Raw genomic sequence first — 144,179 nt, forward strand, 5'->3', positions numbered from 1 at the left:
CAAACGCAATTGGGCATCCAGGGTTGTTTTGAGGCCATGGTTTGACCGTGGCACGGACAGTGCGAGGAAGTGGCCCGGCAATACAAGGCAAGGGTTATTTGAATTTCATAGCTCGCCATCCAATCCATGACGCTATTTCGCATTTGGTCGAAGTGACATTCATGGATTCTGCGGTGCGGTGAAGATGGATGTCACCTTCTGCCACCTTCTGCCACCTTCGCTCGGCGAATAGTCTGTGCAACCATCAGACAAGCCATGTTGACAGATTCGATGTTGAAAGCTCAACTAATGCTCATGTTTGAATGGGGTAATTGGGGGAATGGGGTAATGTAATGGGGTAATGGTAATGGGGTAATGGGGGAAAAATGTTTTAAGGAAAATCCACAGCAAAGCAAAACACAAATGATTGGGGTAATTCAGAGAAGCCGAAGAAGAAAATTCCAATTTGAAGGATTGTGAACTGAGAATGCATTTCTCATTCCGTAAAGGCAAACACTTCTGATGATTGGGGTCACTTACACACGAGCACAGGAAATTATTCTTCGACATGGAGTGATCCAAGTCGATTTATGCAGAAGAAACTTCCTCAGTCTCTTAAATGTCATTCTTCCCTCCGAGACTGCTGTTCACCGCCATCTCAGGTCATCCCCAATCCACAAGCATGATCTTTTCTACTCCCATCAACCCACACCAAGCACACCTCTTTCCGAGTTACCGGTTTTTCCTTCCACTTCTGTGATTGAGAGTTTCCGGTACCATACATATTGTTCACCCCGTGTCCTCCGCTCATACTTCCCCGCATCCCGTATTTTTCCAAGTCTGCCTCTATTTTGTCCCTCGACCCTGTCGTTCTTGGGTGCAACCCTCATCCCCTCACACTTCTTTTTACTCTTCTTTTCAGTCTGTTACATCCTGATCCGGTCTGTGTTCTCGCTCCTCTAGGAGCCCCGATACTGTATACCAAAAAAAAAAAAGCAGAGCAATCTTTCAAAATTCAAACAAAATTCTTTCATTTTTTTTTTCAGCTCAGGCTACCAAGGATTAAAAAAGAAGATCGAGCAGAATGGAGGAGGACAGAGGGAAAGGAAGATGGATATGGAGGGGTGAGAGAGAAAGGGAAAGGGGGATGGATATGGAGGGCTGAGAGAGAAAGGGAAAGGGGGATGGATATGGAGGGCTGAGAGAGAAAGGGAAAGGGGGATGGATATGGAGGGCTGAGAGAGAAAGGGAAAGGGGGATGGATATGGAGGGCTGAGAGAGAAAGGGAAAGGGGGATGGATATGGAGGGGTGAGAGAGAAAGGGAAAGGGGGATGGATATGGAGGGGTGAGAGAGAAAGGGAAAGGGGGATGGATATGGAGGGGTGAGAGAGAAAGGGAAAGGGGGATGGATATGGAGGGGTGAGAGAGAAAGGGAAAGGGGGATGGATATGGAGGGGTGATAGAGAAAGGGAAAGGGGGATGGATATGGAGGGGTGATAGAGAAAGGGAAAGGGGGATGGATATGGAGGGGTGAGAGAGAAAGGGAAAGGGGGATGGATATGGAGGGGTGAGAGAGAAAGGGAAAGGGGGATGGATATGGAGGGGTGAGAGAGAAAGAGAAGGGGGATGGGTATGGAGGGGTGAGAGAGAAAGGGAAAGGGGGATGGATATGGAGGGGTGAGAGAGAAAGGGAAAGGGGGATGGATATGGAGGGGTGATAGAGAAAGGGAAAGGGGGATGGATATGGAGGGGTGATAGAGAAAAGGAAAGGGGGATGGATATGGAGGGGTGAGAGAGAAAGGGAAAGGGGGATGGATATGGAGGGGTGAGAGAGAAAGGGAAAGGGGGATGGATATGGAGGGGTGAGAGAGAAAGGAAAAGGGGGATGGATATGGAGGGGTGAGAGAGAAAGGAAAAGGGGGATGGATATGGAGGGGTGATAGAGAAAGGGAAAGGGGGATGGATATGGAGGGGTGAGAGAGAAAGGGAAAGGGGGATGGATATGGAGGGGTGAGAGAGAAAGGGAAAGGGGGATGGATATGGAGGGGTGAGAGAGAAAGGGAAAGGGGGATGGATATGGAGGGGTGAGAGAGAAAGGGAAAGGGGGATGGATATGGAGGGGTGAGAGAGAAAGGGAAAGGGGGATGGATATGGAGGGCTGTGAGAGAAAGGGAAAGGGGGATGGATATGGAGGGGTGAGAGAGAAAGGAAAAGGGGGATGGATATGGAGGGGTGATAGAGAAAGAGAAAGGGGGATTGATATAGTGGGGTGATAGAGAAAGGGAAAGGGGGATGGATATGGAGGGGTGAGAGAGAAAGGGAAAGGGGGATGGATATGGAGGGGTGAGAGAGAAAGGGAAAGGGGGATGGATATGGAGGGGTGAGAGAGAAAGGGAAAGGGGGATGGATATGGAGGGCTGAGAGAGAAAGGGAAAGGGGGATGGATATGGAGGGGTGAGAGAAAGGGAAAGGGGGATGGATATGGAGGGGTGATAGAGAAAGGGAAAGGGGGATGGATATGGAGGGCTGAGAGAGAAAGGGAAAGGGGGATGGATATGGAGGGGTGAGAGAAAGGGAAAGGGGGATGGATATGGAGGGGTGAGAGAAAGGGAAAGGGGGATGGATATGGGGGGGTGAGAGAAAGAGAAAGGGGGATGGATATGGAGGGGTGAGAGAAAGGGAAAGGGGGATGGATAAGGAGGGGTGAGAGAGAAAGGGAAAGGGGGATGGATATGGAGGGGTGAGAGAAAGGGAAAGGGGGATGGATATGGAGGGGTGAGAGAAAGGGAAAGGGGGATGGATATGGAGGGGTGAGAGAAAGGGAAAGGGGGATGGATATGGAGGGGTGAGAGAGAGGGAAAGGGGGATGGATATGGAGGGGTGAGAGAAAGGGAAAGGGGGATGGATAAGGAGGGGTGAGAGAGAAAGGGAAAGGGGGATGGATATGGAGGGGTGAGAGAAAGGGAAAGGGGGATGGATATGGAGGGGTGAGAGAAAGGGAAAGGGGGATGGATATGGAGGGGTGAGAGAGAAAGGGAAAGGGGGATGGATATGGAGGGGTGAGAGAGAAAGGGAAAGGGGGATGGATATGGAGGGGTGAGAGAGAAAGGGAAAGGGGGATGGATATGGAGGGGTGAGAGAGAAAGGGAAAGGGGGATGGATATGGAGGGGTGAGAGAGAAAGGGAAAGGGGGATGGATAAGGAGGGGTGAGAGAGAAAGGGAAAGGGGGATGGATATGGAGGGGTGAGAGAAAGGGAAAGGGGGATGGATATGGAGGGGTGAGAGAAAGGGAAAGGGGGATGGATAAGGAGGGGTGAGAGAGAAAGGGAAAGGGGGATGGATAAGGAGGGGTGAGAGAGAAAGGGAAAGGGGGATGGATAAGGAGGGGTGAGAGAGAAAGGGAAAGGGGGATGGCTATGGAGGGGTGAGAGAAAGGGAAAGGGGGATGGATATGGAGGGGGTAAGAGACAGGGAAAGGGGGATGGATATGGAGGGGGTGAGAGAAAGGGAAAGGGGGATGGATATGGAGGGGGTAAGAGAGAGGGAAAGGGGGATGGATATGGAGGGGGTAAGAGAGAGGGAAAGGGGGATGGATATGGAGGGGGCAAGAGAGAATAAAAAGGGAAACATTTTGAGTAGATTCCTGGAATGAGGTCTTGAGACCCCATCTGCACGAGTCTGAAATTCATTGTGAGCTCATTATTGTGCAGATAGAGATTCTGTGCGAGTGTCAAAGGCTTCATCATTCAACTTGCTGCAATGGACATGATCCTGTTTTAAAATGTCTGTTTAACAAAATCTTTCGAGTCCGGAGAATTCTGGAATATATGCTGCAGAATAAGGATGAAAGATTAATATTTCATTCAGTGTCAAGTTCATCACAAATGTTTTTATAGAAATTAGTATTAAAAGTGTTTATATTACAATATCTGAAGCAAAAACATGACATGTTGTAATCATTTATGTGTTTGCTGCTGCCGGTTGGCATCATTTATGGAGGTATGACAATACCACCATGCTGTTTCCTGGTGTTTTCAAGGGCTAAAAGAATAGATTCCATCTGAAGGACGATGCACTCAATGACACAACACTCTACCTGCAAAGTTTCCAGGATGACAATTTACAGTCGAGAGGGGAATCAAATTCAGACGACACAACTCAAAAGGTGACAAACTACCTCTCTGCGCGATCCTGCCAGTTGAAAGGTGATGCTGATGCATGTAGAATCATCCTCGTTATATATATCAATAAAGTATATCCAATTAGTCCGCCAAAAACAACTTGAATTTGGGAGGATTCGCACTTAAGAGTAAAATCACCACCAACTATAAGGCTTGCCTATTGTAAGGTTCGGGTCCAACCTTTCAATCACTGGGTGTTCTTCATGCGGGACGATGTGGGCAACGTCTGCGAGGTGTTCAATACGTTTGCGTACTGGCAGAATGGGGTTGAGGGGACAAGGAAGGGATGAGAATAGGGAAGGTAGGAGGTGAATGTCAGGACGGCAAACAAGTACAAAGAGGAGGCAGTAATTCTTCTGTAATTCATTGTTTTGCGCATTACTACAACTTCTACTGCAATAACTTCTACTACAACTACTACTTCCACTACTACTTCTACCACTACTATCCCAATTCATTTGAAAAATATCCAGTTGTTTCCTTTACATCAATTAATTATTACAGTGCAACAAGTGGATTTCTGTCTCAGACTTTGTACCTCAAGTGACAGAGCCGTGACCTTTGACCCGTCACTGCAAACAGACATGCTTTCAAAGCCCCAGGAGACCATGTCATAAATTCCATATTTCAATACAAATGGGTCATTGATCATGTGCAAGCAATTTCAGAATTTTAGGATAAGGCATTCGATTAAAACATTTATGGCTGGTATACCACTTCACCGATGATGTCATCATTATCATGCTTTTATTCCCCTTTGGGAGTACTTGACAATATGCCAAGTTTCAAAATTGTCCATTCAGCGGTTTCCGAGAAATAATTCTTTAATTATTTGCGTTTAATCCAAGATGGCTGCCACACAACGCGACCTATGATGTCACAATTATCACAGAAATATTATACTTGGTTGTCGTTCCTACCCTGAAAGTGACGTCTCAATCGGACATGTGGTTGCTGGGAAAAACGAGGTTTAGCCCGTACAGACGGATGGACGGATGGACGGATGGACAACCCAAAAACATAATGCCTTAGGCCACCTTCGGGGGCGGAGGCAAAAAAATGCCTGTGCCAATCTCCACCAGTTTTGCTTAGGTGCTGTGAGTACCCATGTACAAGTCATGGGCACAAAAATCCCCCTCAAAATCCCACGCCCCACAAGGGAAAGTATTATGTGTGCCCCCACAAGGAATTTATGTTTGTATGTGGGGTTCGGGCACATGTTTTCATGTGCATTGAAAACGGTGACATCTTATCAATAATTAATTTAACCTGTGCGTTTTTTTGTGCTGTTTCTTAATCTCATGGCCGAAACCACCGCGCAGCACCAGGTAGCCCATGCTAGTAGTAATAAACATAGGGGCAATAGCCCTGGTGCTCACCTGGTCGAATAAACAGTATACTGGAATATACTGTTTATTCGTACACAGACTAAAGGTATTTTAAACCAATTTCAATGGTTGCTAGAAGACAGGGCAGCATGTAGATCATACTAACACAATTATGACTTGAAACAAACAAAAATAAAATAAAATAAAATACCTATTTTGGGGGGCAACCCCTCCCCCCCCCAACCCCCATCCTGTATACCTTCTCAGACCTCAATTTTTCTAATGCCTTGAACACAAACATTGGTACATCATGGGTGATGAAGGTTGTGTTGAAGTTTCATTGAAATGATGTGTGTAGTTTTCGAGAAAAGAGCAAATACCTATTTTGGGGGGCAACCCCTCAGTAAACCCCTCACGGCCCAATTTTTTTTCTTTTATGCTGTGAACCAACTTTGGTACAACACAGGTGATTAAGATTGTGGTCAAGTTTCATCAGAATTGCATGTGCATATTCTGAGAAAAAAGCAAATACCTATTTTGGGGGGCAACCCCTCCCCTCCCCAACCCCCATCCTGTATACCTTCTCAGACCTCAATTTTTCTAATGCCTTGAACACAAACATTGGTACATCATGGGTGATGAAGGTTGTGTTGAAGTTTCATCGAAATGATGTGTGTAGTTTTAGAGAAAAGAGCAAATACCTATTTTGGGGCGCAACCCCTCAGTAAACCCCTCACGGCCCAATTTTTTTTTTTAATGCTGTGAACCAACTTTGGTACAACACAGGTGATTAAGACTGTGGTCAAGTTTCATCAGAATTGCATATTCTGAGAAAAAAGCAAATACCTATTTTGGGGAGCAACCCCCCAGTATATCCCCCAGGGCCCGATTTTTTTTTTTTGAATGCCGTGAACAAGCTTTGGTACATCAAGGGTGATGAAAGTTGTGGTCAAGTTCCATTGAAATCGTGTGTGTAGTTTCAGAGAAGAAAGTAAATATCTATTTTGGGGGGGTTCAAACCTGGACCCACTTTGACCCCCCCATAAACCCCCATTAAACTTCGATTTTCTTCGTGCCATGAACAAACTTCGCTACATACGGTTGATGAAGGTTGTGATCAAGTTTCATCAAAATACTGTGTGTAGTTTTAGATAAAAAAGCAAATTCCTATTTTGGGGGGTCAAGCCTGGATGCACTTTGACCCCCGGTAGACCCCCTTAGACCCTGATTGTTTTTCAATGCCGTGAACAAACTTTAGTCACAACACAACAAATATAATTTGTGCCAAATTTGGTCGCAATCCCATCAGCGGTTTCAGAGAAGAGGTTGCAAGTGTTTACGGACTGACGGACGGACGGACTGACGAAGCACCATCACATAAGCTCCCTTGAACTTTGTTCCAGGTGAGCTAAAAATTGACAATAATAATTTCAATAAACCACACCACCCCCGGTTCCAGTAGAGAGCGGGTGTACTAGTTTTAAAAAACATACAAAATAAATTTACACTGGCTAAAAATATTCCGAATTTTAACAACTTGTATTTATCAAAAAAGAAAAATGCACACGAGTGTTGTTGTTTTCCTTTTTCCAGCTCCTTCAGCACACTTGCCACAACTAATCAATCTCAAATTGTGATTTCATAACGATAAATGTAAAGTCCCAGAGTCCGTGACCATTTTCCATGGTTCCTGTCCTTCCATCCTTGATGTCCATGTCTTGCCAGTTAAGTCGTGTTCTGCTGCTTTTGAGATATCACCTTGCACCAGAGGGTTCCAGGACATGTTGGGTTTACAAATCACACTTCGCTGAACACGACAACCTAAGCTATCCCTGTAATCCCAAAAAATATTCAAGCGAACGGACAAGCTTCCAACTCGGTAGTCCAGCTCGGTTTGTAGTTCTATTTAAGTAATGTTATTATTTTCAGTTATTCAAGTAGATTTAGTACATTGTATTATCTCAGAGGTTGAGATAAAGAAATAGACAGTGAAAAGACCGGTAAAGAGGGAACTTTATGATATATATATATATATATATATATATATATATATATATATATATATATATATATATATATATATATATATATATATATATATGACTATATATATATGACTATATATATATGACTATATATATATATGACTATATATATATATATGACTATATATATATATATATATATATATATATATATATATAGTCATATATATATATAGTCATATATATATATAGTCATATATATATATATATATGTAGTCATATATATATGTAGTCATATATATATATATATATATATATATATATATATATATATATATATATATATATATATATATATATATATATATATATAGTATATATATAAATTCTTTATTACATTGAAGAAAACAGTGTACAACAATTAAATAATTCTGCAAGCGCAATAAATTAAATTAATCAAGAAAAGCAAATGAAAAAAAATACAACAATGAAATTAATAAATAAATAACGAAATAAAAGAAAGTAAATAAAATAATTCAACAATATTAAATTGACAAATCACAAAATACCAACTAATCACAAAATACGAATTCGCAACATGACTTGTTTAATGGAGAAGGAAGGAAAGGAGATGACGTTTTTGATTCATTCAAAATACTCACAAATGGAGAAAGAAAGAAAAGAAAAGTGGAAATCTGCCTTGTCTGATGGGAAGCTTTACCCAACGGTTGTGTCTTCGGATCTGAATATCAATTGCTGGAAGTTTGGCACATCCCGCAATATATATGGAGCGTTATCAGAAATAATGATGATAGTCTGGGAACTCGGAGTGACATTTCCCAGGCAACATAATCCAGAACCTTCCAAAATCCAAACATTCACTTCCAAGAATATACTTTATCTTCTAACTGTCACACGTTATGTGTCCGAATTATTAAGATGATGGAGAAACGATAATATTACCTTCCTGTGATTTTTACGTCAATCTGGGGTGTAATGGTTTGGAGCATCAGCTCGAATTCTGGGAGCTCGACGGTCCAAACCCTGCCTACCGGTGGAGCCATACCAGACTTCAAAAAAAACGTACGTGCTGAACATTTAAAAAGGATTGAGGATGAAAAAACAACCATAGGTTGGCAAACATAGTGCGGGATTTGGTGGGCCTTGAAGTTCCTTCACCAGGAAAGGTAAGCGCCTCTCCTTCCTTCGCAGCGAATGTCCAACCAAACCACGTTCAAGCTTTGTTATAACATCAGCTTTTGATCATCACACTTTTGGATGACGAGGCAACCAGAACAGCGCATGCGCAATACCAACCACACCTGTCTACGTCACTTTACTAACAGCGATAACAAAATTAACATATAATGACGCTTGTAAAGGAAGTCATATTAATATTAAATTAATTGTCGCATTTTGGTTAAAAAAAACATCGATTCATAATGAGACTTGGAGTCATCATCTTGGATGTATTCTGTGGCTGCTGATTGCATCATTGCTCAGAGTGTGGCTGTGAACACTGATGCAGTGCTGGAACTCATTTTCCTGACCAAGGAAGGATGACAGGCTGAGTCAACCCACCTGATGTTATGATAATGGCACGACAGGGGCTTGAACTGAAGACCCTAAGGTTTTAAGTCTGCCACCATAACAATTAAGCCATAACACCAGGTTTAGATTTGGAATCTTCCATATTAAACACAATGTCAGTTTGTGTGTTTGTACAGATGTATGTCCCCTTCATAAGGGTAGGTTTTAAAGGCCAATATTTTAACACGAATGTATTCACTATGGGTATATTTTTGAGGATAAAACAAACTCGAAAAACATCTATCTATATAAAGCAGTAAAGTATGTTTGTTTGTTTGTTTGTCCTCTTATAACTCGAGAACTACTCATCGCAGAGCAAAAACAAAGGCATATTCGGAATCAGTACGCCTCAGAGCAACGACAGCACACCTAAAATTTAAAAAAACTTCGCGTTTTAAAATTATGACGTCATCAGCGTATTTCGGAACATTAATTTTTAAACTTCATATTCGGAATCAGTACGTCCCAGAGAAACTTCGTAACGTTAATTTTTCAACTTCATCCGATTTGACATGGGACCAACGGCATGTGACAGAGAGTGAAACATTTATTTGACGACAATGACTTCCGACTTCCGGGTTTGGATGCGGGACCAATGCCATTTGAAAGGGAATAAAAAATAAATGCGACATTCAATTGACGGACAATGACTTCCGACTCGACTCCCCCCTCCCCTCCAATCCTCCCCTTCCTCCCCTCCCCATCCCCCCCCCCTCTTCTCCCCTCTCCCCCTCCCCCTCTTCTCCCTCTCCCCCTCTTCTCCCCTCTCCCCCTCCCCCTCCCACTCTTCTCCCCTCCCCCCCTCTTCTCCCCTCCCCCCCTCCTCTCTCCCCTCCCCCCCCGTTCCCCTCCCCTCCCCCCTCCCCTCTCCTCCCCCGCCCAGCAATGCCGGGTACTTCTGCTAGTTTTCCATTAAAAGAGTAATTATGTCTCTTCTTTTGGAAATGTAGACGGTGGCTTGCAAACCGAGCCTCAAGGGCGTGTACAGAAGCGTTTTTTTTTTTTTACCGTGTAGCCCATAGGGCAAAGCAGTCTAGAACAGTGTTTGTCTGGCTGTATGTATATATGTATGTATGTATGTATGTATGTCCACTCAAACATATACCAATCAGAGCTGAGGATCTGGTCACATGACAAGGTGATGTGATTACGTCTGATGTCATTACGGCGTACAACGGCTGACTCCACACTCCGGCATTTTTGATTCCAATTTCGTTTAGGCCGGACATATCATCGAACCTGTCATATATCACAATCGACATGCTCTACCTTTATGATTTTCATTCAGTGTGAAACACAAACAAATCGATTGTTAAAATGATCATCAAAAAGCATCAGCGTTACGGATCTTCCAATGACACAGTACGTATAGGCCTTAGGCTTCATGCCTTCATGCCTCACTTTCAGGCCGCTTCGGACAAATTAGCCCAGGTTTCTTAATACAGTAATATTGTTTTTGTAATAACTAGGGCATGCCCGTACTATATATATATCTAAAATTATATCCCCCCCCCTCTATTTACATGAAATGGTTTGGTCGATGAAATGTTTTGGTCCATTCGCAACGCCAAAGCGAACGGCGAACGCTTTACATGAAATGGTTTGGTCCATGAAATGTTTTGGTCCATTCGCAACGCCAAAGCGAACGGCGAACGGCTTGCGAGTACAGTGACAATCCCCCCCCCCCCCCCTCTATTTACATGAAATGGTTTTAATTAGTTTTAAAACATAGTTTAACGCCAACATATGGCATGCCCGTACCCGTACTATCCGTAATGGCGCACGCTCTCACAGGAGCTCCGGAAGGTCGCATATCGCAGGAAAGCGAAAGAATCGCAAATTAGTTTTAATTAGTTTTAAAACATCGTTTAACGCCAACATAGCGCCAACATAGTTTGCCGACGGGAAATAAATGAATACGCTCTCAAATGTGCCATCCGAGGCAGAGTCTGTTCGCCACGTTCGGCACACGTGATAGCTCGCTGCTCTCTGATTGGTTGAATCGTTTTTTGGACATAGCTCGGTAACTACTTCTGCGATTAATTTCAAACCTTGAAAAGGCACATCCTCGGGTCCCCAGCAATATACCTGGCAAGTTTCAAGTATATCGGACCCGTGGTTGTCGAGAAACAGCGGTCACAGACAAACAAACACACACACAGACACACACACACACACACAGACACACACACAGAGATTGCTGGAATTATAGATAGATGATAATAATATCGTTAATACTGTAGCGGTTCCCGCTGAATGTACACAATCGCCTTGCACCTGCCAGGACGCGGCCAGGGCGTGATCGCCATGCCGGGCTCGTCCGGACAGGCCCAGACGCGCCTCTCCTGGGCATGCCCGGACTCGCTGTTCCTGGGCACGCCCGAACCTCCCGGGCATGCCCGGTCTCGTCTTTCCCGGGCATGCCCGCTCTCGCCTTTCCAGGGCTCGCCCAGAGCGCCCGGGCACGCCCAGCCTCGACTTGCCAGGCCGCGTCCAGGACGCCCGGGCATGTCCAGACTCGCCTTTCCAGGGCTCGCCCAGAGCGTCCGGGCATGCCCGCTCTCGCCTTTCCAGGGCTCGCCCAGAGCGCTCGGGCACGCCCAGCCTCGACTTGCCAGGCCGCGTCCAGGACGCCCGGGCATGTCCAGACTCGCCTTTCCAGGACACGCCCTTGACACCCGGGCATGCCCGGTCTCGGTTTTCCCAGGCAAACGCCCCGGCATAAATGTGTATATATATTGCTGCCTGAAAAACGGGCTTGTCAGAATACCTGAGCTGTTTTGTTTCAATAAAGCAACTCGGACGAATTCCGTCTTTGGTCGCGTCAATTCTTTCGACTCGCGTTGGAGCGCAGCTCCTTCACTGGTGACCTACCGACATGGACACGGCAGTGACTCTTAAACTGCCTACGTTCTGGGAGGCTCACGCGGCTGTTTGGTTCGCCCAGGCGGACTCCCAGTTCGCCCTGCGAGGCATCACCGCGGACGACACCCGCTTCCACCACGTCGTGGCAGCGCTCGGTTCCGCCACCGCGGCCTGCGCCCTGAGCCTCCTCGAGCACCCGCCGGCTGCTGACAAGTATGACGCGCTGAAGACGCTCCTCCTCGACGCTTTCGCCCTCTCACCGGCGGCACGCGCACGGCGCCTGCTCGACCTGCCCGAGCTCGGCGACACGCGCCCGTCCGAGCGCATGGACTATATGCTCTCGTTGCTCGGTGAGCACTCTCCGGATTTTCTGTTCCGCGAGCTGTTCCTTCGCCAGCGGCCTCACCCGGTGCGCCTCGCCCTGGCTGGCACGTCGATCACCGATCCCCGCGCCCTCGCCAGGGAAGCCGATAAGATCTCCTCGGCGGGCCAACACATTGGCGCGGCTACCTGGAGCCTGCCGCCGTCCGAGGCGACGCCCACGACGCCTGCGCGGTTGGAGGCCGAACTGCCGGTGCAACTGGCGGCCACCATGCCGTGCCGACCGCTTCCGACACGACGGCCGGGGCCTCCACCTGACCAGGCGTGGTGTTATTACCACGCCAGGTTCGGACACAAGGCTCGGACGTGCCGACCCCCGTGCACTTTCTGAGTCGGGAAACGGCCGGGCCGGCGTTCATTCCCAGCCATGAGCGCCGACCACTCGGGCAACTTGCTTTTTATTCGGGACAAAGCGTCCGGGCGGCGTTTCCTTTGTGACACTGGCGCCCAACTGAGCGTCATACCCGCCTCCAAGCAGGACAGGCGGGACGCCGTTTGCGGCCCCTCTTTGGTCGCTGCTAATGGCTCGGCCATACGCACTTTCGGCCCGCGCGACGTCACCCTCTGCTTCGGCAGCCAGCGCTTTCAGTGGACCTTTGTGACCGCCTGCGTCCCCATGGCTTTGCTGGGCGCCGACTTCCTCTGCGCACACGGGCTGCTGGTCGACGTCAAACGACGTCGCCTTGTCAACGCCGAGACCTTCAGCTCCCTGGCGTGCACGATGAGCAGCTCCGCGCCGACCGAACTGGCGTGTGCCCTCCCGACGGCGAACGAGTTCGCTCACCTGCTCGCGGAATTCCCGGCCCTCACGCGGCCGACGTTTTCGGCCGTCGCAGTGCGGCATGGGATCGAGCACCACATACCCACTATGGGCCTGCCGGTCTACGCCAGGGCCCGCCGCCTCGACCCGGCCAAGCTCGCCGTGGCAAAGGCCGAGTTCGACGCGTTGGAGCACCTCGGCATCGTGCGGCGCTCCAATAGCGCGTGGGCCTCACCATTGCACATCGTGCCAAAGCCGGGGGGCGGATGGCGCCCGTGTGGCGACTACCGCCGCCTCAACGACGCTACAACCCCCGACAGATACCCGATCCCGCACATCCAGGACTTTTCCGCCCGTTTGGCAGGACGGGTCATATTTTCCAAAATTGACCTGATACGGGGATACCACCAGGTACCTGTCCGGGCGGCCGACGTCCCGAAGACGGCCGTCATCACGCCGTTCGGCCTGTTCGAATTTTTGAGGATGCCGTTTGGCCTCAAAAACGCGGCCCAGGCGTTCCAGCGCTTAATGGACGGCGTGCTGCGCGACCTGCCATTTCTTTTCGTCTATCTGGACGACATCCTCGTCGCCAGCACGTCCCGCGCCGAGCACCTCCTCCACCTCCGAACACTGTTCGGTCGCCTCAGCGAGCACGGCTTAATTGTCAACCCGGCCAAATGCCACTTCGGCACGACGACCGTTGACTTTTTGGGCCACCGCATCACCAAGACCGGGGCCGTGCCGCTGCCGACCAAGGTCGAGGCCATCACCACGTTCCCGCGTCCCCGTTCCATCAAGGCCCTACAAGAGTTCCTCGGCATGGTGAATTTTTATCACCGATTCGTGCCACGCGCTGCTCAGCTCATGCGGCCCCTTTACGAGGCCCTCCGGGGCAAGCCGACCAAGCATGACATCGTTTGGTCCGCGGCCACGGACGCGGCCTTCGCGAGCACAAAACGGGCCCTCGCCGACGCAACGCTGCTGGCTCACCCGGTGCTCAACGCGCCCATCGCCCTCACTACAGACGCCTCCAACTACGCGGTGGGCGCCGTCCATGAACAATGGGTGGACGGGGTTTGGCAGCCACTCGCTTTTTTCAGCCGGCAACTCCGGCCGAACGAGTTAAAATACAGCATGTTCGACCGCGAGCTGCTCGGTCTATTCCTGGCCGTTCGCCATTTCCGACACCTCCTGGAGGGCCGACCGTTCACGGCTTTCGTCGACCACAAGCCGTTGGTCTACGCAATGGCCAAAGTCACGGAGCCGTGGTCGGCCCGCCAGCAGCGCCACCTCTCCGCCGTGTCGGAATTCACCACGGACATCCGGCACGTCGCCGGCAAAGACAACGCCGTGGTCGACTGTCTTTCTCTGGCCAGCGCGAACGCGGTCCACCTCGGCGTGGACTTCGCGCTCATGGCGGCCGACCAGACCACCGACACCTCGGTGCAGGCCCTCCGGGCGGCGGACACGGGCCTCCGCCTGGCCGACATCCCCTTCACGGGCACCGTCCTGCTCTGCGACGTCTCCCATGGCCAGCCTCGCCCCATCGTGCCCGTTTCCTGGCAGCGCCGCATCTTCGCCTCCATCCACGGCCTGTCTCACCCGGGCCGGAAAGCTTCTCAGAAGCTGGTGTCGGCGCGTTTCGTCTGGCACGGCCTTCGACGGAACGTCCGCGACTGGGCCAACGCCTGCACGGCCTGCCAGCGGGCCAAGGTCCACCGCCACACCCAGGCCCCGCTAGCACCTTTCACCGTGCCTGCACGGCGTTTCGACCACGTCCACGTGGACCTGGTGGGTCCCCTGCCCCCATCGCGGGGGTTCACCCACCTGCTCACCATGGTGGACAGGACCACCAGGTGGCCGGAGGCCGTGCCCTTCACCTCCACCACCACCGCAGACGTGGCGCAGGCGTTCATCGCCACCTGGGTCGCGCGCTTCGGCGCACCGGCGGACATCTCGTCCGACCGCGGCCCACAGTTCACGTCCGAACTTTGGGGCGCGGTCGCCCGCTCGTTGGGGGTCACGCTGCACCGCACCACGGCCTACCACCCCCAAGCCAACGGGTTGTGCGAACGGTTTCACCGCTCCATGAAGGCCGCACTCATGGCCGGCCTTCAGGACGACGGTTGGACCGACCGGCTGCCGTGGGTCCATTTGGGCCTCCGCACGGCCCCCAAGGAGGACCTCCGGGCGTCCGCCGCCGAGCTCGTCTACGGCCAGCCGCTCCGCGTCCCAGGCGAGTTCGTGCCCGACGCTACCAGTCCCTGGTCCGCCGCACACCAGCGCTTGGACCTCCAGGAGACCGCCCGACGATTTGCCCCCGTGCCAACGTCCCGCCACGGTGGCCCCCAGTCCTACGTCCCCCCGGCGCTTTGCACAGCGGAGTACGTCTTTGTGCGTCATGACGCGCACCGGGGGCCACTCCGGCCGCCGTACGACGGGCCCTTCCGGGTCCTGCGACGGGGCGACAAGTCCTTCGTCGTCGACGTCGGCGGCCGGTCGGACCGGATCTCTGTGGACCGCCTCAAACCGGCGCACGTGGACGTCGACCGACCACCACGGTTGGCCCTTCCTCCACGGCGAGGCCGCCCCCCGTCCACAGTTCCCCCCGCTCGACCACCCACCCACGACCCTCCAGGGGTCGCTTCGGCCGGGTCATCCGGACCCCCCTTAAATTGACCCTGCCGGTGCAAGGCGTGTGTAGCGGTTCCCGCTGAATGTACACAATCGCCTTGCACCTGCCAGGACGCGGCCAGGGCGCGATCGCCATGCCGGGCTCGTCCGGACGGGCCCAGACGCGCCTCTCCTGGGCATGCCCGGACTCGCTGTTCCCGGGCACGCCCGAACCTCCCGGGCACGCCCGGTCTCGTCTTTCCCGGGCATGCCCGCTCTCGCCTTTCCAGGGCTCGCCCAGAGCGCCCGGGCACGCCCAGCGTCGACTTGCCAGGCCGCGTCCAGGACGCCCGGGCATGTCCAGACTCGCCTTTCCAGGGCTCGCCCAGAGCGTCCGGGCATGCCCGCTCTCGCCTTTCCAGGGCTCGCCCAGAGCGCTCGGGCACGCCCAGGCTCGACTTGCCAGGCCGCGTCCAGGACGCCCGGGGATGTCCAGACTCGCCTTTCCAGGACTCGCCCTTGACACCCGGGCATGCCCGGTCTCGGTTTTCCCGGGCAAACGCCCCGGCATAAATGTGTATATATATTGCTGCCTGAAAAACGGGCTTGTCAGAATACCTGAGCTGTTTTGTTTCAATAAAGCAACTCGGACGAATTCCGTCTTTGGTCGCGTCAATTCTTTCGACTCGCGTTGGAGCGCAGCTCCTTCAATACTAATAATATAGTAAATATAATCGGAACACTGCAATCCCTTTGTCGTTATTGCAAGGTTTCTAGATTGAAGTGGTGCATGGTTCATGAATCAATGATAAGTGGTGTACGGTACAAATAACACGCGGAAGTAAGTTAGTAGCCTCGATTTTTTTTAGTCATATCATTTTCTTAATAATGCTAACGTAATGTTAATATTATAGTTCATCGAATCGTAACACTAATCCCTTCGTAGTGACTGCACAGTTACTGGAGGTTAAAATATACCATCTTCTATATATTAAAATAGCAGCAGTTTTGTGTCCATCTGTCACGCTACGTCATTACGACAGCTGATTCCACCGACAGACATTTTAATTTACGAGTTCACATGCTCACTATGGTAGCGGCAGAAAGAGTCATTCCTCTTCGGGGTATATCGATTACAGTCGATCTATGGTCGGGTCACAAGACCATTGGGTGTGTGTTCATTTACCAAGTTTCTTATGGAGAGATCTCCAAGTGGTTCAAGCAATCGAGCAAGCACTCCATTCAAAACCGTTAAAGCTAGCTGGTTGGTAAATGAGCACAATCCGGTTTTCCTCCCTTTCAGTTTCATGTTAAAAAGCAGGAAAAGTGGGTTTCATTGGTGGTTTTCAAAACAAAACCTTAATTGGTGGGGTTCAAAAGGCCGCTACGAAAAACGCCACTTTAGCGGCATGAAGGAGGGACGTTATTTACTCAACCATGTGGGGTATATAGATTACAGTAGATCTTCGCTCAGTTCTGCAAGTAAAACTTACCTCACGGATGTCGGGATTCCTCAAAATGTATTTGTTTAATGTTATAAACAGCATTAGCGACTGTTTAAAAAGCTAATCTAATGTGTTTGTGGTTTATAATATTTTATAAGCACAGCTACGCCGCTGTTAGACTTCCGGTCTTGCTAAGTAACAATAAATACACGACGCGGGGAGGTGGAATTCGCTGCACGTGATGGGAAGCGTGTGCAGAGTAAAACGAGTGTTCACTTATATCCGTGGGATGTCTAATAAATATATAAAACAAGTACAGATACATTCAAAGTACACCGCCCCCATGCCAAATAAATAAATATCCTCTGGTGCCCGACAATACCGCCGTGCAGCTCATACAGACTGTATTGGGAGGGAGAGGTGCACAATAATTGATTAATTGCATAATTAAAATCAATAAATAATGATCACAATATTTTCTTAATCAATTGACTAATAGCACACCTAAACCACCAGTGCTTCATGCAAAGCTGTAACTTTTTGAAAATTAATTAAACAAGTCATTAATCGAAAAAATTAAATAATTTATTAATCAATAAATTAATCGATTAATTGATTAATCAAAAAATCAAAAATATCCTTTATAGCCACATCACTTGGTCACTATTGCGTCAAAATATCAGCCTCCTTGTTCAAAAGGTGCCTGAGATATTGCCCAGACGAGAAAGAAAATAAATAAATGATTAATAATGAAAATAAAGAAATAATAATCATGGAAAAAATAAATAATTAATCAATTGGCCGAATGTGTAACTTAAAAAAATAAAATGACAATAAATCGAAGAATTAAATAATTAATCGATTAATCAATGAATCACAATTAGCCTTTACAGCCAAATCACTTGGTTATGTCCTTCAGTCAATCCCCTTTCAGTGCCCGGAGGCCGGAAATGACGTCATACAGCGCCTGGAGATGGCAGAGGATACTAGCGGTGTATAATATAAGCATACCTGACACTAGGCCGAGGCTTCAGACTTTGGCACGCTCACGAGTAACATAATAAAACAGTGATATATATTACAAGTCGACAGTATGATGCACATTTACCTCTAACCTGCCTCGTCTGGCTTTGATTCCCAAGCTGACTATAAAGTGTCAGGTCGGTGTTTCGTACGCCACGCCGGCCATTTGCACCACCAAGTGTGCTGTACTCGGATCGATGTTAATCTGGTTGTACAATCTGCGAGCATGAGTTAGTGAACATTAAAAATCCCACATTGTCATATGATGAAGAGTACCAGAGTTATAAACAGATGACAAATTCTTTCCCGAAGTCGATCTCACCAATCTGCAGGAATAACAAGTATGGTGAGTATGGTAAAAGTCCCTAACATGAGTTGAAGATGCTGTAATGTGCACTACACTGATATTTGATCATGTTTCGATGATTTGATGATGTTTCAAGTTACATTTGAAATTGTTTTGGTTTAAAGTGGAATGTTGGGAATGTTTTGACCTCACAAAGACAAACTATATATTGTTTCATCAAGACCCGCGAGGTTGAGGAGGGATGAAGGATAGAGAGCTGGGTGGAGAGAGGAGGGAAAACGGGCATTCGATCAAGATTGTGGGAATTTACAAAGTACCAGCAAGGAATGATCAATGAAATAAACGATATTTAATGATTGGTGAACAAGGAAGAGGAAAAAATAACATGACAACACACACATGGCAACAACACACACGACTAAACTAAGATATATATACACACACATGCACACACACACACACATATATATATATTGTTACGGTTCTGAGTGTAAATATAACATCATTAAAGGTTAAAGGTTTGCCCCCATAGTTAGTCCACAAGCAACACGTAGGCCACCTTAGAACATTAGTTATGTCATAGTATGTGTGAGGATAAGGCCATTTCCACTAGTGATACCTGTGTCGTGTAAAAGAAATAAGCTTAGGTCCCGTTCATTTTGCGGCCACCCTCCAATCCACCTCGTTTGCCAGCAGCGTTCGCTGCCATTAGGTTTTCACTCGAAACCAGCCAAATGCCACGAGGTAGGCCTGGAAAGGGGGAGGAGTGCAAGGACGAGGTGTGGCCGCATCAAGCAGCACGTCAGAAGGCGGTGATGGTAAGGGCAACCACCAACCAGGGCTCGGTGGGCATGGCTTAAGATGGCGTGGTAAGGGCGCATCCAGCGAGTGCTGGAAGGTTCGCTGTAAAGGCTATATAAGCGCATGCACAAAGCCTTCGAAAGGACTTACAGAGGGAGCTTGTGCTGAAAAGGACTGTGCGGAGACATCTGATTGTATGAGGACTGGCACGATTCGCGCAGGTATAAGGACTCGCATGTTTGGGCTGGCGCATGATAAAGGACTCACGGGAGAGGGCTTTGTGAAAGAACTGCAAGGGATCGTGCTCTGTGAGAGGACTCCTGCGGGAGAGGCGCTTTGCAGTGAACTGTATTGGGAGCGCATATAAAGCCCGGTTCATTTATTACGTATGCGGCTAAGCCGCGAAATAACCGCCAGCCAGCCTACCTTTCGCCCCGCATTTAACCCCGTAATTGTCCGCTCCGCGTCAACGACTCATGGGGAGCTTCTGCTGCCCTGACCATCTGCTTCACGGTACGAGTCGGGGACCGGAGTGAACTGCCTGGACGCCATCATCCCTGGACCATCGCCCTGACCATCGACATCCCCGTGCGAGTGTGTCTGAGAGTGAAACGGGCCCGTGTCCTGGGATAAGTTAAGACTGTATTAAGCTGCACTGTGTGTTCTTCTTCTCCTTCCTGTACAAATTGTAAATAAATCTGTTCTTCCTTGTTTCTTTCCTAATTCGACTGTATCAGTCATTTCCTCCATTGGGTAAGCGTGGCACGATTCGGAACCGCTCAGATCGGGTTTAGTTCTTGTTAACGGCTCGGATCACGGTTCGCTATCGCTCGGCATTTCCACCTACAACCGTGATTCGGGCGGGGTTTATTTCTTTGCTTCCTGGGCGGCGTTGGTAATTAGGTATTAGTGATTAGTCCTATGACCCTACCCAACGCTGACCGGAAGTGACGTCATAGCCCCGGATCCCGTCGGCTAGTAAAAGACAAGGGGACTAACCCCCCCTTGGTAAGGGGAAAGGCCGACTAGGAGATCCGCAACAATATATATATATATATATATATATATATATATATATATATATATATATATATATATATATATATATATATATATACAGACTTGGCATTTAATATGGAATTTTTTTTTTGTGGGGTGAACTTACTTTTCAAGATGACTTAGAACCAAAAGTGCATTGGAATTATGTTGAAATTATTCTAGATTTTGTTAACGTGACCTTTAAAAGAAACAAATTCTGTGTTTGCCTCAAAATCCTTAGTCCCAAACCCATCTCTCTCTGTTCCCACCTTTCCAGTCGAACCCAACTGCTCCTGGACTCTGTGTCCTTCTCTCCTGACAAGGTGGAGGAGTTTTTGTCAAACCTCGACTCTGATTCTGCAACTGGACCAGACGGCATCAGCCCACGGGTCCTAAAATCCTGCTCTGCCGCTCTATCTCACCCTCTCTCTGTTCTTTTCACCCTATCTTTTGCTCAAGGTCATCTGCCAGCATCCTGGAAATCAGCAAACATTACCGCTTTACACAAAAAAGGTGCAAAAACAGATCCTTGCAACTACAGACCAATCAGCCTGCTCCCAATTATCAGCAAAGTCATGGAATCCGTCATTGCTTCAGATATGAAATCTTTCCTCTTCTCCAATGGCTTGATCTCTGATCATCAATTTGGTTTCAGACCAGGTCACTCTACTCTGGACATGCTGCTTCTGCTGTCTCAACAATGGATGGAGGTCCTCAATGCCAAACAGGAAATCAGAGCTGTCTCCCTTGACATATCACGTGCCTTCGATACGGTCTGGCACCCAGCTCTGCTCACCAAACTCTCCTCCTATGGTATCCATGGAAATCTCTTGCGGACCATGCATGGCTTGTGGACCATGGCTTCCTCTCTGGTCGTAGTCAACGTGTGGCCCTGAATGGATTTCTCTCATCTCCTCTTCCTGTTCAGGCTGGAGTTCCCCAAAGCAATGTGCTGGGCCCTGTGCTTTTTCTGGTCTTTATCAATGATCTCTCCGACTCTCTGGAAAATCCTCTCTATCTCTTTGCTGATGACTCCACTCTCTGCCGCTCCATTCCTCTTCCCTCAGATCGGCAGTCTGCAGCCTCCTCACTCTCTGAAGACCTGGACAAAATCACAGACTGGTCAAACAAGTGGAACATGTCTTTCAATCCTGACAAATCTCACACTCTTACTATGTCTCTCCGAAAAGATCGACTGGACAACCCTCCCATCTACTTTCTCAACAATCCTCTCCAAGAAGTTCTGTCGCTCAAGCTTTTGGGTCTCACTATCTGCCATGATCTTTCTTGGGAAAACCACATTTCCAAGCTGGCCTCCAAAGGCAGTCGCCGACTGGGCATCCTCCGTCGTGCGAAGTCCTTCCTAGGCACACCTGAGCTCCTCACCACATACAAGGCTTTCATCCGCAGCTCAATGGAATACTGTTCTCCCCTATGGGCTGGTGCTCCTGCCTCACACCTGGCTCGGCTTCACGCTGTTGAATCCAAAGCTTTCAGAATCATTGGAATCTCCCGCGATGAAGCTATCTCTGAGGGCCTTTCACTCACTCACCGCAGGCAGGTAGGTGGTCTTTCTGTCTTCTACCGACTCCTCTCCGGCCTTGCTCCCCCAGCTCTCTCTGTGCTCTGTCCCCCAAATATTCCTACAGGTCGCACAAGATCTGCCAGCTACCCTCTGATGGTTAAACTGCCGAAATCTCGGCTCTCTGCTCACCTTCACTCTTTCATTCCTCTTTTCTCCCGCCTCTGGAACAAACTCCCACACTCACTTCAATCACACTCCTCCCTCCAGGTCTTTAAAACAGCTGTTCACCACCATCTCTTATCTTCCCCCATCCAAAACCTTGATCTTTTCTACCCCCACTAATTCACCCCAGATCCACCTTGTTTGAAATTCCAACTTCTTTCCTGGAAGTCCTGGCAGTGTCCATATGTGTTTTATACCTCTCCCACCCCCCCCCCCCCTTCCCATGCCTCCCCCCCAAAGCCCTCTCCCTCCCACAGTTCTCTCGATGTCTCCATGTCTCTCGGTCCCTGCTCTCAAATGTGGTGTTTGTGTCCTTCCCCCTCTCTCCCCATCTTGTCTACCGCTCCCGATGTTATTTGTTTTATGTGGCTGTTTGTCTTTCTGTGTGATTAATGTTCGCTCTTTCACGAGCCTCGATCTTGTATACAAAAAAAACCAAAAACCACATTTGGCATTTCGAAGCAAATACATTGATCCTTGAAAGTGATGTAAACTGATATCGAACTCAATTCACGGACAGTACTGTGTTAAACTTCTGTACGTTTTCCAGAAGTATCTCTTTATTTTGCACATTAGCCAAAAAAAATTTCAACAAAAACAAAAGCTAAATTATGACTGGGATTACGGACAGTAAAATTACAGTTCAGTACTTCGTGTAACCCCCACGAGCATTCAGGAGAATCAGGAATTCAGGAGAATACGTGGGTACACGTCGAGGCATGCTGTTCACGAGATTTGCCAAGGTTTGGACAGGAATCGCTTGCCATGCAGTGACAATAGCCTGCTGCACTTCACGCACAGAGGCCGGCTGCTGGTCCAAGTGGTCGATTTGACGCGTTAATTCTGCCCACAAGTTCTCTATCGGATTCATATCCGGGGACATGGCAGGCCACTCCATATGCTCTACACCACGTTCAGCAAGAAAGTGTTGGATCATGCGAGCACGATGAGGCCGTGCATTGTCATCTTGGAAGACAAAGTTTCTTCGAAAGGCTGCACGAGCAAATGGAAGCAATGTTTCTTCCAGAATGACCCTGTACTTGAACTGGTTCAGGTTTCCATTCAGAACAACCAGGTCAGTTTTGTCCACTGCATGAAAAGCAGCCCAAACGGTCACCCCACCACCTCCAGCTTGGACTCTTGGCACTATACAATCTTCGTTGTGGGCTTCATGCACTTGTCTGCGCACTCGGATGCAGCCATCTTGACGATAGACAAAGAAATCTAGACTAGTCACTGAAGGTCACGTGATTCCAGTTTCCTGGCTGCCATTGACGGTGCTCTCTGGCCCATTGCAATCGGCGCTGGCTGTGTTGCCTGGTCAGGCGTGGCTTTCTCGGGGGACGCCTGGCACGATAGCCTGCTTGAACCAGTCGTTGGTTGACTAGCCTTCTGGATACAGGCACATTTTTCAGTTGCTGCCACTCAGCCCGAAGCCGATTAGCTGACTTGGTACGGCCATTGCAGACTAACCGGTGCAGCTGGCGATCATCTCTCCTTGTGGTTCTGCGTGGACGTCCTGGCCTCGGTATTGGAGTAGGGACACCCCTCTGAGCATTTCGTTTCAGGATCTTTGACACGTGACCTTGAGTGATGCCATACTGCCGAGCAATAGCACGCTGTTTCATGCCAGAATTTCGTAAAGCCACCACTCCATGACAAACAGCATTGTCAAGTTGACGGACCATCTCCAGAGGAAGCGGCAATAACTTTTGTAGATGTGCAGCAGTTGTTTTCCACTAATACAGAATGCAACAACCCTTATATACCCGATTGTGAAGCCAATCGTCAAATGTACCTGTCCTTACATTTTGTCACGCCACCTGTGATATAATCCGGTTATTAACTTCTTGCTGCGAAAGACAATCAGTGACATGGTTCTTTCAACAAAGACATCACCGAAGCGTAAAAGAAACTCACCAGATTGATATACTGAGTTCAGAAAGTAAACCCAAGTCAAGAAAAAAAAAATTCCATATTAAATGCCAAGTCTGTATATTGGCACATATTGATCATTAAAGGTTAAAGGGTTGCCCCCCATAGTTAGTCCACGAGCAACACGTAGGCCACCTTAGAGTATTAGTTATGTCATAGTATGTGTAAGTATAGGCCATTTCCACTAGTAATATCTGCGTTGTGTAAAGACATGAGTTTAGGTCCCTTCATTTTTACGTCCACCCTCCAAGTTCCACCTCCATGGGCATAATTGATCCCGTACCCCATTTGGCTGATCCCTCAGTTTGTTACGCTTTGGCTACCCGCAGCATTTATTACGCTTTGGCTGCCAGCAGCATTCGCTGCCCTGTGTTCGCTCACTAGTCGAGTAACACGAGGTAGGCCTAAGAGGGAGGAGTGCGGCGTCGGGGTGGGGCAGCGTCAAGGCAGCGCGTCAGAGGCGATGACGGTAAGGGCCACCAGCCAACCAGGGCTCTCAGGGCATGGCGTGACAGGGCGTGGTAAGGCGCGTCTGGTAACTGCTGGAAGGTTCGCGGGGCGTGCCTATAAAAGCCTTGGCACAAAGCCCTTAAAGAGGACTTACCAGCAGGACTTGCTACCAGAGGACTCGTTGCCAGGACTTGCAGAGGGAGAGGACTTGTTGAAGGGCTCGTTGGGAAAGGAGCACGGTTGTAAAGGACTTGAAGTAATTGCGCTTTGTCAAAGGACTCGCAGAGGAGAGTGTTGGAAGGACGTTTACGGCGAGCACATTGTGAGCACCTCAAGTGTAATAGCGCTGCAAGGCGTTGAACTGTATTCGCATATTACGTACGCAGCTGCAGCCAACCCAGCCAATAGCGCGTAACCTAGCTACGCGAGGAAAATGCGGCCATAGCCGCCAGTGAATTACCGCCGCACCAGAAGCCCTCCCCTACCGTTCGCCCCGTAAATACCCCAGTGCGTCCCAACGGCACAATATGAGCTCCTGCCTGCTGACTTCACCTACTTCACGGTACGAGCTGGGGACCAGAGAGAGAGCTGCACGGAAGCCATCCCTGGACGCGCTGCTGACCATCAACCTGGCCTTCATCAGCAAGCCCCGTGTGAGTGTGTCTGTGTGTGAGACGGGCCTGTTTGTCCTGGGGATTAAGTCGACTGTTTTTAAGCCTGCACTGTGTCCCCTTTTTCTGAACCATTGTAAATAGTGTGAATAAATCTTGTTATTCCTTTTCTTCTGAATTTGACCGCTTTTGTGATTTCTCCATTGGGTAAGCGTGGCACGAATAAGAACCGCTTGGATCGGGGTCTCGTAATTGATAACGGCTCGGATCACGTGTTCGCTACCGCTCGGCGTATCCACCAACACACGTGATTTGTGCGAGGCTTATCTCCTCGTTTCAGGGCAGCGCTATTACTTAGGTAATAGCGAATTTGGTCCTACAACCCTATTTAGCGTTGTCCGGAAAGGACGTGATAGGTCCCGGGTCCCGTCGGCCAGTCAAAGACAAGGGGACTAATCCCCCCTTGGTAAGGGGAGAAGGCCGGCGGCGAAACCCGCAACAATATATATATATATATATATATATATATATATATATATATATATATATATATATATATATATATATATATATATAAACAGTCATGTGAAAAAGTAAGTACACCCCATGTAAAGTTTTGACTTTTTCAACATATTTCAACATATAGCGATTTGATCTTCATTTCAACAATATTGATAGATAAAGGTGATATAATATAACAAATATCATGAAACATTTACATTTTGTAGTCCATTGTATAATTTAAATAACCATAAATGCAAATTTCGCATGTGGAAAAAGTAAGTACACCCCTACATTTATCACTACTTCAAATACCTAAAATTAGAATCAGGTGCACCAGCTCAGGTGCAAATGATGAGAACATCGTTAGAGAGGATCTTGGAGGAACCTGTCTTATTTAAACCTCAGACATTTAGTTTGGTTTGCTCTTTGTTGTTGAAGTGTGCGGCGTCACCATGCCTAGATCAAAATCGCTCTGAGGCCTTCAGAAGGAACGTTATAGATGCCTACAAGTCTGGGAAGGGATTTAAAAAGATCTCCAAACAAATTGAAATCAATCATTCGACTGTCCGGAAGATCATCTACAAGTGGAGAAGATTCCAAACAACTGCCACCTTGTTCAGGCCAGGCAGCCCCAGCAAGTTCAGCCCGAGAGCAGACCGCAAGATGCTGAAAGAAGTCTCTAAGAACCCCAGAATGTCATCACGGGACCTACAGGTAGCTCTTGCCACTGTTGATGTCAAAGTGCACGAGTCTACCATTAGAAAGAGGCTGCACAAATTTGATGTACATGGGAGGTGTGCCAGGAGGGAACCTTTGCTGTCCAGAAAGAACATCAGGGCAAGACTAAAGTTTGTCAATGAACACCTAGGCAAAGACCAGCACTTCTGGAACAATGTGCTCTGGACAGATGAGTCAAAGGTAGAGCTATTTGGCCACAGTACCAGAAGACATGTTTGGCGAAAACCAAAGACAGCATTTGACCACAAGAACCTGATACCAACTGTGAAGCATGGTGGTGGAAATATTATGGTTTGGGGCAGCTTTGCTGCATCAGGGCCTGGGCAGCTCACCATCATAGAATCCACTATGAATTCTTCATTGTACCAGAGGGTGCTTGAGGATAATGTGAGGCCATCTGTCGGAAAGTTGAAGCTCAACCGAAGGTGGACCTTGCAACATGACAATGACCCTAAACATACCAGTAAATCCACCAAGGAATGGCTGAAAAGAAAGAAATGGAGGGTTCTAGAATGGCCAAGTCAAAGCCCGGATCTAAATCCCATCGAGATGTTGTGGGGGGATTTGAAACGAGCTGTGCATGCAAGAAAACCCTCAAACATCACACAGCTGAAAGAATTCTGCATGGAGGAGTGGGCAAAAATTTCTCCCAGTCGATGTCAGAGACTGGTAGACAGTTATAAGAAATGCATATTTGAGGTTGTTTCTGCCAAAGGGGGCAATACCACCTATTAGAGCCAAGGGTGTGCTTACTTTTTCCACATGCGAAATTTGCATTCATGTTTATTTAAATTATACAATGGACTACAAAATGTAAATGTTTCATGATATTTGTTATATTATATCACCTTTATCTGTCAATATTGTTGAAATGAAGATCAAATAGCTGTATGTTGAAATATGTTGAAAAAGTCAAAACTTTACACGGGGTGTACTTACTTTTTCACGTGACTGTATATATATATATATATATATATATATATATATATATATATATACAGTGAAACCTCGACTTACGAGTGCACCAACTTACGAGTTTTCCGAGATACGAGCCGTCGCTCGGTCGATTTTTTGCTTTGTGATGCGAGCCGAGATCTGAGTTACGAGCGAGCGAGCTTGGATATAAAACACGTAATCGTCGAAAAACATGAGCGAGGTGTGCGTGTTGTCGACTTGGCGAGGCAGTACGATCGTAGTACTTCTACGATATGTACGATTTTGAAGCAGAAGGAGTCGATAAAGGCTATAACGCCAGCCAAGGGCGTTAAGATTATTTCAAAGCTCCGGACCTCTGTCCATGAAGAGATGGAGAAGTTGTTGTTTGCGTGGTTGACGGAGAAGCAGCTCGCAGGAGATACCGTGACCGAGAGCATCATCTGTGAGAAGGCACGAGACATTTACGGGGATTTGGTGCAGCAGACGGCGGGAACATCAACGGACGAGGCATCGGAAGAGTCATTCAAAGCCAGTCGGGGATGGTTTGATAATTTTAAGAAGAGGACCGGCATTCACTCCGTCGTCAGGCATGGTGAGGCAGCAAGCTCGGATGTGAAGGCAGCTGAAGATTTTATTATAACTTTTGCCGAACTGATAGAAGCCGAAGGATACATCCCCCAGCAAATCTTCAACTGTGACGAGACAGGGCTCTTCTGGAAAAAGATGCCGAGGAGGACGTATATAACGGCAGAGGAGAAGAGCATGCCAGGCCACAACTTGTTCAGAGTGCCGGCGATAGCTCGCCTTCTCTTTGTGGAAGACACGGTGAGATCCTTAACATCCAACAACTAATGGGACGCAAACGGGGCGCCCAGTTTAGCGGTACACACATTGATGAATCACCCTGCCTGTGAAACACCGACATGACAGGTTATAGCTGGGTCGGGATTCAAACCCAGGCTGGACAGTTTAGAGTCAAGTGTGCATACCTCCAGTCCAGGCCATCCTGCCAACTTGTATGCTGCATACAGGTGAAATATAAAGCGCGAGATATTTATATATATACTGTATATTTCAAAAAAAAATTGGTGTGGTTTTTGGGGGGCTGGAACGGATTAATAGCATTTCAATTCATTTTAATGGGGAAATTTAATTTGAGAAACGAGCAAATTGAGTTACGAGCTCGGTCACAGAACGAATTAAACTCGTAAGTCAAGGTTTCACTGTGTGTATATATATATATATATATATATATATATATATATATATATATATATATATATATATATATATATGTATGTATATATGTATATATATATATATGTATATATATATATATATATATATATATGTATATATATATATATATATATATGTATATATATATATATATATATATATATATATATATATATATGTATGTATGTATGTATGTATATATATATATATATATATATATATATATATATATATATATATATATATATATATATATATATATATACATACAGCAATACCCCGTTTTACGTCATTTCGACCTACGTCAAATCCGACTTTACGCCACTCTTCTAGAGTAAATTTCAGTTCAGCGAATGTCATTATGTGCGACTTTACGTCACTCCGACATCATAATAGGAGGACGTGAAAAATATATATTTAAAATAAATAAAATAGTACATAAAAATTAACAATAAAAGAAGCTAAAAAAACAATTTAAAATACAATAAAAAGCACATTAAAATATATTAAAAAATGTACGTATATGTATGCGTAGCTGCTGGTTCTCATTCAAAACAAAGGCGACGCCATATGCATTTTGTCCTGTGCTGTGGTCGTGTGCTTGCTTTGCCTTTCGCTGTTATTTTTGTGATTATTCCTTTACTGTGTAAAACAACCAACGCAACGTGGCAACGGCGAAACATGACGACGATGCCGGCTCGGACGTCCGTGACCGACCGTGTCATGCCTCGAGCCAGGGTGCCTCGTCGGGCACCTCGCCGGCATCCGGTGTCGACGAACCGATCGACGTGTTCATGTGCACATGTGCATGGATTTGCAAATGCCTGCCTGTACATCGTCGTTTCTGCGTATATCGCATCGTCCAAAAAAAAAGAAGCAAGCAACTTCGGCCGCTCGAGGAAAGACGGGGCATGCCTACGACTAGGAGGCGAGCGTCAATCCCCGGGGCGGCTGGGTTCACGGAACCCTGAGCTCGTTCGTTCGTCACAGACGACACGACACGAGCACCGGTGAGACTGCTCGGACACGTTGGGTAAAGCACGCCGTGGTGAAGCGGGCCGCTGAGCCACTCGGCACACAAGCCAGCTCACGGTCGACACGTCCGTGCCGGTCACCCTGTTCGAGGAGAAGACCCGACCGATAGAAAACAACGGAGGGACTCCTGACGGGGAGCGGCAAAGATTCAGGGCGAAGCCGCAGCATCCTCCAGTTATTTACTCTAGTTTTACGGTGTTTGTCTTCATTTTAAGGCATTACGCCCGGGTTACGTAAAAAACCGAGTGACGCTACGGCTTATGGAACCAATTAATGACGTAGGCCAGGGTATTGCTGTATATATATATATATATATATATATATATATACAGATTTGGCATTTAATATGGAATTTTTTTTTTTAATTGACTTGGATTTACTTTCTGAACTCGGTATATCAATCTGGTGAGTTTCTTTTACGCTTCGGTGATTTCTTTGTTAAAAGAACCATGTCACTGATTGTCTGTCGCAGCAAGAAGTCAATAACAGGATTATATCACAGGTGGCGTGACAAAATGTACGGACAGGTACATTTGACGATTGGCTTCACAATCGGGTATATAAGGGTTGTTGCGTTCTGTATTAGTGGAAAACAACTGCTGCACGTCTACAAAAGTTATTGCCGCTTCCCCTGGAGATGGTCCGTCAACTGGACAATGCTGTTTGTCATTTAGTGGTAGCTTTACGAAATTCCGGCATGAAACAGCGTGCTATTGCTCGGGAGTATGGCATCACTCAAGGTCAGGTGTCAAAATCCTGAAACGAAATGCTCAGAGGGGTGTCCCTACTCCAATACCGAGGTCAGGACGTCCCCGCAGAACCACAAGGAGGGATGATCGCCAGCTGCACCGGTTAGTCCGCAATGGCCGTACCAAGTCAGCTAATCGGCTTAGGGCTGAGTGGCAGCAACTGACAAATGTGCCTGTATCCAAAAGGCTAGTCAACCAACGACTGGTTCAAGCAGGCTATCGTGCCAGGCGTCCCCTGAGAAAGCCACGTCTGACCAGACAACACCGCCAGCGCCGATTTCAGTGGGCCAGAGAGCACCATCAATGGCAGCCAGGACACTGGAATCACGTGATCTTCAGTGACAAGTCTAGATTTCTGGTCTATCGTCAATATGGCTGCGTCCGAGTGCGCAGACAAGTGCATGAAGCCTACAACGAAGATTGTATAGTGCCAAGAGTCCAAGCTGGAGGTGGTAGGGTGACTGTTTGGGCTGCTTTTCATGCAGGGGGCAAAACTGACCTGGTTGTTCTGAATGGAAACCTGAACCAGTTCAAGCACAGGGCCATTCTGGAAGAAACATTGCTTCCATTTGTTCGTGCAGCCTTTCGAGAAAACTTTGTCTTCCAAGATGACAATGCACGGCCTCATCGTGCTCGCATGATCCAACACTTTCTTGCTGACCGTGGTGTAGAGCATATGGAGTGGCCTGCCATGTCCTCGGATATGAATCCGATAGAGAACTTGTGGGCAGAATTAACGCGTCAAATTGACAACTTGGACCAGCAGCCTGCGTCTGTGCGTGAATTGCAGCAGGCTATTGTCACTGCATGGCAAGCGATTCCTGTCCAAACCTTGGCAAATCTCATGAACAGCATGCCTCAACGTGTACGTGCTCTCCTGAATGCTCGTGGGGGTTACACGAAGTACTGAACTGTAATTTTACTGTCCGTAATCCCAGTCGTAATTTAACTTTTGTTTTTGTTAAAAAAATTTTTTGGCTAATGTGCAAAATAAAGAGATACTTCTGGAAAACGCACAGAAGTTTAACACAGTACTGTCCGTGAATTGAGTTCGATATCAGTTTCCATCACTTTCAAGGATCAATTTATTTGCTTCAAAATGTCAAATGTGGTTTTTGTTTCTTTTAAAGGTCACATTAACAAAATCTATAATAATTTCAACATAATTCCAATGAACTTTTGGTTCCAAGTCATCTTGAAAAGTAAGTTCACCCCCGCAAAAAAAATAATTCCATATTAAATGCCAAGTCTGTATATATATATATATATATATATTGTTACGGTTTTCGCCACCCTTCCTGCCCTTACCAAGGGGAGATGCAGCCCCTTGTTTTTCTTGGGTCGGCGCAACCGAGACTTGAAACGCCCCTCCTGGGCAAACGCAAGGTAGGGTTTCGGGACAATTCTCGCATGTACCTAAATACCTGCGCCGCCGCGGAAGCGGGGAAGCAAGCCTCGCATGAGCCACGTGTAATTTGAGTACACTGAGCGGATTGCGTACCACGTTGTCCGTGCAGTTTTCTCGTATTGGAACCCGATTCGAGCGGTTCTATTCGTTCTACGCTTCGTCAATGATGGAAGGGACGAGACAGTCGAATAAAGGAAGAACACTATTTAATTATTATTTACACAATGTACAATGATTCGGTATAAGTACAGAGACACAGAGCAGCCTTAATCAGTCTTATGTTAAACCCAGACACAGGCCCGATCACACTCACAAAGGGGAAATGCAGGTAGGATGGTGTTCACGCGCTGCTTTGGTCGTCCAGGAACGGCCCCGCCCGGCGTGGCTCTCCCCGGTCACAGCACGTCCCACGATGAAGGCAAGCAGGCGGTGGAAGGGATTCTTGTAGCGCGTTTCTTGAACAAAGGGCACAGCAGGCAGGAGGGAAATGTACGTGTCTCTCGCCAGCTTGGCGGTTTTCCACAGCGCGTTTAGTTACCAGCGCGCTATCCCTCGCGTATCCCAAAAGAGGCTCTGCATCAAGCTCAACCGAGCATCCAATTTGGTATGAGCGCTTATAGCTGGGTTCATGCGCCTCTTTTCTCAGAACTCGTAACTCTCATCAAGCGCCTCTCCCATAACTCACACCCCGAGCTCATAACTGACCGAACTGCTGTGGGGGCTTCGCGCAACGGGTTTTATTGCCACGCCCTTAGCCCTCTCGAATGCTCCAACCACGCCCTGTGACGCAGTGCCGCAGCCACTCCCTTCAAGCCCTGATTGGCGGCTCGCGCTTACCGTCAGCTTCTCCGCTGCCCTCATTCGGTCTTGCCTCGATTTGCCAGGCCTGCCTCGTGTTAATTCGCGCCAAAAAGCCAAAGGCAGCATAAGGAGGCATAAGGCGGCATAAGGCAATAAAGGCGGCATAAGGCAATGAAGGAACCTACTCTCATTATTCTACTCAATGCAAAACTAACACAGGAAAAGGACTGTGCTCACACATATTAAGAATTAACTGAACTATCGCGAGGCTACGTGTTGTTGTGTGACTAATATATGAGTGGGAAATTTTTACCTTTATTACCTTTATTGTGCAAACCTTTATTGTGCAAACTCTAAAGTAGCCTCGCTACCCTCGCCCTCTCTCAGATCTCTCGATGTCTCCATGTCTCTCGGTCCCTGCTCTCAAATGTTGTGTTTGTGTCCTTCCCCCTCTCTCCCCATCTTGTCTACCGCTCCCGATGTTATATGTTTTATGTGTCGGTTTGTCTTTCTGTGTGATTAATGTTCGCTCTTTCACGAGCCTCGATCTTGTATACAAAAAAACAAACAAAAAAAAAAAAAAACAAACAAACTCAAAACCGCAACAATATATATATATATATATATATATACACACAACTGCTGTGGGGTTACATACACACACACACAATATATATATATATATATATATATATATATATATATATATATATACACACACATGCACACACACACACACACACACACACGCACACACACAGGGAATGATAATGAAGAAGTATCTAGTTCTGACTTCTGGTGAGTTACATTCATAATCAGAAACCTTAAACAAGCATCTCCTTATCGTGCACGGCTTGCTGCACAGGATCAGACAGAGACAGCTTGGTTTTAGCCTTCATCATCCACCCAGCACATACAAGGTCTGGTTTTAGCCTTCACCATCCACCCAGCACATACAAGGTCTGGTTTTAGCCTTCACCATCAACCCAGCACATACAAGGTCTGGTTTTAGCCTTCACCATCCACCCAGCACATACAATGTCTGGTTTTAGCCTTCACCATCCACCCAGCACATACAAGGTCTGGTTTTAGCCTTCACCATCCACCCAGCACATACAAGGTCTGGTTTTAGCCTTCACCATCCACCCAGCACATACAAGGTCTGGTTTTAGCCTTCACCATCCCCGCACATACAAGGTCTGGTTTTAGCCTTCACCATCCACCCAGCACATACAGGGTCTGGTTTTAGCCTTCACCATCCACCGAGCACATACAAGGTCTGGTTTCAGCCTTCACCATCAACCCAGCACATACAAGGTCTGGTTTCAGCCTTCACCATCAACCCAGCACATACAAGGTCTGGTTTCAGCCTTCACCATCAACCCAGCACATACAAGGTCTGGTTTTAGCCTTCACCATCCACCCAGCACATACAAGGTCTGGTTTTAGCCTTCACCATCCACCCAGCACATACAAGGTCTGGTTTTAGCCTTCACCATCCACCCAGCACATACAAGGTCTGGTTTTAGCCTTCACCATCCACCCAGCACATACAAGGTCTGGTTTTAGCCTTCACCATCCCCGCACATACAAGGTCTGGTTTCAGCCTTCACCATCCCCGCACATACAAGGTCTGGTTTCAGCCTTCACCATCCCCGCACATACAAGGGCTGGTTTTAGCCTTTACCCATCCATCCAGTGCATACAGGGTCTGGTTTTAGCCTTCACCATCCCCGCACATACAAGGTCTGGTTTCAGCCTTCACCATCCCCGCACATACAAGGGCTGGTTTTAGCCTTTACCCATCCATCCAGTGCATACAGGGTCTGGTTTTAGCCTTCACCATCCCCGCACATACAAGGTCTGGTTTCAGCCTTCACCATCCCCGCACATACAAGGTCTGGTTTTAGCCTTTACCCATCCATCCAGTGCATACAGGGTCTGGTTTTAGCCTTCACCATCCACCCAGCACATACAAGGTCTGGCTTCAGCTTTTACCCATCCATCCAGCACATACAAGGGCTGGTTTCAGCCTTTACCATCCATCCAGTACATACAAGGTCTGGTTTTAGCCTTTACCCATCCATCCAGTGCATACAAGATCTGGTTTTAGCCTTTACCCATCCATCCAGTGCATACAGGTTCTGGCTTCAGCCTTTACCCATCCATCCAGCACATACAAGGGCTGGTTTTAGCCTTCACCATCCACCCAGCATATACAAGGTCTGGTTTCAGCCTTTACCCATCCATCCAGTACATACAAGGGCTGGTTTCAGCCTTTACCCATCCATCCAGTGCATACAAGGTCTGGTTTTAGCCTTTACCCATCCATCCAGTACATACAAGGGCTGGTTTCAGCCTTTACCCATCCATCCAGTGCATACAGGGTCTGGTTTTAGCCTTTACCCATCCATCCAGTGCATACAGGGTCTGGTTTTAGCCTTTACCATCCATCCAGTACACACAAGGGCTGGCTTCAGCCTTTACCATCCATCCAGTACACACAAGGGCTGGCTTCAGCCTTTACCATCCATCCAGTACATACAAGGGCTGGTTTCAGCCTTTACCATCCATCCAGTACATACAAGGGCTGGTTTCAGCCTTTACCATCCATCCAGTACATACAAGGTCTGGTTTCAGCCTTTACCATCCATCCAGTACATACAAGGGCTGGCTTCAGCCTTTACCATCCATCCAGTACATACAAGGGCTGGTTTCAGCCTTTACCATCCATCCAGTACATACAAGGGCTGGTTTCAGCCTTTACCATCCACCCAGCATATACAAGGTCTGGTTTTAGCCTTTACCCATCCATCCAGTGCATACAGGGTCTGGTTTTAGCCTTCACCCATCCATCCAGTACACACAAGGGCTGGTTTCAGCCTTTACACATCCATCCAGTACACACAAGGGCTGGTTTCAGCCTTTACCATCCATCCAGTACATACAAGGGCTGGTTTCAGCCTTTACCATCCATCCAGTACATACAAGGGCTGGTTTCAGCCTTTACCATCCATCCAGTACACACAAGGGCTGGTTTCAGCCTTTACCATCCATCCAGTACACACAAGGGCTGGTTTCAGCCTTTACCATCCATCCAGTACATACAAGGGCTGGTTTCAGCCTTTACCATCCATCCAGTACATACAAGGGCTGGTTTCAGCCTTTACACATCCATCCAGTACACACAAGGGCTGGTTTCAGCCTTTACCATCCATCCAGTACATACAAGGGCTGGTTTCAGCCTTTACACATCCATCCAGTACATACAAGGGCTGGTTTCAGCCTTTACCATCCATCCAGTACACTCAAGGGCTGGTTTCAGCCTTTACCATCCATCCAGTACATACAAGGGCTGGTTTCAGCCTTTACCATCCATCCAGTACATACAAGGGCTGGTTTCAGCCTTTACCATCCATCCAGTACACACAAGGGCTGGTTTCAGCCTTTACCATCCATCCAGTACACACAAGGGCTGGTTTCAGCCTTTACCATCCATCCAGTACACACAAGGGCTGGTTTCAGCCTTTACCATCCATCCAGTACACACAAGGGCTGGTTTCAGCCTTTACCATCCATCCAGTACACACAAGGGCTGGTTTCAGCCTTTACCATCCATCCAGTACATACAAGGGCTGGTTTCAGCCTTTACACATCCATCCAGTACATACAAGGGCTGGTTTCAGCCTTTACATCCGCTTTTTACACATCACATCACATCACATCACACATCACACATCCGCTTTTTGTCCTGATGTGTTCAGTGTCGTAATATGAGTGAGCTCTTACACGAGCCTCGACTTTGTATACAAAAAAAAAATCCAGTACACACAAGGGCTGGTTTCAGCCTTTACCATCCATCCAGTACACACAAGGGCTGGTTTCAGCCTTTACCATCCATCCAGTACACACAAGGGCTGGTTTCAGCCTTTACCATCCATCCAGTACATACAAGGGCTGGTTTCAGCCTTTACCATCCATCCAGTACATACAAGGGCTGGTTTCAGCCTTTACCATCCATCCAGTACATACAAGGTCTGGTTTCAGCCTTTACACATCCATCCAGTACATACAAGGGCTGGTTTCAGCCTTTACCATCCATCCAGTACATACAAGGGCTGGTTTCAGCCTTTACCATCCATCCAGTACATACAAGGGCTGGTTTTAGCCTTTACCCATCCATCCAGTGCATACAGGGTCTGGTTCTAGCCTTCACCATCCACCCAGCATATACAAGGTCTGGTTTCAGCCTTTACCATCCATCCAGTACATACAAGGTCTGGTTTCAGCCTTTACCATCCATCCAGTACATACAAGGTCTGGTTTCAGCCTTTACACATCCATCCAGTACATACAAGGGCTGGTTTCAGCCTTTACCATCCATCCAGTACATACAAGGGCTGGTTTCAGCCTTTACCATCCATCCAGTACATACAAGGGCTGGTTTTAGCCTTTACCATCCATCCAGTGCATACAGGGTCTGGTTCTAGCCTTCACCATCCACCCAGCATATACAAGGTCTGGTTTCAGCCTTTACCATCCATCCAGTACATACAAGGGCTGGTTTCAGCCTTTACCATCCATCCAGTACATACAAGGGCTGGTTTCAGCCTTTACCATCCATCCAGTACATACAAGGGCTGGTTTCAGCCTTTACCATCCATCCAGTACATACAAGGGCTGGTTTTAGCCTTTACCATCCATCCAGTGCATACAGGGTCTGGTTCTAGCCTTCACCATCCACCCAGCATATACAAGGTCTGGTTTCAGCCTTTACCATCCATCCAGTACATACAAGGGCTGGTTTCAGCCTTTACACATCCATCCAGTACACTCAAGGGCTGGTTTCAGCCTTTACCATCCATCCAGTACACACAAGGGCTGGTTTCAGCCTTTACCCATCCATACTGTTCTACCAGTTACTCCATCTTTCCATAAACCTCCACTTTATCTTGATCCGCTTCAGAAGTTGGAGGAAAAATCTGAATGATGATCATGTTCCGGCGACTTCAGCGACTGGATTTCCTTGCTGGTTTGATCCAGTCCTGTCATAATATGACTAGTCCTAGTCATCAAATCGCTTTGCTCTTCCGCAGTAGCCATTTGGGTGCTTTGAATCATCCAGGATGGCTCATCATCTGGCACCATAATTTATCTCTTAGATTTCTGATCATGATAGTTTTCTTGGAAGAACCTCGTGGGACTGCCACTGGTAACATGTAACCCAGTGATACCTGCCGCATGGTCGGGTTGTCGGCGACTAAACTTTGTTTGTGGGGCGGGTGACTCGGACACCTTGCCAGGCCTAAAAACAACACCTGACAAAGGGCGGATGAGCTCCCAAAGGGACCAATGGCCATCCAGTACTGAGATGGTGTCTCCTAAAGAACACCCAATGGGGGTAGGAAAATTTATTTTTCCACCTGACCTAGATGCCCCCCTCCTACACTGATCCTGCGAAGAGGTTTCCTTGTTTCAGGACTCGGTGAAGGTTCTGCCAGTTTTTCCTCTTCTTCTTCATTTTCTTTTCAGCCTTTTTCTTTTCTTTCACATTTAGTGGCTGTCAGCCTTGAATAAATAAATAAATAAATAAATAACAAGAAAGCAAGGCAAGTAGAGCTACATTCAAAGTGCACCGCCCCATGCCAAATAAATATATCCTCCAGCAGACGACATTGCCAGGGAGCCTTCGACACCTGGCGGTGCCACCTTGCAGTACATAGAGAAGGAATTATGAGGGAGCAGTGGAGAAGAATTGATTAATTACGTAATTAAAGTAAATAAATAATAATCGTAAAATAATTAATTTCGTAATCAACTGGCTACTGGCACACCTTAAACCACAACCGTTTCGTCGGAATCTAACTTTTTGAAAATCAATTAATTAAACGAAAAAATAAATAATTAATTGATTATGTGATTAATCAATGAATCAAAATACCCTTTACAGCCAATTCATTTGGTCACTGCTGTGTCCAAATATGAGCTTCTAGCTCAAAAGGTGCCTGAGATAGGCCCAGATGAGAAAGAAAATAAGTAAGTGATTAATAAATCGATAACAATTAAGTAATTAATCAATTAATTCATTAATGAAAAAATAAAATAGGCTGTTTTTCCCAAAGCACGTGATCACTATTGTGCCCAAATTTCAGCTTCCTATCTCAAGGGATGGCTGAAATAGCACCCTGACGAACAAGAAAACAAACAAGAATTTGCACGCGTCATCACCAGGCCACCTTCGGTGCCCAGCGATGACGTCATGTAGTGCCTAGAGATTAAATATGGAGGGAGCGATGTACAAAAATCCCTTGGAATATTACTACAAATTAACTACATTTGGAAGCATACCAAGGCCTAGTGACAATCCTGAAAAGAGCCCTTGGAACAACATTTGAGAACAAGAAAACTTTATGGCATGGTCAATGAATTGTGACCCCTCACTCCCTCCCCCCTAACAGAAATGGAGGTGGATATTTGATACCTGGGAGGACTCCGTTCCACCTTCTGAAACCTGCATATGGAGATAATAACACACACACAAGCGATTGTAAAACCCCATCTCTTGTCGGTTGTTATCTCCATATGCGGGCTTTATGAGGAGGGAGGAAGTTCTCCCAGAACTCAAAATCTCCACCTCATTTTTCGGTAAATAGGTAAAGGATCATTATTCATGAACCAGATTGTGAAGCTTCGTTCTCAAATCTTTGTTCCAAGGGCTCTTTTTAGAATCCTCACTGAACCTCTGACAGCCTCCACTTGTAGCTCATTTGTCGTGATATTCCCTGCTGCTGATCAGCTGATCTGATGATTTCCCCGATCATCTCGATCATGATCATCCACTGTGTGGGTGGACAGGCTAGCAAGTGTTACGGATTCGGCCCTAATTATTGTTGGTATTATTCTTATTGTTGGTTCTCAGTAAGGGTTATTGTGGTTAAAAGGTTTAAAAGCGCTCCTGGTAAAATGTGGCCGGAAATCGGATGGTGACCCGGAAGGCAAAAGGGAGCGAGGAAGAAGAGCGCGTAAGGCGGAAAAAAGGAGGCGTTTGGGAACAGCTCCGGACCCAGCTTGGTCGAGCGTCCATGGAGAGGGAACTTTGAGTCCTGGAAAGGAATCTCGTGCGATCGTTGATACGGCTGGTGTCGTGGAAAAGCCTGTGAAGCCAGGTACAGGTGGGAGATTCCGGAGAATCTTCGCCGAGCGGCTGCGACCCAAGGAAGAAGATACCGCCATTTCGGGGACCTCGCGCGTCGTTCGCGGACCCTTGATTAGTCGCGTCCGCTGGTCCAGCCCTCCGGTGGTTTGCCGAGGATGTGGGTGCGCGACAGCGGCCTTTGAAGAATATGGTGCGGTTCGCGATTGCACGGTGTAGGTGCACCTTTGGATAGCGTCTTTGGGGATTCCTCTTTCCACCGCCAATTGGGGTTGGCTGGGACCACGTGACGGTCCCCAACTTACCTACATCTCCGTTCCCGCCTCATCGCCATCGCCTCTACGCCGGGAGCACCGTTGTGTGCTAGAGACATTGAGAAGGGCTCTACTCCAGTCCCTGGGGGTGCCGTGAGTCTGAGCTGGGGTACCATCTTAAGATTGGATTGCAGGGGTGATTGCCCCTTTGTTGTAGGGTGCTTTGTGGTGTGCTTTTAATATAATATTTGTTCATAACCCTTTGGTGTGGTTTCATTATTGATTTGATAGTTTCATTTGATGGTTTCATTGAGAGTTTCATTATTGATTAATTTCAACAAAGGATAACATTTTTCTGCCGGGGACCCTCTCGGGGTTCGGAGGTTTCCCGAGACCAGTGGATAGGGGAGGACCCCGTAACAGAAATTGGGGGCTCGTCCAATTGACTCGTGGGCTCGAAATTGGGTCTGCGTCCGGGATCTAAAAATTCCTAAATTTCGTCCGGGAAAGAATTCCCGAACATTCCCAGAATTCCCAAATTTGGAACTTTTTCCAACATTCCCAAAAAATTTTATTTTAAATTTATTGTGTGAAGGTTAGCAGGTGTTAACAGTAGTCACCATGGAGTTTGACGCAGAGAAGTTTACAGTGACCCTTAGTGAAGCACAGTTCAGAGCGTTAGTAAAATCGGACCTCTGGAAATTGGCCAAACATTTTAGCTTGGAGGTCCGAACTAATATGAAGAAGGCAGAGTTGCAGACAGTGGTGATACAATCTATGGTGGGATTAGAAGCATGGGAAAAGGTAGCCTGGGATTGGTTACCAGAAGAGCAAGAAAATGTGGAGCTCTGGAAACTGGAGATGCAATTACAGAGCCAGGAAAGGGAAAAAGCAGAGGAAAGGAAAGCAGAAAAGGAAAGAGCAGAACAGGAAAGAGAACTCCAGGAAAGGTTAGAAGACAAAAAAGCAGAGGAAAGGAGAGTGGAACGAGAACTCCAGGAAAGGTTAGAGGAAAAAAAAAAACAGAGGAGAGAAAAGCCGAAAGGGAGTTAGGGGATCGAGAAATGGCCCTTCAGCAGGAAATTAAACTCAAGGAGCTGGATGTAATGAAAGAACAGGGAGAGGTACCATCCATGCCGACTGGTTCGACACCTAGTCAGAACACCTGGGATGTTGGCAGACATGTGAGGCTGGTTCCACCCTTCAATGAAAAGGAGGTAGCCAAGTTTTTTCCACACTTTGAGAAAGTGGCTCGACTGTTAAACTGGCCTGAGGAGTACTGGTCCATACTAGTGCAAAGTGTTCTGGTGGGTAAAGCTCAAGAGATTTATTCGGCTTTACCGATTGACCAATGTGCAGATTACGAGGTATTGAAGAAACACATTCTCAAAGCCTATGAATTGGTCCCGGAAGCTTACCGGCAAAAATGCCGGAATGCCAGGAGGAGGGAGAGTGAGACCCATGTGGAGTTTGCCAGATTGAAAGAAACCATGTTTGATAGGTGGTGTGATTCAAAAGGAGTGGGGAAAGACTTCGAACTATTGCGACAATTGATCCTGGTGGAGGAATTCCAACAGTGTGTCCACGAGGACATTAAAGTACATCTGGAGGAAAGGAAAGTACCAAAGTTGTATGAGGCAGCAACCATGGCAGATGACTATGCCTTAACACACAGGATGGGGTTCCACAAACCGAACTTCTCGCCCAGACCTAGCCAGGGGAGCTATGGTACATCAAGGGCGGAGAATGAAAATCCATGGGGGCGGCCTCGAGATGAAAATGAGGACCACTCTGACACCACGACTTCTAGAAATCAGAAGACTGCGGTTCCAAGACAGACCTATTGTCCGGGGGGCTCGAGGCAGACCGCTGCCCCCATGCCTTGGCAGACCACGAGGTTCTCCTCCGGGCCTATTTGCACTTTTTGCCATAAACCTGGACACTTGATGTCCAACTGTTATGCTCTGGGAAAGGAAAATCAGGAGCGGAGTTCGACTAATACGACTCCAAATGCAATGGCCATTGTGAGAAATCGTCCTCAAAAGGGTTACCAACCATTTATTTCAGAGGGGTTTTTGTCACTGGATGGAGCCTCGACTAACCGGAGACCTGTTAGGATATTGAGGGACACAGAAGCACATCAATCTTTAATGCTTTAAAGCATCTTGCCATTGTCCGAGGAGACGGCAACTGGGGATAGTGTTCGTTTACAGGGGATTGGTGGCTGTGTTAGTGCTCCACTTCATGTCATCCATTTGGAGTCCGATTTGGTGTCAGGACCGGTCACCGTCGGTTTACAAGCCACTCTTCCTGTAGAAGGAGTATCTTTTGTTATCGGGAATGATTTGGTAGGTGGCCAAGTTTCTGGTAACCCGATGTTTGCTGAAAAGCCTAGTAGGAAGCGCCCTGAAGAGAAGAGGAAATACCCTGAGACTAAGTGTCGGCACACGTACGTCAGGGATGGAGGCAATATTGGCAAGCTCTTTGTAGGGGGACTGAACTTCAAAACAAAGGAAGAGGTTCTGGAGTCTGCCTTCAGCAAATATGGACCGCTTTTGGAAGTGCTGCTGATAAAAGACAGGGAAAAATAAAAGTCAAGAGGGTTTGGCTTTGTCACGTTTGAAAACTCAAAGGACACCAGAGTTGCAGAAAAGGATCTGAATAGCAAGGAGTTGGATGGTCGGACCATCACAGTAGGGAAGGCATTTCCTAGGGGTCGAGGGGGCTACAGAGGAGGACCACGGAGTAGTGGTGGGGGTGGCCGCAATCGATATTATGGAGGCTTCCAGAGTTATGGCAGCTCCCGAAGGAAGGATTATCAGAGCAGTGGCCGAGAAGGAGACTGCCATTCATGTGACTACAGTGACAAGTGGTCCAACCGTGATTGTTAGGAAAGCACTAACAATGAATGCACTGAATGCTGCGGAGCAGCCGAGCCAAGATTCCGACACTGATTAACTGTGAACGCCACGTTCCTAAAGGCGTCCATGTAGTGAACTTTCCTACACGGACTAACCGTGAACTCCACGTTCCTAAAGGCGTCCATGTAGTGAAAATGTCCAGGCCTCACCACCCAACCACCATGGAACCTGGCCCTCAGCTCGGCCTCCCAGAGAAAGTGCTATCGAGTTGCTTGACTTTGGATTTTTGATCAACCCCTTAACCTTCATTCAAAAGAAACTAAAAGTAAAAAATCAGAGGTCGATGAGATGGAGTTTGGCTTTGCAGGGGTAACTTGGAAATTGAACATGTAAAGGGCAGGGACAATGTCGTTGCTGATGCTTTGGCCAGAGTGAATTAAATTTGGAAATCTCTGTAAGTTGTTCGAAGTTGTTGCTTTATTTTTGGGGAAACATTGATTGCTTGTGTTGGTTTCAAGAATTTGCCTACAAAGAAAGTTTTCGCTGTGTTCAAACTTTCTTTCCTGAAGGTGGGAAGTGTTACGGATTCGGCCCTAATTATTGCTGGTATTATTCTCATTGTTGGTTCTCAGTAAGCGTTATTGTGGTTAAAAGGTTTAAAAGCGCTCTTGGTAAAATGTGGCCGGAAATCGGATGGTGACCCGGAAGGCAAAAGGGAGTGAGGAAGAAGAGCGTGTAAGGCGGGAAAAAAGGAGGCATTTGGGAACAGCTCCGGACCCAGCTTGGTCGAGCGTCCATGGAGAGGGAACTTTGAGTCCTGGAAAGGAATCTCTTGCGATCGTTGATACCACTGGTGTCGTGGAAAAGCCTGTGAAGCCAGGTATAGGTGGGAGATTCCGGAGAATCTTCGCCTAGCGGCTGCGACCCGAGGAAGAAGATACTGCCATTTTGGGGACCTCGCGCGTCGTTCGCTTACCCTTGATTAGTCGCGTCCGCTGGTCCAGCCCTCCGGTGGTTTGCCGAGGATGTGGGTGCGCGACAGCGGCCTTTGAAGAATACGGTGCGGTTCGCGACTGCACGGTGTAGGTGCACGTTTGGATAGCGTCTTTGGGGATTCCTCTTTCCACCGCCAATTGGGGTTGGCTGGGACCACGTGACGGTCCTTGCCTTACCTACATCTCCGTTCCCGCCTCATCGCCATCGCCTCTACGCCGGGAGCACCGTTGTGTGCTAGAGACATTGAGAAGGGCTCTGCTCCAGTCCCTGGGGGTGCCGTGAGTCTGAGCTGGGGTACCATCTTAAGATTGGATTGCAGGGGTGATTGCCCCTTTGTTGTAGGGTGCTTTGTGGTGTGCTTTTAATATAATATTTGTTCATAACCCTTGGTGTGGTTTCATTATTGATTTGATTGTTTCATTTGATGGTTTCATTGAGAGTTTCATTATTGATTAATTTCAACAAAGGATAACATATTTTTCTGCCGGGGACCCTCTCGGGGTTCGGAGGTTTACCGAGACCAGGGGATAGGGGAGGACCCCGTAACACAAGCTAAACTGAGAAAGAAAGAAAGAAAAAAAGCAAAGTTCACACTAAATGCAATGAAATGTGTTAAAAAAGACTCATTGAAAAAGTAACTCTGATATTTCTTCACTCATCAATTGAGATCATGAGGTCAGTGGGAAAATCGGTCAGTTGCCTGTTTTCATGATCTCTATTGGCAATGTCAGCCATTTCCATTGGATCTGTTAAATATCCTTACACTAGAAGAAGGCACAATTTATAAATCCTGAAAATTTGACTAGTGTGATAAAGGTCTTTGTTCTCTAAAATACTTCAAGATAAGGTCAGTTTTTAGAGGCTAAGTAGCTCTGCTCTGCGAAGATGGTGTGACTGATGATGAGGACAAGGAGATTGAGAAACTACAAACGAATAAGTAAAGACGTCGCAGGTGGTTTTAGAAAGTGTAGGATCTGGGTTGAAGATGATATTTTAGGTGTAAGTGATTTCTTATATGTTCAGAATAGCAGGTGGCATAACTACATCTCTAAATTGTGGTTGGCTGTTGAGTGCAGGACTGCTCAAAATAATTTAGTAACTTGAAAAGAGGTTAAGATGATTTTTCATTGTGATTACGTATATTGATAATAACACAAGCACAGGATTGTTCCAAACATGGCACCATATTTTTGCGGGTCTTGAGTATTATGGGTTCGAGCAAGAAAGATCAGTTCATGGATGTTACTGAATGAAATGGACTGATTTTGCAGACAAAGAGGAAATCAACTAAAAAGGTATAAAACGAACCCTGAATGTCATCAGACTGGCTGTGAACCAGACACGTGGAACCCTGTGTCTGTGGGTCCATGATTGGTTGTGTAATGCACATGTGACGTCACATACATCAGCATGTATGTTGGACTTTTTTTTTCTTTTTTGTATACAAGATCGAGGCTCGCGTAAGAGCTAACATTAATGCCAAAACAACAAACTGACAAATAAGACGAAATAAATGGAGCGGGAGACAAGATGGGGAGAGAGGGGGAAGCACACAAGTACAACAGTAGAGAACAGGGACATCGGGAGATCTGTGGGAGGGAGAGGGCTTGGGGGGAGGAGGTATGGGAAGGGGGGAGGGGTGGGAGAGGTATACAACAAATGGACACTACTAGGACTTCCAGGAAAGAAGTCGGTATTTCAAAAAAGTGGTTCTGGGGTGAATTAACAGGGGCAGAAAAGATCAAGGTTTTGGATGGGGGAAGATAAGACATGTTGGTGAACAGCTATTTTAAAGACCTGGAGGGATGTGGGATTGAAGAGAGTGAGGGAGTTTGTTCCAGAGGCGGCAGAAAAGAGGAATGAAAGAGTGAAGGTGAGCAGAGAGTCTTGATTTTAGCAGTTTCATCAGAAGAGGGCCACAGGAAAATCTTGTGCGACCTGTAGGAGTATTTGGGGGACAGAGCACAGACAGGGCTGGGGGGCGGGGGGTGCTAGGCCGGAGAGGAGCCGGTAGAAGATAGAAAAACCACCAACCTGCCTGTGGTGAGTGAGTGAAAGGCCCTCGGAGTTAGCTTCATCAGGGGAGTTTCCAATGATTCTGAAAGCTTTGGTTTCAACAGCGTGAAGTCGAGCTAGGTGTGAGGCAGGAGCACCAGCCCAGAGAGGAGAGCAGTATTCCATTGAGCTGCAGGTGGAAGACTTGTATGTGGTGAGGAGCTCAGGTGTGCCAAGGAAGGACTTCGCCCGACGGAGAATGTCCAGTCGGCGACTGGCTTTGGAGGCCAGCTTGGAAATGTGTTTTTCCCAGGAAAGGTCATGGCAGATTGTGAGACCCAAGAGATTGAGTGACAGAACTTCTTGGAGAGGATTGTTGAGAAAGTAGATGGGCGAGTTGTCCAGACGGTCTTTTTGAAGAGACATAGTGAGAGTGTGAGATTTGTCAGGATGAAAGACATGTTCCCCTTGTTTGACCAGTCTGTGATTTTTGTCCACGTCTGCAGAGAGTGAGGAGGCTGCAGACTGCCGATGTGAGGGATGAGGTATAGAGCGGCAGAGAGTGGAGTCATCAGAAAAGAGATAGAGAGGCTTTTGCAGAGAGTCGGATAGATCATTTATGAAGACCAGAAAAAGCACAGGGCCCAGAACACTGCCATGGGAAACTCCAGCCTGAACAGGAAGGGGAGATGAGAGAAATCCATTCAGGGCCACACGTTGACTACGACCAGAGAGGAAGTCCTCAAGCCTTGCGTGGAGATTTCTATGGATACCACAGGAGGAGAGTTTGGTGAGCAGAGCGTGGTGCCAATCGTATCGAAGGCACGTGATATGTCAAGGGAGACAGCTCCAATTTCCTGTTTGACATTGAGGTCCTCCATCCATTGTTGAGACGTTATAAGCAGTATGTCCAGAGTAGAGTGACTTGGTCTGAATCCAAATTGATGATCAGAGATCAAGCCATTGGAGAAGTGGAAGGATTTGATATCCGAAGCAATGATGGATTCCATGACTTTGCTGAGTGGGAGCAAGCTGATTGGTCTTTAGTTGCAAGGATCTGTTTTTGCACATTTTTTGTGTACAGCAATAATGTTGGCTGATTTCCAAGCTGAAGGCAGATGACCTTGAGCAAAAGAGAGGGTGAAGAGAACAGAGAGAGGGTATGAAAGAGCGGTAGAGCATGATTTTAGGACCCTTGGGCTGATGCCATCTGGTCCAGTTGCAGAATCAGAGTCGAGGATTAACAGAAACTTCTCCACATTGTCAGGAGAGAAGGACCCAGAGTCCAGGAGCAGCTGGGTATGATTGGGTACGGTGGGTGCAGAGAGAGATGGGTTGGGACACAATATTTTGAGGCAAACACAGAGTTGAGGCATTCAGCTTTTTCATATGCGGAGTCAGCTGTGTAGCCGTTTGAGGTAAGGGAGGGGATGGAGGGGCAACAAACACCAGAAACAGATTTGACAAGGTGCTACCAGGATTTGGAAGAGGGACACAGGTTTGAGAGTTCAGTCTTGAGAGTGGAGAGATATTGTTTCCTGGCCCTCCTGAGGGTGGACACACACTTGTTCCAGGCTTTGTGAAAGTAAATGAAATTGCCTTCCATTGGATTTGCCTTACAGGAAGCGAAGGCAAGTTGTTTCAGGGCAACTGCCTCACCAAAAGATTCCGTGTACCATGGATGGGAGGAAGGGTATGACAACTGAAGACGGGATGTGATAAATCTGTGCATGAGAGAGAGCAGTTTACTTTGGAAGAATTCCCAGGATGAGTTGATACCATGAGGCAGTAGAGATGGGAGACCAGTCTAGATGATTTATGGCTGCTTGAAGACCGTGCCAGTTGGCCTGAGTGAAATGCCAGACTCGTCGTGGTTGAGGAGGCTCTCTGAGAAAGGCCAGAGAGATGTCCACTTTAACAAGCACATGATCAGAAGAACCGATTGGAGCAGAAGAAGAGGAGCAGACATTTGCAGGGAAGTTAGTCATAACCAAGTCTAGAAGAGAAGATGCTCCGTTGACTGATATAACCCACCGTTTAGAGGCCATTTTTCCCCGCAAAGTGGGGGTTGGCCTTTTCGGGGACCGTGGTAGTTGTTGTTTTTTGGTCCCCTTTTTGAAGCAATGTTTTACGGCCGGATGCCCTTCCTGACCCCAACCCTTTTTGCCGCCTTCAACGACAAACAGGGAATTACCAGTGAACTGGTACTCAATTAGCCGACCTCGGAAGGATGACAGGCTGAGTCAACCCCCCTGGCATTAATTCGGCGATCGACCGAGATTCGAACCCAGGATCCTAGGATCCTAAGCCGGCACCCTAGCCGCTAGCCCAACACCAGGGATAGCCCAACATGACTGATATCCGGTCGGGAAATTGACAGATTGTGCCAGTCCCAGTAAGTCGCAGAAGTCCTTTGCTGAGGTGCCATGGCTGGTGAGAGAGTTACCCACACCCAGCCAGCTGGCATGTTGACAGTTGAAATCACCACATATGAGGAAGAGAAAGTTAGGATGAGTAGATAGAAGTTGGTCCATGTTATGAGACAGTGAGATGTAGATGGAGTCATCACTGTTTGTTGGACGGTACAGAACACATATGAACAAAAGGTGGGAGCGAAGGGGAAGCCGTAGCCAGAGGTACTCCTGGGGGTGAGGTGGAGAGAGGGCAGTGCAGGGAGAGTGAGGAAGAGAGTTTTTGATAAAGATAGCATCCCCACTTCCAGGACGAGGCTCAGGTCTATCATACCGGAGGAGGGAGTAACCAGGGAGAGATATTAAGGAATCAGAGACATCTTGAAGGAGGAAAGTTTCTGTTAAGCAGATTAAGTCTGGTTTGTCAGAAGCAACCTGTATGGAGAGATCAATCAGGGTTGTGCGAAGGCCCCAGATGTTTGTGGTCAATCCCGTTAAGGAAGAGGAAGGGGGAGCATCGGATGCAGGACAGGGGAGGGGAGTGGTAGAGTAAGATGTGGAAGAGGAGGAGGAGGTAGGGAATTGCTGTTGATGGTGTGTCTGAGATTTCAGAAGAGCTGGGAGAAAGGGAAGGAGGAGGAGGACAAAAGACTTGATGGTGATTGGATGAGCCACAATAAGGTGTTGTTTGGGGGGGGGGGGGCAGAGCGAGGAAGGAGGTTGGAGGAGATGGAGGTAAGAGTTGGAAGGGAGAGGAAGCGGGGAGGACGCTTTGAGGAGAAGGGGTGAGAGGGGAGAATTTCAGGGGAAAAAAAAGAGGATGGGGAGATTTGAAGGGCAGGGGGAGGGGGGAGTTTTTAAATGGAGGGGTGATGGGGGAATTTAGGAGGTGAGGGGGGAGTTTGGGATGGGAGAGGTGAGGGAGAGTTTAGGAGGGGAGGGGTGAGAGGGAGTTTAGGAGGGGGAGGGGCAAGGGGGGAGATTTGAAAGGGATGGGTTAAGGGGGAATTTAGGAGGAGGATGACTTTGGATTTTAGAAAGTGTTGGACGATTAATGGAAAACAAACATTTATTGCAAAATGAGTTTCTTGCGATTTTCATGTCAGAGATCCGTTTGAAAACGTTGGAGGATGGGTGGAATGCAGGTGTGTTTTGGGAATGTCGGAAGGAAGAACTGTAAGAGATTGAATTTTTATTTGAAATTAAGAGATTTGGTGAGCAACTCAAAAACAACCCTTTAAAGAAGAAGAAGAAAAATTTGTTTTAATATACAACCGAATACAACACTTCAGGGGAAAGTTTAAACGTTTTTAAACTAAGCCGTGAAAAGTATCTGGGGAAAATCCCTAAATGAGGGCATGAAGGATTCCTAAGGGGGATTAAGGATTCCAGCACAGGTTCAGAAGGATAGGAGATTGACAGAAAGGAGAGCAAAGAACGAAGGAACAGGGAGGTGTATAAGCAAGTGTGTTAGTGTGGGAGGAGCGGCCTACTTTTTAAATTCTTTAATAGGTTTTTTTGAAGTTTAGGTGAAAGTGGATCAGAGGAAGAAGGATAAAGTTGAAGAAGTATGGGTGGAACTGGAATTGGAAAGGTGTCGGCTCGAGAGGATTGAGTTATGATGGAAGGAGAGAGAAAAAAAAACCGGGTGGGGCGAAACACGTGGTCGAAGAACGAACGGACACGGGAAAGAGAAGGAAATTAGAATTATTATTTGTTTATTTTGTATGAAGACGAAACAGAGGGTAAGATGTTTGGGGAAGAATGGGGTGAAAGAAAGACTGAAAAAAATAGTGAGAGAACGAAAGTAAATAGACCACAAACGACCGCCGAAAGGAGACAACAAAGCCTCGACGCCTGGAAAACCAGGCCTGAAAACCACGGCAGGAACCAACAGACGATTATACACAGGTGTGCATGATTTACACCGAGATCTAACTGGAAACGCACAGTAGGCACTCGCACCGTAAAATAAAAATACAGTTTTGACAAAAATACAAATGCTAAAAATTCTTCACTTTGGTAGCGTGGAGAGCTTGGAAAAACACACGACTTCACCGGCAAAACCGTAAGCGGAAGTCAACTTAAACAAGTCATTCAACAGTTCAACAACGGAAGTCAACAACAAGTCATTCTTCAACAAGACAAGTTTGATCTATGGAAGAATGTTATTGCGTTTCCTCCCTCCACTCCCTCTCTATCTCTGTCTTTGTCTCTCTTTAAAACACGTGGTCTTTTTCAAACAAAGCTTCCTTTCCTGATTGTTCATTCTTTTATTTGTTTTGTCCAACTATGGCCCCACTTCACACTGTCAGTTGGTTTCCTTTTTATCATCTGTTGCCTCCCTCTTCCAGGACACTCGCTTTTGTGTACAAAATAAATTTCAAGTTCTGTATGCAGTAAAATTGGAAAGACAATAAATAATAAATTGAGTGTCAATGCAGTTCAAATATTCAGAAGATTCACAACAACAACGTATCCATTTATATGGAGGAATAAAAACTTGGCCATTACAATAGGAACCCTGCCTGCGTTACTTTCTCTGTGCAAGTTCTTTAAGTAATTGGGGGAAATGGCTAAAAGGGAAGAAAAATATTGAAATGTCCTTTCAGCAGATAATTGAATAAGGATTCCTAAGACCGTTTCGTTATTTTTATACAGACATTATGGACAAGTAATTTGCCTTTCTTTGGAAAAAATGTGGCACAAATATAAAATATATTTTGTGACAATGTTCACATTGCAGAAGTGAAATTGTAATGGAGACGGAATACTGTAAGATCAATGTTGTATCCAATGTGACCTCTAAGTATGAAAAATGGCATTGCTCATGTATTTATTTTGATTTTTGATGTATCATACTCTTTGCAGAGAGTTGGTGCAGCCAATGCAGTTTATTCGCAAATGTTGCACTAGGTTGTTTGCCATTGTCTTCCCAGCATTGTTTGTCCATGATCAATCCTTTTAAATGCTGAGTGTCAAGCAAGGAAGTAGCAGCACCATTTTTATAAATCTTTTAGTATGACTCAAGTGGGGTTTGAACCACAGACCTCCAGACTCAGAGGGGACGCTCTAACTATTATGCCACTGAGTCTGGTTGAATAGGACAACGTTTTTCAACCAAACCTTCACCGAACCCTGGGGGCCACGACAACATAATAGGGTATCTGCAAAATATATTAGAAAATATAAACAAAAGCATTTGTTTCATTTTTATTTGATATTTACCTGTTAATAAAATTGCACATAGAGTATATGAAAGAGCTAACATTTATCACACAGAAAAAAAAATCAAACAGACACATAGTATATAATAAGGGGAGCGGTAGACAAGAGAAAAATGAGAAAAGCTCTGTTCAAGCCACCCTTGATGTTTACTTTAAGAAAATTGACCAGCACCAGGTCCATCCTCTCCAGCACCAGGTCCATCCTCTCGGAGAGATATATCAAAGTATGATCGTTTCAAGGTTTGCAAGACATCAATTGGAACGAGAGTAAGTGTTAACCTTTAATCATTATCTTTTCTTTTCTACCTAAACAGTTTAAGAAATGTTTCTTTCATGTTTTTTATACCAATAGATGTTTTAGGTAAAATATATGCTATATACTAAGACAAACATTTGACTAATTGACACTAGATGTGAACCGTACGTAACTGTTCCGACTTACATACAAATTCGACTTACAGACAGACTTTAAAACGGAACTCGTTCATAACCCGGGGACTGCCTGTATTTGTAAATATGGGACCATACGTGTACTTAACTTTCTTCTGAAAGAGTGCCTTAATTTTTTTTTACAAGCAATGGAAGATTAATGCATTCGCCTTATGTTTAGGAATCCTCTAAGGAACTAGAAGAGCACTCGGTAGAGAGCACAAATCTCCGCCTGGCTGAACAGTTTACATTTTGTATCCCACTGAAAGTTCAGATCTGGATTCGGACTTAAACCAAAATCGAATCGGCTTGTTCTTGTCACCTACCCAAATCATCTTCCAAGTTTTGTCGTAAATCATCCAGAACTTTTTTAAATATCATTATATATATCGTTTTTGGCCCTTTCACTCAATGGTGAAGATTCACTTGGAGAATAAAAAATTCTTGTATCCAGATCCGGATCTTCATCAAAATCTAATAATTTCGTCCTTGTCACACCCCCAACCTCTCCACAAAATTCGGCCGAATCCCTCCACAACTTTTTGAGATATCCTGTTCACAAAAAAAAAAAAAAAAAACCTTTAGAGGCCATTTCCCCCCGCAAAGCGGGGGTTGGCCTTTTTCGAGAACCATGGTAGTTGTTGTTTTTCGGTCCCCTTTTTGAAGCAATGTTTTACGGCCAGATGCCCTTCCTGCCGCCAACCCTTTTTGTCACCTTTTACGACAAGCAGGGAATTACCAGTGAACTGGTACTCAATTAGCCGACCTCGGAAGGATGACAGGCTGAGTCAAACCCCCTGGCGTTAATTCAGCGATCGACCGGGATTCGAACCCAGGATCCTAGGATCCTAAGCCGGCACCCTAGCCGCTAGCCCAACTAACAAACAAACCAATAAACAAACAAGTACAGATACATTCCAAGTACACCGCCCCCATGCCAAATAAATAAATATCCTCTAGCGTGGCATTGCCGGGGCACCTATGGCCTTCGGCCCCAGGCAATTCCGCCATTCAACGCATATAGAGACTGTATTGGGAGGGAGAGGTGTACAATAATTTATTGATTAATTGCATAATTAAAATCAACAAATAATGGTCAGACAATATTTTCTTAATAAATTGGCTAATAGCATACCGAAACCACCAGTGCTTCATCCGAAGCTGTACCTTTTTGAAAATTAATTAAATAAGTCATTAATCGAAAAAATTAATTAATTAATTGATTAATCAATAAATAATGAATCTATTAATTGATTAATCAATAAAACCAAAATACCCTCTACAGCCAAAATAAATTAAAATAGACAAGCAAATCCAGAACTTCGCTCAGATGTGTTCAGAACAAAACTGGGCTGAGATGGGAACAACATGGTGGGTTTGTTTGGTCTTCCAATCTGAGCACTTGGCTGAGATTTCAGGTTCATATCCCATGATATACTGAGTTGGTATATGCATGGGCATCCTAATGTAATTTCAATTAACTTGATATGCAATCTGTCCTACATATATATATATATATAATTTCGCCACTCCCAGCCGCATCCAGGTCAACTACATGTTGTGGGTGGAAGCAAGAGGCAATGTACCGTGTGACAGGCGGTGCTTATCGCTCCCGGTAAGGTGCAGCAAAGACTGTACGGCAGTTCTCCAATTACAGTATGGAGTCGCATAATAACTGATATATATATGTGTGCACCTGCATACACAAAATAAAAAGTATGTATGTGCAAAAAGAAAAACATCAAAGAAAAGTCAGAGCAAATTACTCTTAGCTGTCTCAGAATTAAAGAGGATACCGAGAGAGAGCAGTTATAAAACAAGGTTGACATTTAACCAAAACAAAACACAAATACAGCTGAAAAACGCAAGGATAAAACTTCAAACTGTTCCTGTAATTGGGCAGAAGTTGAATGAAGACTGATGCTGTTGGCACTCATCAGTTAGACCATCAAACACCAAACTTATCACTCAAGAGAAATCGACAAAAGGTAATTGGATGATAATGAGTGCCGGCACCACTCGAGTAAATAGAAGTCAAAAGGCTAAACTTGCTACCTACTTTACCAGCACTCGTGCCCTTGATAACTTTGTTTCAAAGAAATTTAGAAGAAGAAAAAAAAACATATACTTGTATGTTGAAGTACAGGAGGCACACGTTTTGGAGCTATCGGTTCCTTTTTATTTTTTACATGCAGTATCAGAGTTCATGAGTTTGATGTACAGTATATCCATGAAATTGTTCGCCGAATGGTTAGAGCGGCAGGCTTGGGATCCCAAGGTTCTGAGTTCGAATCCCGTTCAGCTGTTGAATTAATACCGGGTGGGGTTGATTCAGCCTGATCATCCTTCCGAGGTCGGCAAAATGAGTACCAGGGTACTGGGTCCTCTCTCAAGGAGGTTGGTGGCAGGATTTTCACCCCGCTGTAAAAACACCTAAAAATAACACAGTGGTGTGTGTCGGGATGGTGTTGAGGAGTCGTCCAAGGATGCAGCGATGTGCTGATCCAGTGTACGCTCCCACACACACACACATATATATATATATATATCCATGAAATTAGAAAACTGCAATTTTTTTTTTTTTTTTTTTAATTATTATTATTGACTGTATGAAAATGTGAAAATGGTTTGGTATGTAAACAGGACAACTAGTTTGTTTGACAGTGTCTCTAGTTCATGAAAGATCTTGGAAACATAATGCATGCATGGCGGACATTAGGAGACAAACTTTCAAATGAATCAACTCGACAGTGAACAAAAATACAAGACGCTATATGATTTTTGAATCTGAAATCTGAGAATTATAAGCTCGGCCCTCAGATAGTTATGGAAGACAGGCTAGCTTAATGGTCTCCCCAGGAGGATTTAAAATCTGTGTCACATCTCTATAAACCGGATTTAGTATCAATGTTTTGGTGAAACTTTTGGAGTAACAATGTACCGGTACTATTGTTATTGCGAATAAAATATAACCACCTTTAGAGGCCATTTTTCCCCGCAAAGCGGGGGTTGGCCTTTTTCGGGAACCGTGGTTGTTGTTGTTTTTTGGTCCCCTTTTTGAAGCAATGTTTTACGGCCGGATGCCCTTCCTGACGCCAACCCTTTTTGCCGCCTTTAACGACAAACAGGGAATTACCAGTGAACTGGTACTTGCGAATAATGTTGATTTTTCTTTTATTGTATAATACAAGACTTAGGCTCATGGAAGAGTGAGTTTGCAGATGTCAAAGGGGGCAACCTCGCAGTTGCAGTATGAAAGTGGGGTCATGTTTGAATACATCAAACAAGGGATTGAAAGAAGAGGTAAATATGAAAAGTGTACTTCTTCTTGAGTTCTTCTTCTTCTTCTTCATCAACATCATCATCATCGTCGTCAATCTCTTTACATAGCATTGGTGATGATGAAGCAGTTTCTGGCAAGGTTTCTGTTATGTTTGGTGAACTACCATTGCTTTTGTTGCAGTCAGTCCAGGCAGGAATTTGTAATTTGCTCAAGGTGTCGTTGGTAACCCACCTCCACTTCCTGGAAGACACTGATGGCATCCTCTGACTTGACATCCTGCTGAAGGATGGTGCATACACCACCTTGCATGCGATCTGGGTCGACATTCATACCCAGGCTACACAGCTCAAAGGTGAGTGTGCATACCACCTCAAACTATCCTAACGGTGCACAAATGGAGGTAGAAAAGGTTATTTTACAAACAAAGAGACATTTGCTCATTTACAAATAGCTCAGCAGCCACATTGTTTCAATTTGCACTTAATTATCTCCTGCTCTTAACAAAGTTTGTAAAATTAAAAAATCACACAACATTCTTAACTTTTAATTGACCATCAAAAAGGAAACAATTTGTTACTTATACCCTCAACAAATGTAATTTACGGTCAGATTCCAGATCGTGCACAACATTTATAATCACCTATGGTTTCATTCCCATTCTATGCAGAGCAAGAGATGTTTATCACCCATTAATTACAGTGCCTTCAGAGAGTATTGTTATGCTTGTGGGGGTAGATGGAGGAATCCCATCGTAAAGATAGGATTGTATAATTATAGCATGGACCGTGGACGCATAGGAGACATCTCGATGTATTTAAGTAGGGAAACTGGAGCTTAAGATTGTTTATGTGTCTTCACACGGGGGTAAAGCTGTGTTAACTAGTAAGGCATTAAGGTTGGTTTCCCCCCAGTATGTGATTGCCCCCTGTGGCTTTTCCATGTGTTTTTATGCCTCAGTTGACGAAGTCACCGGAGGCATTATGTTTTCAGGTTGTCCGTCCGTCTGTCCATCCGCGATAACTTGAGAACGGCTGAAGGGATCTTAGTCAAACTTTGTGCAGGTATGTACGAGTATAATGAGGTAAAGATGAACTGATTCGATTTTGGGGTCACACGGTCAAGGGCCAAAGGTGAGAGGTCATGTTAGGTGAAAATCCTGTTACCATGATAACTTGTGAACCAGTGATGGGATTCTGACCAAATTTGGTAAACTTATCTAGAATGATGTAAAGATGAACTGATGAGATTTCGGGGTCAATAGGTCAAAGGTCACAGGTCAAAGTCTAATATGTCTATAACTTGAGAACGGCTAAATGGATCTAATTCAAACTTGGTACAGATATGTATAATGATGTACCGATTAACTGATTAGATTTTGGGGTCCTGAGGTCAGAGGTCAGAGGTCATGTCAGGTAATAATGTGATAACTTGTGAACAACTGAAGGGATTTAAATTAAAACTTGGTACAGGTATGTATAATGATGTAAACATGAACTGATTATTTTTTGGGGTCAAGAGGTCAAAGGTCAGAGGTCATGTCTGGTAAGAATGTGATAACTTGAGAAGAGCTGTATGGATTTAAAGCAAACTTAGTACAAGTATTATAATGTAATAATGTGGGCGGAGGCATATCGCTCGACGTAGTGACGTCGAAGAGTATCGTTCTAGTTACAACCACAATAAGGCCGGCCATGAAGACCTCCGTTTAAATAACAACAACAACAACAACAACAACAACAACCACCGACAAAGGCCAAGCAAACAGGCTCTCAAACTAAACCCCGCCTCCAAAAGATCGTAACCGGCAGGTCACGCCCCCAAAGTTCAGGATTGGTCGGGGCGACATCATACAGAAGCTTCAAGTAGAGGAGGATGAGAAGTGGCTTTTGTCTTTTTTGCATGGACAACGAAAGCTGGGCCATTTTGGTCTGTACTGGGCATTTTCTGTGCTTGTGCTGTGTGGACTCTTGGTGTTTTGGAGGAGGAGGCTGTTGCAGCTGTTAAAGAGGAGCAATAAGGCAGCGGTTTGTGGGGATCTTGGTACTTTAGGCACAGGGACATGAAAGAGGACGGCCCTCATGAATTACCTCACGTTCGTGGTGACATGGAGAGCGACTCCGTGCCATCTTGTGCGCTTCCCGCACGATGGCTTTGAGGTTTGACGACCGCCAAGCTCCTAAAAGCCATTTCGGACCAAAGCCGAGTGCAGGCCGGCTAAAGGAACATTTATTTTTATTTTATCTATTCCCTCGTCTGTATTTGTGTCTGTGATGGAGGGACCTAAAGTAGAGTTTTAGTTTTTACCTCAACATTAATTTTGACATTTTCATTTCTTGCTTTATTTTTATTAAATCGTTATCGTTGAATTTTCATGGTCGTGTTTGCATGTTTTGTGGATTCGGGAATAAACCTGTGTCCTTTATTCAGGTAAGCACTTCGCATCCTTCCATCCCGGGCGCGCCAAAAATAACCGTCATATTCGGGCTAAGGGGTATTGTCGTCACGGGCGTCGTCCGGGCGTCCGTCAACTTTTGGTTTCCGTCAATTTCAAGGAGAACGGCTTGTCCAATTAAATTCATTTTTGCAGTCTGTTTTGGGGTTGAGTAGAGGAAGGTTCCTTTCGAAAATGGGCGCGCTGCAATTTTCAATATGGTCGCCATGGCAGCCATCCGTGCATCCGTCCAGTTTTGGTTTCCTTCCGTCAATTTCGAGCAGAGCGGCTTGTCCGATTAAATCCATTTTAGCAGTGTGTGTTGTGATTGAGGAGAGGAAGGCTCCTTTCGAAAATGGGCGCGCTGCGATTTTCAATATGGCCGCCACGGCAGCCATCTTGAAATTGGTTTCCGTCAATTTCGAGCAGAACGGCTTGTCCGATTAAATCCATTTTTGCAGTGTGTGTTGAGGTTGAGTAGAGGAAGGTTCATGGGCGCGCTGCGATTTTCAATATGGCCGCCACGGCAGCCATCTTGAAATTGGTTTCCGTTAATTTCAAGCAGAACGGCTTGTCCGATTAAATCCATTTTTGCAGTGTGTGTTGGGGTTGAGTAGAGGAAGGTTCCTTTCGAAAATGGGCACGCTGCGATTTTCAATATGGCCACCACGGCCGCCATCTTGAAATTGGTTTCCACCATTCATGGGCTGAGGGGTTACGCCCGCTTTGCGGTGCTATTTATTTGACATTTTGTTGTTACAGTCTGAATTTAAAATGGATTACATTGAGATTTTTTGGCACTGATCTACACATAATTATACCCCATAATGTCAAAGTGGATTTTTTTTTTTTAGAAAATTTTACACAATAATTAAAATTGAAATAAAGAAATATCTAATTTACACAAGTATTCAACCCCCTGAGTCAATACTTCGTAGAAGCGCCTTTGGCAGTGATTACAGCTTCGAGTATTCTTGGGTATGTCTGTATCAGCTTTGCTCATCTGGATTTTGGGAGTTTCTCCAATTCTTCCTTGCAGATTGGCTCAAGCCCTGTCAAGTTGGATGGGGAACGTCGGTGAACAGCAATCTTCAAGTTTTTTCACAGATTCTCAATGGGATTCATTCAAGTCTGGGCTTTGGCTGGGCCACTCAAGGAATTTCACATTCTTGTTCTAAAGCCATTCTCGTGTTGCTTTGGCTGTATGATTGGGGTCATTGTTCTGTTGCAACCTAAATCTTCACCACAGTCTAATGTCTTTTGCACTCTGAAGCAGGTTCTCCTGAAGGATTTGCCTGTATTTGGCTCCATTCAATGTTTCCTTTATCCTTACAAGTCTCCCAGTCTCTGCCGCTGAAAAGCATCCCCATAGCATGATGCTGCCACCACAATGCTTCATGGTAGAGATGGTGTTAGATGGTTGATGAGCTGTGCTCGGTTTCTGCCAGACATAGCGCTTTTAATTCAGGCCAATGAGTTCAATTTTCCTCTTATAAGACCAGAGAATATTTTGTCTCATGCTATCAGTCTTTCAAGTGCCTTTTTGCAAACTCCAGGGATGCTGTCATGTGCCTTTTTCTCAGGATTGGCTCTCATGGCCACTCTCCCATAAAGCCTAGATTTATGAAATGCTGCAGAGACTGTTGCCCTTCCTGCAGGTTCTCCTATCTCAGCCAAGGAACTCTGTAGTTCTGTCAGAATGGTCATAGGGTTCTTGATCACCTCCTTGATCAAGGTCCTTCTTGCCCGGTTGATCAGTTTGGAGTTTGGACGACCAGGTCTAGGAAGAGTTTGGTTGGTTCCACATTCGTTCCATTTCTGAATGATGGAGCTCACTCTGCTGTTGGGAACTTTTATCACTCTAGAAATTGTTTTATACCCTTCCCCAGATCTATGCCTTCTCACAATTATATCTCAGAGTTCTACGGACAGTTCCTTGGACTTCATGGTGGAGTTTGTGCTTTGACATGCACTGTCAACTGTGGGACAGAAAGGTGTGTTTCATCTTTCTTTCTAAATCATGTCCAATCAAATTAATTGGCCACAGGTGGACTCCACTCAAGTTGTAGAGACATCTCAAGGATGATCAAAGGAAATTGGATGCACCTGAGCTAAATTTGGAGTGCCATAGCAAAGGGGTTGAATACTTATTGATTTAAGACATTTCAGCGTTTCATTTTAGCTCACCTGGACTATAGTCCGGTGAACTTGTGTGATCGAGAAGTGTCCATAAGTCAGTGAGTCAATGAATGAGTGTGTCCATAAACACTTCAGTCATTATCGATTGAACCAAACACATGATGCTGATGAAACTTGGCCACAGGCTTCATATCTGATGCATGACGGTGTATTGACCGCATAAAAATCAGCGCTCATTGATGGGATCTACAAGAGGTGCGGAGAGAGGATGGGGGATGGGGGGTGGGAGGGGGGGGAGGGGTCCCCACAAAATAGGTATGTTTTTTATTATTTTTTTATTTATTTTTTTGTATACTGAATCGAGGCTCGTGAAAGAGCTAACATTTATTTCACAAACAAATCAACCAAACAAAATATACAAAAAGAGGGAGCGGAAGACAAGATGGGGAGAGAAGGGGAAGCACACAACCACAACATTTGAGAGCAGGGAGAAGTGTGGGAGGGAGAGGGCTTGGGGGCAGGAGGCGTGGGAAGGGGAGGGGGGGGGGGGATCATTTGCTCTCTTCTCTGAAACTACACACACAATTTCGATGAAACTTTACCACAACCATCATCACCCGAGATGTACCAAAGTTTGTTCACGGATTTAAAAGTATCAGAGTCTAGGGGAGTGCGAGGGGGGTTTGAATGACTGTTGCTTCTGATCCAGGTGAGATTCAGTACATATATTATATTATATATATTATATATATTATAATATATATATATTATATATATTCAGTCCTATTTTTAATTACAGTACTTTCTAAAAGAAAAATTAAGAAAAAATCCACTTTGACATGATGGGTATTATGTGTAGATCAGTGCCAGAAAATTCTCAATGTAATCCCTTGTTAATTCAGGCTGTAACACAACAAAATGTGAAAAATGCAAGGGGTGTGATTACTTTCTGAAGGCACTGTATTTCACATAATTCAGTGTAATTTGATATTTTTGTGAATTTGACAAGATCATGAGTGAATTGCTCACTAAAGAAAGGTCCTCAACATCAACACGAATGAGTTCCCTTTACTGCATTATTGAAGGCTGATGGAGGAGATTGTTACTTCCACATCACATGTAGGGCAAGGAGACGTCGATGTATTTCTACAGGAGTTACAAGGTCATTTGTAGAAAATGGTGAAATCACCAAAGTACCGGAGTATGGAATTTCAATGACGGATTCCAACATCATGACTTGTGTGTTTAGATGAGGAGAAAAAACAGGACAATCCGGTTGCAGTTTCCAGCCATAGAACCACTAATGTTGGATTACTCATCAAAAGTACAACAATGTCTCCTTTTCTAACAGCGTTGTCAGGTTACCAATTAGCAACAATATCTCCTTTTCCAACAGTGTTGTCAGGTTACCAATTAGCTTAAATAGTCTTCTAATGTTCCGACTCTGTGGTTTAAGCGACCTTTGTCATGTTGCATCTTAGTATTAAATTTCAGATCCATCACACATTTCACTGACTACCACCTACATATAATGTATGCAAGACTAAATGAGGGAGAGAAGGAGGCTAAATGAGTAAATGATTGTTAAGTAAATGATTGTTCAGCTTGTTAACTTGCCGATGCTGAAAACGAAAGTGCCAAGTGGTTTCAGTTGTATGCAAGTGGCAAGTCTTTCATTAAATGCACTTCTACTCTTTACCCGTAATTTGATCACTGCCTGAACGTCTGTTCAAAGTCAATTTGATTCCAACATCTCGACATTGATGGCTTTTTCATTTTACAGTCCTATATGATTTTCATTTGTTAACAACTGAATACCTATGTTTGCCATGTTAGAGGTTACTTTGTTGTACATGTTGTCAGTCAGCAATCATAAGATAATTATTCCTTTTTTGGGTTTTCCCTTTAAAAGTTATCTCTTTAAAGTTAATCATATTGACATTGTAAACTGAACATCAAAATAAACGTATCACTTTCATTTTTTGAAATGTGCAGCTTTACAAACACGTTTCTTCAATTGTAATGGCTGATTATGTAACGGGAACTTCACTTCATTCACCTGGTTGATCAACAATGGCATGCTTGAGTGGTTCTGTATCGGGATCTTTCCCTTTAAATAATAACCCTCATAATGAAATCCTTCAGTTCTCGTGGTTATATATTCATTTACTGCTGTCTATCGTCACTCTAGAGCTGGGGTTCTTAACCTGGGGTATCCATACCCCTTGGGGGTATGGGGACCAAAATCTGGGGGTATGGGACTCGTAATAAATAATAATAATAAATTGTAATAAATTCAATGAAATATCAACTTTAAATATATAATAAATATGTATCTCTGTGAAACAGGTTTCTCTGCATTATTGAACCTGAAATCAAAGTGGAGAAATCGACTTGATGTGTCCGATGATATGCGAGTGGCGTTGTCACGAACTGTGCCCCGAATCCATATTCTGATTGCACGAAAACAACAGCAACAATCTCACTAGATTAGTAAAAGGGCTTGCATAAAACTTGCTTGTTTTAGTTTAGTTTAGTTTGTTTTGTTTCTTTGTTAACAAGTAAAGAAATAAATAGGGATAAAATCCTAATGATTTTCTTTCCTGTTCTGTTCCTAATTATCCATATGTAAAACTGAGCTATTGAGATATTTTGAAGTCACACTGGAACCTAATGGGACTGGTAATCAGGCGCGGATCCCCGAACTTGGCCCATTTTCTGGGTAATAAGTTACCAATTTTCATCCAAAAAAATAGGCAATTAAAGTAAAAACATCCCTCAGAATGGACCACAGAGCACAATAGAAATCCAAAAAATTATAGGGGGACATGCCCCCAATCCCCCCTAGCTATGCACACCTTAGGTACGCCTTGGTCAGTCAACAGTCTGGCGAAGGGGGTAGGCGAACATCGTGGGCAATCCGTTGGGGGTCTTGACAGGGGAAAAAGGTTAAGCACCCCTGATTTAAGGGGTTCTGGTGAGAGACGTACCAACACCTAGCCAATTTGCATGGTGACAATAATTAACAGTACCACATATGTGGAAAAGAGAGTTGGGATGAGTGGTTAAAAGTGTGTCCATGTTGTCTGAGAGAATTAGATGGAGTCGTCACTGTTAGGAGGATGGTACAATGCACAGATGAACAAGAGGTGGGAGTGGAGGGGAAGTTGCAGCCAGGGGTACTCCTCGAGTGTGGGAGGTGTAAGAGAAGTACATTGACAGTGAGAAGTGGAGTTCTTGGTGTGCAGTGCGACTCCAATGGCAGGACGGGGTTCAGGTTGACCAACCCAGAGGAGACCATAGTCAGGGAGAGCCATGACGTAGTTGGGTACATCCTGTGGGAGGATTGATTCTTTTAAACAGATGATGTCTGGTTTATTGGCATCGGGCTAAATTGAGAGATGTCAGGTTGTAGTAGAGGCCTCGGATGTTTGAGGTCCACACAGTTGGGGACAGGGAAGGAAGAGGTGCAGGAATGTGGAAAGGAGCAAGGAGAGGGAGTGGGGGATGGGTGAGCGTGTAGGAGGGGGGGGGGGGAGCTGGGAGGGAGCGGGGCTGGGGCGAAGCTACATATGCGGGTGTCTAGTCCTTTTACAGTTTCCTCCGCTCCCCTCTCTCTATATTTTCCTGATAATCAATTCCAATGCTTATTGTTTCAAAGAGTTGTCTCACTGTCCATCTGTCAGTTCATGCATTCTCTTCCATAAGCTCATCACCATCCTCTTAAATAAGCCTCAGCTTTGTAGAGAAAAAAATTGGGAGTTGGATGGCGTTATTGGAAGAAAATGTGCATCCTGGAGGATCTGGGAAGGGTCAGGGGGCTGAGAAAGCAGAGGGAACTAGAGGAGAAGAAAGATGGTTAAAAAAAAAAACAACCAAAGTCCACCAATCTATGTGCAATGCGAGAGCAACAGGTTGCGTGGAATTATTCATTCATTTGCCTGTGTTTTCTTCATTGTCAAATTGGCATGTCGAGAAATAATTAATAGCACTGTCACTCGTATGACAATAAATTACTACAAGATTATCTTTGCAAGCGAAACCAGTGAGGTTGCAATTGGTCATATGTCATAAATTAATATAAGAATCCTAGCTATGGTGTATGATGTAAACTGGTACAATATACATTTCTGCGGTGCAGATATTTTGGAAGAGGAGGGATGTGTATGACTGAATCCTTTGGGATGTCACTTGGCTGGTTGTGCTAAAGAGCCCAATTTTCTCATGAATCCAACAAACAGACAAACAAAAATTATTAATAGTTCTTGGAAACTGTGAACCAAAACATTAATTTCCCAATGATTGCCAGAAGTAGCTCCAAGTTGTTAAGATATAGCTTAATGGAAACAGCTCCTACCAAGCCGTATAAATTTTATTATTATTATTATTATTATTATTATTATTATTATTAACCTCAGTAAACTGGTTTCTAGAAATAATAAATTTTGGCTATTTTTTTTTTGGAGAGCACATCTCCAGGGCTTCATAGCAAGTGTAAAATGAAGAGAGTACATCTATTTAAAATAAAGAAGAATAAGGCCTATTGCACATGTATTCAGCCCAAGCAAAGAGGTCAACTTACAAAATTTGATCCAATAATCTGTCATCCGTAAGGCACAGTTGCGGGGATCAGTGTGGATCTACTACAACGAGATAAGCATTAGCATCCATGTGGACATCTCTAAATGTGACTCTTTTGGCTCATAATGGCTGAGCCTACATCTGTGCAGGCTGTGTTCCAGGCCTACCCCTGCTGTGCCAAAGTTGGCAAAGCATAATGAACTGAAAACGTGTCCATCGACCTTTCATTACCAGCTGCTCCATCAATGTGGATGCAAGCTGTTTCTGCAGTTGGAGCACAATGAAGTGCTTTAAGGTTACCAGTTGTCTTTTCTCTCTATTTCCAGATCAGTTAAAATTTTACGAAACTAACAGGCCTGGCAAAATCTTAATCTGTGACCTCCACACACACACACACGCACACGCACACACATGCACACACACGCACGCACACACACACATACCTCGTGTTGGCTTAACGGTGAAGGTGGCTGGTTTGAGATCTTAGGGTCCTGAGTTTGAACCCCTGTTGGGCCGTTGAATTAACACCAGGTGGGTTGACTCAGCATATCATCCTTCCAAGGTTGGCAAAATGAGTATCAGCTTCCTGAAAATGGGGTGCACTGCATCTCAGCAGCACAGATCAGTTAAACACAAATTCTAATTCCTGCGCCCCTAGAAAATGATGCAGCCAAGCAGCCACAGGCTGCATACAAAACAACAACACAACACACATGCACCATTGTGATTACCATAAGACCCTAAGATCTTATGCCAGCCACCTTAACCGTTAAGCCAACACCAAGATACTTGACCAAGGTCATGCAATGTAGTATCCTAATAACAAAGCAATTAATTAATAAATGCATAATAAATGAATGAACGCTTGAATGAATTGATAGATAAACAAGAAACGTCGTACATAACATGATATTTGCAAAATCCCTAAAATAAGTTGTTGAGTTTTGGCCTTTATTGACCTCAAAATAATTGGTGGTTAAATTTGCAGACCTGATGTGCAAATCCTCTTCAAATTTCAAGTCAATTGGATAAAAATTTGTCAATTTTAGAAATTTCGTCTATGTTAACCATTTCACCATTAGACCTCAAAAATAATTGGTGGTTGAATCGAGTGACCTGATATGCAAATCCTGTTCAAATTTCAAGTCAATCGGATAAAAAATGAGGATTTAATAACCTTCACATAAGTTGTTGAGCTTTGGCCCATGTTCACCTTTTGGCCGATGTTGACCTAAAAAAATAATTGGTGGTTGAATTTAATGACCTGATTTGCAAATCCTATTTAAATTTCATGTCAATTGGATGAAAATTGATGATTCTATAGATTTGACAAAGTTGTTGACCTTTGGCCTATGTTGACCTTTTGGCCTACGCTGATTTCAAAAATAGTTGGTTGAATTCAGTTAGCTGATGTGTAAATCCCATTCAAATTTCAAGTCAATTGGATGAAAATTGAGGATTTTCGAAATTCAAAAAAAGTGGTTCACCTTTGCCCTATGTTGATGTTTTGACCTTTTGACGTCAAAAATATATAGGATTTTGTCGGACCACGAACTCTACCATTCGGTGAAGTTTGGTGCAGATCGGTTTCAAATTGTGACCTGGAGGCAAGTATAAGTGTGCAGACAGACAAACGCACAACACAAACCGGAGTGATCAACATACTTGGAAAAAAAAAAAAATTCCAAGTAATAACGTACACGACCAACCAATATACTTGAAAAATGTTAGATTTTCGCAAGTAATCAGTCATAAGTAAAGCTGTCCCTGAGCACACGATAACACAAAGTATAAGTTATGTGTTGGGGAAGGCATCGTAGGCCATCGCAAAGCCTGCTTCCATTATTCGAGGTGCTGTTTAATTATTTACCAGATGGATTGTTTATTTATTCATGATGGTTTTTGGACTTTGCGCAGGTGAATCCTGCAGTACAGATTTAAGGTCTAACGTCAGGATTAAAGAGTCCTGCAATTTCAGGACCTTTGGGAGTACAAATCACAAGATGAAATCTCCAAATCTACAACTTAAAACGACCACAGACCAGAAAGTATGCCTTATGGCTTTGCTGAAATTTCAAGGTTCGTGTTCTGGACCAAAAGACCTCGACAGGGTCGGTCTGTCAATGTGATACCTGGCCCGTTTGGGGATTTCAATCTCGGTCATTACACCTCTGCTTCCTGGATCTGGCCAGTATCGCGTTGTAGTTTACACTCTTGAAAGCAAGTTGGGCACTTGGCTTAATGTTCCATCTACAGCAAAATGATTTATAGCATGATCTAAAATAAAGATGTCAAAATAACATTCAATCTGTCAATCTTTCGTTTCAATGACTTGAAAGGTCAGTGCTCGTGTGCTTACCTCTGAGCTCTCTTGTCAGGATTCCTGATTAAATTATACCTGAATAGAAGCGGCTGCTTTAAAGAGGATGGTAAGCTGGATGTACCATCTATTCACACTTCATTATGGATGTCAAAATGATATGGTATCATTGGAGTTCACCAAGCCTGGTATCAAGCCTGGTGTTGGCCTAGCGGTTAGGGTGCCGGCTTGGGATCCTAGGATCCTGGGTTCGAATCCCGGTCGATCGCTGAATTAACGCCAGGGGGGTTGACTCAGCCTGTCATCCTTCCGAGGTCGGCAAATTGAGTACCAGCTTGCTGGGATGAATGATCACGGTGTGTACCCCGATTTAGAATAGGTACACCGTATCCCTGCGCATCGTAAGAGCGTGACCAAGGGTTGGCGTCAGGAAGGGTATCCGGCCATAAAAACATTGCCTCAAACAGGGAACCATGATTGTCATGGTGCCCGCAAGGCTAACCCCCGCTCTAGTGGGGAAAATGGCCTTAAAACGATCATTCATTCATTCATTCATTGGAGTTCACCCCATGTATTGTCAGTTAAACTCACCAAAATATAGTGCATCATCTCGGAGTCAAAATTTAAAAGAGTCATCATTCATCATCTCGGAGTTTAGAAATGAAAGTTTTCATTGGAGTCAAAATATAGGGCCAGGTGCATCATCTTGAACATATAAAAATATATTTCTATATATTTTCAAAGATCATTTCCAGGGCAATATTTTACAATTGATATTCAACACTTGATTCAAGTCAACAGAATGAAGTGATAAAAATGAAGTGGTAAAAATTACATTACAGGATTATAAAATTAGAACATCCGGTTTCCGAACATCCGTTCATACAAACATGATACTTTCATAACCTTGTTTCGGTCTTTCGAACATTCAATCCATTCATACGAACGCACACAGCAGCTTTTTTTCAACATACCGAGCTAAATGCGAGGAATCGGACCTCGAGATTTAATTATCCATTCACACCATAATTCACACGGGCTTCTCTCCACACTCTTCCGCCATTTGACACACCATTATCTCCATGGGGTTCCTTACTGACAGGAGAGTCAGCGGTGCATGTCCTGCTTCACCATAAACCCCTCCGACTAGCTCGTTATCGTATATTTTATTTATGGTCGGCTTGTCGACGACTAAACCAACACCCCTTGTGGCTTTGCTGCCAGGACTAAAAACAGCACCTGACAAAGGGTAGATGAGCTCCTGCCTGAGGCCAACGGCCATCCAGTACTGAGATGGTGTCTCCTAAAAAACACCCAATGGGAGTCGGAAAATTTATTTTCCACCTTGCCGAGTTACCTACCCCTTCCTGCACAGTGGTCCTGTGAAGAGGCTTCCTTATTTCATGTTTAGGTGAAGGTTTTTCCAGTTTTTTTGTTTTCTTCACTGTAGCTCTACATATTTAGTGGCTCTCAGCCTTGTTTAGGGCATATTTCAATTAAAAAAAATCCCTCGTCGTACCTTACCCTAGCATAGATGGCAAGTGACCTGCATTTTTCAGGTTTGACCAGTTTTGTTTCTGAAAACCTGCAGACCCATTTTAGTATCGTCAAAATCCATATTGGATGGAAAGCACTCTCTGAATTGCTCAATGGAGGACTTGTCTCTCTGTTTGTCTTGGGCCATAGCAACATGTGTGTTTGTCCTGGATTCCATGAAATTAACGGTCTCACCATTTTCAGCATCTCCAGAGATGGGCCCAAACACAAGGCTTGTTGCTCTCACATTGTCAACAAGTTGGTAGCTTCTCTGTTTTTTGCTTCTGGTCTCGGTCCATTTGCTCACTCAATCCTCTGACTCTCTCGAGGTCGTCCAGCGACCTCGTCTTCATTAAAGTCGCAAAATTCAGGCCTTCCCCCATATACACTCTTTTGTTCCTCCATTCTCTCTTTTAGGAACCTGCTCTCCGGAATGGTTCAATTGCAGTCTTCCCTCTAGGGCTTCAGGCAAGCAGTGCACCACCATTAAATGTCATCTCACATTCTTATCTGAGACATTTCCTATCCCATTAACCTTAACTGACCCAAACCTTACTTTCAGGTGTCTCCTCCACTTCTCTCTCTCTCTCTCTCTCCTTTTTTTCCCCCCTGTTCATTCATTCCTTTGCTCATCGTGTTTAACTGTCCTACTGTGTCACCCCGTTACCTTTTTTGCCCCATGTCACCTCACTCTTCTACGAGCCTAGATTGTGCATTAAATAGATCCGATATATTTTGATTTATTAATCAACCTCTATGTTATGCACAAAAAGATGCCTTGATATATACATACTCGTCTTATATGTGATAAATGTAAAAGTTCCTCCAAAAGTGAAATTCAATGTTAATAAAAAATAATTTCAACTATGTGAACACTGATTTTAGATTTTTAACAATATGTGGAAATATTGTGTGAGAATGCAGTATCGATACACAGGCAAGCTGCAACAGTCTCCTTTTCAATAATATAATTTTTTTTATTTTTGAAAGAACAATAATAATACATTAATATAATAATAATAATTTAATAATAATATATAATAATAATAATTTAATAATAAATAATTATTATTATTATTACTAATAACAATTTACTACTAATAATAATAATTAATATAATAATAATAATAATAATTTAATAAATAATAATAATGAGAATAATTAATAATAATTTAATAATAAATAATAATAATCATTTAATAATAATAATAATAATTTAATAAATAATAATAATAATAATTAATAATGTATTAATAATAAAATATCAATAATATAATTTTCAATAATAATAATATTTTTCAATAATAAGAATATGAACTTTTGATTACATTTTGAAAGAGACTTCCGTTAGCCTTGTTTCAATGCAGGTTTCATAAAATAAAATAAATCATCTTGCTTCAACGAAAATATTTTTTAAATCAAATAATTGCAATGAACGTGTCGTAATTTTCTCAAAAGCTACAACCTGTAAAGGTAAAATCAATTTTTCAGTTTCAATCATAGGGTTAACATCGAAAAACATCGGCTGGCCTATAAAAGGTCTCGTCACTTGATAAATAGTTTTGTAACTTTTCCCTTACAAGCTGAAAAGTTAGTCTTATATATCACTATCTTATATATCATATCTTATATGTTGATATCTTATATATCACTGCTGTAGACAGACAATAAAACAATAAAATTGAGTTATAGAGTTCATCATCCATTTTCTAAGTGATGTGGCCTCTCCAGTTGTGACAAGGTGATGGAGGCCTGTGAGGGCAGGTATGAGAAGGTCAGCCACAAGTTTCAACATAACTGTATTTTCCAGTACAGATTGAGCTATACAATCAACCGAAGCTGCAGTAATTATATTAAAGTAACATTTTTATCAGAATACTTCTTTTTTTCTCCAGAAATGTCTCCTGCAGGAAGCCTATATGGAATGTTTGCAGCCTTCCAAGCTGGCTTTAAAGTTGTTTCCTCACTTTTAATTTGTGGGGGCGGGGGGGGGCTGATAGCTTGATGTACAAGTATAATTGAATAGCAGGTTTGCCCATAAACAAGCTATCAGGTGAACAATTGAGTCCGAGATCTGGCAGTGGCCGAAAGTCGATGTGCGGGGGAGTCGAGATCGCTTGCGTTGGAGGGAATTAATCACGAGTAAAAAAAAAAAAAAAAAAAAAAAAAAAAAATTTATCACGAGTGTCAGTCTGTATTTCAACCATGCTAACTATAGGCCATTATTAACAGAGCTAGGCCATTATTAACAGAGCTAGGCCATTATTAACAGAGCTAGGCCATTATTAACAGAGCTCGGCCATTATTAACAGAGCTAGGCCATTATTAACAGAGCTAGGCCATTATTAACAGAGCTAGGCCATTATTAACAGAGCTAGGCCATTATTAACAGAGCTCGGCCATTATTAACAGAGCTCGGCCATTATTAACAGAGCTCGGCCATTATTAACAGAGCTCGGCCATTATTAACAGAGCTCGGCCATTATTAACAGAGCTCGGCCATTATTAACAGAGCTAGGCCATCTAGCAGCCAGCACAGTGCCATTTTACACCTTTTTCTCCCCGAGTCTACATGCCAGTAAATTCGGAATTGAACAAAGTAGATCTATGTGTGATAAAGCTTCATGAGTTTAAATTCATCGACTATAAAAGCATATTGCCTTCTGAGATTATCTTACTATAATTCACCAAATGTCCGTCTGGCTGTCTGTCTGTCTGTCCGTTCCCAGGTACCTCAAAAACAGCTGAACCGATCGCAACAAAATTTTGGGTGGGTATTCCTGGGACCCTCTGGAGTAAAATAGGCTATATTGTTTTTCCAATTTTTTCCCAATTTCCAATTTTTCCAATTTTCCAAACACGATGGAATAATATTTACCGATATGAACAGTGATGCGGCTTTTATTGAAATTCTACAAATACTGTTTAGATTTTGATGATTTGCGTGTGATATGATTTAACAGATGTTTATATAATTCGTTTAAAATTTAAAAAAGCCTGAAATTTCTGATATTTTGCCTTTTCATTTGGGCCTCCCAATTGAAGCCCCGCCCATAGGGTGGGTACTGTTGCTTGTTTGAGTAATCTGAATAAGTGAATATAATTCTGCCTTAAATGAAAAATGTATGAATATTCCTTGTTTTACATGAAGTTCCTTTTTTTTTTTTGTCTTAAATGCATTCTCCTCTATGGGCCTTCTAGTCTGTAAAGAAAATTGTCTTTTTTCTTCAACTACTTTGTAGGATAACATTTGGGGCCGAATCTATGAAAGGCGTTTAACGAGCATCTTGCTAACACACACCTAACCCTTTAACGCTGACGAATGATAACTCACTCGTCCATCCCTCCTTCCACGCATCTTCGTACACGCACAGGTAATTACCTGTTTAAATAGCAATTTATGAAGGGAGATTAACATCCGTTTCGTTGTTTGTGTATAAACCGCCGATTAACCACCGCCCATATCTCCAACATCCAACTGAAATGATGCATTTTCACAAAATCAAAGCGCAACGGCCAATTGTCGGAGGGTGAATGAGCGCATTTCTCCTCCTCGAAGGTTGATCCAGGTCATTTTGTTTTAGATTCAGCAGCCAAGGAAATGAGAGATTATCAATCTCTTCAAGCTCCTTTGAGATTATCAATCTTTCCCTACACTCATCCATCCATCCTTCAAGATCCATCCATCTCTCCTTCCACTCATCCATCCCTCCTTCGAGTTATCCATCTCTTCTTCCACTCATCCATCCCTCTTTCCACTCATCCATCTCTCCTTACACTCATCGCTCCTTCCTTCCACTCATCCATCCCTCCTTCGAGTTATCCATCTCTTCTTCCACTCATCCATCCCTCTTTCCACTCATCCATCTCTCCTTACACTCATCGCTCCTTCCTTCCACTCATCCATCCCTCTTTCCACTCATCCATCCCTCTTTCCACTCATCCATCCCTCCTTCCCTTCATCCATCCCTCCTTCCACTCATCAATCTCTCCTTCCACTCATCCATGCTTTCTTCCACTCATCCATGCTTTCTTCCACTCATCCATCCCTCCTTCCACTCATCCACCCCTCCTTCCCTTCATCCATCCCTCCTTCCACTCATCAATCTCTCCTTCCACTCATCCATGCTTTCTTCCACTCATCCATGCTTTCTTCCACTCATCCATCCCTCCTTCCACTCATCCATCCCTCCTTCCCCTCATCATCTCTCCTTACACTCATCCATCTGTCCTTCCCCTTCTCCATCCATCCCTCCAACCATTGAGCATGGAAAAGACAAGCTGTGAATGTTTACAATCTCTGTATCTGAGATATGGTTCCCACATGTAAGCTTGTCACTCTGAGTAATCTAGATTTAAGTGATCAATGATGGTTATTGAAACATCTACCATGTTTTATGTTTGGGTTGTATACACAGTGTGAAATTAATTAGTGGCTATCTATTTATTATGTATGCAGATCTGGTGATGGTTTTCCACTCCTTCCATACTCTTATAGTTATTCTATAGTTAAATGTGTAACTGCCAGGAAGTATGTGAGAGCACAACTGCAGTTCTAAGTATACCATCTTTGTATAATTCTAGCTTCAAGGCCTTTTAAACGCTTTAAAGTTTTATTGTTATTTAAACGCGTTTTGCTTGCGCATTAGATAAACATTCTTAGGCGATTAACTTTGAACGAGTGATCATCACACGATTATCGATTTTACACACGTCTAACTCTTAAACGCTTTCGTAAATTTGGCCCTTGGATCCAATTGTGGCATGTTAAGTTTCATGACTGTGAGATGTCTAGTCTGTTTTCCTATGAGATTTCCACGACCTCCCATACTCGGAGTGGATGCTCTAAAGTCTAAACCATTACATCCACAGATTCTCATAAAATATGAGTTTCCAAGAAATTTCAACACAGGAGGCCATTAGTCCCATTAATCCTGCTCAATGGTTGCCAACCTATCATTTTCTGTCTGTGCTCTGTACTTTTGAAATGCTGAGTGTCAAGCAACAAAGCAGCACATGCCATTTTTAACTCTTAGATTCAGGCGTCAAAAATCCGACATAAATGCAGCCATTGGGCATCGGAGGCCCAACGGATGTATTCGTGTAATGTTTAAAAAAAATTTTTTAACAGACATTTTTTCTTTAATATCCTTTTTCAATCCAAGTCGATGCTCATGGATGTGTATTTGCTCAGAAAATGTGAATCATTGATCCTATTAATTGGAAGAATCCCATACAAGTAATGAATCTTTTTTTTTTTTTTTTGGAAAAAAAATGTTTTGTTTTTGGTTTTACAACTTTTTTTTCTCTAAAAAATTGAGGCTCATGGAGGAGTATTTGCTCAAAAAATATGATTCACTGATCCTTTTATTTAGAATGTGACACAACGTCAAAATATGTCCACAACGGTCAAAAATCCTACACCTATGCAGCCATTGGGCCTCGTAGGCCCCACAAATGTATTCGTGTGACGTTTTTTAATTTTCATATTTTTGTCACTGAATTATTTGTAACTAACGTATAGGAGCATATAATGAGGCTCATATCAAGAAAATAATGATACAACATAGAAGTACAACAACATTTATGTCGGGCCTCGAAGGCCCCAGGCCTGCATTCATGTCGGATTTTCGGGTTATAAGTGAAGAATGAAGATTTTCCCACGAGCCTGAATGAATTTTTTTTTTTAATGTCACTGAATTTTGTGTAAACATGAAAGTCGGTGAAAATGAGGCTCATTCCCAAAAAAAATTGTACAGCATCATTTTTGCAACAAAAAAACATTGCGGGCTCCGAGGCCCAATCACTGCATCCAAGGGTTAAAGTCTTTGTTATGACTCGGCTGGGGTTTGAACCACCTATTGCTCTAATCAGTACTCTACCAAGTCTGCGATTGAATGTTTATTTGACCATTTTCTACTCATATTGTAATTATGTCCTTCCATTGCAATACAAATTGCTTGTTAGGATTGAAATTTGTTGAACATGTTGGGGAAGCGGGCAAAAGGAAGCGGAAGCGGGCAAAAAAACGAAAGAGGCCAAACTATGGAGGCAAAGACAGCATGTGGTGCTGAAAGCTACACCATAGCTGAGGAGTTTTTACTCCTAATAAATCAAGTGAAGAAGTTGAGGCATTGACCAGGGCGAATAAACATGCTGCACTTGATGAAAAGGATCAGCCTCCTCGAACTTTGCTGGATGCATTTTCACCCCCATCACCTGAAGACAGAAGTCCAAGCAGTGATCCTACCAGCTGATTCAGATACAGTCTCCTTCCTCAACGACCCAGGTGAGTGAGACATTGCCTCTCAAGATCTAATTGCCTATTGGACAGTGAAGGGGCCAGAGGAATGTCAGAATCCAGATAGTGATTTTCTTTTTTGTTGGCAAAGCTCGAGTACACCATTCAGCTATTTGGATCCTTCCCTCCTATTAGCCTTACGATCCTCATAGCGTTAATCCGGGCCTGCCTCGAGGCTACCAGTATGAGTCTTCTGCTTCATGATGGGGGATATTTTCGTCAATCTTATTATTTTTTTCAATTTCAGGAAGAACTATAATGCTGGCTTTAAGGGATAGCTGAGATTCCAAATATCGTGCTCCTTTTGGAGTCATTCCAAAGACCAACTCGTGCAGACTATACCATGGAATCTTTAACATTCACACATTTGGTGTTAAGATAGCAATATTAACTTCCACGTACAAAACAACCATAAGAGCAAGATATTGTTATCGAATTTCTCGTAAACATTTATCTCTTTGCACTAAAGGAAGATCATGTTGAATTTGGCAGAAAGGCTGATAGCAGAATGCAAGTTGCACTACATCAATAATTTCACCGCATTCAGAACACATGGAAAAAGGTTTCGGCACGGTGAGAATTATTTATACGGTTTCATTGTAAGGAGCTTGAATTCTCCCACAGGACCAAATAGGTTTGCCGAGCAAGCTTTTTTATCACATGCAGTGGGATTAAATAGGCAACTTCACATTTCATCTGAAGAATAGCAGCTTTGGGATGAATTCCAACAGCTACACTAGGCATTCAAACAGCAAAAGTGAGGTCTGAACATTGAATCGGGAGTGGAGTTGAGAACAAACTGCCTTTCTGTCCTGGAAATAAAGCAGCGCATGGAAAAGGAATACGCAGAGACAAATTTCACTATCTATTGATAGAATGTCGAAGGAGATTGTTCTGCCAGGAAAGCTAAGGTTTCTGCCATTGCTGAAGAGTTTGTGATTTGATGTAAAATGAATGTTATAATACACTAGCAGGAGTACCCGGTGTTCTAATCCTCTTGGCATTTCGAAGAAATCAGGTAGGTATTTTTTTCTATTTTTTGTCCCTTCCCGACAGCGAATACAACAACAACAACAACAACAATTACAACATGCATTTTAAGGCCATTTTCCCTGCTAGAGCAGGGGTTAGCCTTGCGGTCCCCATGACAGTCTTCTCCATTTTGCCCTATTTTCTGCATCTCTCCTTGTTAACCCCCTTGCCCACATTTCTTCTTCCACCATCTTTAGCCAAGTCTTTATCGGTCTTCCCCGTCCTCTACTTCCTTCTACATTCATTTCCATCACTCTTCTCAACGAGTCACTTTCATCCTTCCTCAACACATGACCAAACCACCTCAACCTCAACCAAACCACCTCAACCAGCAATCACAGGCTCTATTCCCATCAGCTTTCGCAATTCATCATTTGTCTTCCTCTCTCTCAACGATACTCCGCACATCCACCGAACCATTCGCATTTCCACCCTTTCCAGCCTTCGTTGGTGCTCTACCGTTCATTACCCATGTCTCGCTCCCATAAATCATAACACTTCTCACACATGCAGCATACACCTTTCCCTTCAGCTTCAACGACACTCCCCTCCTCATCAGCACGCCACTCAGTTCCCGAAACTTCTTCCATGCACATCTCACTCTAGCAACCGTTGCCGAGTCTGATCCACCTTCTCCATTCAGCATGTCTCCGAGGTAGCAAAATGTTTTCACACCTTCCAGCTTCACGCCGTCTCCAAGATCCAACTCAACATTTCCTCCATCTGCAGCTCCCTCTGTGCACACCTTACATTTGAATGTAGCTGCCACACTGGTTAATGACCCTCTCAGACCACTGCATTTTTGATGAACCCACTCAGCGCACATTGTACATTGAATGGAGTTCACTCCGACACCCTTCCTGCACACAGCACACGGCCACTTCCCAGATCTTTCCACCTCACCACATGCTTCACCACTTGCTATCATCTTCGTCTTTCCGATATTCACCTTCAGACCTTTTGTCTCCATACATTCCTTCCACTTGTTCATCTTTTCCTTCAGTCCATCCATACTTTCCGCAATCAACACCAGATCATCTGCATACAACAACTCCCACGGTAAACCCTCCTTTACGTTCTGAGCCAGCACCTCCATCACAGCTACAAATAGTAGTGGACTTAGTACCAACCCCTGATGCACTCCCACCTTCACCTCAAACTCACCACTGTTCCCGTCCTTCGTCCTTACAGCTGTGCGCGCTCTTTTGTACATTGCCATCACTACTCTGATCAACCATTCCTCCACTCCTAACTTTCTCAATGCCCATGTCAATACTTTGCGTGGAACCCTATCAAATGCTTTCTCCAGATCAACCAACCCAGAAAACAACTTCTTCCTCTTCTCCATGTACTTCTCCTCCAACTGCCTCACAATAAAGAGCGCGTCTGTCGTTCCTCTTCCCGGCATAAATCCAAACTGCATTTCGTCGATCTTCACCTTCTTCCTTATCCTCCTCTCCAACACCCTTTCAAATACCTTCATTCCATGCTCCAATAACTTTATCGCTCGGTATGAGCCATACTCCAGAGGGTCACCTTTCCCCTTGTATAGAAGGACGAGGGTACTCAGTTCCCAATCCACTGGAATGCGGCCTTCTTTCACCACCAGATTGCAGATCTCTGTCATTCTCTTCACACCCCAATTTCCCGCCGCCTTCAACATATCTCCCACAACTCCTGTCGGCCCTCCCACTTTTCTACTCTTCATTGCTTTTATCGCTTCCTCAACTTCCTTCTCAGTTATCTTCTCTGCCGGTCCTAAAACTGGGTTACTCTCTATGTTGCCATCCCATTCTTTCTCTGTATTCAACAGCATTTCCATATATCTTTTCCATCTTCCTTTAATTCCATCTAGGTCCACAACGATTTGTCCCACTTCATCCTTCAAGCAACTCACCCCCATCACATCACACCTCTCTTTCGCTATCTGCTTTGCAATCCTGAATACCGCTCTCTGACCCTCTTCCGAATCCAAGCGTTCTCCGAACATTTTCCTACATGCCTCCTGCGCCTTTGCTACCTCTTTCTTTGCAGCCTTCTTGGCTGTCTTATAACTTTCATGCTCTGCTTTTTCTGCTCCCGTACCCTTTGCCTTCTGCCACTCTTTGAACTTCTTCCTCTTCTCGTCAATCCTCTTTCCAACTTCATCATCCCACCACAATGTTTCCGAGTGCCTCGGTGGTCCTTTTGTCCATCCACATACCTCACCAACGGCTCCCAACAGACTATCTTTCATTGACATCCCACCACGTTCAAGCTCAACCACATCATCCTCTACCCTGCTCAGCCTCTCTTTTAATGCCTCCCTTACTGTCACCTCTTTCAACCTCCACACCTTCATTCTCGGTTGGTACTTCACCCGCCGAGCTCTCCTCGCACCTTTCACCCTTATGTCGCAGACAACCAAGTGGTGCTGTGAAATAGCCTCCTCCCTTTGTGTCCTGGAGGTGCCCCCTATCTTGCCTACGCACCATCAGCTAGTCAACGGTTGTCGTCGACCGACCTGATGTGTATGTAACAAGCTTATTATCCTCTTTCTGGAACTGAGTATTACAAATTTCCCTTCACCGAATAAGGAAAAAAAATAATTACATTTCATATGATATTACACACACACACACACACACACACACACACACACACACACACACACACACACACACTAATCAGGTATAATTTAATATTACCTCTCATATAGCTAAAAGGCTCAAATGTACAAATCTACAAAATCAAATGGACAAAGACAAACAATGAAATAAAATTTAGAAAAAAAAAAGTTCGTTTTTTAAATTATTTTTTGGGGATTTTAAAAAATAGCTTTATAGTTCCTGAGCCTTTGTAGCTATATATATAAAACGATCATTCATTCATTCATATATATAGCTACAAAGGTTCAGGGACTATAAAGCAATTTTTAAAAATCCAAAAAAACGAACTTTTTTTTTCTAAATTTTATTTCGTTTGTCTAAAACACTCACTCCCCTAACTCCACACAATATGTAAGGAAAATTTATATTTAATATGATATTACACACACACTAATCAGGTATAATTTAATATTACCTTTCATATAGCTGCAAAAAGCTCAGGCACTAACTACAAAGCGATTTTTTAAAATCCCCCCCAAAAAAACTTTCTTGTTCTAATTTTATTTCATTTTTTGTCTAAAACACTCCCTTAACTACACCCAATAAGGAAAATTTATCGTTAATATGATGTTACACACAAACACACACACACACACACACACTAATCGGGGATAATTTAATATTACTTTTCATATATCTGCAAATGATCAGGAACTATAAAGCAATTTTTAAAAATCCAGAAACACGAACCTTTTTTTCTAAATTTTATTTCATTGTTTGTCTAAAACACTCCCCTAACTACAAACAATAATGAAAATTTATATTTAATATGATTTACACACACCCAAACACTAATCAGGGATAATTTAATATTACCTTTCATATAGCAACAAGAAAGAGCAATCAGAGATTGCAGAGCCTCACCAGGACATGTTCTTTGTGGTTTTTAAGGTTTTTGTGTTAAAACAACTATGGCGGCCAAACCACGTGATCGATGCCATCATCATTGTTGTTTTTCTCCACCAATGTATCTACAGATGACACTCAAGAAATTTCATCCTGATCGAATGAAGTTTTGTACTTGTCGCATTATGATGTCATAATGGAGGAACCTATGACATCATTGTTAACACATGTTATTCCCCATAGTGAGTTCTTTACAATGAGACGTGTCTCAATTTTTTCCTATGCAGCACTTTCGGAGATAGAGGTGCAAAATTTTTCGGCTTTTCCAAGATGGCGCCCATACCACGTGACCTATGACGCCATACTTATCCTTAAAAAAAAAAATTCTGCAGGTGGAGTTGCACCAATGGTGAACATTTCTTGTCAATCGGACCAACGGTTGCAGAGAAAGTCATATTTATTCTGTGCGGACAAACAGACAGACAGAAAGACAGACTCAAATGCAATACCGTCTTCCTCTGGCGAGGGGTAAGAAACGCTCAACACTATAAAGCGATTTTTAAAATAAATCCCAAATTATTATTTTAATTTTTTTTGCCTAAAACACTCCCCGGCACTCACTGATGAACCTCTGAAAGTTTGAGAAGATTCGTTCAGCCGTCTCTGAGAAAAGTGGCGACACACACAGACAAACGACTCTCTTCTCGTATAGATTAGGCAATGTCATTTCTTCCTCCTAAGAGCACAGGCAGAGCGATTATTCTGATTTATTGTGATGGTTGTTTTATAATTTTTTTAAAAAGTGCTATTTGAAATAAACTGCACATTGCAGATCCAATTTTCCTGCCTTGTAATTTTATATTGGGCAAAACAGCTTTAAATATTCAATTAACGATGGAGAAAGCACGTTTACGAGCAATGAAAGGGCATCGAGGTATTCCTGGCAAAGTAGTAGGTAAAAGGTGGAACATTGGAGATGCAGGGATCACCAGGTGCTGAAAACGTGTCCCTTTTGGCGAAGAGATATGACTTCAATTTCGAGTCTGTCAATATAGGAGACATCTGGCACTTTCGCTGCAGCAACACGAGGACCTTTAGTGGATTTCTCAACGCCCTCTCCAATTCGCGCAGAACGGGAGGAATTTTAATGGGAATGTCCTTTGCTAGAGAAAGTCTTCAACATGCTGTTGCATTATGAAATTTCGCTGATTGGTATCAAGTGAAGAAGAAGAAACCTTGTCGCTTTTCGTGTCGATGGTTCATGTAACAAGTTTGGCCAAGAACGCCCGATGTTAGTTTCTCTTCACAATCCTCAGGTGTAAAATGTACTTTTATTGATCTTCTCAAGATAGCTGGTTTTATTATGCCAAGGGTCTTGACTTACGGAGCAGCCAAAGGACAAAGAGCAGCAGCTTCACAAATGAATAAAGAGTTCGTTAGAGGAGATGGGGAGAGGAAGTTAAAATACACAAGGAGAGAAGGAGTAATAACACAACAATGGCCTGGAGAGAGGAACAGATGGGAATCGGCATGAGTAAAAGAGACCGACCGTCAGTGTCCATCCACGTGAGATGATGATCGTGATGATGATTGCATTTATATAGCGCTTTTTGCCTGTGGGTACAAAGTGCTGAGGTAATGATGGGCATTGGGTGGAGAAGTAATGATGGGCATGGGTGGTGAAGTAATGATGGGCATGGGTGGTGAGGTAATGATGGGTATGGGCGATGAGGTCATGATGGACTTGGGTGGTGATGTGATGATGGGTGGTGAGGTCATTACCTCACAAAATGCAAGGGCAGTGAGGTAATGATGGGCATGGGTGGTGAGGTAATGATGGGCAGGGGCAGTGAGATAATGATGGGCATGGGTGGTGAAGTAATGATGGGCATGGGAAGTGAGGTAATGATGGTCATGGGCAGTGAAGTAATGATGGGGATGGGCAGTGAGACAATGATGGGCATGGGTGGTGAAGTAATGATGGCATGGGTGGTGAGGTAATGATGGGCATGGGCAGTGAAGTAATGATGGGCATGAATGGGCTAAATTAATTCAGTTGGGCATAGTCCGGAGTATGGGAGGGTGAGTAGGTGATAGTTTGTTGAGGTGTGCATGTGACCTGTTGTGGATTAGGGATGGCAGAATTAGATATGGCAAGAGTAGACGGAGGCCAGATGTTAGCTTGTGTAAAATAGGTGAACAACATGCCACCAGAGACAAAGTAAAGGTGTGTGGGAATCTGCCTTGATTTAATAGTCTGTAACCCAGCATGAGGGGATGGTAGGTAGGACTGCTTTGAGGTATGTCTATTCATCTGGAAGATATCCATTGGGTCCCAATCTCAACCACACTATAAACTGGTGTTCTGCAGGTAGGGTTATGCATCAATGTGAGCACCTGTCCATAAGAAGGAGGTTTATCACTATCAGTGAGACCCTTCTACAGCAATGGTCGTTGGATGATGTTAAAGATCAAACGGTGCATAGTGCATCACTGAATTTGGAAAGCAAGTATTTTTGAGGTCAAAAGGTCAAATGTCAACTCCAGGTCAAACTTCCAAAATCATCCATTTTCATCTGAAAATCCATCAATTTTCAGCCGATTGACTTGAAAATTGAGCAGCATTTGCATAATCGAGTCATTAAATATGGAAACAAACTATTTTTGAGGTCAAAAGGTCAAAGGTCAACTCAAGGTCAAACTTCTAAAAGTAATGAATTTGCATCCGATTTACCTGAGCTTTGATTAAGATCGTCAATTTGAATCTTAATGAAATGAAGAACTTGATGGATCCAAGGCAATATTTTTTTTTGGGTGGGGGAGTGTGGATTTTGCAAGTATCGTGCTCTGCATGACGTCTTGTTTGTCTATTTGTCTCCCTGTGGGCAGGATATCTCAAAAGGTTCGAGACAGATTCAGCCGAAACCTGGTGCACAAGTAGGGTGTGTGACAAGAACAAGCCAATTAGATTTTGCTTCAGGTCCAGATGCAGATCTGGCCTTTCAGGTGGGAGTCAAAACGTAAACTTTTCTGCCTGGCGGAGGTACGCGCTCTACCATGTGCTCTTCTAGTTCCTTACAAAATTCATAAACATAAGGCAAATGTATTAATCTTGAACTATCGAGCTTGATTTTTGAAAAGTTTTTATCAATAACTTTTCTGGCATCTAAAACATATATTTCAAGAGGAATTTTAGCAAGGCTCATGTTGATGGATATGAGACATTAAGGTAGTATGAACCCTTGCGGAATGCGGAACCCAAGGTATTTTTGGCCTTTAAATGTTTTCATTTTTCATTTTGAGTCAATTAGGTACCACGACATATATTAATAAGACTTTGAGAGACACAACCTTTCCAGGGTTCATTTTATTTAATATACTCACATACATTCGAGACCTCATTCTGTATGATTGGTTATTGTTACGTTTGGGGGTTTAGAATAAGAATAACCCTTTTTTAAAGGTGCGATTTTGCCGGAACACACTTGTTCTCAATATTCTCATCCATGCATTTATCATGCGACCTGTTCTTCTCCAAACTCATGTTGGGTTATACATGTGGTACACACACGAGTAGTGAGGTGTAACATCTGAGGGATTAATTTCTCATGTGTTTTAACCCTTAGTATGTAAGTGATGGCAATCATTGTCAAAAGGACCAATTGTGAAATCACCATGGAATCGATTCATTTTCAGTTGAGATACTGCCCAAATGGTAGTCTGGTGTTGGCTTAGCGGTTAGGGTGCCGGCTTGGGATCCAAAGATCCTGGGTTCGAATCCCGGCCGATCGCTGAATTAACACCAGCCGGGTTGACTCAGCCTGTCTTCCTTCCCAGGTCGGCAAATTGAGTACCAGTTCACTGGTAATTCCCTGTGTGTTGCAAGAGGTGACTAACAGGGTTGGCGGCAGGAAGGGTATCCGGCCATAAAACATTGCTTCAAAAAGGGGACCAAGGTGCCCGAAGAAGGACAACCCCTGCTCTGTGGGGAAAAATGGCTTCTAAAGGTGGTTATACTCCCCAAAAGGTAACAACATAAACCCGCACAATCAATAACACAAATCCACGAGCATTGCTAGCGTAGGTTGCAGGTAAAATGGGAAAGGATTAAATCATTTCAGAGATGCATCATCTTCTGAAGATTGGTATCGACCTTTAGTGATCACTCTGCCACCTTCTCCAGTTCTCACGATCAAGACACTCCGTGCCAGTGCGTGCCAGTAAGATTATTAGCCCCCGTTGGACTTGGTCCGAAACGGGAGCTCATGGATTTGGTCTCGTCCCGGACGAGTCGTCCGTCCGTCCGTCCATGCGTCCGCAACAATATCTCGGAGATGTATGGATCGACTTTGTTCATACTTAGCACATCAATTTTCATGCGATTGACTTGAAATTTGAGCATGATTTGCATATTGGGTCACTGAATCATATTGCTTTTGAGGTCAAAAGGTCAAGGTCAAGATTTTTCTTTTTTAGATGTTTTTGTGATGTTTAGCAGACAAAAGAAGGTTTCTGATTACAAAGCGGATGCGGACGGGCTTTGCATTTTCAGATGCTTCCTTGGTTTTATTGCATTTGCATGCAATTGAGATAACAGTATGTCTAGCATGTCTTTGTACCATCTGAGGTGTCATTTTGTATTCTGTTTATATCCTTTTATACATTTTTTCACTGTATTATTTTCATGGTTTCTTGACGTCATCACCTTTTATTAAGATGGCACCATCTTCATTATTGATGAGTCAAGCCTATGTTGAAATATTTTTGTCAAATTTGTGATGGCCTAAACGAAGAGGTATTTAGCAGATATATAATTAATTTCCAGTAATTAATTTCCAGCACTCTGACATACCAAAACAGTAGAACCTGCCTTATATGGCAATCTTGTGGCCAGAATATTCACATGCAAATATACGTTTTACGTTCCTAATCATACCCGCCCCCTTCAGGAATGAGAAGATTTGTTTTCAGAATTGGCAGCATTTCCCACCCTTAATACCCCCTTCCACCGACAGGGGTCCGTGGTTAAACCATGTGCACTATTCCACATGTGTAGGTGGAAATCGCAAGTCATCTCCCCTCACCTGTGGGAGTAGGGGGAGATTTATATAAAGGCCAAGACCTGACGCCGGGGTACCCCAAGCACAAATGCAAAATTTGGTGGAAGTTATCCAAGCAAAAGTTTCCCATCCCTAATGACGGGGAAATCAAGCAAGAGTACCCATCTGGGACGGGAAAAGTTTAAGTTAAGCTATCGATATAAATTATTTCATGGACTTTTAAAAGGTTAATTGTGTTGCACTCTCGGTTTCACTCAGAGCCAAAGCTCTGAGCTACTTATACCAGCAACCATGAAATGGTGGTGCAACATCGAGTAGAAGAGGTTGGTATAGCAGTGGAGCAGCGGAGGTCGAAAAAACTGCTTGTGAAATAACATTTGGCATCAACATTATTCATGCCTTTTCTCCAATCATTCCAAAAGTGAATGTTGAGCTTTGCCTGTGTGCACAACTTTTCAAACGCAGCATGGAAAGCGGCAGCCATAAACGGGAGACAGACAAACGCACGCACAGACAACACAGTTCGCAACATACGATATACGACTTCCCTTCCAAGGAAATTCAACACACTAGGTGACGATTCAGCCCATAAAGCCTGCACAATGCAGATACGGCCTATTAGTGGACTACAAAAGGTAAACATTCTATTGAGCCGAGCGGAGGTATGCGCTCTATTAAGAGCCGTTCTAGTTTATGACTGTCAGTTAAAATCTATCTGTTATAGCCAGTATGCACTGATTACTGTACTTGTAGATGGACATTGGTAAATGTATATAAAGGAATAATTAAAATCAAATGTTACACAATATAAATTTGATGTTACACGAATATGCGAAATTCCACCGATCCTGGAAACAATGTAATGAGCTGATTTTGAATGTGGAGGGCAGTATTGTATTGGAAACTGCTTGATGGAAAGTGCCGGAACATTCTCGCTGTGTCTAAGATGGAAGGTTCCCATACCAACTAGAATGGCATTTGCTAGAAGGTCCAGGATCATTCTGTGGTGACAGATAAGCCCAAGAGGGGCGGTATCGGAAAGGGAATGTGAACCGACCGTCTCCGTTCCTCAATTTAACTCATGAAGTTGGATAATTGAACAAAGTTTCTTTATCTAGAGTTGTTTGTGGATGTGTGGAGCTGACACTGTCTGACAAAGATACAGTATTTTGATAGCTGACCTGAAGCTGGGTTCGGCCTACCCACCATTCAACTCCTAACAATGTGACGATGTAACCATAATTGATTAACTTACAAATTCCAGCCCTAGACTTTCACTACAGGAAGAGAATGGCAAGCCAATCGGTGTATTCCTTGCAAATATGCTGTGGCATCAGCACATACCGTCCACTTGGATAGATGGTATACTGCAATGCAAACAGCAATGCCATGGTAAAACATCTGATATTGTTTATATTGATCAATGCCATGGTAAAACATCTGATATTGTTTATATTGATCATTGCAAGATATCAACAACAATAACACTAACAAACAACCTTGCTGAGTGTACTGTAATAATATTGACATTACATGATTCCTTTGAATAACCATGGAAGAGTATCAGAACCCTGCCATATATTTAGCCATAAAATAAGGCATCCAGATCCATGTCCGCTCTCCCTCTCCAATCAATATTTGGCTGATTCCCACATCTCTTTCTTGTCCCCCGTCTCCCTTCCTGGACCTATAGTTTGCCATATCCCTTCTCTCTAATGTGCCTGCAGCCTCCACCCCACCTCGCCTTTCCCTCCTCATAAATACACCTTCAAACCCTCCAACACCGATACTACTCCATGTAGCACAGCACTCTGCTTTTCAAACTGTCTGAAAATGACATCCAAGCTCTTCTTCTCTGGATGACAAGATTGCTCAGCATTCGCACAGCATGTCGTTTCCGGAAGGCATTCTTTTTCCTATTCTTATATCGAGGCTGGAATCCTCATAAGACAGTTTCCTGAGGCTAATACTGTCTTTTATGTACAGAAAAGACGTTTCTACTTCTCTCTCCATCTATCCAGTCTGACATCACTGAAAACTTGTGAAGTTGTGCAGATGAGCCATTTTCTAAAAGTATTCTTCATGTTATGCGGTGTCATACAATGTATAGGCCAGGTAAAAAGTATGATTTTAAAGCTGAGTTAGTTTTGCTGATGATGACTGAAAGTAAACTAGATGGTATTGTTACGTGGTCCCCTCGGTGAATACCTGGTCTCGGTGACCCCCGGACCGTGAGAGGAACTTCGCCAGAAAGCTGTATTAACTATGCGCTTTCGCCACGCAATCCATATGAATTTCACCCCAGGAGACAACTGACGTTCAAGGATATATTTCAATGGGAATGACCATACAATTGCAATGACACAACCACGGAGATTTTCCCCGAGCAATCAACCATATACAATCATCAACAATTCCCAATTCACAAGCACTTTCCTATGAGTAAGATGGCCATCTTATATACGTGTGTCCCGGTGAGTACTCACGACACCCTTTTGGTCTCGGTCCCGCACAATGTCTCTGGGCCCCTCCTGACCAAGATGATGGTCGCCGTCACCGCACTCGGGCGGTAGAACGAACCCCGGGTGGACGTTTTTCCACCGGGCAGGTATCGTACCAGGCACCGAGGCTGCAGCCCCTTGTGGCCACGCGAAGCGGATACGGGAGAGCAAACCAAACCCCACGCCGCTTGCAAGGCGCGTTAGGCCCCAACGTGCGACCCGCACGCGTCTGTTTGGACGGTGCCTCGAACGAGGCCAGACGCGGGTTCGATGCACGGCCCCACGTCAACTTGACGTCTCCACCGGGCCGGTACACGTTCCGGTAATTCCTCTCGCCAGACAGGCTTCGGAACGCCGCTGTTTCACGCAGCGCAAGGTCGATCCCACCTTTTGTCGGAGCGGGGCGAGAGAGAATCATACTCGTCCTTTTTTCCTCGTGTCTTTTCTTCTTCCGTTTCCGGTCACTTCCGTTTCCGGCCACTCCCTCCGAAGGGCTCCTGACCCTCCAACCACAACAACTACACAACAACTTAATATACTACACACGGATAAGCAAAGACCTGAATGGTAATTCACATACATTCATATAAATATGTAACACTCCCCCCCTTCAAGAAAGAAAGTTTGAACCCAGCGAAAACTTTCTTTGCCGGCCAATTTGGAGAAACAAACCAGATAACTCAACCCCCCCACATTATCAGTTGCCCCCGGGCACAGTTATCACTTAAAAATAAAGCAACCAAAATTTCACCACAACCCCTCCAGATTACTCACTCTGGACTAAGCACCAGCAACGACATTGTCCCTGCCAAATCAAACTCCATCTCATGACCCTCTGACTTTGACCGCCAGTTTCTTGTGAATGAAGGTTAAGGGGTTGATCAAAGATCCAAAGTTAAGCCACTCGATAGCACTTTTTCCGGGAGGCCAAGCCGAGTATTGACTACATGGATGCCTTTAGGAACGTGGAGTTCACGGTTAGTCCGTGCAGGAAAGTTCTCTACATGGGCGCCTTGAGGAACGTGGAGTTCACGGTTAGTCCGTGCATGAAAGTTCACTACATGGACGCCTTTAGGAACGGCGTTCACGGTTAATCCGTGTAGGAATCTTGGCTCGGCGGCTCCGCCGCATTCAGTGCTTCAACTTCTCAGAACTTCCCTAATAATTAGGGTGCGACCACTTGTCCCTGTAGTCCCATGAATAGCGGTCTCCTTCTCGGCCACTACCAAAACTACCGCCCAGTTGTTCTCTCCTGTAGACCTCTCGACGCCTACGAAATGCCTTCCCTACTGTTATGGTCCGACCCTCCAAATCCTTGCCATTCCAATTCTTCTCTGCCTCTCTGGCGTCTTTTGTGCTGGCAAACGTGACAAAGCCGAACCCTCTTGACTGTTGCGTTTCCCAGTCTCTTACCAACCGCACTTCCACCAGCGGCCCATATCTGTTGAAGACAGAGGTCAGAACTTCTTCCTCTGTTTTGAAGTTCAGTCCCCCTACAAATAACTTGGCACTTTTGTCGCCATCCCGAGCTGGTGTGGCGTTATTTTCCCTGCCGGGCTCTTTACCAACCCTCAGGTTACCATAAACTTGACCCCCGGCCAAATCATTCCCGATAACCACAGATACACCCTCTACAGGAAGCGTGGCTTGTAAACCGACGGTGACCGGTCCTGACACCAAATCGGACTCCAAATGGATGACATGAAGGGGAGCACTAACACCGCCCCCGATCCCCTGTAAACGAACACTATCCCCCGTTGCCGTCTCCTCGGACCATGGCAAAATGCCTTCAAGCATTAAAGATTGATGTGCCCCTGTGTCCCTCAATATCCTAACCGGTTTCCGGTTAGCCGAGGCTCCATCCCGTGACACAAACCCCTCTGAAATAAATGGTTGGTAACCCTTTTGATGGCGATTTCTCACAATGGCCATTGCGTTTGGAGTCGTAGTAGTCGGACTCCGCTCTGGGTCTTCGCTTTTCATGCGGTAACAACTGGACATCAAGTGTCCAGGTTTCTTGCAAAAAGCGCAAGTAGGCCCGGAGGAAAAACTCGTGGTCTGCCTCGGGCCCCCCGAACTATAAGTTTGTCTTGGGCCCGCATCCCTCTGATTTCGAACAGGTGGGGTATCATAGTTGTCCCCATAATCATCTCGAGGCCGCCGCCATGTATGGTCGTTCTCCGCACCTGCTGTTCCCCACTTCCCCTGCGGAGATCTAGGCGAGGAGTTAGGTTCGTGGACCCCTATTCGTTGGGTTAAGGCATAATCATCTGCCATGGTGGCTACGTCCCACAACTTTGGTACCTTCTTTTCCTGCAGGTACACTTTGATGTCCTCGTGGACACACTGCTGGAATTCCTCCACCAGGATCAAGTCCCGCAATGTCTCGAAGTCTTTCCCGACTCCTTTTGACTCACACCACCGATCAAACATGTTTTCTTTCACTCTGGCAAACTCCACATGGGTCTCACTCTCCCTCTTCCTGGCATTCCTGAATTTTTGCCTGTAAGCTTCCGGAACCAACTCATAGGCTTTGAGGATGTGCTTCTTCAGTACCTCATAATCTGCACATTGGTCCATTGGTAGCGCCGAATAAATTTCCTGAGCTTTCCCCACCAGCACACTTTGCACGAGTATGGTCCAGGCCTCCTCCGGCCAGTTTAATTGTCGAGCCACTTTCTCAAAGTGTGGAAAAAATTTCGCGACTTCTTTTTCACTGAACGGTGGAACCAGCCTCACATGTCTGCCCACATCCCAGGTTTTCTGGTTAGGTGTCGACCCCGTCAGCAAGGGTGGTGCCTCTCCCCGTTCTCTCATTAACTCCAGCTCCTTGAATTTGATTTCTTGCTGAAGCTCCATGTCACGTTCCTTTAATTCCCTTTCCGCTTTTCTCTCCTCTGCTTCGAGGTCCCTTGCAGCTCTCCTTTCCTCTGCTTTTTTGTCTTCTAACCTTTCCTGGAGTTCTCGTTCCACTCTCCTTTCCTCTGCTTGTTTCTCTTCCCTCCTCTCTTCTGCTTTCCTTTCTTCTTCTGCTCTTTCCTTTTCTGCTTTCCTTTCTTCTTCTGCTCTTTCCTTTTCTGCTTTCCTTTCTTCTTCTTTGATCCGTTCCTGGCTCCGTAATTGCAACTCCAGTTTCCGGAGCTCAACGTCTTCTGGTTCTTCGGGTAGCCACTCCCAGGCTAACTCGTCCCATGTTCCTAATCCCACCATAGATTGTATCACCGTGGCCTGCAACTCTGCCTTCCTCAAATTAGTTCGGACCTCCAAGTTAAAATGTTTGGCCAATTTCAAGAGGTCCGACTTTAGCAACGCTCGGAACTGTGCCTCACTCGGGGTTACCCCAAAGTTCTGTGCCACAAACGCCATGGTGCCTATCGTTAACACCTGTTAACCTTCACCCAAGACTTTACCCCAATTTCTCAAAAAAAAAAATTACCAATTAATAATTAATTAATAATTTTTAATTAATAAAAAATTATTATTTTATTATTTTATACAATTTTAAATCCCGGACGTCGACCCAATTGCGAAACCGCAAATCGTAATTTGGACGAGCCCCCAATTCTGTTACGTGGTCCCCTCGGTGAATACCTGGTCTCGGTGACCCCCGGACCGTGAGAGGAACTTCGCCAGAAAGCTGTATTAACTATGCGCTTTCGCCACGCAATCCATATGAATTTCACCCCAGGAGACAACTGACGTTCAAGGATATATTTCAATGGGAATGACCATACAATTGCAATGACACAACCACGGAGATTTTCCCCGAGCAATCAACCATATACAATCATCAACAATTCCCAATTCACAAGCACTTTCCTATGAGTAAGATGGCCATCTTATATACGTGTGTCCCGGTGAGTACTCACGACACCCTTTTGGTCTCGGTCCCGCACAATGTCTCTGGGCCCCTCCTGACCAAGATGATGGTCGCCGTCACCGCACTCGGGCGGTAGAACGAACCCCGGGTGGACGTTTTTCCACCGGGCAGGTATCGTACCAGGCACCGAGGCTGCAGCCCCTCGTGGCCACGCGAAGCGGATACGGGAGAGCAAACCAAACCCCACGCCGCTTGCAAGGCGCGTTAGGCCCCAACGTGCGACCCGCACGCGTCTGTTTGGACGGTGCCTCGAACGAGGCCAGACGCGGGTTCGATGCACGGCCCCACGTCAACTTGACGTCTCCACCGGGCCGGTACACGTTCCGGTAATTCCTCTCGCCAGACAGGCTTCGGAACGCCGCTGTTTCACGCAGCGCAAGGTCGATCCCACCTTTTGTCGGAGCGGGGCGAGAGAGAATCATACTCGTCCTTTTTTCCTCGTGTCTTTTCTTCTTCCGTTTCCGGTCAATTCCGTTTCCGGCCACTCCCTCCGAAGGGCTCCTGACCCTCCAACCACAACAACTACACAACAACTTAATATACTACACACGGATAAGCAAAGACCTGAATGGTAATTCACATACATTCATATAAATATGTAACAGTATTCATAGAATACTTACCCTGCACAGTCAACTTGTTGCGAGCCAACTCCTCTGTTTTTGAACATTTTTTTTTCTTTGATCCAATATGGCTGCCAGACCACGTGAGCGATGACCTCATAAATTTATATTCTCTAATATAATTGTTGCATAGATCACGCTCAATACATTTCAAACTGATCAGACTAAGCGTTGTCCCTGTCAAATTATGACGTCATAATTATGGCACCAATGACGTCATCGTTAACAACACCTATTCCCCATATGGAGTTCTTTACAATGAGCCATGTTTCAATTTTTTCCATGCAGCGGTTTTGGAGATATAGAGGTGCAACATTTTTCGGTTTTTCCATGATGGCGCCTGTACCACATGACCTATGACGTCATGATTATCATTAAAATATTCTAAAGGAGGAGGCACTCCTTTGGAGAAAATTTCGTGTCTATCAGACCAACAGTTGCTAAGAAAAAAAAAAATTAATGTTTGGATAAGTGTATTTGGATTGGATATTTTGGATTGGATTTGGATTGGATTTGGATGGATGTGTATTTGTCGAATTATGACATCATGACGAAGGCACCGATGACATCATCATTAACATATCTTATTCCCCATTGGGAGTCGTTGATAATGAGACAGGTCTCAATTTTTTTCCATGGAGTGCTTTCAGAGATATAGAGGTGCGAACTTTTCCAAGATGGCGCCTGTACCACGTGACCTATGACGTCATAATAAGCATTAAAATATTCTTAAGGGGGAGGCCCTCCTAAGGTGAAAATTTCATGTCAATCGGACCAATGGTTGCCGAGAAAATGATTTTTTGTTAAATGCAGACACGTACATACGTAACTGAATGCTTAACCCCGCTTTTCGCTATGCGAGCCCATGGTAAAAACAGCAACTTTATCAATGACTACGATGCATGCGTTTTGGCCTGAGGGTCAAGGACAAGCTTTTCCTGACTTTGCCTCAGGGACTACGAGCTTCTGTCTCTGGGCTAAATGTATGTATTCAGCTTTATCACAATGTCTGGATTTTCTAAACCTTATTGTTTTAATTTAAAAAATGAACTACTCAATCGAAAGACTTGTCCAAGAAAGAGCCATAAACTGGTACTTTGGGGACTTTTTGGGAAGCAGGATGGCCTGGGGGTTACGCAAACTCGCCTATGAGCTGTCTAGCCTGGATTTTAATCTGGGCTTAACTATAAACTGTAAACCTGGTGTCTCACAGCCATGGTGAAGCATCAATGTGTGGATTGTGTGCATCCTCCTTCAGATTGACGTTAAAACTGGGCATCGCACCTGCCAGCATTAGTTGGTGGGTGTTAAAAAAAATCTCAGTGTCCTTCACGAAGCGTTGGTGAGCTATCACAGGTACCCTGGCCAAATTCCTTTCCATGTCAGAGGAGCAATTCCCACCCAGGATGGTAAACCCACAAGATAAGAAAATGTTTCAGCACAACCGAGGCTCTGTACAGATCAGGGTACATGATCATTACACACTTCCCCTTATGGGTTCTTACTGATTGTATTTTTTTATTTAAGAAAAGAACTCCTTTCCAAAAACTGATGCTTTGCATTTTGGTCAATTTGCTTCCCTTCCACCATTGCCATATTGTAGATGAGCAGGTGTTGAATAGGGTGGAGTGACTAGGAGTTAAGGGGTGCACACATGAGTGGTACTTGTTTTGACGCCTTCATGGAAACATCTCAGACTTGCAAATGGTTCTGGCATTTAAAGTTTTTACATACGATTACGAATTGAAAGTTTTTATTGTGACGACTTTCCACGTGTGAAAATAATTCGGGGGAAGCAAATTTCAGGGAGATTGGCTCAGAAGTTTGGAAACTTATTAGGAACGAACAACCAGGACTTGTGGATGGAGGGGCAGCACTAGGGTGGTCCACAGATATATGTAATATTTAATACCATTAAAAATCCATGCTCCACAAGGCTGCCCTTGTTCCTATGTTTATAAAGATCATATGAACCAAATATGAGGTCAATTGGAACTTATTTAGAGGTTGCTCAAAAAATAACATTTTAAATTTATCCTGTTTTTTTCAGATGGCAGAAACTCGCAGCTCTTCCACAGTTTGGTTGCTGGGCAAGTCTGAAAAGGAAATAATATGTGGGGGACTACCAACCAAAGGACACACATTGCAGAAAATGGTGTACCATCACATACAAGAACACCATACAGTTCGTGAAAGTGCCAAACTTAGTGTACAAGCTGTGTGCGCATACTGGGAGAAAGCACGAATTCCAGTGCAGAGAGTAGATTCCTGTGAGCGCCAACTTTTGAAGTTGTATGATGCCTACAAACTGGTAAAGAAAAATAGAACCAAGACATTCGAAAACTATAGAGTGAAGGAGCAGATGTTCAAATATGATCTTCAATCCCTCATCGATATCTCACCAAATGATGCGCTTGAGAAAATGACGAATGAAGAAGACAAAGCATTCCTTATCATGCAGCGTGAGGATCCCTCAAGGTCACGTATGGGATCTGTGGACAACACTCTGGCAGTGAAGGAGAACAGAAAGCGTATCAGGCTTGAGAATGAAGATAAAAGAAAGAAGAAACGTGCCGCTGAGACTCTAACAGCAATGCAATCTGTTCCATCAACATCGGCTGTGGTTGATGATGATGATGAGTCTGAGATTGAAAGCTCCGATTCAGGGGACAATGAATTCAAACTCCAAAGTCCATCTTCTGCCAAACAGGCGAAAAAGGCTCCCATCAAGGTGATCACTCCAGCAATAGTGGCAACTCTGGACAGAGTAAATATCTCAGATCGGCGTGCTATGTTTGTGGCCAGTGCTTTTGCACAATCTCTTGGTCATACCATTGAAGACAAGTGCAAGCCAACAATAATAAATAATATGAGTAATTGAAAATAGATAATTATCTATGAATTGATGGATGATGCTAAAAATTCTGTATCTTATTATTCATTAAAATTTGTCAACATTTTGAGCAACCTCTACATGTTGTCCAATTAAGCTCAAATTTTCACCACAAACTACTTTCTTCAATACGAATAGGGGCCGGCTTGTGGAGAAATGAAAATCCAGTCTTCAAATTTTTGGACCACCCTAGGCAGCACCCGTTTTGGAGATCGGCGGATGAAGCCCCCTCAAGCTATGATGTTATCATTACTGTATTTAAATAATCAGAGGTTTTAAGTATCTTAATTAGCTATGAGGTTTTATGCATTTAAATATGCCTACTAAGGCTGGCAGATGGCCTAGAGGTATGCACACACCTACAAGCTTCCTAGGCTCTGGGTTAAATTTGCACTCCCTGAAGGACCACCGACCTTCCACCGACCCTCCACCGACCCTCCACCGACTCGACTGTCTCTTGGGCTGACTGCGGCAATGTTTGTGTGCGAGACATTTGTATCAGCGGTGGGAACTGCCTCTCTCTTGAGGTTGCTCATGCTATTCTGCCATGTTGCCTCAATGTGTCAGCAAGGCCAGATTTAGATCCTTGTAGGCCTTAGGCACTTCTATTTGGTAGGCCCATATCCGTAGAATGAGTGTTCATCTTCATAAGATAATACAGAATGCAACTACGATTATTTCCAGGATCAAGTCTCGCTTTGTGGAACTTATGTTTGCAAAACATACAATTTTAAATTATAATAATAAATAATAATTAATTTCAAAATAATTTACTGATATACAATTGTGTTTGTTTTTTTCTCATTTTAGGCGATCCAACTAACCCAGTCTTCCAATATGTCAGATGGACATAAAAAGCACGAGTCAGGACATGAGAAGAGGAAGAAACGAGACAAGACGGATGAAGCATTGAAGGGGATCATCAATGGATCTATTCTGAGGTTCATAAACAAGGATGTGCAAAGTGAAGAAGAAGAAGAATCACGTTTAGAGGCCATTTCCCCCCGCAGAGCAGGGGTTGGCCTTTTTTTGGGCACCGTGGTCCCCTTTTTTGGAGCAATGTTTTATGGCCGGATGCCCTTCCTGCCGCCAACCCTGTTGGTCGCCTCTTGCCACACAGGGAATTACCAGTGAACTGGTACTCAATTTGCCGACCTAAGAAAGATGACAGGCTAAGTCAAACCCACTGATGTTAATTCAGCGATCGACTGGGATTCAAACCCAGGATCCTAGGATCCCAAGCCAACACCCTAACCGCTAAGCCAACACCAGGTAAAGGATGTGAAAAGTGATACTGCAAAAACTCCAATGGACCCATCACTATTAATGATACAGTTGGATCAGGGTTATGGTGAACTTTGTGAAAATGTTGGTTCTTGAAGCAGTATCTTATTCTCACATAGAGGGGAAATCGATCAACGTCTCAACCGAAGCAGATGACGCGGTAGAAAAAAAAATTCACGGAGACTCCAAAGCTAACATCAGGTGCTGACTTTACTAGTAGGCCTAAGCCTGCCAGTGATCCTGCACTCTGGACAGAAGTCACTGCAAATTTGAGATCCTAATTTTGCTGATATCACCCCATCTTAGAATATTGATGATTCAGACTTTTCAATTTCAGGTAGAAAATTTGGTGAAAAGAAGAGGTAATAAAACTTGAGGCACTTTGTAAATGGAGAGGCTGTCCAGAGGTATTAGATCATTTACTCACCTTCAACTGGTAAAGTGCATTGCTATGTGTACAAACTATGTGGCAGCAGCAAGTGTTTTAATCAATTTCAAACTGGCTTTGATGATTGGAAGCATGCCAAGACCAGGATTACTGCTCATGAATAGTCAAAGGATTACATCAAAGCACTGTACATGATGCTGAAGCACCAGAAATTGGTCAGAATTGATACAGAAATGAAAAAAATGAAAGAAAGATCTTGTAAATACTGGGTTGAAGTTTTGAGGAGAGTCTTTACAATAGTAAAGTTCCTTGCAGAGAGAAGACTGGCATTTCGTGGTGATACTGAGGTGTACCAAAAAAATAAATAATCAAAATCAAAACAAAATTTCGTTGGCCCTTGGAACACAGCCTACTGTGCCTATTGGATAATATGTCGCGTATTTGGATGGACCTCTCATGTTAGTTTCACAATAGAATGCCAAAGGATTAATAACAATAAATACAGAAGCAACTAGAACGGCACTGGGTAGAGCGCATACATCCGCCAGGATGAACAGTTTATGTTTTGTATCCCACCGATAGGCCGGATCTGGATTCGGACCTGAACCAAAATGTAATCGACTTGTTCTCATCACCTAACCAACTCGTCTATAACTTTTTTTTTTTAATATCATGTTATATATCGCTTTTCGTCCGATCGCTCAATGGTGAAGATTCACTTAAAATAAAATAATACTCATCAGAATCCATATTTAGATCTTCACCAAAATTGAATCGATTTGTCCTTGTCAGACACCCAACATGTCCACCAAGTTTCATCCAGATCCGTCCATAACTTTTTGAGATATCCTGCTATGTATCGTTTTTGGCCCGATCTCCCAATGGTGAAGAATCACTTTTAAAAATTCTAGTAGCCGAATCCGGATCTTCACCAAAATCTAATAACTTCGTCGTTGTCACATACGCTACATCTCTGCCAAATTTCGTCCAAATACATCCACAACTTTTTAAGATATCTTCTTCACAAACAAACAGACAGACAGACAAACAAACAAGAAACGTCATTAGTTCTGCAGAATGGTGCAATATACCAGACCAATTGTGCATTTTGGGTGAAAAGTATGAAAATTGGCACAGATGTAGCTTTCGATGTGCTGAATATTTCTGGATATGGGGCCAATTCAGTTTCTTTCCAAGATGGCCACCAAATTCAAAATGGCCGCCACCGAGTCAAAATACTACTTTCTTGTTTATAATATTCAAATGTGCGGATTTCATTTTTTTCATGCTTTTTAACCGTGAAATTGCATAGTTAGTTTCTATACTGATGTTTGCATATTTCAACAATGCAACAATATTCAAAATGGCGCAGAAATCCAAAATGGCCGCCATGTTAGTACCTAAAAGCTTAAGTTGATACCCGTAAAAGCTAATGTATCCTTAATGAAATCACGTTTTCTTCAAATTCTCATTCTTTTATTACTAACACATGTAGGTATGGGCTTTACTACGATTTGTTTTTCATGAGAAACGCATCTATCAATATGGTGGACACACATCACGTTAATGACGCTCACAGTCTCCGTGACACTTGCAGTATGTTGTACATGCCATCCCTGCATTAACACACTTGCACCGGCGCTTGCATCCTCTTTCCACTTTACAACCACACTTAAGAAGTTCTTTGCACGATTTGGATGCTTCAGGCAGGGTTGTCCACAGAGGTTCCCACAGCTGTGAGGCCCCTTTGAACCATCCCCACTCAGTGGGATCTGGTAACTCTGGATCTCGCAGTAATGCCTGCCCCCAGCAATGCCCTGCCTGATATGCTGCCCGCTTTGCGTGTTGACACAGTGCGGCTGAAGTAGGTGGAATGAACTCAATGGATCTCCCCTTTTGAGTAAATAACTCTCTACTGGCATCGTCAACACCGTTACAGCAGCTTGTCCGGTCATACATGACGACAACAAACCGTTTAATTGTTTGCATTTGTTCTTTCAATGTCCCTTCTGAAGGAGGTACTCCACCAAGAGTTTCAAAGGCTTCTACGACATCTGTGAAAACCTTCATTGTGTTCCATGCTGTTTTCTTTCCTCGGTTCAGAAAGAATGACGTCTGATCACAACCGGTGAAGGTATGGAACATTAGCAGAGACAAAGATTTCTCTGGACCCAGGGTATGGGCAATGGTGTGTGCTGGTATGAGTTTGCAATTCTTTCCTGTACCAAACATTACCCATATTTCAATCAGGTTCGTTTGGTTGAACAATGCGATAGCCAAGACAAGAACGTCAGTGTCCACAGTACGCAACATGACTTTCTGGTATCCATTGCCAGCAGCATCTGCTGCATGGGGTAGTAGCCTAGTGTCGGCTTCTTCGTGTGAACATGGAGAAAGGCGACTGATGTCTTCTCTTGGTGAATTCAGCAATATCGATTTGCCAAACGTAGAGATGACCTTCTTTTCAGTTTGGATCGTCACCGATTGTTGCGCTAAGAATGCAAAGGCTTAAGTTTGATAAAAGTTGTAGCCCGTTGAAGATCTCCCCCCGTTGTGCTCATCTCATAATGAGACCCAGAAGTTTGATGATTGCACTTTCTTGGACTCCAGTCAATATTTCATTTGTAGAGCTGTTTGAACAACCCTTGTATATAAATAATGCAACAACTCACCAACACATGAGTAGTCATTGGCTTTCATGTGTTACCCTGACATTTCCAGAGTACCCGAGGAAGTCGAGGAAGTCCAGAGTACCATGCCACCAATAAATTCTTGTTTTCACTGACTTTGAGGAAGCCTTCCCAGTTTCCTGGGAACTTGACATTTGGTTGCACACGTCTGTCCCTTTTCCACGCTTCTTCCTCGTCATTGCTTTTACATGTGGAACAGGAAACTTGAAAATTCCACTCCGCTCCCCCCCCCCCCCAAAATGTTGCCATTGATCCATCAAATTGTCCATTTCATCAAGATTAAAATTGACGATCTTGATCAAAGATCAATTGGACTTCCGTTTCCGGTCTTGCTGGCGACGGTTCGTTTTTTCGCAGGTCTCCACGCTCTCCATCGAAATCGAAGTTAAGTCATTGTTCCAATTTGTATTTTCGTTATAACTGTATTTCTTTTATGGTGTATGTACGTTTATTGTCCCGTCAAAGATTTTCGGTGCAAATCTTTCATACCTGTATTGAAAATCGCGTTAATTCGTGTCATCTCGAGGTCTTGTACAGTGTACACTGTACAACCTTGAGGCTTTGTTTTTCTCTCAGCGCCTGTCGTTTGTGATCCAATAACTTTCGTTCTCTGTTTTCGCAGTCTTTCCACCCCAAAGCCTACTTCCTTATGTAAATCTCAACTCAAAAAAAAACCAAAAAAAAAGACTACCTTCTCTGTGCTCATTCGTTTATTCATTCTTATTCGTTCGTTCGTTCTTCGACCACGTGTTTCTCCCCCATTTCCCCAGATAGATTGTCAAATTTCAATTCGTTATTTTATCGTCCATGTGATATTGTTTGATTATAGTTAGTTTTGGTTTGAATTTCCTGTAACTCGTAATTAATTAATCGTTTTCTGCCCTTGTGTGTGGCCTTGTAGTTGTACCCCCGTCGGTGTTTTGTTAACTTAAGTGTGTTTTGCTTGGCTCTTGGTTTTTTCCCTTCTACCCCGAACATAATACTGTCTAACGTTCTAATTCCCCACCCCCCCACCCCCCAAAAAAAACAAAAACATTTATTTTATTTTCTCCACGTGTACTGTTGTCTCATCCTGTATTTTCTGTCCAGGTGTGCTGTTCGCCCCACCCCCATTATCTCCTTGCCATCCACCGTTTGCCCTGTTCACGTGACTCGTGGTGGTCCCTCTCGGCTCTCCCCCCGTTGGTATTTTTGTGCATATAAGATTGTTCATAGTTCTGTTTAAATATTTTTAAATATGTTTAACCTTTCCCCTTCTGTTTTTTATTCAGTGGTATATTACAACACGCTGTTTTTCTTCCTATTTAAAAGGCTTTTCTCAATTTCCTCTCCAACTCATTCCACTTCAAAAAAAAGAAATTCAATATCTTATACGTCTCCCTCACTACATGGTCTAAATTCACATTCATTCCATCCCTCCTCCATCATCCTGAACCGGATTGCTAACTTGAAAATCACAACAAACCCAATTTGTTATCAATGTTCGTCTTTCATTAATCATCCACTTTCTAAACTCCCCTCTTGCCCCTCCCATCCAAATCCCCCCCCTTGCACCTACACTCTGAAACTTCCCCCTTGCCCCTCCACTCTTAAACTCCCCCCTCCACTCCTGAACTCCCCCCTTGCCCTTCCCCTCCTAAACTTCCCCTTTGCCCCTCCCCTCCTAATCCCCCCCCTTGCCCCTCCACTCCTGATCTCCCCCCTTTCCCCTTCCCTCCAAAACTCCCCCCTTGCCCCTCCCCTCCTAAACTCCCCCCTCACTCCTCCCCTTCAAAACTCCCCCCCAATCCCTCCCATTCAATTCTCCCCCCATACCATTCCTCTCCAATTCTCTCTCCTCCCCCCTCCTCCTCCAAGCTGCCTCCTCCCCACTTCGTCTACCTTCTATCTCATACCTCCACCCCCCCAAACCTTCTACTTTCCTCTGCCCCCCCTCAAACAACCCCTCACTGTGCCGCATCCCTTCACCAGCAAACCTTTCATCCTCCTCATCCTTCCCTTTCTTGGAACTCTTCTGCAACATCTGAAACACTATCAACCGCTCTCCCTACCTCCCCCTCTCATCCTTCATCTTACCCTACTCCTCCCCTCCCCTGTCCTGTACCCGATGCTCCCCCTCTCTCTTCATTAACGGTATGGACCTCAAACATCCGGGGCCTTCGCTCTAACCTGACTGATCTCTCCATACAGGTTGCTTCTGACAATCCAGACTTGATCTGCTTAACAGAGACTTTCCTCCTTCAAGATGTCTCTGATTCCTTAATATCTCTTCCTGGTTACTCCCTCCTCCGGTATGATAGACCTGAGCCTCGGCCTGGTGGTGGGGTGGCTATCTTTGTCAAAAACTCTCTTCCTCACTCTCCTTGCACTGCTCTCTTTCCTCCTCACCCGCAGGAGTACCTCTGGTTACGGCTTCCTCTCCGCTCCCACCTTTTGTTCATATGTGTTCTGTACCATCCCCCAAACAGTGATGACTCCATCTACATTTCAATGTCTGACAACATGGACCAACTTCTATCCACTCATCCCAACTCTCTCTTCCTCATATGTGGTGACTTCAACTGTCATCATGCCACCTGGTTGGGTGTGGGTTCCTCTCTCACTAGTCATGGCACCTCAGCAAAGGACTTCTGTGACTCACTGGGATTGACACAATCTGTCAATTTCCCGACCCGGATCTCAGCCAATGGAGTATCTTCTCTTCTAGACTTGGTTATGACTAACTTCCCTGCTAATGTCTGCTGCTCTTCTTCTGCTCCAATCGGTTCTTCTGATCATGTGCTTGTCAAAGTGGACATCTCTCTGGCCATTCTCAGAGAGCCTCCTCAGCGTCGACGAGTCTGGCATTTCACTCAGGCCGACTGGGACGGTCTTCAAGCAGCCATCAATCGTCTGGATTGGTCTCCCATCTCCACTGCCTCTGACATAAATTCTTCCTGGGAATTCTTCCAAAGCAAACTGATCTCTCTCATGCACAGATTTATCCCATCTCGCCTTCAATTGTCTTACCCTTCCTCCCGTCCATGGTACACTGAATCTTGTGGTGAGGCAGTTGCCCTGAAACAACTTGCCTTTGCCTCTTGGAAGGCTAATCCAACTGAAGGAAACCTCAGTTCCTTCCACCAAGCTCGGAACAAGTGTGTGTCTACCCTCAGGAGTGCCAGGAAGCACTATCTCTCCTCACTCAAGAATGAACTCTCAAACCTGTCTCCTTCCTCCAAATCCTGGTGGCGTCTGGTCAAATCCGTTTCTGGTGTTTGTTCCCCCTCCATCCCCTCCCTTACCTCAAATGGCCACACAGTTGACATCGCACGTGACAAAGCCGAATGCCTCAACTCTGTGTTCGCCTCGAAATCCTTAGTCCCAAACCCATCTCTCTCTGTTCCCACCTTTCCCAGTCGAACCCAAATGCTCCTGGACTCTGTGTCCTTCTCTCCTGACAAGGTGGAGGAGTTTTTGTCAAACCTCGACTCTGATTCTGCAACTGGACCAGACGGCATCAGCCCACGGGTCCTAAAATCCTGCTCTGCCGCTCTATCTCACCCTCTCTCTGTTCTTTTCACCCTATCTTTTGCTCAAGGTCATCTGCCAGCATCCTGGAAATCAGCTAACATTACCGCTTTACACAAAAAAGGTGCAAAAACAGATCCTTGCAACTACAGACCAATCAGCCTGCTCCCAATTATCAGCAAAGTCATGGAATCCATCATTGCTTCGGATATGAAATCTTTCCTCTTCTCCAATGGCTTGATCTCTGATCATCAATTTGGTTTCAGACCAGGTCACTCTACTCTGGACATGCTGCTTCTGCTGTCTCAACAATGGATGGAGGTCCTGAATGCCAAACAGGAAATCAGAGCTGTCTCCCTTGACATATCAAGGGCCTTTGATACGGTCTGGCACCCAGCTCTGCTCACCAAACTCTCCTCCTATGGTGTCCATGGAAATCTCCATGCATGGCTTGCGGACTTCCTCTCTGGTCGTAGTCAACGTGTGGCCCTGAATGGATTTCTCTCATCTCCCCTTCCTGTTCAGGCTGGAGTTCCCCAAGGAAGTGTGCTGGGCCCTGTGCTTTTTCTGGTCTTTATCAATGATCTCTCTGACTCTCTGGAAAATCCTCTCTATCTCTTTGCTGATGACTCCACTCTCTGCCGCTCCATTCCTCTTCCCTCAGATAGGCAGTCTGCAGCCTCCTCACTCTCTGAAGACCTGGACAAAATCACAGACTGGTCAAACAAGTGGAACATGTCTTTCAATCCTGCCAAATCTCACTCTCTTACTATGTCTCTCCGGAAAGATCGACTGGACAACCCTCCCATCTACTTTCTCAACAATCCTCTTCAAGAAGTTCTGTCACTCAAGCTTTTGGGTCTCACTATCTGCCATGATCTTTCTTGGGAAAACCACATTTCCAAGCTGGCCTCAAAAGCCAGTCGCCGACTGGGCATCCTCCGTCGTGCGAAGTCCTTCCTCGGCACACCTGAGCTCCTCACCACATACAAGGCTTTCATCCGCAGCTCAATGGAATACTGTTCTCCCCTATGGGCTGGTGCTCCTGCCTCACACCTGGCTCGGCTTCACGCTGTTGAATCCAAAGCTTTCAAAATCATTGGAATCTCCCGCGATGAAGCTATCTCTGAGGGCCTTTCACTCACTCACCGCAGGCAGGTAGGTGGTCTTTCTGTCTTCTACCGACTCCTCTCCGGCCTTGCTCCCCCAGCTCTCTCCGTGCTCTGTCCCCCAAATATTCCTACAGGTCGCACAAGATCTGCCAGCAACCCTCTGATGGTTAAACTGCCGAAATCTCGGCTCTCTGCTCACCTTCACTCTTTCATTCCTCTTTTCTCCCGCCTGTGGAACAAACTCCCACACTCCCTTCAATCCCTCTCCTCCCTCCAGGTCTTTAAAACAGCTGTTCACCACCATCTCTTATCTTCCCCCATCCATAACCTTGATCTTTTCTACCCCCACTAATTCACCCCAGATCCACCTTGTTTGAAATTCCAACTTATTTCCTGGAAATCCTGGCAGTGTCCATATGTTTATACCTCTCCCACCCCCCCCCCTTCACATGCCTCCCCCCCTTTACATGCCTCCCCCCTTCACATGCCTCCCCCCCAAAGCCCTCTCCCTCCCACAGATCTCTCGATGTCTCCATGTCTGTCGGTCCCTGCTCTCACATGTTGTGTTTGTGTCCTTCCCCCTCTCTCCCCATCTTGTCTACCGCTCCCGATGTTATTTGTTTTATGTGTCTGTTTGTCTTTCTGTGAGATTAATTTTCGCTCTTTCACGAGCCTCGATCTAGTATACAAAAAAAAAAAAAAAAAAAAAAAGCTCGGGTCAATAGGATGAAAAGTGACGATTTTTCAGATGAAAATTGATGATTTTAGAAATTTGATAAATAATTTTAATAATGAAGATTTATAATAATTAATAATAACTAGGGCATGCCCGTACTATATATAAGCTAGGACGTGCCCGTACGTGGGTGCCCGTTCCTTGCCAAAAAAAAAAAAAAAAAATAATTTGTGTAGGGGTGTGTGTGTGTAAACATCCTAGGGCGTGCCCGTACGTGGGTGCAAAAAAACATGCGTGCAAACAACAACAACAAAAAAAAACTTTGAAACCACGTGGCAGTAACGACCACAGAACCCCCCCCCTCTATTTACATGAATGGTTTGGTCCATTCGCAACGACCACAGAACCCCCCCCTCTATTTACATGCAATGGTTTGGTCCATTCGCAACGCCAAAGCGAACGGCGAACGGCGAACGGCTAAATCGCCATAGCTCGGTAAGTACTTGTCCGATTAATTTCAAACCTTGAAAAGGCACATCCTCGGGTCCCCAGCAATATACCTGGCAAGTTTAAAGTATATCGGACCGGTAGTTGTCGAGAAACAGCGGTCACAGACAAACAAACGTACAAACGTACAAACAAACACACAGAGATTACTGGAATTATAGATAGATAATTATTAATAACATAATAAAAATTCTAAAAAGTCAACTTAAAATAATTTGCTGAATTATAAAATGGTGTTTTTAATCGACGAGGAGATCGCACTCGGGTTTACTGCGCGAGACATGTCACTTATACAAAAAGCTTTGAAAACCACTTGTGGTGACTTTCTACCCAATACCACACAGCTGTTTGATGAGCCTCGTCTCCTCTGCAGAAAATAAATAAATAAATTAACCTAATTCTGGCTGGAAAAAAGTAAGAGGGATAAAGTTTGCAACAGTTACAACAAATTTTTGAGAACTTTCAGCTCTTTTTCAATTACAAGGAAGCTGACTGTGCAGGAAATCCTGAGTACCGCATTTCATAGCACAGCATGGAACCATCACCAATGTGGTATTACGGCACCACTCTGGTACACAGCAGCATCGATATCCTACTCTCTCCGTGCACAGTCTGAATGTTTGGGCCCAAATTGTGTTGCATGGCATTACAACTGTAATCATGATCCCACTCCTGCAACCAAATTAACTATATATAACTACATTTTTTGCTTTTACTAACGGCCACAATAAGATACCACAATCCACCAATGCCACAATAAGATGATAATTTTGGTCGCTAATTCTTTTTCCAATTCCTCAGTCAGGGGTAACAGGATAATTGAAATCAGATGAGAATGTGCAATTCCCAGCATCACTACAAACTCTCATCTTGCTTCTTCGCGATGCAGAAGCAGGGAGTTTCATGAATGTTCGAGCCATCATTTGGAGGAGACATTAGTCCAGCTGTCCCATATGTGAGCCTTCAATATTGGATGTAAATGATTCCAGGGTAGCTTTCGAAAAGAGGAAGCAATCTTGTGCCAGTTTCCTAGCTAAATAATTGGACTTCCTGCTGTGGTGCATGTTGGGCACTGTCAGGTGAATATCCAAACCTCAGAAATAAATGATGCAACGACCATAGAAAGCTGCCTGCATACGCCTCATTCAAAAGAAAAAGTCTCATAATTGGCAAGCGAATACCCTTGAAAGAAGTCATTCCACTACAGGTGGAAAGCAGAGATCCATGGTGACCTGGGAAGCAGGCCCTCCCCCAATCAAGTGAGTCCTTGCCTCTCAGACCAATTTTTCACATGCTCGGGCAGGTTGGTTGCAAAAGAAAGCAGCAAGTGGGGATGCTAGCCATGAAAATCCTACTCCGAGTCCATTTACCACCTGGATGGCCCAGTTTGCTTGTGTTAATCTACATGCACATGTGATGCGTGCTTTGGATATATTCTCTCAATTACATTCTCAGGTTAGGTAATGGAGGCATATCGCTCTGAAAGCAAAAAATCCGAAAGTAAAAAACATGTCACATTTCAACCTTAGCCCAAATCAAACTCTGCTTTCAACTGAGAGCACCATACTTTCAGGGACAGTAGCTTGCACACCTTATAATCAAGGTGATAAGTTGGAATAAGAAGGATTTTCATTGCAAATTAAATCATGTTTTAAAATGAAAAACAGTTCACATCTACCTCCTTGAAATGAGAATGCAGAAAGGATGTCCAACATTGCTCTAAATAATGTCGTCAACTTGTACCATTTTAACAAAAGTTTTGGAACACTTTGAAAACATTCAAGGTTACGGTGGCGGTTCATATGCAGTCTGCGGCTGCTTCGCTGCATCATCTTCTGGGGAAGCAGCTGTGCTGCTGATACAGTGCCCTTGTTACCAGTAAGCTGGTGCTCATTCTGCCAACCTCAGAGGGATGACAGGTTGAGACAACCCACCTGGTGTTAATTCAACAGCATGACAGGGACTTGGTCAGGACCTGAATATCCCAAGCCAACCATCTTAACCATAAAGCCAACACCAGGCTTACTTCAAGGTTATAGTGGGGCAACTTAGCATAACAATTGTGCATTTTGTGAGGAAAGCACCAAATTTGGCACACTAGTAGACTATCATATTATGAAAAGATCTGGATATTGGGCCACCTCAGATTCAGAGATTTGATTTTTGCAAGATTTCGATTCGATTGGGATCGAAGAGAACACCTTCTTCATCTTCTGTACAGTGAAGTTGCCATCCCTGAATTCTCTGGCTACATCTGGGTGCTTCATTGGGAGTGCAACCATGTCCCTCAGGTGAACAGGGACCCACCTGGCATAGTGTGTTTGGTCTAAGGCATGGAACCATGGGACCAGTTCCGTCAGGGCATCAAGGTACATCGTGAATGAAGCCTGCCGCAGAGAACGCACGTAGACCAGTTCCAACATCTCTAGTTCCAGCACAGTTGCCCAGTACTGAAAGTTGGGAATGTCTTCTCCCCTCTGGTGACACCCGTCTTCAAACTCAGGCAGGTCTTCTGCATCACCAGCATGTCATACAGTGGCGTTCATACGCACGGTGTTGCAGGATGTGCAGTGCCGCTGCAGTGATTTGATGAGTTCTTCTTGTGCGGGTGACGTGGGCAGCTCGCAGGAAGGAGTCGGCCGTCCCTGGCATTGCAATCTCAGCTTGCAAATCTGCAAATCTTGCAAAAATCAAATCTCTGAATCTGAGATGGCCCAATATCCAGATCTTTTCATAATATGATAGTCTACTAGTGTGCAAAATTTGGTGCTTTCCTCACAAAATGCACAATTGTTATGCTATATTTAGCTTAGCTGCCGGACTATTATAAATTCACAACTCTTTATTCCATGTCTAATATGGCATCTTTATATCAAGAACAGCTGTACAAAAACCAGAGCTTTGACCCTGTTACTAATGTCTAACACCTGATTGTGATAGTTATGAGCCATAATATTGAAACATTCCACATACGATATCAATGCTCTGGTCTGACTTATCAATAGGATGAGCCTGCTAGTCCTCCTTTCAACAAACTTTGCATCATTTCTGCTTCCCTCCATTTCCCGAGGACATATTGCCCAGAGTTGACTTGTGAAGGCCATGTGCAGTCGTGGCTAAAAATATTGGCACCTTACACTTTTTTCAAATAATTCACCATTTTTTCCAGAAAATTGTTGAAATTAAAAAATATTTTGGAATCCACAAATGTATTTCTTTGGTTTGCAGAGGAACAAAACAAAAAAAAGCTGAAACAATTATTAAATCTTAGCTTATTCCACACAGAAATCCTAAAATGTCCCAGAAAATATTATTGGCACCTTTTAGAAGTTGTTAGAAATAATGAGATTTCAAGTAGGTGATTCTCCTTTACTTTGGAATTGAACTCACCTGTGGTGAGTTGCAGGTGCCTGCAATATAAAAATCGCTCATTCAACCAGTTTGAATAGAGAAAAGGGGTCATTCTGCTGTTTTGTGTCACTGTGTGTACCGCAATGAGCATGGAGAAAAGAAAGAAAACCAGGGAATTGGCTGAGGAGATCAGACACAAGATTGTAGTCAAGCATGGACAATCTCAAGGCAACAAGTCCATCTTCAGGGACCTTGATGTTCCTGTGTCCACCGTACACAATGTTATCAGGAAGTTTAAGGCCCATGGCACTGTAGCCAACCTCCCTGGACGTGGCCGCAAGAGAAAACTTGATCGTAGATTGCAGCTAAGGATTGTTCGAATGGTGGAGAAAGCACCTCGATCAACTCCCAAACAGAATCAAACTGACTTTCAGACAAAAGGTACGACAGTTTCAACTCTCACCATCCGTCACCACCTCAATGAACGGAGACCCCGGAGGACTCCACTGCAGCTGAGAGAGACATAAGAAAGCCCGACTGGAGTTTTCCAAAACACACCTGAACACGCCAAAATCCTTCTGGGAGAATGTCATGTGGACAGATGAGATAAAATTATACCTTTTTCATAAAGCACATCATCTCTATGTTTACAGAAAACAAAATGAAGCCTTCAAAAAAAAGAACACCTTCCCGACAGTCAAACATGGAGGAGGTTCTGTGATGTTTTGGGGTTATTGTGCTGCCTCTGGCACTGGGTACCTTGAATGTGTGCATGGCATCATTAAATCAGGAGTTTACCAAGGCATTTTGGAGTGCAATGGAGACCCAGTGTCAGAAAGCTGTGTCTCCGTCGAAGGTCATGGGTCTTGCAGCAGGACAATGACCCCAAACACACTTCAAAAAGCACCCAGGAATGGTTCAAGACAAAACACTGGACTGTTCTGAAGTGGCCAGCAATGAGTCCAGATCTAAATCCCATTGAACACCTGTGGGGAGATCTGAAAACAGCAGTTGGGAGAAGGCAACCTTCAGATCTGGGAGAACTGGAGCAGTTTGCACAAGAAGAGTGGGCCAAACTGCCAGTAGAGAGGTGCAGGAAGCTCATTCATGGCTGTAGGAAGCGCTTGACTGCAGTTATTTTGTCCAAAGGCCGTGCTACCAAATATTAAGTCGAGGGTGTCAATACTTTTGTCAATGTCATTTATTTTTATTTGCTGATTTAAAAGGATATATTAAGTTCTGAATCAAAAACAAAAGTTTTGTAATATTAACAGTGAAATAAAGAATTGTGGAGACCAAATACTTTTGAGAATTTCAACATATTTTTGGGGAAAATTGTGAGTTATTTGAAAAAAGTGCAAGGGTGCCAATATTTTTGGCCTCGACTGTACACACCCAGAGATGTCATGAACCATGATTACCATAGTATCTCATGAGGTTTATTTGGTGTCCTGGTTATGAAAGCAAATCAAAGCTCTCAGAGAACCTGTCTCAAGAAAGAATGAGACCACGATTAAATCCCAGGTCCAAGATGAATTTGTCAATATTGTGTTAAAATGTTCTTGTCCTTGATGAAATGTTTGAATGCATAAGCTCTTCTTCCATCGAGCTGAAAGAAAATACATTTGCCTTGTTGACATTCCTCGTTGTTAGGAGGAATATATCCATTTGGGAATGAATGACACTGATGTTTCCATTTATCCTATATCCTATTCCCACCTTCACTCTTTGCTCCTCTTTTCTCCCATTTCTGGAACAACGTTCAATTTTCTGTTCAATCCTCTATTCTTCCATCCAGAGATTCAAGTTGACAGTACATTGCATCATGTGTTCCTTCCTCCCTTCCCATGATATTGTCTTCCCACATTACCAACAATCCTTCCCAAACCAAACCTCATTTTTCAGGTCACTGTTTTTCCTTCCCACCCCCCCACCCCCACTCCCAATCCCAACCCCAATCTCCTTTTACCCCATTCATTTACCCTCTCGCTTGGTGCATCTATCCGTTCCCCCTCTGTTTCAATGCCAGTATCTTTCCTTGAACCCATAATTTTTATCCAAAGAAATGTTTCTACCTCTGGACCATGCAGTCGGTTTTGTGCATCAATTTCGTGTAACTTATCAAAAAAAAAACCTTCACTATGGGAAATACCTTGTACTTTTATGATTATTCTGATTTACCTGATTTGCAGCGCAATATTATGGCTAGCAGGATGGCCTAAAGGTACGCACACTCACCTCTAAACTGTCTGGGTATGGATTCAAACCCAGGGTAGATATAAAGTGTCATCCCAGTGTTTCACAGGCAGGGAGATTCATCAATGTGTGTGTCGTCTCTTCGATAGACATGAAACTGTCGTCCCGTCTGCTATCATTCGTTGGCGGACATTAAAGATTTAATGGTGTCCTTCGTGAAGAGTAGGCGAGTTATTGCTGGTACCATGTACAAATTAGAAATTATTGCTCTGACCAGCAGAGGGCACTGCATCAGCGGCACAGCCACACCCTCAGCCACACCCATAGCCTTGTGGTGCATTGGAATGAAGAAGAAGAAGCACAATATTATGTGTAGGTAATTTGGGATAATGAGTCATACTTTTTTGTATACTTAGTCGAGGCTCATATAAGAGCCAACACACAGAGGATATAATAAAGGGAGCGAGCGACAAGAGGGGAGGGAGAGGGAAGTACAACAACAGTAGGGAACAGGGACATCGAGAGATCTGTGGAAGGGAGAGGGCTGGAGCAGGGTACATGGGATAAACAAGGACACAACATGGGTCAGATACACATGGATGCCAACAATCACAACATCATCAATGGAGAAAAAAGAAAAAGTCGCATAATGGAAAAACAACTTCAGAAGTATCAACCTGAGGGATAGCACAATACCAGACAGGACTCAGATATAATCTTGCAGATAAAATGCACATCCGCTTCAATGATGGATGTCAAATGGTCATATTATACATTATCATATTATACATATTATACATTTCATTGATGTCAAATGGCGGAAATCAAGCCTAAAACTTGGACAACATGAACTTTGTTCCCTTCATGTCAATCCCACTGCACATTTCAGGAAAACACTGTATAGTAAACGAGGTTGTACACATAAAGTTGTGTAAAAAAACAGCTATTTTTGATTCGTGCATAAAAGTCGAAAAACAACACGAGTGCAATTTTATTTGACGAATTTTTCTGATGGTGGATTTATGGGGATGAGTGGAGGAAAGCATACAGATGATTTTGGGTCAGATCCAAGGTCAATCCACAGGCAAACTGGTTTCAGGCAAGAAAAAATTGTTCAGGGATTTTGTGTCCCTTTTCATTGCTTGCTCCATTTCTCTTTGAAATAAGATTGGTAGGGGTACGGGGGGGGGGGGGCGGCATGGGGGGCGGTTGTGCATCTGAGCTGCTCGAGCATCAAAATCCATCTCACAGACACATCATCCCACAAAGACTTTCAACAAGTGCTTTTGATGCGACAGGAAACTGGAACAGAAATTTGCCACCACAATACAAATAGGCCTGAAGAGGTTGTCTTGAAGCTGTTTTTAAGTGGTGTTGCTAATGGCTTGTTTTAAATCCCAGTTACTTGATTGCTTGCTCTATATTCACAATTTTCATTTCCACGCCGACTCTTATCCAGAAGGTCACGACTGCCACAGCGATAACAATTGGAAGAAAACACACTTTGACATTGCTGCTGCCACTGGTAGTCAAGAGAGTAATTTTTGATGGGTATCAGCACACAATGGGTTCCTTTTTTTCTCTACCTTGGTGGACAGGATGGAAAATCACCAGGTTTAGGATATGTGAGAAAATTAAGTGCTCAGAACTTGCTCTGCCAACTGAGCTATCTGAACGACACCCATCAAATATTCCATAGTCCCACAGATAGTCACTCTCTTTCCACCACCGTAGGGGGACACATCAATGTCAACCATCACTACGGTGATGACCTACCCAAGAGAATATATCGTGACGGTTGTGAGCGCATGTATTACAAATGCGCTTCAGAAAAATGACAACTCCGTATACAGAGCGGCCCTCCATAAATATTGGACAGTGAAGTCAAATTTGTTGTTGTTCATATACACTCAATAAATTTGGATTTGAGATCAAAAGATGAATATGAGGAAAGAGTACAGAAAGTCAGCTTTTATTACTTGGTGTTTCTATGTATATATTAGACATAGGGCCATAGGGTGGATATCTATTTTCTTTTTTGATTTCATGACCTGAACCTAGGGATTTGGCAAGAAGGGTGTGGGATGAAGCCTTATGACCTCCAAAACATCTTGTTTTTTTTCACAAGCGATATCGTGGTACGTTACCGAGAACCGCTGCCCCAAAACACCAGTATACACCAATTGTATGTTACATTTGAAATACCCATTTACACAGTAAAAAAAACAACACAAACTATATGATGTCATGTTCACATTGGTCTTGGCAGCAATATTTATTAATTCAGACCCCCAAAAGTAGTAAAAATGTTGTTTTAACGACTTGGTAAAATAACATGCTGTTGATGCATTTATCAGAAAGTCATGTTTTTGGACCTTAAAACCTGCATAATGTTAAATTTTTGTACAATATTTGTGATTGGTGTTGCTACTACGATCCATGGTGGTTTACCAATGCTATTTTGAAACTGTTAATAGGTCCAATAAGTGTGTAAGGGGTGATATTTTAACCCATCAAAGACAATTACGTGGCGTACAAGCGAACCAGTGCGCATTGACGTCATGATAAACTCAAGATGGGCTAGAGAAGCTCCACCGTCTCAATGTATGAACTCCAGAAGCGAAATGTTGGTTTGGTGTCACTTGCTTCTAAGAATTTGTCAAAGGAGGTTTTGAAGTCTTTGAACTTGTCACTGTTGAGAATGACATGGTAGTTTGGATGTGGGAAAGCTTCAGCTAAGTTTGACAAAAGTTCCTTCACTCTACCCGCTTCATGTTCTGGAATAGATTCAAAATATGCATCCAGGAGCATCTGCTGCATCGCGTCTGACATCAGCTTATGGGCTCGAACTGCCCTGTTGTAATGCTTGCCGCTGAACACTCCATTCACAGACCCCACTGCAACAATCTCTGACTCAACCAGGATGTCTTGGAGACCACCATCTCGAAATCTCTTTCCAATACAGCCAAGAAAGGACATTGCAGTGTGGAATGCCCCAAGTCGAATTACCAGTCTCTTCATGAACTGTGCATTCTTCCATCTAATGAGCTGTGCCTTGCAATAGATGGCTTGGTCAACGACAATGACGACTGCTTCCAACTGTAACTTGTCGGCGATCTGAACACTTCTCTGCAGTATTGTTAGTACCGTATTCATTTCAGTCGGAGTGGCATCAATGACAGGGAGATACCCTATCACGCTCTTTGGTGGAACTTCAACACAAGACAGTAGTTGGTTGAATCCTGTCCAAGATGGCAGAGTCCCGTCAATGTTGTACTTGGTGATGTGGTATGCTAGGTCTATCGTCTTAGGGTGCTGGAGTAATGGGAAGTACGTTGCTCGATCCAATGGAACGCTGGTTGCGAATGGAGCGGGTCCTTCGTTTTTCCCTCCATAATATGTGGCAAGGTTCACTGCAGGTGGCTGCATCGATCTCTTCCGCGTCCTCTTAACTGTAGTGACTGGTGCTGGTTGTACTACTTCATGGGATTGACTTGGTCGCTGTATTATAATCCCATTGGTATTGTGCGTTGTTCCACGCCCAGACAATGTCTCCTCCCCGAAGTCATTATTGTCCCATACGAGTGTGACATGCTTGCCCGCCTGAATGATTGATGGAAGAGCATCCTCTCCACGATGTAGTTCTTGGTTAGCCAGTGCAGTGTCATGATTTAAGACGACAGAGTTTGAGACGCAGTAACCAACCCCGTTCAGTAGGCTGATTAATTGGGCTGAACCTGAGAGATGACGTACTGTCATTGCAAGTGACAAATGTTTGGGCATCTGTTTCCTTCCCTTTGATTGGAGGTATATGATGTCCTGTGCAATTGTGAGAATTCTTCTATGTATTGTAGATTCTATCTTTACAAACTCATCAGAATCAGGTTCGTCTGACACTCCCACCATCCATGCAATAAAGTTATAGAGACAGGCAGGTACAATTGCTTCTGCGGCATTTGTTGTCAGGTGCTCAGAGGTTGGGGGCCATGGCATATTTGGCTTGATCTCATCTATTGCATTTCTCAATTGTAGCGCAGTGAAGTAGTGTTCTCTAAGGTTATTCTCAGTATACCCAGGTTGCTTTGGTGGGGTTGGTTCAGAGTCGGATGTTTGTTCTGTCTCTGTTGTGTCATCACCTGAACCATGCATGGTTTCTTGCAACACTTTCTTTTCTTCAACCAGCACTTCAGTGGAGATGTCATTAACATACACAAGGTGTCCTTGGCAGCGCATATACGGGGTTAGAAAGCATAGTTGTGGAAATGTTTTCATCAGTCTTGTCTTGAGAAAGCCACTTTTGTAGTTTGATTCTATTCTGTGTGTTGCTTTGATTTGTTTCATGAACATGTCATTAAGTCGTTTCAGTCTGTAGATTTCCTTGTTGTCTATTATAAGATCCTTGACTGTTGCACAAAATAATGTGTATGCTTCTGAGTAGTTGGAGTCTCCTTGTTGCTCTGCATTAGGTGTTGTTGCTAGCTTGCCTAAATACCGGGTATACTCCTTGTAGCAGCGACCATGGTATTTTACCTCTATCGCAACACAATCGCGGTCTTGAATTTGAAGCAGCAGGTTTGTATTGTTGTTGTCTTTAGCAGCTTGCTGCAGTCTTGGTGCCTCAATTGTTGAGCACCTTGTTAGAGGCTCTTTTCTTCGTCCCCTTTTGCCTGTATTGATTGTTCTCTCTTTCTGACAAAGGATGCATATATTAGGCAACACATATTGGGATCTGGCTGAACATTTGGGCTTGCCTAAGCTGGAGCGTAGAGCACGTTTCTTGACTGGTTGTGGGCCTTTATGCACCTTGTCAATGTTGACGTTGATGTCATTGCATGTTGAAGCTGCAATAAATACACATAAAAGAAAACAATTAAAATTATGTGAGTTTAAAATGTCTAGACCTCAAGTCATGGTTAGCCCGACTAGATTCCCTCCCCCCCCCCCCCCCCTTCCTCAGACTTCCTTTAAAAAATTTATTTGTTTCACCTCGGCCCTACCTCCTTGCATAAATATTGGACAGTTCCTTCAATTCAAAATCGTTCGACTACACACAAAATCATTTTACATATACCTCACAAAAAAAAAAATCAAACTAAGTTTTGAAGCATTGTCATGATTTATTATTCAAGTTATTCAACCTACCAGTATTGGCTGCATTTTCTTCTCTCTTTTTCATGCTGCTTTGCACCCTGCTCACTCGTTGTTTATCGGTAAATCGTGAATAACACACTTGATGAAACGCTGCATCATGCGGTATAGCTATAGCAGGTATTGTTACCATACTGTTGCCACGTTCGCCGAATTCGTCAGCGTGGTTTTTCACGAAATTTCTCGCAATTTCAGCTTGATCACCTTCTAAATTCTGCCACGTAAGAACAAATTGCAAATATCGCGGCCATGTTATATCACTAAAATGTATTAAACTTGATCTTTTGGCCGGAGAAATGCACATATAACAGCGTTTCTCGCTCCCACCCTCGTCACCGTCGCTGCTACTGGAGGCCGCCATTTTGTTTACTCACAGCCGGAAGCCCAGACATCGTTCGTAGCGCGAATAAGCGCGATCCTCATTGGTCAATACATCGAAATGCGTTCGAGGCTAAACGGAGATTTTGGAAATAAAATTATACATTTCAACATTATATTACAGACTAACGTACCAGAATCTGACTTGTGAAAAGTCATGAACATTATTTCTTAATTTTTTCTATATTATCATGCCAATTTGATGCCCACCCGATTTTCAGGTCACGAAATGAAATGAAAAATTGGAACACCTGGCAGTCTATATGTTTTACCATTGTAGAACAATAGCACTTTTTATGTTCAGTTCCCCTATTTTAGGTAACCATAAGTATTGGAACAAATGCCTGACATGTGTTTCTTGTTGCATTGATTGTTCACACACAAAAGAGCTGTGAATGTCTCGTCTTGGTTTTAGGCTTTGCTTATGCTTTTGAAGGCATTCGGCCTAAACCATATAGTTACGTTTCAACCACTAGAGGGCATCGTTTGATTAAATCATGGCTACATTAGAAAGCTCGTCCGCCATCATCGTTCCGGGCAAAATTGCAACTGAAGTACTTGATAGATGCTGGAATGCTGCACTCGCTGCGAATGTACCAACAGTGGAGGAGAAACAGTGGAATTTCCTGCATAAGTGAATAGTATATATAGTCAGGGCCCTTCGGTATATTTTGGGGCCGTTTGGTTCAAATTCTTCCAAAAGCACCAAATTTGGCCCAGATGTTGCCCATGCCATACTCTTTCGATTTTTGACGGGCGCCAAGACAGGCGCCCCCCCCCCCCGGGGGCCCAATATTGGCGAAATACTAAATGGCCGCCACCCGGATTAGAGGAAAATCTGTTAAATAACCAAAAGGGTTGGAATCATGTATGATACCACTTTTCAGGGGTTTTCGAGGTCGAAGAATCCAATTATGATGTTATTTTGATGATTCGAGGTCAAGGTCAACCCTCAAGGTCATCTTAAAGGTCATTTTTGAGTCAAACATGTCGGTTTTTGAGTTTTTGTCAAGATTTACGCGAGGTTCACCATTTTATGTTTCTGGGTTGGGTAATCGAACTCTGACCTTATTTTTGACAATTAGAGGAAATATTTACATGTCTATTTCCTAATTTTCAGGCATATGCAGTTCATCAGTCTAATTACAAAGGTACGGATTTTGATGTTTTATGAACTGTATGCCATATCCTTGTGTTTAATTTTTGTGCGATCATGATCCGGGTTCATGTATACATGATTGTATACATGTCATAAATATGACGTCATAGGTCATGTGACCTGGCGGCCATATTGGATTTTATGAAAACCTTAAAAATGGATCCCTGCCTTCATTTTTCGATCGGTTCATTTTGAACTTTGACCACTACGCCATGTGATTGGATGCATAACCCTAATTATGACGTCATAGGTCAGGTGACATGGCGGGATGGACCGGTATGGTCCCCGGATCATACCGCCCTTGGCGCCCGTCAAAAATCGAAAGAGTATGGCATGGGCAACATCTGCGCCAAATTTGATGCTTTTGGAAGAATTTGAACCAAAATATCCCTAAGGGCCCTGACTAATAGTAGAGTACCGACGTAATGTCAAACGATAAAGAGTTAGTCATACCTCCATGTCAACAAGATTGATGTATCTACCTTGTTAGACCATGACCATGTTAAAGTTAGCCGTAGTTTTGGACTGACTAACATCAACATTGTTTAATCCAAACAATCACGAGTTGGTTAAATCATACATAAGTTCAACATTAAAGTGAATGATCGTCGAAATAAAAACAAGTTTCATTTACCTTGTGAAAGGTCAGACTACAATATCTATCTATAATTCCAGTAATCTCTGTCTGTCTGTCTGTACGTCTGTACGTTTGTCTGTGACCGCTGTTTCTCGACAACCACGGGTCCGATATACTTTTAACTTGCCAGGTATATTGCTGGGGACCCGAGGATGTGCCTTTTCAAGGTTTCATATTAATCGGACAATTACTTACCGAGCTATGTCCAAAAAACGATTCAACCAATCAGAGAGCAGCGAACGATCGCGTGTGCCGAACGTGGCGGGCACACTCTGCCTCGGATGGCACATTTGAGAGCGTATTCATTTATTTCACGTTTGCAAACTATGTTGGCGTTAAACTATGTTTTACAACTAATAAAAACGAATTTGCGATTCATTCGCTTTCCTGCGCGTTTGTGCACGCGATGGCGATTTCTTTACCAAACTCCGGAAGCCGTTCGCTTTGGACCAAACCATTGCATGTAAATAGAGGGGGGGGATTGTCACCACTCGCAAGCCGTTCGCTTTGGACCAAACCATTTCATGTAAATAGAGGGGGGGGATATAATTTTAGATATAGATATAGTACGGGCATGCCCTAGTACATGTAAAGGAGATATCGACCTTAGCCGTTCGTTACTAATCTTCTGTGAATTCTCGATGATTCTTGGACCTTGGTTATTGCGCCGGTCGGCAACTTCCGCTTCCGTGAATTATCGGTGCACTGAGTTGATTGGTTGAACAAATTTTTTCCGTTTTTAAAAAAAGTTGTTACTTGAGAATATTCGGATGATCCTTGTGAGATGACCATGATAAGTAAAATACTTATAATGCATATAACAAAAACTGTTATAAACTCCCATGATCTTCATCGTCATGGGTTCCGCCATCTTGGTGCGAGCGATGCGGTCGATGGCTGATGGGTCGTGGACATCGGGACTAGTCCGTTATCTCTACCATGTCCATGTAGCAGTCACCGGGGGTGAGTGTTGCATTGACCACGCTGCGGCGTAATGTATGTTTGTTTTAATTGTGTTTCGTCTGTTATGGCTGTAATGTTTACATTGCTATGGAAATACGAATGCTCATGGTATTGTATCCATATTGTTCTGGGTCTTGTTATATTAATTGATACATTCGGTTACAGTGCATTCAGAAAGTATTCAGACCCCTTCACTTTTTTCACATTTTGTTATGTTGCAGCCTTATGCTGAAATCGTTTAAATTCATTTTTTACCTCATCAATCTCCACTCAATACCCCATAATGACAAAGAGAAAACAGGATTTTAGAAAGTTTTGCAAATTTATTAAAAAGAAAAAAGAGAAATATCACATTGACATAAGTATTCAGACCCTTTGCTATGACACTTGACATTTAGCTCGAGTGCCTCCCATTTCTCTTGATCATCTTTGAGATGTTTCTACACCTTGATTGGAGTCCACCTGTGGTAACTTCAATTGATTGGACATGATTTGGAAAGGCACACACCTGTCTATATAAGGTCTCACAGCTGACAATGCATATCAGAGCAAAAACCTAGCCATGAGGTCGAAGGAACTGCCTGCAGAGCTCAGAGACAGGATTGTGTCGAGGCACAGATTTGGGGAAGCCTACAAAAAAAATTCTGCTGCATTGAAGGTTCCCAAGAGCACAGTGGCCTCCATAATTCTTAAATGGAAGAAGTTTGGAACAACCAGGACTTCCTAGAGCTGGCCGCCCGGCCAAACTGAGCAATCGGGGGAGAAGGGCCTTGGTAAGAGAGGTGACCAAGAACCCGATGGTCACTCTGGCTGAGCTCCAGAGATCCTGTGTGGAGATGGGAGAACCTTCCAGAAGGACAACCACCACTAACTGCAACACTCCACCGATCTGGGCTTTATGGCAGAGTGGTCAGACGGAAGCCTCTCCTCAGTGAAAGACACATGAAAGCCCGCTTGGAGTTTGCAAAAAAAGCACCTAAAGGACTCTCAGACTGTGAGAAACAAGATTCTGTGGTCTAATGAAACCAAGATTGAACTGTTTGGCCTCAATTATAAGCATCATGTCTGGAGGAAGCAAGGCACCGCTCATCACCTGCCCAATACCATCCCAACGGTGAAGCATGGTGGTGGCAGCATCATTCTGTGGGGGTGTTTTTCAGCAGCAGGGACTGGGGGACTGGTCCGGGTTGAGGGAACAATGAACGGAGCAAAGTACAGAGATATCCTTAATGAAAACCTGAAACAGCGCGCTCAGGACCTCAGACTGGGCCAAAGGTTCGCCTTCCAACAGGACAATGACGCGAAGCACACAGCCAAGACAACGCAGGAGTGGCTTAGGGACAACGTAGTCAACGTAGACAGTCGTAGTCAACGTGTGGCCCTGAATGGGTTTCTCTCATCTCCTCTTCCTGTTCAGGCTGGAGTTCCCCAAGGCAGTGTTCTGGGCCCTGTGATTTTTCTGGTCTTCATCAATGATCTCTCTGACTCTCTTGAAAATCCTCTCTATCTCTTTGCTGATGACTCCACTCTCTGCCGCTCCATTACTCATCCCTCAGATCGGCAGTCTGCAGCCTCCTCACTCTCTGCAGACCTGGACAAAATCACAGACTGGGCAAACAAGTGGAACATGTCTTTCAATCCTGACAAATCTCACACTCTTACGATGTCTCTCCGAAAAGACCGACTGAACAACCCTCCCATCCACTTTCTGAATGATCCTCTCCAAGAAGTTCTGTCACTCAAGCTTTTGGGTCTCCCTATTTCCATGATCTTTCCTGGGAAAACCACATTTCAAATCTGGCCTCCAAATCCAGTCGCCGACTGGGCAACCTCCATCGTGCGAAGTCCTTCCTTGGCACACCTGAGCTCCTCACCACATACAAGGCTTTCATCCACAGCTCAATGGAATACTCCTCTCCCCTCTGGGCTGGTCCTCCTGCCTCACACCTAGCTCGTCTTCACGCTGTTGAAACCAAAGCGTTCAGAATCATTGGAATCTCCCGCGATGAAGCTACCTCCGAGGGCCTTTCACTTACTCACCGCAGGCAGGTTGGTGGTCTTTCTGTCTTCTACCGACTCCTCTCTGGCCTTGCTCCTCCAGCTCTCTCTGGGCTCTGTCCCCCAAATATTCCTACAGGTCGCACAAGATCTGCCTGCAACCCTCTCATGGTTAAACTGCCAAAATCAAGACTCTCTGCTCACCTTCACTCCTTCATTCCTCTTTTCTCCCGCCTCTGGAACAAACTCCCTCACTCTTTTCAATCCCACTCCTCCCTGCAGGTCTTTAAAACAGCTGTTCACCACCATCTCTTATCTTCCCCCATCCAAAACCTTGATCTTTTCTACCCCTGCTAATTTCACCCAAAATCCAGTTTTTTGAAATACCAACTTCTTTCCTGGAAGTCCTTGGTGTCCTTGTGTTTATAGTTCTCCCACCCCCCCCCCCCCTTCCCATGCTGACCCCCCTCAAGCCCTCTCCCTCCCACACATTCCCGATGTCCCTGCTCTCAAATGTTGTGTTTATGTGCTTCCCCATCTCTCCCCATCTTGTCTACCGCTCCCCTTTTTATATACTTTGTTTGTTTGTTTGTCTGTTTGATTTGTTTGTGTGATAAATGTTAGCTCTTTCATGAGCCTCAATTCTGTATTCAAAAAAAAAAACTGTGAAGGTCCTTGAGTGGCCCAGCCAGAGCCCTGACTTGAACCCAATCGAACATCTCTGGAGAGACCTGAAAATGGCTGTCCACCGACGGTCCCCATCCAACCTGACAGAGCTTGAGATGACCTGCAGAGAAGAATGGCAGAAAATCCCCAAATCCAGGTGGTGTGCAAAGCTTGTCACTTCATACCCAAGAAGACTCGAGGCTGTAATCGCTGTCAAAGGTGCTTCAACCAAGTACTGAGTTAAGGGTCTGAATAGTTATGTCAATGTGATATTTCAGTTTTTAACTCAACTGGACGTTCATCACCTACTGAACCCTCCGGCGTCAGTCGTCTGTCGTCGTCGTCGTCGTCTGTCAACTGTCGTCCGTTAACTTTTCGACGTTAACACTCCAGCATCCACAAATATCAACCGATTCTGATCAAACTTGACAGGCAGCATCCTTACCCCAAGGACCAGGTTGGTATTACATTTCAGCCCGATCCGTTGAAAATGGCGGACTTAGGCGACCATTTTGTGTTTGGTCATGAAAACGACGTTAACACTCTAGCGTCCACAAATATTAACAGGTTTTGATCAAACTTAGAATGTTTAACCCTTACCACACAAGGTAGGTTGCTATTGCATTCCAACCCGATCCGTCACAAAATGGCCGCCATAGGCTGCCATATTGTTTTCAGCTCAAACGACATTAAGACTTTAACGTCCACAAATATTTATGGATTTTGATCAAACTTGGTGTGTGAGACTCTTACCACAACAAGGTAGGTTGGTATCGCATGTCAACCCGATCTGTCACAAAATGGCCATCGGCCGGCATATTTTTTTCAGCTCTTAAGAAAAGCATACTGGGACAAGATGTGGGGGTGGGTGACTTTGAAAGTGAATTACACCCGTTTCCTTTTATCTGCACAACTATATTTCTGCAACATTGTTGCAAAGTGTAACATTGTATCAATTGTAAAACAAGGACAAGTATAAGGATACAAGGACCTTAAAATTATTACACAAGGTTGTTGGCTTTTCATTTAAGTCAAATCTTGTACAGACAACTGACCTACTTTAAAGTTGTCCAGTCAGTTCAGTTGAGTTCTGCTTCCCTGGACGCTCTAGTTATTCGTTAACACCTGAATTAATGACAGAAGATAGTTGATCGGAATTGTTCAATTGCTGGTAGATTGCATTGGTGAAATATTTACGCTTCAACTGTCGTAAATTGTAACGGTAATGGTAACAGAGTTTATCATTGAATACATGAAAGTATTGCCCTGAAGTTTGTAAGTTCCTAAATTGTCAACGACAGCATCCTGACAGTTTTCATTGTGTCTTTAAGGTTTTTTGTCCATCTCCACCTGCAATGCTCAATAAACTGTTGAAGCAAGATCAGTTGTTCTCATCTCGCCTTCCACATACAATCTTATTATAATAGAGCAAACGTATATGGTTATGTATGTCGCTATGTTTATATGCGAAGAAAACGTCCTCTTCTTCTTCAAATAAAAGTACCACCCTCTTAATTGCGTTAAGACTGCTGAGACCCCTCAGACATTTGATGACCATTTAATTCCCCCAAGACCCCTCAGACCACCAAGACCCCTGAAGACCCAAAATACCCTGAAGACCCTAAACACCCCAAAGACCCAAAATATCCTTCAAGACACAGGCTCAAATCATACCCTGAATACCCAAAAACCCAAAAGACCCCAAACACCTCGAAGACCCCAAACACCTCGAAGACCCCAAACACCTCGAAGACCCCAAACACCTCGAAGACCCCAAACACCTCGAAGACCCCAAACACCTCGAAGACCCCAAACACCTCGAAGACCCAAAACACCTCGAAGACCCAAAACACCTCGAAGACCCAAAACACCATGAAGACCCAAAAGACACCGAAATGGTCAAAGATGCCTACCCCTCTGAAACAACGTGTGGTGAGGTGCGCGGAGTGCGCCGAGTCATGCTAGTAAATACAATAAATATGGGACCACACGAAAATGGTATAGAAATAATGTTCAACCAACTATATAATCTGACTTCAGTAAAGGGTGAAATATCAATTAATTATTTCAATTTCTACCTCAAATTAGGTTCTACATCACATAACGCCGGATATCATTTTACATTGAACATTTCACAGGGAATCACTGGATTATTGGATTCGAAGAAACCCATTATTTAATTAATAATCTACAAACTTTCCTTCAGCATTTGCCTTCATTTCCACTACTGTGTACTAACTATACTGTACCATTAACAGAGAATGTACATACATGTAATACTGAAAAAGGCAGGGAGCAAATTAAATGATTAAAATGATTAAATGAAAATTAAATATTGATTTATAATGAAAATTAAAGCAAAATGATAAGGGCAAATCTTTTCCACAGATTTTGGCACATCCGGGTTCTTCGAGCTCGGAATGGTGATGGCTGACGAGCTTTCTAATGTGGCCAACTGATTTGTATGTGCTGAATGGGAGCGTGCAATGTAGTTGGCAGTTGTAAGTCGATGCCATAAACCAACATGAAGACCAGAGAACTGTCTATGAGAGAAAAGCAAACAATTTGGAAGCTGAAACAACAGAAAATGTTAATTAGAACCATAGCACAAAAATTGGACATAGCAAATACAACAATTTGGAATATCATGAAAAAGAAATAAACCACTAGTGTACTTAGCAATAAATAATGGCCAGGTCAGCCAAGGAAACACAACTGCATTTGATGGAAGAAAAATCATCAGAGCTGTGAAGAAAACCCCCAAAATAGCTGTCAGCGACATCACCAACAACCTCCAGAGTGCAGGGGTGAAAGTATCACAATCTACCGTTCACAAAAGACTTCGACAGCAGAATTATAAAGGCTACACCGCAAGATGCAAACTTCTCATGAGTATTAAAAATAGAAAAGCAAGATTATAATTTTGCAAGATGTACAGAAGTGAGCCAGTGAATTCTGGAACAATGTTTTATGGACAGATGAGACCAAGATATACCTTTACCAAAGCGATGGAAAGGCGAAAGTGTGGAGAATGGAAGGAACTGCAGATGATCCAAAGCATACTACCTCATGTGTGCAGCATGGGGGATGTAGTGTCATGCCTTGGGCTAGCACGGCTGCCTCTGGAACTGGCTCACTCATCTTTATTGATAATGTAACTAATGATGGCAGCAGCAGAATGAATTTGGAAGTGTACAGAAACATTTTGTCTGCCTATGTACAAGAATATGCCTCTAAACTTATTGTGCGGCGTTTCACCATGCAGCAAGACAATGATCAAAACACACTGCCGACACAACCAAGGAGTTCATCAGGGGGAAAAGGTGGAAGGTCTTAAGCTGGACAAGTCGATCTCCTGATTAAACCCCAAGCAGCAGAGATTGCACTTGCTGAAGCGGAGATTAAAGTCAGAAATCCCCAAAACAAACAAATGAAAATGGCTGCAGTAAAGACTTGGAAAAGCATCTCAAAAGGAAGATACCAAGAGTTTAGTGATGTCGATGTGTCACATGCTCGATCCAGTTATTGCATGCAAGGGATTTGCAAACAAATACTAACTGTTATACTACTTTAATTTACTTTAAGTTAATCTGTTCCAATACTTATGCTTACCTAAAATGGGGGGATGGAACATAAAAAGTGCTATTGTTCTACAATGGTAAAACATATACTGTATATATATATATATAGAAATACCAAGAAATAAAATCTGACCTTCTGTACTCTTGCCTCATATTCATCTTTTGATCTCAAATCCAAATTTCCTGAGTAGATAGCAACAACAACATATTTGACTTCACTGTTCCAGTACTTAAGGAGAGCACTGTATATCTATCCCCCAGCCAACATGGACCACCCTTTAACCTACCATCCAATCTCTCTCATCCTTATATGTGGGGATTTCAATTGTCACCATGCTAATTGGCTTGGTGTTAGTACCTTTTTCACCAGCCATGACACTGCTAGCAGGGAAAATGCATGACCTTTTCCCCGCTCCAGCAGGGAAAATGTTCTTAAAATGCCTGTTGTTGTTGTTGTTTTGTTGTTGTATGACACTGCATAAAAGGACTTCTGTGACAGCAATGGGTCTGAGTCAATCTGTGAACTTTCTGATATGGATTTCTCCCAATGGCAAATCCTCCCTTCTGGCCTTGGAGGTGACCAACCTCCCTGATAATGTGTCCCACTCTCCTCTGCTCTAATTGGATAATCCGTCAATGTCCTTGTGAGAGTCAACATCTCTCTTGCTATTTTCGGAGAGCTACTTCAGTGCCAGTGAGTCTGGCAGTTCACTCAGGCATATGGGCAGGGACTGCAAGCCACCATCTCACTTCAGGACTGGTCTCATAAATCTGCACCACTGATATTAACTCAGCCAGGGAATACTTCCACAGAAACCTGCTTTTTCTTATGCACAAGTCCATCCCATCTCATCTTCATTTATCATACCTTTCCTCTCACCCATGGTAAACTGAATCCTGTGGTGAGGGAGTTACCCTGAGACATCTTGCCTTCTCTTCCTGGAAGGCAAATCCGACTGAAAGCAAGCCTGCAACAAGTGTGTGTCTAGGCACTTTCAGGACATTCCACAAAGCCTGCAACAAGTGTGTGTCTAGGCACTTTCAGGACATTCCACAAAGCCTGCAACAAGTGTGTGTCCATTTTCAGGAGAGACAGAAAACAATGTCTGACCAACCTTAAGATTGAACTTTGAAACATGCCTCCCTCCTCTAAAACCTGGTGGCACCTTGTTAAGTCTGTCTCTGGAGTATGCTCCACCCTACATCCATTCCCTCTCTTCTCGTGGCACCACAGCCGACTCCATTAGTGAGAAGGCTAAATGCCTAAATTCTGTTTGATTCCAAATATTGTGTCCCAACCTCTCGCTCTCTGTAACCACCTTACAGAGAGCCATAGTCACACCAAACTGCTCCTGGACTCTGCCTCTTTTTCACCTAAGAAGGTGGATACGTTTCTAGCAACCCTCGACTCTGATTTTGCAACTGGCCCGAACGTCATCAGTGCACGTGTCCTAAAAAGCTGCTGTTGTGCAACCTCTTTCTGCTCTCTTCACCCTAGCATTGCGTCCATGCTCACCCTACTCTAGGTCATCTTCCGTCTGCATGGGAGTCAGCCAACATCACTGCATTACATCCAATCCTGACAAATCTCACACTCTCATTCTGTCTACCCGAAAGGACTGTCTGATGAACCCTCCCATTTACTTTCTTGATCATCCTCTTGTAGAAGTTCAGTCACTCAAACTTTTGGGCCTCACTACCAGCCATTATCTTTCTTCAGCAAACCAAATTTATAAGTTGGCCTCCAAAGCCAGGGCATCCTCCATCTGGCAAAGTCTATACTTGGCAAACCTGAACTTTTATCCACCTACAAGGCCTTCATTTGCAAGTTGATGGAGAACTGCTTTCCCTTCTGGGCTGGCACCACTGCCTCACATCTTGCTCAACATAACGCCGTGAAAACCCAAGGCCTTCAAAGATCATTGGAGTCTCAGGTAATTAATCTGAGTCTGGGCTCATCAATTTCCCATTGCAGACAGTTCGTTGGTCTCTGTTTTTTTCCACCTCCTTTCTGGTCATGCACCCTCCGCCCTTTCCGTACTTTGCACACCCAAGGTTTCTGCAGGACGCACACAGTCTGCCAGTATCCCCATTCTGGTGAAGCTCCCAAAATTCAGAATTACTGCTCACTTCCACTCATTCATTCCTCTTTTTTTCAACCTGTGGAACCAACTTCCTCAGTCCCTCCAGGGGTTCATAACAGCTGTTCACAACACCACTTCAGATCATCCCCCATTCAAAACCATGATATACTATTCCCTTAACCCCCACAAGCTCACTTTCCATGTTTCCAGTTTCTTTCTTCCTGCTAGTTTGTGGCTGTATCTATCTTTCTATCCCATGTGTCCTTCCCTATCCCTCTTTATTCCCCACATTCATTATATCCTCCAAGTCTCCCTCTAATGTGTCCCTCAATCTGGCTGTTGGTGTTTCCCCCCCAACTACTCCTCTCTCTCTCTCTCTCTGTCTCTCTCTGTCTGTCTCTGTCTCTGTCTGTCTCTCTCTGTATCTGTCTCTCTCTGTCTCTCTGTTTCTGTCTTTCTGTCTCTCTGTCTCTGTCTTTCTGCTATTCCTTTTGTTCTGTTACATCCTAATCCATTCTATGTTACAACTCCTCCACAAGCCTCAACATCACAACACCCCAGAAAGAAATAGCTCAACAATCGACAAGAAGATGAGTATGATACCAAGCGAGATACATCCAACATGGAATCGGATTAGTTCCACTCTAAGTCTGGCATTCTGTCCACCAGGTCAGGGCTCACACTTTTTGTCCACCTAGGTATTACCTGTTTGTGATTAAGCCTCTTATATTTGCTGATTTGTAAAATGTAATTGCGCTCATTTTATTTCAGGTCTTTTAATGTGTCTTCAAATTAAGAGAACATAAAGCAATGATGTTCACCATTAAACTACTCCTACCTTGCCTTAAACTATATTCTCAATCATCTCTTAACCGTGGGGAGCAAACTTCCTTGCAATTGCAAAGTGCTGCTACTGCACCTGCATTCGTAATTTGTGCAGAAAAATTGGATTTTAAAGGGAAACTGGGAGCTATAATTTTCGGAACTACAGATCTTATCATCTTTCGAGTGAAGAGATTAAAAAAATTAAGTAAGCATAAATTCATTGCATTTTATTATCTTCTACCCCTTTATGGTGAAGCACGACACAAAGAATAGTAAACAGGAAACGGGTAAATCCTGGTGTCGGTTTAACTGTTAGGGTGGCCGGCTTGGGATCCTCGGGTTCCTGAGTCCAAATCCCAGTTGTATGTTGAATTAACACCAGATGTTTGTAAAATGGGTGCCAGTGTACTAGCACAACTGTGCCCTCAGCCAATGATGCCACCTGCAATCCTGTGCTGTACACGAAAGAAGGAGGAGAAGGAAAAAGCCATTTTGCCAAAATTCCTGCATTGCCTCACTGCCGAAACACCTCAAATCAACACCTATCTTCAAGCTGTTTGTCAAAGGGGGTTTTCTTTTTGTGGTTTTGAATCTCGCAAATAAACATTTGGCAGCCTCATATGCCTTTGCCTATATTGCAAGGTTGAAAGGTGTGCAGTTGAGCTGAACATTGCTTCTGCCACTAGTCCAAAGGTAATCATTTTATAAAGGCCGTCGAAGCATAGTCTCCACAAGCTGGAAATTATTCTGATACTTCTTCTTTCTTCCCCAATAACGTTTATCAACATTTAATGGGAAAGTCGTTACTACCACAAGAATGTCGGTCCTTGAAGAATCAAAACTACTCAGAGCCCACAAGGCTTTTGCCTATAACTCAATGGAGTTATGCTCCCCACTGTGAGCTGGCACCCCCACATCATGGTCGATGGTCGTCTCTCATGGATTCTGTGGAATCTAAAGCTTTCAATATTGTTGGCACCTCCCGTGATGAGGCCGAAGCACCGGACCTCTTCTCCCACATTGCAGGAAGCTCAGTACCTTCTCTGTTTTTACACCTCTTCTCCAGTCTCACTCACTCAGTTCTCTCAGCCCTCTGCAGCTAATCCAGGATTCACACATTCTTCCAGTCACACCATCCTGGTTATCACTCTCAAATCCAGGCTTTCTGTAAAGATTCTCTCTTTTGGTTGTTACACGTTTCTCCCTTTTGTGGAACTGCCTTCGGTAGGTGGTTCGATCACACTCATTTTAAGCGTTGGTGCACCACCTCACATCATCACCCATCCTGACCCACAATTTTTCTAACTCCATTAACCCAACTAACTCAACCCTCTTACTAGCAGGTTACTATTTCCTCTCCTCCTCTCCCTCCTGTTTGTTCATTACCTCTACCACCAAAGGTGGATGGAGGTTATGTTTTCACCCCTGTCTGTCTGTTTGTGAACAGGATATCTCAAAGTTGTGGAAGGATTTGGACGAAATTTGGTGGAGAAGTTGGGCATGTGACAACGACAAAATGATTCGATTTTGGTGAAGATCTAGATCTGGGGAGATAATTTTAAAGTGATTCTTCACCATTGAGAGATAGGGCAAAAAATAATACATAGCAGGATATTTCAAAAAGTTGTGGATGGATTCAGATGAAACTTGGTGGAGGGTTTTGGTATGTGACAAGGACGAATTGATTTGATTTTAGTGAAGATCCAAATCTGGATCCGAATACTAGTTTTCACTTTGTCATGCCTCTGTCAACAAAGTCGCCGGAGGCATTATGTTTTCAGGTTGTCCGTCCGTCCGTCCATGATAGGTTTTCGTTACCGCGATGTTACGGTTTGTGACATTTTTCTTCCTCCTTCCCCCACACCCCCCTGTGAGTTAGACCAAGTGGTTTGGTCCATGTGTATAAAGCCTATGATTGGCTGTGGGGCAGGGAAGTGGCCAGGAAGGTGATTCAGAAGAGTGAGTGGCCATTTTGGAGGAGGGCTTATGGCAAAGTGCTTTTTCGGGGGTTGTAGAGTGTTCAGCTGCAATCTCTCTACCTGAAGGGTGATGTTGATTGAACTCTTGCTGCCTACCACTGGGGCCTACTCGTGGACTTGCCTACTCCTACCCTCTCGTGCTGGGTCTGCCTTGGGGCCTACTCCTAGCCTCTCGTGCTGGGTCTGCCTTGGGGCGTACTCTTGGACTTGCCTACTCCTACCCTCTCGTGCTGGACCTGCACCGGAGCCTACCACTGGGCCTACCCTGGGGCCTACTGTTGGGCCTGCCCTGGGGCCTACTGTTGGGCCTGCCCTGGGGCCTACTATGGGGCCTGCCCTGGGGCCGACTGTTGGGCCTGCCCTGGGGCCTACTGTTGGGCCTGCCTTGGGGCCTGCCCTGGGGCCTACTGTTGGGCCTGCCTTGGGGCCTACTCTTGGACCTGCCTACTCTTGGACCTGCCTACTCTTGGACCTGCCTACTCTTGGACCTGCCTACTCTTGGACATGCCTACTCTTGGACCTGCCTACTCTTGGACCTGCCTGCTCTTGGACCTGCCTGCTCTTGGACCTGCCTGCTCTTGGACCTGCCTGCTCTTGGACCGGCCTGCTCTTGGACCGGCCTGCTCTTGGACCTGCCTGCTCTTGGACCTGCCTACTCTTGGACCTGCCTACTCTTGGACCTACCTACTCTTGGACCTGCCTACTCTTGGACCTGCCTACTCTTGGACCTGCCTACTCTTGGACCTGCCTACTCTTGGACCTGCCTACTCTTGGACCTGCCTACTCTTGGACCTGCCTACTCTTGGACCTGCCTACATTTGGACCGGCCTACTCTTGGACCTGCCTACACTTGGACTGGCCTACTCTTGTACCTGCTTACTCTTGGACTGGCCTATTTTGGGTTTTTCCCTCTTTTCTCCCTTCTTGGTTTTATGTGTAGGAACAGATTTTCATGTGATAATCCATAAATAAAGACAGTGTGGTTGAAGGCTTGGCTTGGTGTGCTAAAGGCCGTAACAAATTGGGGGCTCGTCCGGGATCTGGATTACATGATACCTGTCTTGGATTTTTGTTTTTTTTCGCATTAGTAAGTTTTCTCATTGGCAGATCATTTGACTTTTGTTTACGGTGCTGATACTTCTATGTTTACTACAGTCGTACACCATGGCTGAGGAGATGGATTTTGAAGTGAAGGAATTTGTGGAGAAGAAGGGGCTATCGGTGGAAGATGTAGAACTGTTATGTAAGGTAGAGTTACGAGCTGTAGCTGATCATCTTGGGGTGAGTGGGACATCTCGTATGAAAAAGGCAGAGATTGTTTCGTCTATTGTCAGTCACATGGGTTTAGAACCATGGGTAAGATTGATGAGTGAAGCCTTGGAATTGGCTTGGATAGAATCAGAAGAAAGACAGCTCTGACTAAAATTAGAAGACAAGGAACGGCAAAGAGAGCGTTCATGATAACTTGTGAAACAGTGATGGGATTCTGACCAAATTTGGTACACTTATCTAGAATGATGTAAAGATAAACTGATGAGATTTTGGGGTCACAAGGTCAAAGTTAAAGTCTGAAATAGGTCGATAACTTGAGAACGGCTGAAGTGATATAATTAAATCTTGGTACAGATATGTATAATGATGTAAATATTAACTGATTATATATTGGGGTCCCGAGGTCAAAGGTCAGAGGTCATGTCAGGTAAAAATGTGATAACTTGTGAATAGCTGAAGGGATTTAAATTAAAAAATTGGTGCAGGTATGTATAATGCTGTAAACATGAACTGATACATTTCTGGGTCAAGAGGTCAAAGGTCAGAGGTCATTTCAAGTAAAATGTGATAACTTGAGAACAGCTGAATGGATTTAAATCAAACTTAGGACAAGTATTATAATGATGTAATAATGTGGGCGGAGGCACATCGGTCGATAGTCATGACGTCGAAGAGTGTCGTTTTAGTTTTAAGTGATTCTTCACCATTGATTGATCGGGCCAAAAACAATATATAGCATGATATTTCAAAAAGTTGTGGATGATCTATGACCAAACTTGGTGGATGAGTTGGGTGTGTGACAAGAACAAGCCGATTAGATTTTGGTTCAGGTCCGAATCCAGATCTGACCTATCAGTGGGATACAAAACATAAACTGTTCAGCCTGGCGGAGGTGTGCTCTCTACCGAGTGCCAGTCTAGTTCTAACTATGGCCACACTGCACATATAATAATTCAACTAACCGATTTTCCCATTCATATTAAATTTATCCAGACAGAAATAGTACTCATCTTGATAAATACGGTGATTGAATTTCCAACTCGTCAGTGGAAATTTAAATGCTAGAATACGCCAAACAAACCAAAGTGAGTCAGTTGTGGGAGGTTTAACCAGAGAGGGTTAAGTACAAACCTTCTGCGTCTCCTTCCACAATTCATTTTATCCATGAAAAATATCATAAATTTCAAGCTCCCCAATGAACCAGAGCTGCTGTGAGGTGAAGGATGGAGGGAGGGGGGAGGGGTGGGGAGGGGGGAAGAATCCGTCGAAGTTACGTGATGTCGTATTTGCAGCCAAAAAAAGAAAAGCGGGAGAGAGATAAACAGGAGAGAAGAAAAATTGAGAGAGACAGAGACAGACACACAGAGAGAGAGACACACACAGAGATACACAGAGACACAGGACAACAGTAACCTGCAAGTAAGCGGGTGGATTATGTAGGGTTATGGGGGTAAAAAAGATCACAGGTAGAGATTGGGGATGACATGAGGTCGTGGTGAACTCGCATGCTTGAAGTCCTGGAGGGAAGGGAGATCAAACAGCCTCAGAAAGGCAAGGGTGAAAAGAGGACTAAAAGTGCAGGATGCGCAGCAGCGAGCTAAGATTTTGGGAATTTGAGACATTCAAAGATGGCGTCACTGGAAGAACACATGCATCCTGGAGGAGCTGGAAAGTGTTGTTGAGAAGATACAGTCCAAAAAAAAAAAAAAAAACTATGGAGGCCCCCACTTTTCTGTGCTGTGAAAGCACCAGGCCTTAAATTTCGGCCCTATCACAGGAGATTCCAATAATATCCAGAGCGGTAGAATCCACACAATCTAGGATAGACTGTTGTAAATCAGAGGCACTACCTATCATCAGTGGAGATAACATTTAAATAACTTACACTTCAATATGTTGCACAAATGCACCTGATAAATGCTTATGTCTCCATAGCACAATGTTGCTTTTCTTTCAAAAGTTTCTGAGAATAAATCATATTGACCACAAAGAGTAGGGGTTGAGAGGCAGTGTAATGTTGATACGTGGAAAAGGAAGGGTGGGGGTGGGGGAGTCCAGAGATAGATCGTCTTAAGATTTTAGCTTGGTCCATGTGAATCGAGTCGCTTAGATTTACACCTGTATCAGGGAACTGTCAGAGGTCAGTCATAAGGTAAAATGCACTGAGGAGGTGGTGAATGTAAACCTTAAAGCAGAATAGGGTAAGGGTTGTATTGTGTAATGCCTCTGTACAGGCAAGGCCAAGTACTTGTGGCCACAAAAGGCACCAAAACAGTACTAAAATGCACTGTAAGGGATGTTATGGACGCTTTCAAAGCACCAAGAGCAGGCATGGCAATTTGGGTGAGGGCTTGCAAAGGACCATATAATTCGCGATTGTGTGTGCTGTGGGGAGGTCCTGGATGGGGGTGGGGGTGGAAGGGAGGGTGGGATGGACACTGCGGTAGAGCGACACCCCTGTCCTGTGGAGTGGCCAATAGGGATCAGCCATGGGTAGTCTGGAGGGAAGGATAAAAACTGTTGTGTGCATGTGTGCTCTCTCTCTCTCTCTCTCTCTCTCTCTCTCTCTCTCTCTCTCTCTCTCTGTTTGGTCATTACCAATGGAGGATGTGTTGGAGAGACCAGACAGCTCGCCATCACTCCTCCTATCCATCCTCATCATCGCCATCCATTCTCTCGCCCGAGTCGCACTTTACTCTGTGCCATTACCACCTGCACAAGACCAGCTCATGCCTGCCTAAAGTCCTTGCCTGCTCCCTCTATTGTGTGAATTTGGTATTGTTGGCACCATAGCGTGTAATTCATTTCCTTTGTACGTAAGAGTGCGTTTTTTCATCTTACCTTCCCTATTTGTCAGTCTTTTTGACAGATTTGTCTGGGTTTTGATGTCTTGTTTATCTGTATGTCGGTATCATTTTGTGAATTAACATTTTTATTGCAAGAAACGTTTTCCGACCTTCCTTTCTCCACGCATGATCCACCACCAAGTAATGGCTTGCATTCGGGTGACCCTTAGGGTTTTGTAAATGGTAAAGAACAATTAAATGAATGCGCTAATCAAAAGCATCGTTGCAGCATTCACGGAGGTCTTTCAATCGGCTGGGCCGATATGCTTTGAAGGATCTTCTGATGTGGCAATATAAAATGGTGGTCAATAGAGATGGTCAGTCAGTGAAACTTGACATTTGAGCTGGGCAAGGACAAATGCATTTGCATGAAACCTTATTCAATCATTCTCCTTCCCTGTTTCCCGAGTCTCCTTTGACTCCATCTGTATGTACTGAGCAGCATGTTTGGACCTGCCATAAGGTGTTAGTGAGCTTTGGGACAGAATTTGGTGTTCCCATTTATCCCAGTGATTAAAGTATAGCAGGTAACTGTTTTGAGTATTATTATTTTTATTTTTTTTGCAATTTGTCATTATAACACATTTGTTTGTGCAATATTTCACGAAATAAAGTTGACTAACTCTTGTTGCAAACATGCTGGGTTTTAAGGACCGTGATATCACCTTGATTTCTCACTAGTGGTGTTACATTCATCGCAATGTTTTTAACCAGTGATTTCCCAGCTTGGTCAGCAACAATTGCATCTTGACAAAAATATCAGAAATATTATATAGTCCGGCAAATAATAATATATATTTGTAATGTACACATATCCACCCCTCAAGGCGCTAACAGAATTGTACATATCATAAACATAATACAAAAGAAAAACTAAAACAACATTAATCTAACATTAGGCACAAAATTCCTGAATACAAAGGCCTCATTATATGAAGCAAAAATAAATAAATAATAATAGCTCTACCAGGCCTCTCCATGGCGTTCAACTACACTGAAAGATGGCCCTGGAGGCTGTGACAATGACCGTCTCCCTGACCTCCGGACAATCCACTCCTGTGAGGAAATCAATGGCGTTTGTTCAGAAAAACCGAGAGAAGTCCCATGCACATGCATCAGAGAACACCAAGGTCCACATGCAGACCAGGCAGTGGGCAAAGGGGCACAGAAACATGCATGGTACAAATCCCACAAACTCAACCTGTCTCTCCGAAAGGACCGTATGGTAAACCCTCCTACCAACTTCCTAAACAAACCACTTGATGAGGTTAAGTCACTCAAACGTAGGCATCACCATCAGCTATGATCTGTTTTGGGCAGACAATATTTCCAAGATGGCATACAAAGCCAGCCACCGACTGGACATCCTTCATTGTGCAAGGTCTTTCCTTGGCCAATCTGAACATTTGACAACATACTAGAAATACACGCTCCCTTTAGGAGCATTGGCAAGTCGTTGTCTCCCCCTCTCCTGTGAGGGAGGGAAGGAGGTGGGTGGGTTGTGGCGCCATGACCTGGCCATGGCTCATACCAACACGTATACAAAATGTGGTGGACATCAGCTATTAATTGTAAGTTTACAGCCACGGCACCCAGCAGAAAGGCGAAGTGTCCAGTGAGCTGAGAAGAGTAGAGGACAGAGCAGGAGCAATTAAAGAATATGCCAAGAGAACAGCCCGGCAAGGGAGAAAGATCGCAGGGTGACAAGAGAAATGGACAGGCCAGCAGACACCAGAGTGAGCAGCACGTGCATAGGCCCCGAGTCAAAGCTGCAACTCCAACAGGCTGCCATCTTCTTCACCACAGCAGCTCAACTGACTGCCTACCCCCATACGTGGCCCCTTTTATCACGTCCATCATTGCCACACCCACAATGCCCAAGCTTTCCTCCTCCCAGATTGGTTCCACCACTCATGTGGCATGCAGTTGCCACCCTGATGCCATCATGAGGGCTAGCTGATGTCATGGCACCTCTCAAATCATCGGAGACCGCAGGAAGGTTTTAAAAGCCGAGCAGGGGATGTAATCGCATCAAGCATCCCCTTTGTTACCACCCCATCCTTACCTTGGTTTGCCTGGTTCACAGAGAGGACAAAAAGAACAACGCTTCCCAACCTAATCTCAGTGTCACTCTGCCATTCTCACGATATACGTAATAACAGGAGAGCTTCACTGTAACGGGTCCCTGATTACAAAAAAATGTTTTAACCTACGTGGATATTATGACCATGCTGACTAATCATCTACCTAATACATACCCCCACTTAAACGTAACAATAGGTTCACTCTGATTTAGAATAGCAAAGTAATTCATCTTTGTACGCACATTATCAGCATCATTGGGAAGTTCTGTGATTGCAAATGCGAGTTAATGCCGAATGCAATCTTGTTAAAGAGTGTGCATGAAGATGGATCAAACGGTCTGCTGCATCACTACAAAATGAAAATGAAAATCTCTAATTTTACCAAATAAAATAAGAATCCACATACTATGTCCATACCAACAAGAACCCTATGTCATCGGTGGAAATTCGAGGTGTGTTATTCATGTTCATCCTTTTACAACACAGCAATAAGTGCAATAACATCAGATCAATGTTCATCTGTCTGAATTGCTCAGCAATGGGTGCTATGCAGTCACCTTCCTTTTGAAATGCACCAAAGCAAAGCATTTCAAAACAAGAATGGCCACTCGGGAGAGCGCATACCTCCGCCAGGCTGAACGGTTTACTGTTTGTATCCCACTAGTAGGCCGGATCTGGCTCCGGACCTGAACCAAAACTAATCAGCTTGTTCTTGTCTCCAACCCAACTCCTCCACCTAGTTTTGTCATTGTCTGTCCACACATTTTTGAAATATTGTGCTGTATATTGTTTTTGACCCCATCTCTCAATGGTGAAGAATCACCTGAATAATTTTATTTTAATTCTCATATGCAGATCCTGATCTTCACCAAAATTGAATCAGATCTTCCTTGTTACACATCCAACATGTTCAACAAGTTTCGTCCGAATCTTCCACAACTTTTGAGATATCCTCAGAGACAGACAGACAGGTAGGAGTGAAAACATAACCTACATACACCTTCATTGGCAGAGGTAATAAACTTTAAACATATGAACAAAATTTTGAATAAATTTTAGCTCCTTCAAAACCATGGAGGCTCTAACTATTTTGCATAAACTATTTTACAAATAGGACTGTTTCCTCTGCATATATGTCCGAAAGAATTCAAACAAGTAATGAAAACTCAACCTGTCCCCGGTAAGTGATCACCTGGTATTGGACAGTTCAATGTTCCTCTTTGCAAGCTATCAGCAGTAATTTAATTTGCTTGAACATATTCCATTTCTGAGATGAGCACAGAAATGTCATAGTTTTCCTCTGCAGTAGGGTAGCACAAAACAGCAGAACATGACACAGTTACCAAGATTAGAAGTGCCCTTAACAAGGCCCAAAATTGATGGGATGGAAACTTAATCAGTGAACACCTGTGATGTAAGACGGAACATCTATGTAGAGGAAAAACTGCACCTCCAAATTGGTTTGTGTTCGAAACATAATGGGTGGAGTTGTCGATTGCTTCCACCCTTGGATTGAATGGAAAGTTCCAGGCCTTAAACAAATGGGACGGCAGCAGCCTTTGGAACAGAAGGAGTGTTGCTGTATGTGATAAACTGCTGTTCGGATATCTAACAGCTATTCTTCTGGCATTTAACATTTTCAAGAATGCACTTCTCCATATTGATGAAAACTACCGTTTAGACCACTACTCTTTAGATCGGCACTTCTCCATATTGATGGAATTGAGATTTTCTTGGTTATGCAAGCCAATATCTCCCATGAGCATGTGCTTAAATTACACGGGGTTAAGCAAAAGACCATCCAGACCGATGGAGCACAAAAGTCCATAAAGCAATACTTCAAAAAATATTTTGATATTACGCCCAAAGACATTCTTTAGTAACAATAAGTCATTTGGTAAGAGTGTTTGGTCATTTTCATCAATCCGCGAGACGTCCCAAACTCAATATAGTTCTAGAAAACAACTCACCAGGAAAGAAACAACCTGAAATTCAGTTCATAGACATGAACTATAGACATTGTGACAAAACATAAAATGTGACATACCTGGACTGTCTTGTGAAAAGAAAAAAAAACCTTGTCATTTTGTGACCTTGTGGGTGAAGGATTACAAATGGCCAGCAGCAGGAACTTTAAGCATACCAATAAGGCCTGAGCCATAAGAAGAAAGCTTTCATGGTAGTGCAGATTCATCCAAGCATGCATTGCAAAAAAAATGATGGAAAGGGGAAAAATGGCAGCACCAACCTAAACTGGAGAAATCCTTGACCTCTTTCACAATTACATTGCAAAAGCAACAGAACCCTACAGTACCAAAGGTTGAGAGTGTATGGGCTGATCAGAACTCCTAGGGGGTCAGCCATAGATGATTGAAAGCCAACTTTGATTTTGAACAATGAAGCTGAAATGAAAAACTGCAATCAAAATCAATGTTCAAGAGAAACATATTGAACAAAATAAAAAGCTAAACAAAGAAGAAACGAGAATGGCACTCGGTAGAGTGCATACCTCCGCCAGACTGAACAGTTTACGTTTTGTATCCCACTGACAGGCTGACTCTGGATTCGGACCTGAACCAATATCTAATCGCTTGTTCTTGTCACTTACCCAACGCATCCACGGAGTTTTGTCATAACTCGTCCACAACTTTTTGAAATATCATGTTATATGGCAATTTTGGCCCTATCACTCAATGGAGAATAAAATCAGTTAAACAATTCCCAGAACTACACCAAAATCTAAATCATTCCGTCCTTCACATACCCAACCTCTCCACCAAGTTTTGTCTAAATCCATCAACAACTTTTTGATATGTCCTCTTTAGAAACGCACAGACAAAAAACCCCCAAAAAACCCCAAGGACTAGAAAGCGCAATCAGAGATTGCAGACCCTGGCCAGGATGTGTTTTCAGTGGTTTTTAAGACTTTTGTGTAAAAACAAATATGGCGGCGGAACCACGTGACCGATGACATCATTAAACAAAATTTCTCCACCAATTTATCCCGAGATGATGCTCAAGAAATTTCATCTTGATCGGGTGAAGTTTTGCACTTGTTGAATTATGACATCATAGTGAAGGCACCTATGACATCATCATTAACATCTTTTATTCCCCATGGAGAGTTCTTTACAATGAGCCACGTCTAAATTTTTTCTGTGCAGCGTTTTCGGAGATATAAGGTGCTAATGTTTTCGTTTTTTCCAAGATGGCGCCCATACCACGTCACCTATGACATCATAATTATCATAAAAAAATTATACAGGTGGAGTTGCACCTATGGTGAAAATTTCCTGTCAATCGGACCAACGGTTGCAAAGAAAATCAAATTTATTCTGTGCAGACAAACAAACAAACGGACTCAAATGCAACACCCTCCCCTCAGGGGAGGGTAAATATGTCGTGCTTAGCACGACCCTTGCGAAATCCCTAAAATAAGTTGTTGACCTTTGGCCTATGTTGAACGTTTGGCCAACGTTGGCCTCAAAAATAATTGGTGGTTGAATTCAGTGACTTGAGATTCAAATCTTCTTCAAATTTAAAGTCATTCGGATGAAAATAGAGGATTTTAGAAATTTGACATTGTTGAACCGATGTTGAACTTTTGACCTTTTAACCTCAAAATCAATAGGCTTCTTCCTTATGGCCAACTCCACCATTTGGTGAAGTTTCCTAAAGGTCAGTTTAAAGGTGACCCATAGGCGATTGACATACAGACAAATAGACAAACATACAGACAGACAGACAGACAGACAAACAGACAAAATAACGCACAAGACCAACCAATATACAGTACTTGAAAAATCTTCGATTTTCAAAACAGCCAGGGATGAAAAACTTAACCTCCATGCACCTTTGGTGGTTGGTGTTAAAAATAAATTTATAATGAGCTTTCCACACCATTGGAATATCAAGCCAGGAGGGACATTCCTGAGAATGGTCACTCGACCACCAGCAGCAGGTTAGTGGGCTTTCGAATAATATATTGGCGTTTCTATTGGTGATTTCCCCTTTCTCCTGCTGTTCCCTTTGATATGTTGTGTCCTGATCTGTTCTTTGTCCGAGCCCTTCCACCAGCCTAGACCATGTATATATATATATATATATATATATATGTGTATATATATATATATATATATATATATATATATATATATATTGTTGCGGATATGAGGACTGTATTTTTTTTATTGTGTGTATTATTATTATTGTTATTCTGCGCCTCCTGCCTCCGGAGCTGTGTAAAGGTCAAAGGGCGTCCCATAATTAGTCCATAAAGCATCCACACCACAGCTAATCATAGAATACCCCTGTTCGATAGCTTATATCTTATTATGTGTTTTAGGGTAAGGCTGTGTCTCCCATTAATTGAAATACTCCATTGCACCAGTGAAAGAGATAGATTCCCTTCATTCCCATTCCCAAAACCTCCATTCCCCCTTTTCGTCAATTGCCATTCGCATTGCCAACTGCATTTTGGGCGGTTTTCTCTTCATCCGCCATTGACCATGAGGCAGGGTTGGGGAAGAAAGGCGGGTCCCCACCTCGTCATAGAGGGGAGGAGTGAGTCAGCCCCACTCAACCAACCACGAACAAGGGGTTGGACTTGGAGAGGGTGTGGAAAGAAAGATCGAGGAGGTTCGCGAAGGTTGAGGGGCGGGGCCTATATAACCCGCAGGCAGGGCGTTTCCCAAGTGCAGAAGGGAGATGAGCTTTGACACAGAAACGAGAGGGAGTCCAAGGAGTTGAGTCCGAGAGAAGTCCAGAGTTGAGTTGCAGATCGAGCCACCGAAACTGGACTTACTGCAGCTCGAGCCACCGCAACTGCATTTGCTGCAGCTGGAGCCACCGAAACTGCAGCCACAGCAGCGTGAGGCCTGGACGGCAGTTTGGAGCAGGGCCGCGAAGGAGCGGCGGCTGCCCACGAGTCGATCGGCTGCAGGACCAGTTGGACCTCCCTATCCCGCCATCCATCCATCTCCCGCCAGTCCTATCATCATTCCCCGCGTGAGTCTGTCCTTGTTGTTCTGTCCCTGGGTTAATTAAGACTGTAGGTAAGCTAGCGTTGCACTGTGTATCTAATCTCGTCTGTAAATAAACGTGACTGCTTTCTTCCTACTTATATGTGTAAATAATAAATCCAATTACCCTTTTCTCATCTTATTCCTTTTCCTCTTTGCATTCGGTCGCTTTAGAGTTTTCCCGATTGAATAGCGGTGGCGCGATCCGGCCAAAGTTTGGGGCAAATCGGGTATTAGTCGGGGAATAACTGTTCGGTCGCGGTAATACCACCGCTCGGTCAAAATAACATCTTAACCGCGTCCGTAACAATTGGTGTCTGGGAGTGAGATACGGACCCGAAGCGCGCTTAACGCGCTCAAAATTACAAGCTGCTGGAAATTTGTGTTGTTTTACAAAAACCCGAATTTTGAAATCGCGCCATGGCTGGTCAAGGCGATCGGATGCCGGTGGGTGAGCTAGAGGAGGGGTTAGGAGTAACCCAGGATCAGAGGGACGAAGTAGAGGAGAACATTGGCAATGTGGTTGAGGGAGTATCAGACGCACAAAATGGCGTCCTCGCGCACGTGGGTGTAGCGGCACCAAATTTTGCCACGCCTGCGACCGTAGCAGCGCCACCGGTAGATTGGAATCTTTTTATGATCCAAATGAAGGCCCTTATGGACAAGAATAGTGAGCAAATAAGGGACGAAGCAAGGGCTCAGAGTGAGCGGTTGGGAAACCAAATTGTGGGATTGAGGGCTGATAGTGAGCGATTGGGGGGCGAAATGGGGGCAATGAGGGGCGAAATGGGGGGCAAAATGGGAGAAAATGGGAGAAATGGAGGAACGGCTAGAAGCTAAATTTGAGGGGTTAGACAATGGGATAAAAGGGGTGAAACATGGGTTAACGGGGGTGGAAAATAGAATGGCTGCCCTGGAGAATCAGTTAGAGGGGGTGAAAAATGGGTTAATGGGGTTAGAAAATAGGATGGAAGACAAATTGCGGGAAATAGGGGAGCAATCCGCCCGGGAAATCGAACAGATGGGGAACCAGATAGAGGAGGTGAAAATCGGGTTAGAAAGTAAATTGGATGCTCAGAGGGATGAATTGGGATAGATGAGGGTAGCATCTACAAAAGAGAGGGAGGAGATGAAAGAGGAGATACGACGAGGTGTAAGTGAGGAGGTCTCGGGGGTATGCGAGGAGGTAAAGCGAGGTGAAAAGCGTATAGAGAAAGAGGTGAGAAATGGGACGGCAAAGTTACAAGGGGGAATAGAAGATCTGACGGAGGAGGTGGAACAGCTGACAGAGGGACAAACAGAGTTAGTGGAGCAGGTTCAAAGGAACACTGCGGTACTAGGAGGGTTAAAAGCGACACAAAACGACATAAAAAAGGACTTGATAGCGACACAGAGGCAATGTCAGATGGTACGTGAGGGACTGACAATGAGGTTGGACGAGGTGACAGAGATAATGGAGACGAAGGACCGGCAGGTGAGGACGCACATAGAGACGGTCAAGATAGCCTTAGAGGACGAACTTGAGGAGACGCACCGGGAAATAAAAGAGGTGAAGCAAAAATTAGAGGAAGTGGAAGAAGAGGTGAGTGAAATTAAGAAGGGACGGACAGAAACTAAGAGGGAGATAAAGGAGGAAGTAATGGAATATGTACAAGGTCGGTGCTCGAATCGTGATGTTGTGCTCGCTGACCAAATAAAGAGTTTGCAGGTGGCGAAGGAGGTGCGGAGACGAGGTGCCAAGGTGAGTGGCGATATACGTGGAAATGTACATGATGTGAGGGGAGCTTCAGTCGGCTTAGGGGTTGTTGTGGACCCGGGTGTTCGTGAGAGGCCGTTGGTGAAGTGTGCGACAGGTCTGGTGTGTGAAAAAAGAGGTGTGCGAGAATGTCCGACCATGGGGTGTGTGAGGAAAAAGTGCGCGCCAAGGAGTGAGTGTGCTGTCGAGAGTGAGTCAGTCGTAGCGCGTGTGCGAGGGAGCACATGGAAGCACGTTGTGGTGAGTGTTATGGAGGAAGTAACGAGAGAGTGTGCGCAGGAGGATGCGCGAGAAAGGTGTGTAACGGACAGGTGCATGGGGAAAGAGTGCGCTGTCAAGAGTGAGGGAGAATGCACGCCTGTGGTGAGTGTTACAGAGGATGTAACGGGAGAGTGTGCGCAAGAGTGTGCGCAAGAAAGGTGTGTAACGGATGGGTGCATGAGGAAAGAGTGCGCTGTCGAGAGTAAGGGTGAGTGCGCTGTCAAGAGTGGTGGTGAAAGTAGTGAGAGTGCCACGGAGCGTGAGTTGGTTGTGACAGGGGAGCGAGGATGTACACCTGGAATGGAAGGATGCACACCTGGAATGGTAGAGCGTGTATGGGAATGCACGCTGGAATTGGTCGTGAGGCACGTGGTTGGGTGTGCGAGTGAGAGCACACCTGTGATTGTCACAGAGGAGGTGACTGAGAAGGGAGCGCGAAGAGGTGTGTTGGTGAGGTGTGCGAGCAACGAGTGTGTGCAAAGGTGTTCAGTGGTCAGGTGTGTGACCAAGTCTGTGAGCGGAATGAGTGTACCGAGGTGTGTAAGAGAAGGTACGACGAGGAGCATGGGAACAGCTGGATGTATGAGCAAGAAAGGGGTAGCGTATGCGTGTAAGCATGCAGGTGAGGCATCGACGGTAACCGGGTTAGCGGTTAGAACGACATTTAGCCGCATCGGGCCCTCGGTGCGCGTCGGGCAGCTTCGCGTGCCGCGAGAACAGCGGGGATCCGAACCACGGCGGCTTCGAAAGGACCGCCGTACGCGATCCACGCTGGGCCTCGCTTTGAACGGCCGCGTCCGTGCTCCACTAGGCGGATGCGCGCAGCCCGATAGGAAGGGTCGTCATGGCGACCACTTTTTATTGAGACGTTCCGGCAGGTCGAGATCGGGCAATTGGATGGCTCGGCGCCGAGGTGGTGCGTGGGATCTCGGCCCGGGTAAGCCTCCTTCCCTGCACCGAATGTCGGACGCATCCAACCGCCGGTACCAAAGAACCCGCATTCATTGCTCGGCTGTACGAAGCCGGGCTGTAGACGTGAATTGGCGCACCGAGAGGATCTAATAAGTAGACGGGTGATGCGGTTAGTGTTTTGGACCCAAAATTAGAAAAAGGCAAAATTTGATGATTGGTACGGTGATTGGCAGATGATTGGCAAATTTTTGATTTGTTGGATTTGGTGTGCAAAATTGATAGTAAGAGATGCCCCATGTGAAGGATGGCCAATCCACCATCCCTCACAAGGGGGGCAAAGGAGCACTAGTTTTATGGGGTTTATGGCAGTGAAAACTAGCCCGGGTGGGTTAGGATATTGTGTGTAGGGATCTAGAAGAGATTGACATTAGGTAACGTTAAGGTTTAGTTAGTGACAAGGATACCTGTTGTGGGGACACAGGTAGATTAGTGTGGATGATAATGACGTGGTATGTGCTTAGTTTAAAGGAAGACGGGGAGCACTAAGTTAGCAGGGCAACAGGTAGTTCAGATGATGCCGTGTGAGTGTTGGAGGTGTATTCAAGTGTATTGAGCAGTGTGTGAGGAACAGGATCAGGTGTGATTGCACAGGTGTGTTGCCAGGTGTGATTGCACAGGTGTGCAACTGGACAGGTGTGGAGCAGTGTTTGAGTGATGGTGATGTGTGTTGTGTTGACCAAATGGTCCAGGGAGAAGGAGGGTGCAGGTGGCACCAGGTGTGATTGCACAGGTGTGCAACAACAGGTGTATGGAGAATGGTTGTATGGAATAGATGGTAGTGTGGAATATCTGGAGTATTGGAATGGATGGTCGTGGAGTGAGTATGTGGAAACTATGGAGTGGAGTGGATGGTGCGAAGGTGTGAATGGGGAAGGATGGACCCCCATCACGAATACCCGGGGCGGGTAGTGTAAGTGTTAGGTAGAGGGTATAGGTAAATTGTGGTTGGATATTGGCATCTGTGGTGCGAGAGGTGAAAGAATG

The 144,179-nt window shown here is 44.5% G+C and overlaps 1 long non-coding RNA gene across 1 annotated transcript; it reads left to right on the forward strand.

Moving 5' to 3' along the window:
- The first annotated feature begins 18,087 nt into the window (after nucleotides 1-18,087).
- Nucleotides 18,088-96,985, forward strand: LOC144892497 (uncharacterized). The gene is made up of 3 exons (XR_013623703.1): nucleotides 18,088-18,498; nucleotides 81,784-81,900; nucleotides 94,662-96,985. It is a non-coding gene; the product is annotated as an uncharacterized LOC144892497 (long non-coding RNA).
- The last annotated feature ends 47,194 nt before the right edge of the window (nucleotides 96,986-144,179 follow it).

This window comes from Myxine glutinosa, chromosome 6 (genome assembly GCF_964187855.1).
Source record: "Myxine glutinosa chromosome 6, kmMyxGlut1.1, whole genome shotgun sequence".
Classification (NCBI taxonomy): Eukaryota; Metazoa; Chordata; class Myxini; order Myxiniformes; family Myxinidae; genus Myxine; species Myxine glutinosa.